Source organism: Dunckerocampus dactyliophorus, chromosome 2 (assembly GCF_027744805.1).
Source record: "Dunckerocampus dactyliophorus isolate RoL2022-P2 chromosome 2, RoL_Ddac_1.1, whole genome shotgun sequence".
Lineage (NCBI taxonomy): Eukaryota > Metazoa > Chordata > Actinopteri > Syngnathiformes > Syngnathidae > Dunckerocampus > Dunckerocampus dactyliophorus.
In genome coordinates, this window is record NC_072820.1 from 7871374 (window position 1) to 7977326 (window position 105953).

General features: G+C 41.6%; 4 protein-coding genes across 5 annotated transcripts in view; 2 read left to right on the top strand and 2 right to left on the bottom strand.

Annotated features, from left to right (window-relative positions):
* Positions 1-608: 608 nt before the first annotated feature.
* On the bottom strand, positions 609-6626 carry selenof (selenoprotein F). Its single transcript, XM_054767389.1, has 5 exons — positions 6534-6626; positions 5395-5562; positions 3393-3456; positions 1409-1458; positions 609-1304 (listed from the first exon to the last, which is right to left on the bottom strand). The coding sequence occupies exons 1-5, from the start codon at positions 6579-6581 to the stop codon at positions 1173-1175; spliced, it is 462 nt and encodes a 153-aa protein (XP_054623364.1). The 5' UTR covers positions 6582-6626; the 3' UTR covers positions 609-1172.
* A 313-nt stretch (positions 6627-6939) lies between these two features.
* hs2st1a (heparan sulfate 2-O-sulfotransferase 1a) lies at positions 6940-64260 on the top strand. Its single transcript, XM_054765967.1, has 7 exons — positions 6940-7480; positions 52112-52368; positions 52441-52526; positions 54027-54165; positions 54245-54342; positions 57100-57257; positions 61914-64260. The coding sequence occupies exons 1-7, from the start codon at positions 7357-7359 to the stop codon at positions 62135-62137; spliced, it is 1086 nt and encodes a 361-aa protein (XP_054621942.1). The 5' UTR covers positions 6940-7356; the 3' UTR covers positions 62138-64260.
* Positions 64261-71264: 7004 nt separating this feature from the next.
* On the top strand, positions 71265-100484 carry pkn2a (protein kinase N2a). 2 transcript variants are annotated; one of them, XM_054768144.1, is made up of 23 exons: positions 71265-71545; positions 82011-82175; positions 82319-82454; positions 86141-86295; positions 89621-89750; positions 91403-91548; positions 91721-91934; positions 92403-92588; positions 92696-92805; positions 92914-93057; positions 93186-93261; positions 93378-93534; positions 93635-93764; positions 95112-95248; positions 95532-95607; positions 95677-95768; positions 95851-96027; positions 96680-96742; positions 96832-96908; positions 97862-98004; positions 98088-98195; positions 99940-100020; positions 100093-100484. In XM_054768144.1, exons 1-23 carry the CDS (start codon positions 71525-71527, stop codon positions 100294-100296), a joined length of 2928 nt encoding a protein of 975 aa, XP_054624119.1. In that variant the 5' UTR covers positions 71265-71524; the 3' UTR covers positions 100297-100484. The 2 variants fall into 2 exon arrangements, with proteins under 2 accessions (XP_054624119.1, XP_054624118.1); XM_054768143.1 differs by lacking the exon at positions 71265-71545 and adding an exon at positions 79877-80158.
* Positions 100485-105518: 5034 nt separating this feature from the next.
* The window catches only part of gtf2b (general transcription factor IIB), a 7885-nt gene continuing 7450 nt past the window's right edge, over positions 105519-105953 (bottom strand). The window contains exon 7 of the mRNA XM_054769414.1: positions 105519-105953. This exon is cut by the window's right edge and continues 36 nt beyond it. Coding sequence (XP_054625389.1) covers positions 105856-105953 — 98 coding nt within the window. The 3' untranslated portion in view covers positions 105519-105855.

Consider the following 105953-nt stretch of genomic DNA (forward strand, 5'->3'; position numbering starts at 1 on the left):
GACGTTGATGAGCTGCGGCCTACAAGCCACTAGGTGCCACTAGAACACGCGCCAGACTTGATGGCCAACGACGGGCTTGTATTATTTTATTATTATTTATCTCACAACAGGCACAACAATAACTTAATGATAGTCATCATCATACCAACACGGGCTACTGTTGTGGTCGTACTCCGGCTCTGAAGCCCAGACGTCACTTCCTGTCCTCACGCCCGGAAGCCATTTATTGAAACACACAACACACGAGTCTTATTTATGTCTTTAATGGCTTATTCTCTCTGTTTATGCCTATACTGGGTAATATGGTTAACTCGGGTTGTTATTTCATGTCTAGAGTGCTCTAATAATGGCAAAAGTCGTACTTCAGAAGTCAAACAGGTGCTTTATGATCAACGAAAATATTCCGTTAATTAATATTGAATCCTACTTCGCGTAGTCACTTATCAGTGGATTACTCAATATAGTTTGAAACCTATACATTCAATAGCTGTGGCAACCACGACCCAACTGAGTATCCCGTTCACACGTTTTTATGTCAATGAGCTGTAATGCACATTTACACCAGCGGGTGTCACTCTTGACTTATAAAACCACACACGCAAACATGCCAGAATTGAAAGAAAATCTTTTAGTTTAATGTTGCATATTGAAATCCTGCTCAAAGACAACCATCCATAAGAAATCCTGTTTCTGTCCAAAGCAGATGAAGCAGAGGAACACAAACACATCAGAACTCACTTCCCAACAGTGGTTTAAGGTGAGGTCTTCACTAAAGTGTTCTACAGCTAATACGTCTGCATTTGGACAAAAACTTTTTCTACAATTCCTATCTATCTATATTGCAAGCATTATATAAAAAAAAGTGTACAAGAAAATCAGAAATAAGGAAGAAAACCTGGGCGTGATTTGCTGTATTGAATGTATGTTGAGAAATGTCATGTTTTTTCAGGTATAAAAACGGAGATTTTAGCAGCTATTTAACAACGCTGAGTTGAGTACAAATGGCAAAATACCTACAAGGCACATTTCACCACAAATGTTTTTTTCTCATCCTGTCTAGAGTTTAAAATGGGATTTTGTGAACTTTCTTGGTCACCTGAAAAAAAAAAAGGAGGTAAAATTAACATTTTAAACGGTCCCTGGAACTACAGAAAACAAATGGGTTCCTGTGTTTATATCCGGTCTAATTTTTCACTCAAAAACTCCTCCACACTGTCTGTGTTCCACTTGAGGATGCTGAGTTCCTCTGCGATGTTCCCGTTATCGTCCAAAAGCTTGAGTACAGGGTCGGAGCCGCGCACGTACTGAGAGTGAACGGGAGGAAGGCGACAGGTGTTAGTTAGCGGTGTTAGCCTTGCTTTCAAACCAAACAGGAAATACATGTCTCAGGATTCCTCAAAACACACACCTTGATCTGAAGACCCTTGAACATCTTCGGCTTTTCTCCCCTGACAAAAGCTGCGGTAATTAAAAAACAAAACAGAAGAGCAGTGAGGCATGTTGGGTCAGGAGTGGGTCCACGAGTTCTATCTTGGTACTGAGGATTCTTAATTAGGGACAGCTGCAAACCCTCCAGAGGATGCTGCATCTTGAGGAGACAGTTGAGCACACATGCCGGATGGCTACAGCTAAACAAATGGTGGCCATATGGCCGAGACGACGTGACAACATGGGAAGAGCTGCAGTTAATGATCAACGTAACGCGACACTAAATAAAGGACAATGTTACAAAGCAGAGCTGGGGTGGTCCTCTGTTAGAGCTCGGGCCAAATCTTCCGGGCGTTTGGTTTGAAGTGTTTAAGACCACCTATGCTAGAAAGGCATTTTTAGAGAATTTACAATAGCAGGGCGTGGATAGACTAGACCCCTTCAATTCATAAGAGAAATTAAATACAGACACAACACGCTCGCTCACCCGCGACGACATTCATGTGCGTACTGAAGGCGCGTCTTTTCATTAATGCGATCGCTGCTCTTGCAAAAATGAATGACAGCGGCAACCTGGCACAAAACGACTCCAAATAAGACTGGAATTTTTCCACAAAGTCGAAGACATCACGGTAATACAGCAGAATTTCAATTAATTTATGCCATTGCCGCTCTTGCAAGTAATTAATGACAGCGGCAACCGTGTTCAGAATAATCAGAACGACTCCAAATAAGACTGGAAATAGTCCACTAGTCAAGGGAAATTGCAGGAGAGGGAGAGGGAATCGATCGCAATCAAGTCCAGCAGGGGAGTCCAAAGTCTGGCCTGCAGCTTTTTTTTTTTTTTTTAAATCGACCTGCGGCAGATTATAGAAATAAAATTATTTAAAAAAAAAAAAAACAGCAATAATGGGAAAATTTGAGCAAAAAGGCAAAATGTGAAGAGACGACACTCATGAGACGAGACAAGATTTTCAAATTACTTTTAAGAAAAGCACAATGAAATTAATTAGTGACAGTGGCAACCGTGTTCAGAATAATCAGAACGACTCCAAATAAGACCGTAAATAGTCAACTAGTCAAGGGAAATTGCAGGAGAGGGAGGAGGAATCGCGATCAAGTCTAGCACGGTGCAGGGGAGTCCAAAGTCCGGCCTGCAGCTTTTTAAAAAAATTGTTTATTTATTTTTAAATCGGCCTGCGGCACATTATAGAAATAAAATAATTTTTTTTAAAAAGCAAAAATGGGAGAAATTGAGCAAAAAGGCAAAATGTAAGAAGACGACACTCATGAGACGAGACAAGATTTTAAAATTACTTTTAAGAAAAGCACAACGAAAAAATATCTAACAATATATTGCCATCGACTAATTTTTACAAAATTAAAAAATACATTAAAATATCAAAGTGGCCCCGCGCATCCTTTGTATGCGGCCATCGATGGGAAAAGTTTGGACACAACTGGCCTCGTGCGAGTACACCATGAGTCCTGACCTCAACCCTGATATAGTACAGTCGTCTTTCGCCACTTTATGGTTCCAACATTGCAACCTTTCCATCCCAATAAGACTACTACACTGGTTAGTTATTACTGTCGCTTTCAGAGGATCAGCTACCTAGCAGTTGAGTGTACTGTAGTGTGATTTCCGACCGTCTTTGAGCGTGACTGTGAGTGCAGGCTCAATTGCGCCATCTTTTCTTGCACGGTGCCTTTATTTCAGTTGAGTATCTGTTTGACTATTAATACAGTCGCCCCTCGCTACATTATTTCATGTCGAGAGGGCTCTAATAATGCTTAAAAGAACACATTTCGAAGGTCTTCCACACGTTTCCTATGATCTAACTACAAGATCATTCCATTTATAAATAAGGAATCCTAGTTTGTGGACATTCACTTATCTCGGTCGGGTCTGGAACCAATTGTAGATGTAGATTCTACTTTGCTGCTTTCTCAAGACAACTCACCTTGGACTTGAGGGAACCGCCCCAATTTTCATCCACACACCTCAAGAATGGCTCCAGCGTAGAGCTGTGTGGAAGAAAAACAAGACATGGTTGTTAAAGGAGGAGATAACCAAACACACACACACCCGGGTGCCCACACACAGAGATAAGAGGTGGTCGCGCTGGGGGGGCGGGATGGCTGGCCTGCAGGTGTCTCGTGGCGACTGCTTGAAAGTCATTAAGCTGAGCGAGTGAGCGTGTATCAGGATCAACAGATGTCAGCCTTGGAATCAAACCTCCAGTGTCAATGTTAAGGAGGTTTGAGGAAACTGGAGAATCACAGCTGCCCTTTTTGGACAGGAGAGCTCATGTTTTCTGCACAGCAAATGCTATGCAGCAAAGCTTAAGATGTTCCCTTGCACTCCCAAGTGTTTAAAAAAAAAAAAAAAAAAAGGAAAAAGAGAAAGAAATGTATTTCCTTCCACACTTCATCTGGGCATTTTAGAACGTTCAAGACTCATTACTCAGTTACTCAGTGGTTTTAATAGTCAAACACATAAAGAGTATTACTTTCTTATTAAAACCACCCAAGTATTACCTTAATGCAGCTATAAAAAGGTAACCTTGCAACTTTACAAGCGGGGACAAAAACATACCAGCGTGGTGATGTTTCAGTCACTGGTCTGCAGGTGAATGAATAACACCAGTTATCTTAATAGGAATCAAATACTTTGCCTTTCAACTGGGATGTGAAATCAATTACTTCAAATAACATAGCACTTCTTATTCAGTACAGTAATCCCTCGCTTATCGCGGGTAATTGGTTCCAGGTTTCCTTATTTATGAATGAAATATGCTTGTATTACCCAATATAGGAGACATAATACGAGTAAATAAGCCATTTAAGATGTACAATAAGACTTGTGCTCATGTGTTGCTATATATGCGTTCCCTCTGCGAGCTGAGTGAGGGCAAGGGACGTCGTGACGTCAGGGGTTCAGAGTTGAGTTTGATCTTGCCTTGGTTTACGGCTGCAACGGTAGCCCGTGCTTTATTTAGGGATTATTGTGTCTGTTGCGAGATCGTTCAAACCTGCCATAAAAGCCATGCTTGTTCCTGCGATCAGGTCTGGCGCTTACAGTACTGTATGTGTCTCCCTGAACATTACAGTAACATTACTGACCCCTAGTGACCAGTGTAAAATACTACATATCATTCAGTGTCTTCTGAATGCTTTATATTTGCATTTTTTTTTCCATTTAACCATTTTTATGCTTGAAAATGCTTAAATATGCCTATGTTTTGACTAATAATAGGCCGTATTCAACTATGAAACAGCATTATTTATTAATTACTACGTCAGAGCGAAGCGTTAAGTGGAGAGGGCCTACTGTACTTGTGTCCGTTTTCATTCCACAGACCACACACCCATGCAATATGTATATTAACAGAGACTTGATGAGAGATGGCTCTGTCCCACACAGAGTATATTGTAGCCCCCAAGGGAGCTGAGGTGTTGCTGCGTGTGCATGCAGGTGCCTGCCAAGAAGCACACATTGAAAGCCGCGTAACCCAAATGTCCTCCATGCTTGATGAATCGTGCCTATCGACTGGACCGTGAGGAAAGCCATTTGCTAGGGGCTTTAACGACGCAGCATTGATGGCCCTGCTGGAATTGTTACAGCAGGACAATTGCTGCTGTGGGGGGTGCAAAACACATTGCTAAAGATCACTGAATCTGCCACAATGACTGACGTACATCCGGGGTAAGGAGCAGTGTGTGTGTGTGTGTGTGTGTGTGTGTGTGTGTGTGTGTGTGTGTTTAGTAGGAGGGCCAACACTTGGGTGTTTTAACAGCAGTTCAAGTGCAGGGAGGTGTAATCCTTCCCATAAATGCCAAAAGCCCAGTTAAGGATAGAAACTTCAAACAACATGGAGGTTACCTCAAATCCACAACTCACTGCGTCGGCATTTACTTCCTGTTTGTTTGTTCAGGCAGCTGCAGTATTTTTTATTTTTTTACCTTGCGTGCTTCCAATTGGGCTTCCTGCTGGCAGCAGTGCCTGCAGTCAGGCTGGAGCTTAGTGAGGCTGAACTCCCCGAGCAGGTCACAGGAACTGCACAGGAGGTTGCTGGAAAAGCCCAGGTCCCTGCAAGCCTCCGATGAAAGCTCGGAGCCATACGCCGACAGCTGGAGAGAAGGAGGAGGAGATGAAATGGAATTTTTGGCCTTCATTTCTTAGAAGGTATGAATACAGACTGGAGCTGAAAAGCCCAATGTCTTCAAATATTTATCGACTGAGCAATCATTTAAGGATTATATTTGAGCATCTCTATGCCAGGATTGGTATAGAGAGTCTCGCTTCAAGAGAACATAAAGGAGCTAGGGTAAAAGATTCTCTGGGGTCGAAACTCTCTAAATAAAAATATTAAATGGATTTTGGCTCAAGTTAATATAGCAATTTTTTAAAACATGTTTTTCTTTATTTTATGTCAAGCTGCTGAACATCTATTTTCTTTTCTAAAACTTGAAGTTGGACAATCTTGACAAAGATAATAATGCTCATTTTTTAATAGAACTACACTGTATCAGACTGAGGTGTCTAATGTTTTGACTGATTTATCTACTTGACAGCGGCAAAATACATAGTCTGGAGCTCTCAATATAATGCAACTGCACTGCACTGTGTCTCAAACACAGTTAAAGACAAATTTATTTCAGTTTGTGTTTTAATTTGCCTTTTTAATGCAGCTCATCAGTGTCGGTATATAACGTTGTACTGTATATTTGTCATGCGTGGTTGATCCGTTCTTTTTTTTTTTTTTTTACAGACTCTGTGATGTGCATCCGGAAACTGATTCGCACAGAGTAACGTAAAACTAATCAAATCAAATCTATAAATCTAATCTAACCGAATCCAGTCCCATATTATGCTACCTTGTTAATATCGAAACACACCAAGTTAAAACACTATTAGAGAAAGCTTTATTTATTTACCGAGAGCGGCTCACAGATTTTGAGGCTAAGCCACGTCATATTGGATTTCCTTGCCATTACAGGATTTTGATCAAGCTAAAACGCACCAACCACCCCGACTAATGACAATAAGAATTTTAAAACAATTAATGTAGCCATCTTTAATGTTATGGCGTTAAACTCACCGTTTTTAAAAAGGATAGCAGCCACAGAAGATACACTTCCCCCGACATTTTGGATCTTGCTAGCAAAAACCAAAAACTACTGTGATGGACCCCTAAGTTAAATTTAGGGGGTGCCCTAAAAGTGCCTGATTAAAATAACCTTTCGGGAGTAAATACGTTTTGACAAAGTCTGTTTTTTCAAATATAGATTAAATGATAGCGACATTTTTACACAAATCCAAACCGGTAGAATATATTGGAATATTTCTTTTCATAAAAAGAATTCCGAATATGGGCATTCGAATGGACAGCTTTATTGCTTCTTCTTCGCCTGATGCTTTAGACTTTGACAAGAAAAACAGCGCCTCTCTGTGTCCGTGTTGGCGCTAGGTCGTTCAGTTTGCCCAATCCGGTGTGAACAGACAGCAATGGCTGACGAATAGAGAGAGACTGTTATGTGGTTGATTCTTATTACAGCCAATGGCCTGAGCGCTGGTGACAGTGTGTCCGCGCAACGCCGCTAGAGAAGACTGGGCTGGACAGGGAGCACTGCACGGGGGAAGCACCGACGACATAGGCGCATTCTGGAGAAACCTGCACAGTGCCATGCAAGTGGGAACGGGTTGATGGAATAACAAAGAATGGACAATTTGCATTTGCCGTAGCCAGTGGATTTGAAAAGTGGGAATTATTCACACACGCACACTCGCTGACAGAGAGCGAGGCCATGTACACACGCGCAGCCGCTTTGTGATCACCGGTCGTCGCTGCGTGTGTTTTCGGTTTCTCCCCTCCTGTGGGCATGGACTGACCGACCCTCTCCCTCTCTTTCTTGGGTGATTTGATGGGGCTGCTCAGAGTCATGATGCCGCCTAAATTGCAGCTGTTGGCACTGCTGGCGTTCGCAGTGGCCATGTTCTTCTTGGAGAACCAAATCCAAAAGCTGGAGGAGTCCCGGGGAAAACTCGGTAAGTCTAAACCCCAAGGTGCTGCAGCCCCCTGTAAACACCTGGTTATGTTTGTGCCCCTCTTACTAGTTGCAGGGACAACTATGTGTTTTTCATAAGGGATGATGCGCACCTTAATGCACCACACTAACACAGTATTTCTCATATAACTTAAGAAGAACAAGCAACATTGCTGAAGTGATTGCAATGCACTTGCACAGTCCACCACAATAAACACGTTAAAACCATGCCTGTCAAAGCTGAGCATGGTGGATTTACCGATGATAACTCTTGTATTGGAGCTTATTAGATGGACAGGTGTATGTTATGTGAGTGCTCGTCTTTGCTTGTTTGGTTTCTTGATTGAAAAGCTCACTATTACCACCACCACAGAGTTGTTATTGCATGCGTTTTTGTTTGCAACATTGTTTGCAATATAACAACCTTATTATGAAGGGTAGGCTTTTTACAAGCCCGCATTTAATTTTGGAGAAAGTCCACACATTGATAATGTTATACGTGTCCCCGTTTATGGGAGACACAGTTTTTTTAATTTTATCTTTGGCATTACGCAGGATTAGAAGTTTCTTCTGGATCAGATCCAGATTGTGCATTTGGAAGTGAATGAAATGATAAAGTCCTCCTTTTATCATTTAAAGACGCTTCCATCACTGGTGCGTTAATGTCTGATACTTATTTGTCATCATACTCTTCAATTTCTCTGCGGTCAGGTGTGTAAGTCTTGATTCCGCATTTTTACTGTCAACATTGATGCATTAATGCAGATTTATCCATCATCATGATTAATGTGATTGAACAGTTTGATGCAGTTAACCCAACTGCAGTGCAGAATGACTCAAAATCCCTGGCGACGCATTGTTCAAGTAGTGTTTCCGTCGCATATGCCCACATGGCCGTTGATCTGGTAGTGACAGGCTGCAGAGTCAAACAGTTCAATATGGAAGACACTAAACAGCGCATCTTTATGGGACATTTGAGTACAAAAAAACCCCATGATGAAACAGTCGACCAACATAAAGCCTTATGCACTCTCTGTGGGAAGGAGTTTCCTTTTCGCACTTCCAGCTTGAAATACCGCATTAATGCGAAGCATACGTTAGTCTGGGATTCCGATAGCAGCTAGCTTGCGGAAAACCACCCTCCCGGAAGTCTACCTTGGACAAGTTGACCATCACACGTGGATTGCAACAAACTCGATTAATATAGATTTTAAAAAAAGAACATCACGATTAATCAAAATTAATTTGATTAATCTGATGAAATTTTGTAATCATTTGACCGCACTAATTTAGACTGAAGTCTGTTTTACCTCAAACTCACTCTTTTAATTTGTCCCAACCCAAAAAGCCTTTACATCCATTCCAAATCCAGATTATTATATGTTCTGCTCAAAAATAAAATTTTTCCCCGCCACAGTGATGACTAATCAATTATAATTTTAAACGTATGACTAACAAGACTAATTCCTTCAGCTCCATCCTATATTCACAAACATAACTGGAAATCTAGATGGGATAATGTAGGCCATTGTGCATACCGTAGCTGGTTCACACTGTGACTCCTACAATGGAAATAAAACATATTTCTGAGGGCAGTTTTGAGTAATCATCACCTCACATGTGTCCGTCCCTTGAAAGGTAGCCTTCAATTCTCCTTCCCACCACCCATGAGAGCCCCGGTCCCAATAAAGATCTGGGACATTGCAGGATTATCTGCGCTGTGGGGATTTTCAGGAACAACAGCAGACACCCCAAAGGTTCAGCTACCACCTCGGGAGTTCTTCCACCAGCTTTTCCATTAATTGATAAGCCATTCTGCGTTGGCATATAGTGGATAATTAAATGGAGTGCAGGTGTGTGGTTATCATTTATATAAACAAGGCAACCAAGTCCACTGTTAGTGTGTTTGTATATGTGCTAGTGTTTATACCCACTAAGTCCTACAGTATGTTGTTTCTCTTCTACTGCTGGTAAAGTTGACAAACAGATGACCATTTTTATTCCAGTATAACTTGTGAAGAGCCAAAACTAATAAAATGAAATTTTAGAGTAGTCTGTGCACAGCTTGTATAGCAGTATTTACTTACTGTCCACTGAAAATGAGTCAACACGCCGCCATCATTGTCCAAATAGCTGGCAACACAAGTGAGTAGCGAGACGAGTGTGTCATGGTCTGGGGACAACCTGAAAAGATGACTTCTAGAGAAGATGTCTGACTGTTCCATGATAAAGTGTTAGTTAATATAGGAAACCACATTGGGGGACGGATGATCTCCTCCTCCTGTGAGGGATAGAGATGGTGAACGGCAGACGCGCATGCTTCGACACCCAAGGCTATTTGAATCAGGTGATAAGCACGTGGAGGAGGGAAAGTGGGCTGCATGGCAGTTTTGAACATGATCAGGAGCCCAAACACACTTCCAAGATGACAAAAGGGGCGTGCTGACTTTTGTGAGATACTGTTTCAGGAGAACACTGAGATGTTGACATAAAATACGGGCATAACAATCTGTTCGCCGACTGATCGTCAGAAATTCTGTTGATTGTGTGGAATTGAACAGAGGCACTCTTGACTCAATAAAACACTAGCATGGAAACAGGCATTTGGACTATACAGGGAGACATTCTCCCATCCTGTTCTTAAAAAACTGCTAGTTAATTTCCCCATCCTTCCTTCCTGGCTCCAAAATAGATGAGAGACGAGAGTTATTTTAGAATAACGAGAGGTACAATTTAATCAAACTTGCATTTAAGGGGACAAATCCAAATGACCTGAAAAGATGGCTTCGACTACTCATGCTGGAATGTTAGTTTATATAAGAAACGACAGCTGCAACGATTAATCGATGAATTGATGATTCAGCGATTATCCAATTAATCGACAGCTGTTTTGGTATTTGATTGACTGTTTTTTGATTTTAAAAATGTAAATACCCTCTGATTTCAACCTCTTAAGTGTAAATATTTTTACAAATTTCCTTAGTCATCCACGAAAGCAGACCTATTATTTTTGTATTTTAGTCAAAACAAGATATTCACACACAGCTTTGACTTTGGAAAGCAGCGATCGACATGTTTGCCTCTTTTATGATGCGTTGCGGACCAAACCGCTTTTGTGTTTGGTTCATGTTGATTTTGGTCCGTCTAGGGCCTAACCGATTACTCGATTAATCGCAACAAAAAGCTTAAGATTAATCGATTAAGAAAATAATCATTTGTTTAAACCCTACACCATGTGCAAGCGGAGGGGTGATCTCCTTTTCCTGTGAGGGACAGAGATGGTGATGGGCAGACTTGCATGCCGAGACAACCACGGCTATTTGAATCAGTGATAAGCATGTGGAGGACTTGTTTTGGAGACAAGAGTCCTCTAGTCTCAAACAGGTTACACTGCTGTTTACTAATATTAGTAAAATGAAGTGGAATGATGGACATTTCAAACGTGCAATAACAACCCATATTTCCAACAACTTTCCAAAGTGTTGTATTGGACAGATATTTAAATGATGAGCTCCATTGGGGATTTAAAAAAAAATGTGTCTAGGTTGCCAACAGAATGATGAACAGCCCTCTTAATTGAATTAAGTCTCCCGGCTGAGTAGCTGGAGAGGCCAAATATTGGCTTGTGACATGGTTTACTGCTGTTGTTGTTAACACACACACATACACACACACAATCAGAGTGTGTGAGGCCTTCCCTCGGACTGCCCACCACCACCACCATCAAGAGAATTTGTTGACTTTGCAAAAAAAGAAAAAGCACCCTGATGGATGACAGGATGGCGCACACGCCTGCACACTGAGGCTCACAATAATGTGCCGCATGGCCAAATAGTTGCCTGATGGAGGCTTTTTGAGGCACGCTGATGACAGCCACACTCGGCTAAGCGGCCATGTGACTATCAAGTATCAGGAATGGTAACACTGGGGAAAGGACCAGAAGGACAGCTCATGTCCAAACCTCAATGAACGCACAGTATAATGTAGGCTACATAGCAGGAAAACACCCGTACACACTATTATACCAGGGGTGTCCAAAGTGCGGCTCATGTTTTGTTTTTCCTTGGCAATTGTAAAAATAAAATGAATTTATTATTCAAATTTGTAATCAGATTACTCACAGTTTCCAAACTAATCAATCATCATTAGTCACCATTTGCAACTACCGTAAATTCCGGTGTATCAGCCGCACCGGTGTATAAGCCGTACCCGCTAAATTTCGAGGAAAAAACAGATTTGTGCTGTAAGCCGCACATGTCTACGTCATAAAATGGCATATTGTGGCGCGCACGAGTCTGTGAGGACCAGGCAGCTCTTTATTTGACAGGAGCCAATCATGAGTTCCGAAGAAACTCCCAACGAGCTTGTCAACCCATTGGAAATTGCAGGAGGTCATTACTCAATATAAGTCTGACTCACGTTGTCATCTTACAAACAACACTAAACTCATCAGACAGCAATTTAACACTCAAAAAAAGGCTGACGGCATTGCAGCGCCCCCGCAGGGACCAATGAATTTGCGCAGACGCAATGCATTATGGGAAAACTTTAAAAGAGTTGGGAGGTTTTCCCAATCTAAACTCGTATTGGTACATGTTTGTATATTTCTCACGCATACCTTTTTAGTGTTAAGTTGCTGTGTGATGAGTTTATTGTTCTTTTGTAAGATGTCACCGTGAGTGAGGCTGTTATATTGTTATACATTTATGTATAATGACCTCTTATATAATGGCCGATGGGTCGACAAGGTCGTTGTGAGTGCACTGGTAGCTTGTGATTGGCTCCTGTCAAAGAAAGAGCTACCGTTTCCCCACGGACTCGCGAGTGGCACAGTATTTAAACAATCAGAAATAAAGAAGATGTAATTATATTGGAATAAATTAGCCGCACCACTGTATAAGCCGCAGGGTTGAAAGTTTAAGGAAGAAGTAGCAGCTTATACACCAGAATTTATCGTATTGTCTGAAATATGCCAGTTTTCACTGTATTTTATTGACAGAAGGATAAATGACACTTTGCTTACCATTATGCCAAGTGAGAATTTAGAATAGGAAAACATTGGAATACTTGTGTGTGTCACCTTCCTTCATCATATTCATTTAACACGGGCTCAGGGGACCTGGCGTCCATTCCTCACAGCATGCCATCCTGTCGCCGGCCACGCAGGTTGCACCATTTTCCCCCCATTAGAAGCCTTCCTGCAGGGCAGACAAGCTGTGATTTGCTTCCAAGCTAATCGTGCTCCCGAGGTTTTTCGCCAAGGGGTCTCCTGCATTACAATGATGCCGCCATGCAGCTGTGCTTCCTGCTGTGGGCGTCATCCATTATTCTGACAGTAGTTCTCTGCGGCGTCTTATCAGCGCGGCCGCCGGCTGGCTCGACACAAACATATACTGACTTTGCAGCGACACAACACAGTGTTCCAAGGCCACTTTCTCTGGTCCTTTGTTTGCTTTAATACCACTTATTTGAAGCTCACCTTGAAAAACTTCACACAAGTGTGCCGGCGGTAAATCCTGCAATGCAGTAACCAAGCAGGAGACACAATATTTTGGTTTAAAAGAGACGCTCATGGTACACTTTTGAGGATACACGGCTTATGTTGCAATGCTTGAGCTCCTCCATAGTCTCCACATTGCTGCGTCAGCCCCTTTTCTTGCTGCCCCCAGTTTCCTCCTGAATAAAATTAGTCTCCTTACCGTGGATGAGAGCCACACAAATAAAAGCAAATGGAATAAACACCCTCGTTCTCCATTGTTATTGCATTCACAATATTTTGTATTTTCCATCTCGATACACCACCGACGTTACGATACTTGCACGATTTGCGATATGATGAACTCCAATCACAGTGTGATGCATTCGACATAATTTCATAAAACACCGTACAATATGTAAGTACTACTGTAGAGTGCTGCCCGATTTAGTACAGTACTTGCTTTTAATTTTGTTTGTTTTATAAAACCCAGACTATAAAAAATAAATAGATAAAAAAGCGACTTTGTTGCTATAAATAGCAAGTAATCAGACCCCTCCAGATACTCTTTTTCAAAAAGCAATACGTGACAAATCTAGTGAGGAGACTTTTGGCGACCGACATCAAAGCATATATCGCTCTTTTCAACACGGACCCCTCCACGTATAAAAGCACTCACAGGCACCTCTTCTTCAAAACATATTTTGCTTTTTGTGTGGTTTTTTTTGTTTTTTTTTTACTCACCTTTTGCAAATGCATCATGGCCAGTTATGCAAATTTGACAATTATGTCATTCCCTCAATGAACTGCACTCATGCAGCCATGATGCTACCACCACCGTGCTTTACTGTAGGCAAGACACAATTATCTTGGTACTACTTGTGTTTAGCTATTGAATAATGTTTGTAAAGTCGCCACTTTGTGCTCCGAATTCCGCAGCTCCACTCAACAATGGATTTTCAAAATGTAATAATTAATAAATCGTCTCTGTTTTGTGGTTGACTATGACCTACAGTATTATTAGTAAAAAAATTATGCATATTTAAGCAAATGTTACATATTTTTGGGCAAAATGAAGCATTTGCAAGCATAAAAATGGCTAAATGAACTAAAGAACAAATACAAGGTATTCACAAGATGCATTCAAAGACAAGTAGTGATGACATGTAGTAGTCTACACTGCTCACTAGAAAAAGCCACCTCAAAAAGTATTGTACAGAAACAGGAAGTAAAAAAGGAACAACGAGGAATTCACCCAAAGCTAACGTGTGAGTTTATATTATGTCTTATATGTCTTATTTTCTCTTATTATGTCTACCAGATTGGGTAATACGAGTGTAAAATTGACTACACGGGTGTTATTTCATGTCTAGAGGGCTCTAATAATGATTTAAAAAACATATTTGCAAGGTTTTTAAAGCTCTAAGTCTAGGTACGAAAATATTTGATTTATGAATAAGGAATCCTACTTCGCGGAAATCCACTTAACACGGAACTAGAACCGATTAAACTCGATAAATGAAGGATCAATTTATAGATAGGTCATTTTCAGTGCTTAACAAATTGTACACTGACTACTCTCAAGTGTCTCCAAGTTTATTTTATACAAAATAGACCCTTGAGAAGATATACTGTAATAAAGCTGGTGTATTCACTTGAGTAAAATGATGATCTGACTCCAGTATGTGCCTTTTCTAGGGCCAAAATCTTACAGATAACCAAGCTTACCTCCCCCATCTTTACATCCACTAAAGCAGGGGTTCTCAACTGGTGGGTCGGAACCCAAAAGTGGGTCGCGCATCCATTCTGGGTAGGTCGCAGACAAACGTAAAACTGAGCAATAGTTTTGTAATCTTCCTGTATGATATATACTCATTGCACAGTTATAAGTGAAATATGTGATTTTGTGGTCTTATTTAATATTTAATTTTAATTTCTGCATTATTTGTGTGAATGCAGTCACGTTCTTCCTCGATCAATAAATTCCTCTAAAATGCACTTTGCAAATGTAATTACGATATGTGTCTTGATGTTTCAAAAGATGACATTGGCGGCTTAAAAAAAAACAGACAACAGCTTGGTGTGGCTTAAATATTACTAAGTATTAGTAAGCATAAATAAGTTAAATTAATACATAAATGAAAGCATATATAACAAATATTTAATAACAAATAATAATATAATAACAATATAATAATCTAATAATAATAACAATATAATAACAATAAATAACATGAATAACAACACATTTTTTAATATTTAAATTACTTAAATAAAAGTGTAACAAAAATAAAAATGACTTAAAAGTTTGAAAATAATTTTCAAAAATGACTTAAATAAAAGTGTGCAAAAGTAAATAAAAATAAAAATGACTTGAATAAAAGTGCAAAATAAATAAATAAAAATGACTTAAAAAAAAAAAAGTGGGTCGTGACTAAATGACCATTGGAAAATGTGGGTCCCAGGTTGAGACCGGTTGAGAACCCCTGCCCTAAAGCGTATGTGGTGTCTTAGGAGCTGTGTAAAATGAATCATTGCTTATTAAGCTGCCACCCATGACCCTTGTAACAAGATGCTGATGATCCCTTCACCCCTCTGCTTAGCAGTTGAGACTTTGTGCTTCAGCGTCATCGCCTTTTTATCTGCTGGCCGCTCTTCAGCCTCATTACAGAAAAGCCAATTTCCATCTGTTGCGCGGAGATATGTGGCTCCAGACACAGGCGGCTCTGTGATGAGTTCTGTCAAATTCAGAGCGATGACGGGTCTGCAGAAGGTGACGTAACACTGGAAATCGTTAATTTTTTGCCACCGGGGCTCGAGCTGGAATTGGACTTGGCTGTTGGGGTGTGAGTCGCAAAGGAAAATTGGTCAGACACCGCTGCCTCAAGTGAGCCCTGTTATTACTGTCGAAGACTTTCTGCCTTTTTAAAGCCACCTGGATTTTGCTGCTGTTGCTGCTGCTGAGACGTTGAATTTATACATTAGCATCCTTTGCCTGTATTCCTCCTCACACCTACATGCGCCTCCGCACAGGGCAGCACCAACAAAAGGAAGCCTTCACTTAAAGTGAATTGAAAACATCCCACCAAAGCGCTGTTTTTGTCTAACTCTTCAACCCCACTTCGACCCGCCACCTTACATTATTGATATAATTTTTCTATCCTCTCTGTGGAGTCAGCTTCTCTTTGACCTCTCTCTGACGCCTCACGTCTTCCCTTAGGGCTGTAAAGGCTGCACGAGTCATTTGCTCCCACTCTGCGTGTTGGCATCTGCTACTTTAAGTAGCCAGGAGCCCAGATTAGCTCTGTCACTCTTTTGAAACATACCAGTGGCGCAGCTAATGGAGCCCACTGTGGAGATGGGCGTAGGAGTCGGAGATAGATTTGCAGGCGTGAGGCGGCACGGCGTGCTAGTATTGTTAGAAGCAGGCTTGATTGGGGCCAAGGATTTATGGTGGCCGGAGTGCACTTTGTCTGGCTGGGAATGTGCTGTGCAAAGTGGTCCAAGCGCTGCTGCATTCAGAGGCTTCTGCAGCAGGATGACAGACAGGCTAATCGGGGTGTTACAGATGGCTTGCACTCCCCGCTGCCTGCAGCACCCCACTCTAATAGCACCCGTCATTACACTTAGCTGGCATCTCCCCACCTCCTCACACACCCCCGTCTTCCTTCTTCCTTCACCATCTTTCTCGTGTCACTCTTGGATAGACGTGTCATCTCACTCTACTCTATGAGAATGCACTCCTCCTTCACCTTGCACCAAAATACTGCTGGCCGTCTTCTCGGGAGTGCATTTGGCGTGAAGGCGTGGAGCCTGAGTGACAGATAGTTGAAAAGATAAAATCAGCGTATAGTCAGCCGGGACCCTGGGAGTGGGAAAGAAATCTGAATGCTAATGCCGTTTACACGATACTGTATTTAATATATTTTTAAAATGTATTGTTTCGGCTGTTCTTGGCCGCACGGTGGTCTAGTGGTTAGCAAGTTGGCCACACAGTCACAGTCAGGAGATCGGGAAGACCTGGGTTCGAATCTCCGTTGGAGATTGCGTGTTCTCCCCGTGCGTGGGTTTTCTCCGGGTACTCCGGTTTCCTCCCACATTCCAAAAACATGCATGTTAGGTTAATTGGAGACTCTAAATTGTCCAAAGGTATGAATGTGAGTGTGAATGGTTGTTTGTCTATATGTGCCCTGCCATTGGCTGGCGACCAGTCCAGGCTGTACCCCGCCTGTCGCCCGAAGTCAGCTGGGATTGGCTCCAGCATTCCCCTGCGACCCTAATGAGGAGAAGCGGCATAGAAAATGGATGGATGGATGCCTGTTCTTGTCCACCAGGAGTCCCCGAACACTGGGGCATGGCCGTGGGAATAGAAAAACCAATAGGCACACGCCTTTATTTTGGAGGGTCCTTTTATTGTGGCCAGTCTAAGGCAAGCATGTGCAATAATCATGCTGTCTAATCAGCATCTTTATATGCCACACCTGTTAACACCACTAACGCAGATAGAGATAAATTGACCTTTTGTGTACGCAGAAGAAGTTTGAGATCTTTGAGTTCAGCTTGTGAAAGATGGTAGCGTTAAACACATCAAATTAAATGTAAATGTATATCAGTTTTGGAAATAAAGTGGTTTCTTTCGATTAATGATAATGTACAATGAATTAACTTGATGTCACCTCCGGGGACAACAAGCAAAATTCAACCAAAACTGGGTCGATGTTCTGTCATTTTGGATTAAAGTTCATTTGTATTTTTGGCACCGGACTGTCATTCACATCTCTCACGACTCATGCCTCTGCAAAACAAACTCCAGGCTCGCTCCGATGGTGAGTTCATTGTGTGCATGTGAATGTGATATTTTGGTTTTCTTAGTTTTATAGTACGAAACACAAAAAAGGCCACATTTTCCAATTTGGTCATGTTGACCACACTCCATCGGCTTCATGATAGGTATCAAATATGAACCATTGTGCGGACATACATTATTGACAGTCCCGCAGTGCAAATTATTTTGCATAATTAGACAGTCAAAATTTGACACTAGCTGCCAGCTAAGGTCAGCTTTGATACGATAGCTGGTCATTTAACTCATTCAGTATCAAAGAAGTATTTGTACGTTTTTATAAACCCAGAAGCACGATCCCAAAGATGTATTTACTGTATATATTTTTTACATTTTTTTTGCGCAAGAAGCAAAAAGAGGTGCTGACGCAAATACACACTAATAGATGTTGTTTTAAAAGTGGTTTTAAGCCATAGAAACGGACACAAGGTGGCAGAAGTGCATTTAATAAGAGCTCGGCATGGATCATTTGCATGTATTAACGCACTGGACAGCAAGGAGGAAGTGGAAGAGCATGGAGGAGTGTATCTGTGTAGGCTCTCAGTCGTACAGGAGTTGTCCATCGAGGAAAAGGCTTCTTACTGTATTTAAGGCCTAAGCTACCAGCACTTATTAGTTCGCTGACGAAGCTCTTCGGATGAGGAGCGAAACGTCCGACACCTTCTTCACAGAAGTACAGATGACGTCTCAAGAAGCCTTTTCCTCGATGGAGGAGTGTAGCGTGCAGGAGGTTACGCATTGTAGGGAAATTTTAACGCACTCACATGCACACATACAGTTATGTTCCAAATGTGAAAACTGTAAACTGTAAATAGTTTATGGTGTTATATTTGTAAATATATTGTTATTTTGATGTAAACAACCGTTTTTTTGTATTATGTTGTGGTATAGTTGTTTAGATATTAGAGCTGTCACAAAATCTAAACATTTGTGTCAAAGTGAAAGTTATGCTTGAAATGTATCTTTTCACATAAAGCTGTTTTTCTCCCTTTTCTTGTTGAGAACTGATATTTTCCTGAAACTTACCCGTGTTCTACTGCTGATTAAAGAATGGAAAAAGGTAGAAACAAACTTTTTTTTTTCTGATGAAAGACAAGAGTCTAATCATTCTTTTGGTAGGTTCCATGTTTATGTAGTCATACAACACAATATTCTGTGTGCTTTGAAAAATCGGTCAAAATTGTCTAAAATGGCCGGTACTGAAGGGGTTGTCTTTTGAAAAATGGCTGGGATTGAATGAGTAAATAACATGTCTTTGGAGAGAATTAACAATCACTGAATTGAATGAATCGCTCTCTGAATGTTCTAAACGCCTGTTTCCATCTTAATGTCACATATGAGTCGTTGTATCGTAGCAAATTTAGCTCCCCATAGCTGTCATCAAGTTCTTCTTCTTTACCGCAAACAAGTTGAACTGAATCAACAGCGTCTCTGGTGGTTGCTGCCAAGTATTGCACTCCAATTTTCCATTTATGGTAATCCATCACCACTTTGCGCTTCAAATTTCATGGATTTTCAAAAATCTATTCATCAGTAAATCATGTATTGTGCTTAAATACGGACTATTATTAGTCCAAAAATATGCATATTTAAGCAAATGTTACAAATTGTTTTTATTTTTAAATTATTATTATTAGTAGTAGTAGTACTTTATTAATCCCACAGCAAGGAAATTCACTTGTTACAGCAGCAAGCAAGATACACAAGTTAAGCATTTTCAAGCATAAAAATGGCTAAATGAAGTAAAATAAATTCATTCAAAGACACCGTGAATGATATGTAGTATTCTACACCAGTCACTAGGTGTCAGTAATGTTACTGTAATGTTTGGTGATGCACACAAACACTAGACTTTTACAGGCTTTTATTGCAGGTTTGAATTATCTCACAAGAGGCACAATAATCCCTAACATGGGCTACTTGTACGGTCGCAATGCATGCCAAACTACAACGTCACTTCCTGTCCACCCACCACTCAGCTCCCCTAGCGCAGGAACGCATTTATAGCAACACACAGGACCACGAGTCTTACTTATGTCTTAAATGGCTTATTGACTCTTATTATGTCTACTATATTACGAGTTTAAAAGTGACTATGGGGTGTTATTTCATGTCTAAAGGCCTCTAGTAATGTTAAAAAAAAACAGGTTTAAACAGGTTTTCTATGCTCTAACTACAAAAGTATAAAGAAGGAATCCCACTTGGCGGAAATTCACTTATCATGGTCGGGGATGGAACCAAATAAGTGCGATAAACAAGAGATGACTGTTATCCGCCAAGTCACGGTTCGCTATATTCATGGATTTCTTATCTATGCTTTAAATTGTAAATAATGAGTGTTTTTTATGGTAACTTAAAAAAGTGGTAAAGTGGTTCGGTGGTGCTAACTGTAGGAGAAAAAGGGTGCTACAAATCCAAAAGAGAGTGCTGTCTCATAAGTCAATTCTCAACATTTTCCAGCAGGAAGATGCTTTGACAAGATGTGATGTTGTGTACAGTAGCTGCACGCTTTGTAAGCACAATACTGTACACTGTATGCCTGTAAGTGAATTTAAAATGTGGAAGGCGTCTGTATGTGAAACTCTTCGAAAACTCCCATATTTACTAAAAGTAGGCAATTAAACATCCCCGTAATCCATTTTAATGAATAGATAAGCTACAGGACTCACACCTTGCCGTCTAAGCCCATGGGTTTTTGACAGATGATGGAGCTTGCGGTTATAAACACACGACAGCGGGTGTCGGTTTCCACTCTTCCTCCCTGCTGAGTTTGCTAGTTTCACTTCCCCCCCTCACACCCTCCTGTCTTCCACCCCAATCAGCTCTTCTTCAACACGTTTGATAAACCCTCATCGTGATAACAAGTTATAATGACGACGCTTTCATCCGGCTCCGTCGGGAACAGCGGTTCTAAACAACGTATCCATTTGCATACATCTGCTTTTGTAATATCTGCATCCCTCTTGTGTTTTCCTAGCCCTGCGAGATGAGTGTCTGAAAGGAAAACATCCTGGTGCTGCCATGCAGAAATTAGGTGCTATGAATGGAAGCGAAGAACAGGGCACCGGGAGGGGAAATGAAAGAGATGAATGTAATTTTTTGATTGCCAACAACATTTTCAGGCCACGGCTGTGGGGAAATATATAATATATATAAGATATATTATATCGACTATAGCTGTCCTATCTAGTGTGACCGGTGTGTGTCCCACCTAGTCTTTGAGCATGAACTAGACTAGAATTGTCCTATCTAGTGTGACTGGTGTGTGTCCCAGCTATTCTTTGAGCATGAGCTCGACTATAGCTGTCCTATCTAGTGTGACCGGTGTGTGTCCCACCTAGTCTTTGAGCATGAACTAGACTAGAACTGTCCTATCTAGTGTGACTGGTGTGTGTCCCAGCTAGTCTTATTCCATATTAATATATATTAATATATCCCACTTATGTTTGCTTTTCCAACCTTTCATTGACTTTTGCTCCATCAGTGAAGCCACTCATCTGCCTGAGTGATTGAGCTGTTTTTTCTTCCCATAAACCGGTGACCATATTCTGGCTTTGCTGCCGGATCAATATTGAGACACAGCGATCCATTTCGTCCTCTGTGCTTAGAATCAGAAAGACTGATCCTCTAAGACTTAGCTCAGAGAGCCTGATCCCTATTCTTGCTACAGTCGTCCCTTACCACTTTGCGGTTCAAATTGCTTCACTCTATCACGTTTTTTCAAAAATATATTCATTAATAGATCATGCTGTTTTATGGTTGGATACAGCTGAAAATGATGTCAATTTCACCAACAATTTAAACGGATTCATAATCACAGTGTGACTGAGATTTCTGAAATGTTAACTGTGATGGTTCATTTGGATGTGGACTACATTACCCATGGGACCCAGAATTCCCGGCTTCACCTGTGCTACTGCTGTTGAGAGGAGCCAGATGAGGTGGCTTGGACATCTAGTCAGGATGCCTCCCGGACGCCCCCCAGGGGAGGTGTTCAAGGCACGGCCGACCGGTAGGAGGCCTCGGGGAACACCCAGGACACGTTGGAGAGACTAAGTCCCTCAACTGGCCTGGAAATGCCTCGGGATCCGCTGGGAGGAGCTGGACGAAGTAGCTGGGGAGAGCGAAGTCTGGGCTTCCCTGCTTAGGCTGCTACCCCCGCGACCCGACCTCGGATAAGCGGAAGATGGATGGATGGACCTCTGCTACTGTCTATATGATATGAAAAAAGGAACCATAAAATCACCTTAATTTAGACAAAAACATATTTGACTTACTTTTTCAAGAGAACATTCGTATCACTCATGAAACTTGCAGAGGATGAGACCCCTTCTTTAAGGAGACTTTGGATGTGAGAGTACATTCGTGGAGCTCTAGCAGGACTTCCGGGTAGATGAGGAAGCACTCTGCGAACCCGGTGTCTTCCGCCGCTGAGAAAGGCTGGTCGTCCCATGAATTCAATTATTTGCTTACCTACGCACCTACGGGCGAGTGTTGTCCACATGGCTGCGTGAGCTGGCGTTTGACTGTTGATCACACGGTGGGCATCCAAAACTCACCATGCTCCGTCAAGTGTTTGTTCTTCAATTAAAGCTTTTGAATGTGCTACCCCAGCAAGGTCGTTTTTGTGGCATGTGTCGGCAGTTAAGTTCCACATGGCAGACGTGGTTGTTTTTGTTTTGGCATGCCTGTGCACTGTGAAGGAAAGTGGGAGGTGGGTGCTGCCCAAGACATTAGTTAGATATGGGGCAAGACACTACACTGCACACAGACTGGTGAACTAAGTCAGTGGTCCTCGAACCCCCGGGCCGCGGCCCGGTATCAAATGACCCACGGCACGAAAAAATAATTTACATTTTTAATTTTTTTTATGTTTTATTTTGAAAAGTGGCCGGATTCTCTCTGTTACATCCGTTTCACTTAACGCATGTCCATTGTGCGCATGCTAACTTTATCTCACGGCGCACAGATAGACTACTACTGTATTTTTACCATTTTTCTTTCACCTCATATTTGGTCTGAAATGCTGATACTATGTGGGAATGCATAAAGGTAAGTTTTGATGACTTATTGAGTGCTAATGTGTACATTTGTCTCAAGTGAATTCATGCTAGCACACTGCCTTTTACCACACACGTCAAACAGCCATGTAATCATCTCTCTGGAAAAACTTGGCTGGAACTTCAACTGGTGGATGGTGGGTCGGCATTCATTTTGTGCTTTTAATTTGATGTTATTCATGTCTTAGTTTTACACAATACGTAATAAATAAGATAGATCGCTATCTCTCCCCAGCTCAGCAACAGCCACTCACTGCACTGAAGTCAACCAAATGTAGCGCTACACTTTCGGTGACACATAGAAACGGGTCCGGTATCACAGTACAGCTCCACACACACACACACACACACACACACACTCTCTCTCTCTCTCTCTGGCTTCCTGGATAGCGGGGCCTGGAGATGCTGAGTCCGATAAGATGAAAAAGTAGCGAGTTAGACGCAGAGAGAGGCGTGAAGAGATGAGGTGGCGATAACAAGTTTACGTGGTATTGTCTGTTCTCATTGTGCAGCGTGTTCCAGTGCGGGACTGATTCTCTGCGGCGTTCACCCATCCCTCCCACTCATCATTAACTCTATGAATAGCGCTTGTCTGCTCAGTCTAATAGAGTGCCATGTTTTCCCTCGACTCCTGTATATGCATTATTAATCTTCTCTTACTGGGCTGGGAGGAAAGCGGGTGCAGCATAAGATATCTGGGTTGTAGTTTTGCTATGCAGACGCTGAATGAAAATTGCGGTCCATGTGAGTCTATAAGACAGGGGTGGCCAAACTTTTTCCACTGAGGGCCACATACTGGAAAAATTGAAGTATACAGGGGCTACTTTGATTTTTTTGGAGCTATGTTTAGGAGTTAGAAGGTGGTGCCTTGGTTAACGTCATTAATGCATTCTCGAAGGTCCGACGCAAACCAAAACGGACCTTAACCAAAGCACGTTTTCCCATACAAGATAATGTAAATCCAAGTAATCCGTTCCAGACACCCAAGAATTTTGACACAAAACACATTTTATAGACAATAATTATAATCCTACATGCAGAAAATGATGCACAAATAATTACAGATATGCAAATGAATGGACAACTGAACATTCAACATCACTTTAGCCTGGGGGGGGGTCACGTATATTGCTGCCGTAAGATAGATCGACGGACGGCGTACATTACAAATGACTAACCTGTGACTGATGAAAAATAGGCCCACCCGATGTAGACGTTCTGCACATGCGAAGAACCGATGGCGTTTCCGGGACGGATTGCGCAGTGACAGTAACGCTTGGCAATTGCACACTAACCAAGCTGGCGAATGCCAGCCAACAACATTTTTGGCTGTTAACTAAGGTACCACTGTATATATTTCAAGAAAAAACGGCATCTCAGCTTTGTGACATAAGTGAAAAAGTGTATTGGTAGTGCATTATGTAGTATGAGTGTGTTATTAGTATTAGTAATATTTTCCCATTTTTGCAAATATTTTAACTTTTAGTTTAGTTTTTGTAAATTTTCTTTTCGTAATACAGTAGTCCATTGTTTATAGCGGTTAATTGGTTCCACACCTGACTGCAATAAATGAATTTCCGTGATATAGAATTGAATGTTAATAGATTGAATATTTTTGTAGTTGGAGCAGAGAAAACCTTTTTATGACTTTCTAAATACGCTTTTTAACATTGCGAGAGCCCTGTAGACATGAAATAGCACCACTATAGTCGCCTTTACCCTCCTGTTATTCATTGCTTACATCACATCGCACAACTCTTATGCTGCAGGGCCTCGAGACAGCCGCTAGCTAGCAAGCTAGCAAGCTAGTGAGCTAACCAGTTAGCATCAAATTTATTTCTTCTAAGCTTAAGAAGTCAAAAACGTATCACGTATCACGTATCACTGTGAGGTGAACCTTTTTTCACTCGATCATGCCATGGCTGACTTCATGCAGTGTGAAGGTAATGTAATGTAAGGTAATGTCTCGTCAATGTTTTCTGTCATTACTGCCACCTAATGACCAGAATGCTACATATCACTTGTATTTCAATATGTTTTGACTAATAATAGACAATAGTCTACCACAAACCAGCGATCATTAATTAACTTAATTAAAACTGCGGTTTAGCATGGGTCGACTGTATTGTGAATTTATTTCCATTATTTTTTTCCATTATTTTTTAACCCAGCCTAATTTTGTTTTGACTTTCAAAAAATAACTTATTTTTTCTTTAATGTTTCAACTCTACTACTCTACCTCTGCTACTAAAATGACTAATTATATTTCCTCATAACATTACGAGTTTATTCTCGTCAAAGTGCAGCTGTTTTTTGCATTTCTGCTGTTTATTTCATTTTCTTTTCTTTTCCTAAATTGTCAATTTCAACTTTCTTCTTGTAAATTTTCTTCTCGTAGTTAAGACTTTGTTCCCATAATATTTTGACTCTATTGTTGCAGCATTATAACTTTTTCAGCAGCCTCATTTTCCAAAAATTGCAACTTTATTTGTTGTTTTGTTTGTTAATCGTAATATTACGACTTCTAAAAAAGAACATCTTTTTTCTTTAATACTTCAACTTTATGATGCTAATATGACATTATTTTTCCTCATGATATAACAATTTATTCTTGTAAAATTAAGATTTTTTTTCTCATTAGATTACTGCAGATTTTTCATTTTTTGCTGTTGTTTTTGTGTTAAATTATATTTTTCAAAATGCCGCACGGGCCAATTAAAAAAAAAACAGCCGCAGGCCGTACTTTGGACACCCCTGCGAAGGGTTGAACAGTGTTTCATGCTTGCACAGTTTTAACATCAAGTTCAGCTCGAGCCTGAGGCGTCACTTCCTCCGCTGTTTAACAGCTCATCACTCAACAGGAGTTAGCCTAATTATTTTCCTTTCCTTTGAAGCGCAGATGCCTCCCAAAAGTGCTCGCTAATTCCCGTTGCTTAGTCATGGACAGTCTTTGCCAAGAGGAGCTCCAACGTCCCCGCACAACCTGTCAGACCCGCCTTTGCTTAGCAAGCCAGGGGAGAGATGGAATCTGCCATCTGTGTAAATTGCTCTATAATCTCATCTGACTGCTTGTTTCTGATGAGCAAGAACCTTTAACACACACACACACACACGCACACACACACTTTTTCTGTTTTCCCAGACGCTATTGGCTCACCTGTCAGACAGCACTACTGGCTTCGATCGCACACAAGACATATGAGAGGAGAAAATGGCACGCTGAAGCGTCATGATTATCATCTCCATCTCCTGGGGATTGTTATCATTAGTCAACAAGCCAGTCTTATGGATGGCCCACATGTGGCTGGCTCTTATGTAGCGTGCCCGTAAGTGAAACAGCTTGTGTTTCATCCTTAATACTTCATGAACGCTACGGAACAAACCCCCCCCCCCCGAGTCAAAACGCCATTATTAAAACGCCTACTGTAACATCTTTGTTCTTGATGACGATGAGCTGAGTAATTGGGGTCTCACGACCCAAACCGGCAACGACTTCAACACTTTAACAATGTTGTCTGTCAGCGTCGACAAGGCCAGCTTTGTCTCTCGTCTCGCCAATGTCAGAGGCATGTTTTCCCCAAGCCTAAACACTCTTGTTTTCAACATGCTGCTTCATTTCCAGCAGGAAAGAGTCCTTCGTCAAAAGGCAGTCGAGTCTGACTTTGCGCAGAAGAAGGTGCATCTGCTTGACGATTTTCAAGACTGTTCTTTGGGCTGGGACTAACTATTATTTTCCTAGTCGATTAATCCAAAGCTTGTTATTTCGCTTAATCGAGTCATCGATTAAGCGCTAGACCCGGGGTGTCCCAAGTGCGGTCCGGGGCCGTTTATGGCCCGCCGCTGTTTTATTTTTATTGGACCTCGGAACATTCTAAAAATACAATTAAACAAGAAAACTAAAAAAACAACAGCAAAAGGATAAAGACAATATTAACAGAAAAAAATTGCATAAAGTTTAAAAATGTAAAGAAAAACAATCATAATATGAGATATAATGTGAGACATACGAGCGGCAGACTTGATCACCGGAACATCATGCTTTTATGGCAGGTTTGAGGCACAATAATCCCTAACACGAGCTACTTTTGCGGCCATAACCCATGTCAGGCTAAAACTCAACTCTGTCTGAACCCCTAGCGACACTTCCTGTCTGCCCCCCACTCAGCTCTCCTAGCACTGGGACACATTTACAGCAACGCACATAACCTGCACTCTTCCACTTCCCCCTTGCTGTCATGTCTGTTTTTTCCATTCAAATTCACACGCCGAGCTCTCATCAAATCACTTGTGCCACTTTGTGGCTTAAAACTGCTCTAAAAGAGACGTCCATTAGTGTGCAGTTGCGTCATCACCTCTTTTTGCCTCTCGCTCAAAAAAGCGTAAAAGTCGTATCAATACAGCATCTGGGGATCAACTATGGGATACATCAATCATAGTGTTGCATTCAAACATGACACCTGTATTTAACGACGAATGAGCACACTGAGTGGGGACGTGCTTTGTAAATAAAGTGTCATTGAAACGTTGCCTGTGCTCTCGGTTTTGCAATGTCCTGGGTTCATGTTCTGCTACTTGTTGAAAAGAGTTCAGTAGATAAGTTAGTAAATAAATAAGTCATAAAAAATAGATATTTTTCTTTTTTTTTTTTAATTGCAGATGCAGCGGCGGCATGCAGCCCACCACCACAGCTTTAAAAAAAAATCCTAGGGGAAACCCTGTGAGTCATTATGCTATTGTACCTCCAGCATTGAATGGAAATGGTACCGTCCAAGTCACGCTGAACGGGCTGTGGCATCAGTTAAGCACCATCCTCACTTTATTTCTTTTGACAGGTAGTGCTTGTGTTGTATGGTAGGAAACTCTGGACCAGTACATTCAGTGAAATGATAAACAGGACTCAATCAGCGCTGCTCTGCCGGTCGCTTCTACGATAAACGCCGTGTGTGACTCCAAGTAATTTTTCCCAAGGTGTGATGTTAGATTAGAAGTATTAAGTAAGGCGCCTTACTCCCTCCTCGCATAATCAGCGCTTTGCAGTCATTGCAAATTGCTTATTTACAGTCAGAAAACGACACTTGGAAATACGTCCACACCACAGACATACAGAGCTTGCTAAAATAAAATAGCAAAAATCATTGTGCATCAAGATATTGTTTTCTATTATAAATATCTTCTTTTTTTTTTTTAAGAAGACCTGTTTGACCTTTTAACAGACTCTAGATGGTTGCTCTTTCGTCAAAAAATGTCACTTGCCATAAAAATAAGGAGATATCCATCTGTAATCATCTATAAATACTTAAAATGTTCTCTGTCGCTCTGTCTCTTTTATATTCAGAGACATTTTCTTTGGATGAGCAGAGTGCTGTGATGTCTGGAGGCTTGGAGGTGACTGAGGAGATCCTCAGGCTGACAGGCTTAAGGCAGCACCGCCAGAACCTCTCTGACATCCCCTTCATAGTGTGCAACCTTGATGGCTGCAGTACATGTGTCAATGCAAATCATGATTTAAAAAAAAAAACAAACATATATATACTCCTGAGGCCGCACGGTGCATGTTGGCCACACAGTCAGGAAATGGGGAAGATCTGGGTTCGAACCTTGCTTGTTCTCTCCGGGTACTCCGGTTTCCTCCCACATGTTAGGTTAATTGGCGACCCTCATACTGTAGGTATGAATGTGAGTGTGAATGGTTGTTTATCTATACTGTATGTGCCCTGCGATGGGCTGGCGACCAGTCCAAAGTGTACCCCGCCTCTCGCCGATAGGCTCCAGCATACCCCCATGATCCTCATGAGGATAAACAGCATAGAAAGTGGATGGATGGATATATACTCCATTTTGCGTTGTTGGATTTTAAGGAGGTTTGAAGTAGAGCTTCAAAAAAATGGAAGTGAGACAAAAAAAAATCGAGGAAGCAATTTATTGCTCTTTGAACGCGGTCGGATTGTTGAGCTGCATCAGCAAGGCCTCTCGCAGTGCGCCATTGCTGCTGAGGTTGGACTACAGTTGGTTACTGGCATGACAAGGAGATCCCACCTGAGATGTTTTCCACATTGCACAGTGGAGGGGGCGCCATCATGATCCGGCGTGCTTTTTCCTTCAGTGGAGCAATGGAGCTTCAGGTTGTGCAGGGGCGTCAAACGGCAGCTGGTTATGTGGAGATGTTGCAGGGGGCATCTTTCATGAGTGAAGGCTCTTGCCTGTGTGGTAATGACTGGCTTTTTCAATAGGACTGCTAAAGTTCACAATGCCTGCATAGCAAAGGACTTCTTCCAGAGGAAAAAACCTGACACTTTTGGACCATCCTGCATGTTCCCTTGATCTAAATCCACTTGAGAACATTTGGGGATGGATGGCAAGGTAGTTCCAGACAGTGGATGCCCTCTGTGAAGCCATCTTCACCGCCTGGAGCAACATTCCCACTCGTCTCCTGGAAACACTGGCATCAAGCATGCCCAAACCAATTTTTGAGGTGACGAACAAGAATGGTGCAGCTACTCATTCCTTTGAGTCCTTTTTTGAACATTTTATTGCTATTTTAGGGGTGTTAAGTTTTTTTTTGTTTGTTTGTTTTTTTAGCTATGGTCTTTAATTTTGGATTCGCTGATGGACAGCCTGTTTTAGTTTAATGTAGTTTGCAATAACTAGTTTACTCAAAAAATGTTTTGTGTCACTCCCATTCTTCTTTTTGCATTTTTAAAATTCTACTTAGAACTGAACCCTCTAAAATCCAACAGTGCAAAATGTCAACTTTTTTTTCAGCTGGTCTTAACATTTTGATCAGGAGTGGATTTGTTTTCAGGCAGCACTGTGGAACATTTGGTTCGTACATCTGCCCCACAGCCAGGGGGTCTGGGTTTGAATGTCGTCTTGGACCTCTCTGTGTGGAGTTGCGTCGGCACTCGGGCACTCCAAAAACATGCATGTTGGCAAATTGGAGACCCTAAATAGTCCATAGGTGTGAATATGTGTCCTGTGATGGACTGGTGACCAGTCCAGGGTGTTACCCCGCCTCTCGCCCAAAGTTAACTGGGATAGGCTCCAGCTCACCTGTAACACTGAACAGTAAAAGCAGTAGGAAAGGAATGAATGAATGAATATTTGTGATGTTTTTGTATTGTCCGTGTACATTATTTAAACATATTGTTTATGGCAAACATACACGTTTACTTGGCCTTCATCATACATACATATTATATAACCTCTGTCCAAACATGGCACTTTTGGATCATTTACATCCATGCATCCAACTGTGCAAGAACTGTTTTGTGTTCCAGCTCGATGAGGCTCTTACAACTGAAAAGCTGGACCAGCTACATACTATGTTCCTGCTGCATAATCTAAACGGGCCAGATAAACACAATAGTATGTATAAAAATGCACAGTAGGCAGCGTTCTTTCTACAGTAGAATTTAAAATGTGGAAGGCGTCTGTATGTGAAACTCTTCGAAAACTCCCATATTTACTAAAAGTAGGCAATTAAACATCCCCGTAATCCATTTTAATGAATAGATAAGCTACAGGACTCACACCTTGCCGTCTAAGCCCATGGGTTTTTGACAGATGATGGAGCTTGCGGTTATAAACACACGACAGCGGGTGTCGGTTTCCACTCTTCCTCCCTGCTGAGTTTGCTAGTTTCACTTCCCCCCCTCACACCCTCCTGTCTTCCACCCCAATCAGCTCTTCTTCAACACGTTTGATAAACCCTCATCGTGATAACAAGTTATAATGACGACGCTTTCATCCGGCTCCGTCGGGAACAGCGGTTCTAAACAACGTATCCATTTGCATACATCTGCTTTTGTAATATCTGCATCCCTCTTGTGTTTTCCTAGCCCTGCGAGATGAGTGTCTGAAAGGAAAACATCCTGGTGCTGCCATGCAGAAATTAGGTGCTATGAATGGAAGCGAAGAACAGGGCACCGGGAGGGGAAATGAAAGAGATGAATGTAATTTTTTGATTGCCAACAACATTTTCAGGCCACGGCTGTGGGGAAATATATAATATATATAAGATATATTATATCGACTATAGCTGTCCTATCTAGTGTGACCGGTGTGTGTCCCACCTAGTCTTTGAGCATGAACTAGACTAGAATTGTCCTATCTAGTGTGACTGGTGTGTGTCCCAGCTATTCTTTGAGCATGAGCTCGACTATAGCTGTCCTATCTAGTGTGACCGGTGTGTGTCCCACCTAGTCTTTGAGCATGAACTAGACTAGAACTGTCCTATCTAGTGTGACTGGTGTGTGTCCCAGCTAGTCTTATTCCATATTAATATATATTAATATATCCCACTTATGTTTGCTTTTCCAACCTTTCATTGACTTTTGCTCCATCAGTGAAGCCACTCATCTGCCTGAGTGATTGAGCTGTTTTTTCTTCCCATAAACCGGTGACCATATTCTGGCTTTGCTGCCGGATCAATATTGAGACACAGCGATCCATTTCGTCCTCTGTGCTTAGAATCAGAAAGACTGATCCTCTAAGACTTAGCTCAGAGAGCCTGATCCCTATTCTTGCTACAGTCGTCCCTTACCACTTTGCGGTTCAAATTGCTTCACTCTATCACGTTTTTTCAAAAATATATTCATTAATAGATCATGCTGTTTTATGGTTGGATACAGCTGAAAATGATGTCAATTTCACCAACAATTTAAACGGATTCATAATCACAGTGTGACTGAGATTTCTGAAATGTTAACTGTGATGGTTCATTTGGATGTGGACTACATTACCCATGGGACCCAGAATTCCCGGCTTCACCTGTGCTACTGCTGTTGAGAGGAGCCAGATGAGGTGGCTTGGACATCTAGTCAGGATGCCTCCCGGACGCCCCCCAGGGGAGGTGTTCAAGGCACGGCCGACCGGTAGGAGGCCTCGGGGAACACCCAGGACACGTTGGAGAGACTAAGTCCCTCAACTGGCCTGGAAATGCCTCGGGATCCGCTGGGAGGAGCTGGACGAAGTAGCTGGGGAGAGCGAAGTCTGGGCTTCCCTGCTTAGGCTGCTACCCCCGCGACCCGACCTCGGATAAGCGGAAGATGGATGGATGGACCTCTGCTACTGTCTATATGATATGAAAAAAGGAACCATAAAATCACCTTAATTTAGACAAAAACATATTTGACTTACTTTTTCAAGAGAACATTCGTATCACTCATGAAACTTGCAGAGGATGAGACCCCTTCTTTAAGGAGACTTTGGATGTGAGAGTACATTCGTGGAGCTCTAGCAGGACTTCCGGGTAGATGAGGAAGCACTCTGCGAACCCGGTGTCTTCCGCCGCTGAGAAAGGCTGGTCGTCCCATGAATTCAATTATTTGCTTACCTACGCACCTACGGGCGAGTGTTGTCCACATGGCTGCGTGAGCTGGCGTTTGACTGTTGATCACACGGTGGGCATCCAAAACTCACCATGCTCCGTCAAGTGTTTGTTCTTCAATTAAAGCTTTTGAATGTGCTACCCCAGCAAGGTCGTTTTTGTGGCATGTGTCGGCAGTTAAGTTCCACATGGCAGACGTGGTTGTTTTTGTTTTGGCATGCCTGTGCACTGTGAAGGAAAGTGGGAGGTGGGTGCTGCCCAAGACATTAGTTAGATATGGGGCAAGACACTACACTGCACACAGACTGGTGAACTAAGTCAGTGGTCCTCGAACCCCCGGGCCGCGGCCCGGTATCAAATGACCCACGGCACGAAAAAATAATTTACATTTTTAATTTTTTTTATGTTTTATTTTGAAAAGTGGCCGGATTCTCTCTGTTACATCCGTTTCACTTAACGCATGTCCATTGTGCGCATGCTAACTTTATCTCACGGCGCACAGATAGACTACTACTGTATTTTTACCATTTTTCTTTCACCTCATATTTGGTCTGAAATGCTGATACTATGTGGGAATGCATAAAGGTAAGTTTTGATGACTTATTGAGTGCTAATGTGTACATTTGTCTCAAGTGAATTCATGCTAGCACACTGCCTTTTACCACACACGTCAAACAGCCATGTAATCATCTCTCTGGAAAAACTTGGCTGGAACTTCAACTGGTGGATGGTGGGTCGGCATTCATTTTGTGCTTTTAATTTGATGTTATTCATGTCTTAGTTTTACACAATACGTAATAAATAAGATAGATCGCTATCTCTCCCCAGCTCAGCAACAGCCACTCACTGCACTGAAGTCAACCAAATGTAGCGCTACACTTTCGGTGACACATAGAAACGGGTCCGGTATCACAGTACAGCTCCACACACACACACACACACACACACACACTCTCTCTCTCTCTCTCTGGCTTCCTGGATAGCGGGGCCTGGAGATGCTGAGTCCGATAAGATGAAAAAGTAGCGAGTTAGACGCAGAGAGAGGCGTGAAGAGATGAGGTGGCGATAACAAGTTTACGTGGTATTGTCTGTTCTCATTGTGCAGCGTGTTCCAGTGCGGGACTGATTCTCTGCGGCGTTCACCCATCCCTCCCACTCATCATTAACTCTATGAATAGCGCTTGTCTGCTCAGTCTAATAGAGTGCCATGTTTTCCCTCGACTCCTGTATATGCATTATTAATCTTCTCTTACTGGGCTGGGAGGAAAGCGGGTGCAGCATAAGATATCTGGGTTGTAGTTTTGCTATGCAGACGCTGAATGAAAATTGCGGTCCATGTGAGTCTATAAGACAGGGGTGGCCAAACTTTTTCCACTGAGGGCCACATACTGGAAAAATTGAAGTATACAGGGGCTACTTTGATTTTTTTGGAGCTATGTTTAGGAGTTAGAAGGTGGTGCCTTGGTTAACGTCATTAATGCATTCTCGAAGGTCCGACGCAAACCAAAACGGACCTTAACCAAAGCACGTTTTCCCATACAAGATAATGTAAATCCAAGTAATCCGTTCCAGACACCCAAGAATTTTGACACAAAACACATTTTATAGACAATAATTATAATCCTACATGCAGAAAATGATGCACAAATAATTACAGATATGCAAATGAATGGACAACTGAACATTCAACATCACTTTAGCCTGGGGGGGGGTCACGTATATTGCTGCCGTAAGATAGATCGACGGACGGCGTACATTACAAATGACTAACCTGTGACTGATGAAAAATAGGCCCACCCGATGTAGACGTTCTGCACATGCGAAGAACCGATGGCGTTTCCGGGACGGATTGCGCAGTGACAGTAACGCTTGGCAATTGCACACTAACCAAGCTGGCGAATGCCAGCCAACAACATTTTTGGCTGTTAACTAAGGTACCACTGTATATATTTCAAGAAAAAACGGCATCTCAGCTTTGTGACATAAGTGAAAAAGTGTATTGGTAGTGCATTATGTAGTATGAGTGTGTTATTAGTATTAGTAATATTTTCCCATTTTTGCAAATATTTTAACTTTTAGTTTAGTTTTTGTAAATTTTCTTTTCGTAATACAGTAGTCCATTGTTTATAGCGGTTAATTGGTTCCACACCTGACTGCAATAAATGAATTTCCGTGATATAGAATTGAATGTTAATAGATTGAATATTTTTGTAGTTGGAGCAGAGAAAACCTTTTTATGACTTTCTAAATACGCTTTTTAACATTGCGAGAGCCCTGTAGACATGAAATAGCACCACTATAGTCGCCTTTACCCTCCTGTTATTCATTGCTTACATCACATCGCACAACTCTTATGCTGCAGGGCCTCGAGACAGCCGCTAGCTAGCAAGCTAGCAAGCTAGTGAGCTAACCAGTTAGCATCAAATTTATTTCTTCTAAGCTTAAGAAGTCAAAAACGTATCACGTATCACGTATCACTGTGAGGTGAACCTTTTTTCACTCGATCATGCCATGGCTGACTTCATGCAGTGTGAAGGTAATGTAATGTAAGGTAATGTCTCGTCAATGTTTTCTGTCATTACTGCCACCTAATGACCAGAATGCTACATATCACTTGTATTTCAATATGTTTTGACTAATAATAGACAATAGTCTACCACAAACCAGCGATCATTAATTAACTTAATTAAAACTGCGGTTTAGCATGGGTCGACTGTATTGTGAATTTATTTCCATTATTTTTTTCCATTATTTTTTAACCCAGCCTAATTTTGTTTTGACTTTCAAAAAATAACTTATTTTTTCTTTAATGTTTCAACTCTACTACTCTACCTCTGCTACTAAAATGACTAATTATATTTCCTCATAACATTACGAGTTTATTCTCGTCAAAGTGCAGCTGTTTTTTGCATTTCTGCTGTTTATTTCATTTTCTTTTCTTTTCCTAAATTGTCAATTTCAACTTTCTTCTTGTAAATTTTCTTCTCGTAGTTAAGACTTTGTTCCCATAATATTTTGACTCTATTGTTGCAGCATTATAACTTTTTCAGCAGCCTCATTTTCCAAAAATTGCAACTTTATTTGTTGTTTTGTTTGTTAATCGTAATATTACGACTTCTAAAAAAGAACATCTTTTTTCTTTAATACTTCAACTTTATGATGCTAATATGACATTATTTTTCCTCATGATATAACAATTTATTCTTGTAAAATTAAGATTTTTTTTCTCATTAGATTACTGCAGATTTTTCATTTTTTGCTGTTGTTTTTGTGTTAAATTATATTTTTCAAAATGCCGCACGGGCCAATTAAAAAAAAAACAGCCGCAGGCCGTACTTTGGACACCCCTGCGAAGGGTTGAACAGTGTTTCATGCTTGCACAGTTTTAACATCAAGTTCAGCTCGAGCCTGAGGCGTCACTTCCTCCGCTGTTTAACAGCTCATCACTCAACAGGAGTTAGCCTAATTATTTTCCTTTCCTTTGAAGCGCAGATGCCTCCCAAAAGTGCTCGCTAATTCCCGTTGCTTAGTCATGGACAGTCTTTGCCAAGAGGAGCTCCAACGTCCCCGCACAACCTGTCAGACCCGCCTTTGCTTAGCAAGCCAGGGGAGAGATGGAATCTGCCATCTGTGTAAATTGCTCTATAATCTCATCTGACTGCTTGTTTCTGATGAGCAAGAACCTTTAACACACACACACACACACGCACACACACACTTTTTCTGTTTTCCCAGACGCTATTGGCTCACCTGTCAGACAGCACTACTGGCTTCGATCGCACACAAGACATATGAGAGGAGAAAATGGCACGCTGAAGCGTCATGATTATCATCTCCATCTCCTGGGGATTGTTATCATTAGTCAACAAGCCAGTCTTATGGATGGCCCACATGTGGCTGGCTCTTATGTAGCGTGCCCGTAAGTGAAACAGCTTGTGTTTCATCCTTAATACTTCATGAACGCTACGGAACAAACCCCCCCCCCCCGAGTCAAAACGCCATTATTAAAACGCCTACTGTAACATCTTTGTTCTTGATGACGATGAGCTGAGTAATTGGGGTCTCACGACCCAAACCGGCAACGACTTCAACACTTTAACAATGTTGTCTGTCAGCGTCGACAAGGCCAGCTTTGTCTCTCGTCTCGCCAATGTCAGAGGCATGTTTTCCCCAAGCCTAAACACTCTTGTTTTCAACATGCTGCTTCATTTCCAGCAGGAAAGAGTCCTTCGTCAAAAGGCAGTCGAGTCTGACTTTGCGCAGAAGAAGGTGCATCTGCTTGACGATTTTCAAGACTGTTCTTTGGGCTGGGACTAACTATTATTTTCCTAGTCGATTAATCCAAAGCTTGTTATTTCGCTTAATCGAGTCATCGATTAAGCGCTAGACCCGGGGTGTCCCAAGTGCGGTCCGGGGCCGTTTATGGCCCGCCGCTGTTTTATTTTTATTGGACCTCGGAACATTCTAAAAATACAATTAAACAAGAAAACTAAAAAAACAACAGCAAAAGGATAAAGACAATATTAACAGAAAAAAATTGCATAAAGTTTAAAAATGTAAAGAAAAACAATCATAATATGAGATATAATGTGAGACATACGAGCGGCAGACTTGATCACCGGAACATCATGCTTTTATGGCAGGTTTGAGGCACAATAATCCCTAACACGAGCTACTTTTGCGGCCATAACCCATGTCAGGCTAAAACTCAACTCTGTCTGAACCCCTAGCGACACTTCCTGTCTGCCCCCCACTCAGCTCTCCTAGCACTGGGACACATTTACAGCAACGCACATAACCTGCACTCTTCCACTTCCCCCTTGCTGTCATGTCTGTTTTTTCCATTCAAATTCACACGCCGAGCTCTCATCAAATCACTTGTGCCACTTTGTGGCTTAAAACTGCTCTAAAAGAGACGTCCATTAGTGTGCAGTTGCGTCATCACCTCTTTTTGCCTCTCGCTCAAAAAAGCGTAAAAGTCGTATCAATACAGCATCTGGGGATCAACTATGGGATACATCAATCATAGTGTTGCATTCAAACATGACACCTGTATTTAACGACGAATGAGCACACTGAGTGGGGACGTGCTTTGTAAATAAAGTGTCATTGAAACGTTGCCTGTGCTCTCGGTTTTGCAATGTCCTGGGTTCATGTTCTGCTACTTGTTGAAAAGAGTTCAGTAGATAAGTTAGTAAATAAATAAGTCATAAAAAATAGATATTTTTCTTTTTTTTTTTTAATTGCAGATGCAGCGGCGGCATGCAGCCCACCACCACAGCTTTAAAAAAAAATCCTAGGGGAAACCCTGTGAGTCATTATGCTATTGTACCTCCAGCATTGAATGGAAATGGTACCGTCCAAGTCACGCTGAACGGGCTGTGGCATCAGTTAAGCACCATCCTCACTTTATTTCTTTTGACAGGTAGTGCTTGTGTTGTATGGTAGGAAACTCTGGACCAGTACATTCAGTGAAATGATAAACAGGACTCAATCAGCGCTGCTCTGCCGGTCGCTTCTACGATAAACGCCGTGTGTGACTCCAAGTAATTTTTCCCAAGGTGTGATGTTAGATTAGAAGTATTAAGTAAGGCGCCTTACTCCCTCCTCGCATAATCAGCGCTTTGCAGTCATTGCAAATTGCTTATTTACAGTCAGAAAACGACACTTGGAAATACGTCCACACCACAGACATACAGAGCTTGCTAAAATAAAATAGCAAAAATCATTGTGCATCAAGATATTGTTTTCTATTATAAATATCTTCTTTTTTTTTTTTAAGAAGACCTGTTTGACCTTTTAACAGACTCTAGATGGTTGCTCTTTCGTCAAAAAATGTCACTTGCCATAAAAATAAGGAGATATCCATCTGTAATCATCTATAAATACTTAAAATGTTCTCTGTCGCTCTGTCTCTTTTATATTCAGAGACATTTTCTTTGGATGAGCAGAGTGCTGTGATGTCTGGAGGCTTGGAGGTGACTGAGGAGATCCTCAGGCTGACAGGCTTAAGGCAGCACCGCCAGAACCTCTCTGACATCCCCTTCATAGTGTGCAACCTTGATGGCTGCAGTACATGTGTCAATGCAAATCATGATTTAAAAAAAAAAACAAACATATATATACTCCTGAGGCCGCACGGTGCATGTTGGCCACACAGTCAGGAAATGGGGAAGATCTGGGTTCGAACCTTGCTTGTTCTCTCCGGGTACTCCGGTTTCCTCCCACATGTTAGGTTAATTGGCGACCCTCATACTGTAGGTATGAATGTGAGTGTGAATGGTTGTTTATCTATACTGTATGTGCCCTGCGATGGGCTGGCGACCAGTCCAAAGTGTACCCCGCCTCTCGCCGATAGGCTCCAGCATACCCCCATGATCCTCATGAGGATAAACAGCATAGAAAGTGGATGGATGGATATATACTCCATTTTGCGTTGTTGGATTTTAAGGAGGTTTGAAGTAGAGCTTCAAAAAAATGGAAGTGAGACAAAAAAAAATCGAGGAAGCAATTTATTGCTCTTTGAACGCGGTCGGATTGTTGAGCTGCATCAGCAAGGCCTCTCGCAGTGCGCCATTGCTGCTGAGGTTGGACTACAGTTGGTTACTGGCATGACAAGGAGATCCCACCTGAGATGTTTTCCACATTGCACAGTGGAGGGGGCGCCATCATGATCCGGCGTGCTTTTTCCTTCAGTGGAGCAATGGAGCTTCAGGTTGTGCAGGGGCGTCAAACGGCAGCTGGTTATGTGGAGATGTTGCAGGGGGCATCTTTCATGAGTGAAGGCTCTTGCCTGTGTGGTAATGACTGGCTTTTTCAATAGGACTGCTAAAGTTCACAATGCCTGCATAGCAAAGGACTTCTTCCAGAGGAAAAAACCTGACACTTTTGGACCATCCTGCATGTTCCCTTGATCTAAATCCACTTGAGAACATTTGGGGATGGATGGCAAGGTAGTTCCAGACAGTGGATGCCCTCTGTGAAGCCATCTTCACCGCCTGGAGCAACATTCCCACTCGTCTCCTGGAAACACTGGCATCAAGCATGCCCAAACCAATTTTTGAGGTGACGAACAAGAATGGTGCAGCTACTCATTCCTTTGAGTCCTTTTTTGAACATTTTATTGCTATTTTAGGGGTGTTAAGTTTTTTTTTGTTTGTTTGTTTTTTTAGCTATGGTCTTTAATTTTGGATTCGCTGATGGACAGCCTGTTTTAGTTTAATGTAGTTTGCAATAACTAGTTTACTCAAAAAATGTTTTGTGTCACTCCCATTCTTCTTTTTGCATTTTTAAAATTCTACTTAGAACTGAACCCTCTAAAATCCAACAGTGCAAAATGTCAACTTTTTTTTCAGCTGGTCTTAACATTTTGATCAGGAGTGGATTTGTTTTCAGGCAGCACTGTGGAACATTTGGTTCGTACATCTGCCCCACAGCCAGGGGGTCTGGGTTTGAATGTCGTCTTGGACCTCTCTGTGTGGAGTTGCGTCGGCACTCGGGCACTCCAAAAACATGCATGTTGGCAAATTGGAGACCCTAAATAGTCCATAGGTGTGAATATGTGTCCTGTGATGGACTGGTGACCAGTCCAGGGTGTTACCCCGCCTCTCGCCCAAAGTTAACTGGGATAGGCTCCAGCTCACCTGTAACACTGAACAGTAAAAGCAGTAGGAAAGGAATGAATGAATGAATATTTGTGATGTTTTTGTATTGTCCGTGTACATTATTTAAACATATTGTTTATGGCAAACATACACGTTTACTTGGCCTTCATCATACATACATATTATATAACCTCTGTCCAAACATGGCACTTTTGGATCATTTACATCCATGCATCCAACTGTGCAAGAACTGTTTTGTGTTCCAGCTCGATGAGGCTCTTACAACTGAAAAGCTGGACCAGCTACATACTATGTTCCTGCTGCATAATCTAAACGGGCCAGATAAACACAATAGTATGTATAAAAATGCACAGTAGGCAGCGTTCTTTCCCCACAAAATAAAAACCATGATCAGATCGTCCGGATACTGTCATTCATACTCTCCCCTTCCATCTTTACTGTGGAAGACACGTAAGTGAACGAGAGTGTCAGTGTCACACTTGTGTGCCAAACCCAGTTGGAAAAGCGACCTCATCTTTACAGCAGGTCGTCTTTTCACAATGGTAGTCTTGGCAATTTCACTTTAGCCTTCACTGTAGTAAAAAAAAAAAAAAAAAAGAAAAAAAGTGGGGCATCTGTATTAAAATGCCGCTGATGTTGTAGAATTTGAGTTATGGCAGAATTTGAAGAAAAGGACACCTCTGTTGGGCATGACAAGGCACACAATACCTCAGTATGCTGCAATAGACTGAGCTTCAGTTTGCTTTTTTTATGTGGCTCTTCTGCGTATGGCTACTTGTGTTGGAAAAGAGCAGAAATATGACGATGAACCAGAACTAGAACTTACCGTGTTGACCTGAATATAAGACTACCCTGAATATACGATTGCGTGGCCTCCCAGAACAACACCAGCATCATTAAATTTGCGGATGACACTACAGTCATCGGACTGATCACTGGTGGTGTTGAAACATCATACAGAAGAGAGGTGGCGGACCTCATAGCTTGGTGTCGTGATAACAATCTCCTTCTCAATACAGATAAGACTAAAGAGATGATCATCGACCCAAGAACAAGGGAAAAGGAGCCACATAGACCCCTGTTTATTGGTGAGACTGAGGTGGAGAGGGTGAAAACCTTCAAGTTCCTTGGCACACACATCAGCGAGGACCTCACCTGGTCTCACAACACCCAACAAATTATGAAGAAGTCCCAAAGGAGACTGTACTTCCTGAGAAGACTGAGGAAATTTGGCATGTCCACCACAATCCTGAGTTGCTTCTACAGATGCACCATCGAAAGTGTCCTTACCGCCTCCATCACTGTTTGGTACGGTAACTGTACAACACGTGATAGGAAGGCACTCCAGCGGGTGATCAAGACCTCACAGAACATTGTTGGGGCAGCCCTCCCCTCACTGCAAGACATTTATACATCTAGAGTCCTACGCAGAACACACAACCTCATCAAGGACAGCACACATCCACAACACTCATTATTCACACTCCTACCATCAGGCAGACGCTACAGGAGTTTGAAGTCCAGGACCACAAGGCTGGCAAACAGCTTTTACCCACAGGCCATCAGGCTTCTCAATGAAGCACTCAGACACGCCACACGCAACACACACTCATAGCACTTTTTTTATTTATTTATTTATTTGTATTATTTACTTGCATTAATGTCTCTTCTGTTGTTGCTTAATTTCTTGGTATTTATGTATATGTGTTTATGTTTCTTATGTTCTTATTCTTTCTTGTGTTTTTCTTTCTTTTCCTTGGGAGAATGAACAGAATAAGATTTTCATTGCATGGTATAACTGCTGTTTACCATGCACATGACAATAAAACTCTCTTGAATCTTGATATAAGACAGCCTTTCTTTTTCAAGACCACTGATCACTGTTATTGGCTTTATAACTGCTCCTCCGGTGTTTCCGCCAGGACTGCAGTCTCTTTGTGGTGAGGGGGTTGCGTGGGAGGCCTCTGGATGACGTCAAATGTCGCTTCTTTTTGGGTGTGTTTTTAAAATGTCACAAGCAAGACACAGTCACCGGTGACTCCTTTTAGACAGGACAGCTATCGCTAGTCACTTTTTTTGAAAAGCAGAATCTAGGAGGGGTCTGAATACTTGCTAAATGTAGTGAGAAATTCACTAAGTTGGCAACACTGATCCCTCCTGCTATGTCTTCTTCTTATACTCTTGCAGATAATGTGTTTTGAGAAGAAGAAGTAGGATGCTATCTACTGTACAGAATTGGAAAGATGAACGCTACAATGACAGGCAGTCCCCTTATAATGTGTTTATGAGCGAGGGCAAACAGGCAGCGTCAAATCTATTTGTGGTGGTCCACAAATAAATGAGTGCATGGGGAAACGCTGTCACCAATTGTTTAGACACTTTTTTTTTTTCAAGCGACTGTCTGCATCTCTGCTGCATCTCTCCAGTTCACTGGTGTGTATATGTGTGTGAGTGACAGGAGGAAAAGCTCATATTCTCTTGGGAAGAAGTCATTTGTCAGCACTTGTTTCTTTGCTTGTAATACATCTCTAAACCCTGCATTTTTTGAGAAAAGTCTTAAATTGACATGGGATTTTCCATGAAGAGTCAAAAGCCGTACATGCGCCTCTGTCCTGGCTGCTCAGTACAATATGTCTAAGTCAAGATTTAAGTGGACGATAATCATAAATGAATAGTAATGTACACCACACAGTGAGATGTGTATAGTCCTTATGTGAGGTTGTCACCGACTTTCTTAATTCTGTTGTTTTTACCCCAAATATTACAGCAGATAACTCCTTTTTACACTTGCAAGAAGAAAAAAAAGCCAAATTTCCTGTAGAGTCAAGACTGGCTTTGTGATGATGACAGTATTAGCTTTTATATATTTAGAAAGAGTCTATTGAGCAGTGAAAAGTGAAGCTACATTTGATTTTGCGCACATTTAAAGCTGTGAAGACGTTTGTGTATGAGCTGCGCATTTGCCCCAAATTGCGCCGTAAAAGGGGCCTCATTTATTTTGTTTCATTTTGTAGTTGTCTGCCGCAACCGCCTGCATGACAGTGTGTGTTTCCTTGTTACCTCTCAGTTAATAACAACAGTGGTGCAGGTTCTGCTCCGTTTGAACACCCGAGTGTCATCAGACTTCATTCCGGCTTCCTCCGCTAATCCACTCCCTGCTAAATGGATCCAGAGATGGATTTAGAATGCACAATTTATCCAAGTGTTGTAGTATAACAGTCCATGCCTGTGCAGAGGGACCTGCAGGGAGACAGAGCACCACCAGCAGCAGTCAATGAGCACAATTTTTTATAAAGCAGCAAGCCAGGTCTCCTCTCTGTCATCCGTCATTGATTTTGCAATCCAGCGGCATCCAAGCAGAACCATAGAGGCCTTGCTCCTCAGTCTCCCGCTGATAGCCAATCTCTATTACCTACCTAACCCAAGGCCTCGGTTCAAGGGGCTCACCCTCTCCTGCGAGAGAGGCGGTGCTCTGTCTGGCACATTGGAGGGATGGTGAATTTATGATCTGCTTAGGCAAAGCATCATCCTCCCTCCCTCACTTTTAGTATCCCATCAGACCTGACGTGGTAGCGGTAGTACATGACGGCCTCGTCCCATTTTGTGCCGATCCGGCGGCAAATATGAATGATGACTCCGAATGGTTGTCTCTAATCGGCCGCGAAATTGCCTCAGTAAATATGTTCCACTACAAGCGCTCTGTCTCCCTGCTGTCGCTGGGTAAGAATGAAACTCGGGGTAATAGGCTTGTAGTTGTCACAGTGTTTAAGACCCGTGTTGGATTCACGCTTCATAATTGGCTTTTAATGCACAGAGACGGCTTGAGGGGAGGAAGTGGCAGAAATGTGCAATGAAAGGAGCCCCGCTGTGTGGCCAAAGTAATTCAGGCTTTTGTCCTCTAATTAAATGACCTCAGATGGGAGCGTTAAGCTTAGTTTTGTGTGTATGCGTGGCGCCCTCTGATATCGAGGTTTGTGCCAAGTGCGTTCACTCTCGTAATGAATGGGGCGTCTGCTACAAAGACCAAAAAGCTCTCTTTGTCCTTTGCGCCGCATTGGAAATTTGGCACAAACCACAATGTCTTCAGCGAGAGCTTTCTGGGCCCCTTAGCATAGTTTTAGGACTTTGTTGTTAGGGACATGGTTGCCCCCGAGCTTTTCTTATTGTCCTTTGGGAAAGCCTGGCAGCTCGTTTTTGCACCCTGGAGCATTAGAAAAGCCAAGGTTAGCGTTAATATGCACGGTCACCTGTTTGTCACTCAAGACTACAAATCAGAAAGAAGTATAGTAGCTTGTTTGCTTATGCAAATGACCTCACTTTCACCCTAATTTATGACTGCAACATGACTGGATGTGTGGATAAACTCACTTTGCTGTAATGAAAATAGAATAATAAAATAGAATATTTATAGAATAGGCAAAATCCTTAGCTATAGCGGGAAGAGCTCTAAGACGTTTCATAATAGAAATAAAATACAAACACTCCAAATAATCAAAAAGGTCAAACCCACAGCACACTCATTCACCCGTAGTGAGACGCGTCATTTGCTTAATGCGACCACTCCATTCGCAATCGGCACCTTGCCGAAGAAAACAGTCAAAACTAGAGCTGCAACATTTAATCGATGATTAACTGATTATCCAATTAATCCACAACTATTTTGGTATTCGATTAATCATTTTTTATTATTTAAAAATGTAAATATCCTCAGATTTCAGCCTATCAAATGTGAATATTGTTGTATTTCCTTTAGTCATCAATGAAAGCAGACCTATTATCTTTGTGTTTTACGCTAAACAAGATAATAGCACGCATCAGCTTTGACTTTGTAGGAATGTTACGATCCCCGGAAGTAAGCGACGGTAAAATCTGACACTGTGCGTGGGCGCTCGATTTGGAGAGTCCGTGGGGATGTCCGTGAAAATGCAGCTTTTTCATAGGATATTGGGTGTATTTTCGTTGGTATACATGTTTGTTAGGTAGATTACGTCTTCCTCTTCAATTTCGTATTGGATTTATACTGAGTGTTGGACCACATCGAGTCATACGAGTGCTAAAATTGATGTCATCAACGAGCTATCACGTTTCCGCTATATCACTTACGACAGATGGTTGAACAAACTGTAACTTTCCATTACATTTCGCCACAGTGTTTAAACAATTGTTTAAATACAACTGTTTATTTTATTATTATTTTTCGATTGAAAAAAACTCAGAGTCTAAGTTATTTACAATATCACCCAAATGGGTCGCTTTTATTTATTTTTTTTAAAGTTTTATTTGCATTTTTTTTTTATAAAAGCATTTTAAGTCATTTTTTGTACCGAAAATTAACCAAACCGAGCACTTCAAGAAACTGAACCAAGCTGAAATTACATTTTAGTGTACCGTTACAGCCCTATTAAAATCTGATGGTGCGAAATATGTCAATTTTGGCCCGGAATTACTGTGTACATGCAATTTGTAGCGTGGCGGGGAAACAACTTGATTTTCTTCCCTGGACTTTTTGATGATCAAAAAAATGTACATGGCTACTATGTTGACTTAAAACAAATGTTACAGCCTAAGTTTATTATATATTTAGTACTCCAGTTGTACTTGCCAAGGTCCGTGGGTCGATCACAGCTTTCGTCTCGACTCAATGTTAAACCAGTGGGAACCAAAGGCATTATTTCCCGGTATGAAACCTGCTCTAACTTCTTTAATACTTGGGGTAAAGAAGTGAATGAGTTATCAAATTAAAGTTCAAGTAATGTATAAGACAGAATTAATCACGGACTTGATTTTACATATTTCAAAATTTTGTAACATTCCTAGACTTTGGTAAACAGTGATCTGCATTTTTGCCTTTTCTGATATGTTGCGGACCACCAGACCACTAACTGTTTGTGTTTGCTTTATATTGATTTATTCTGTCTAGGACAGGATCAGCAACCCGTGGCTCTTCAGCCTCTTTGTTGTGGCACCCTTAGCAATGCTCAAATATTTTTTTAACACCCGAGTGGAGAAAATGTGCATTTTTTAAAATTTGTTAAAAGTATCTGACTTTCTGTGAGACCGTGAATGCGTCCTGGATGAGTTCTGACTGGTGATTGGATGAGCACGAGGAAGGGAGGGGAAGCCGGTGCCGGCCTACGTTGGTTGAGACATGACAGACGCCCCCCGCTCCTCGCGGTAAACGAACCATCGCTATATTCCCCCAAAAAGAAACACCTCAGAAGAAAATAGTGTTTAATTCTGCACGGACATATTCTTTTGTTGAACTTTTCATCGCTGTCACTCAGACAGGAGTTTCATTGACCGACTAATGAGCAGACAGGATGCTATTCAGTACTCTCTCGCAGGTAAACACGGAGGAAAAAATAATACCTGCCATGTCAGATACCTGACATTTCTAAAAAAGAATATAGAGATATAAAGAAAAAAAACGGGGCATAGGAATTAAACATGTCAGGTAAGTTTACATCGGTTTACACGGTGTAGGATATTGTTTTATTAACTTGCTAGCTGAGTGAGTCAATATTTATTACAAGTGGATTTTAGAATAACTGTTTGCATTGATGTTTATTGATTGAATTATTAACTGAGTGCCTTAATATAAGTACAGTGTAAAAATAACTGTTTTATGATTGACCGAGTGAGTGATTACAAGTAGTTTATAGAAATAATGCTTTATTTAACAATTAACTGAGTAGATGAACAACTGTTTAAGCGAGCTCACACGTAGTGTACAATCAGCGAAGGCCAGCCAGGACCAGCAGCCAGATATGGGAACAAAAACATAGTCAAAATAGGCCTTGAAACAGACGGGGGAGAAGGATGTGCTGTTTGTGCAAGAAAAGTGTCAACAAGTCATTGGCACTGGGGCCAATGGTGTGAGGGAAAACAGGAAGAGGGGACTAGCAATCGAGGCGACTCTCTCTCCTTCTGGTCAGGAAGCCACAGGAGGACATTAGGAGAGACAGCTAGCCCGGATATCCAAAGAATGTGAAGTTATTCTGTCTGATTTATTTTTCAGTACATTTTGTAAATCTAATACCAGTCAGTCTTCTTTCCTTCTCATAACTGGAGATTAACGAACACAAAAGGGGAGGTGAAATTGGCTTAATTCATTTTCTGAAGTGGTCCTTTTGACCTTTTATTGGGTTGCGGAGAATTTCATCTCCAACAACAGACATTTCTGTAAGTTTCATCTCCAATACTAGCAAGATCTGGTACTAGCAAAAGTACTCGATTAACATCGGACGCTTTTTACAAAATTCCCTCCAAATCTGACAGCCAATCAAAGCCGTGGGCGACTCCTAATTCGCTCTGGATGTGAGCGCGCTGGCCACAGCGAGCGTCAATTCACTGTGCTGCACATTTCTTCAGGCGGTAAAATTAAAAAAGATATTAACTTTAAAAGTTTATAAGATGTTGTTATTAAACTAATGTTTTGCAGCTCCAGACTATTTTTCTTTAGTGGGCGAGCAGGCAAAATGGCTCTCTTCATAGTAAGGGTTGCCGACCCCTGGTCTGGGGCCTAACTGATTACTTGATTAATCAAACATGCTTTAGATTAATTGACTAAGAAAATAATCATTAGTTTAGACTAAGACTGGAAATAACTGGAAGTGTGTTGTGTGTGTGTTGAGAATGTCTGTTGATAGTTAAGACGAGCTGGGAGCAAGAATAAACGTGCCTCTCCGTCCGACGTCAGCGGGAATTGTTTTCATGAACAAGCGGTAAAACACAACACGGTGTAAACACACTCATATAGCCCAAGTCGCACGCACACACACAGCTGCACGAGCATGCTCTGCTAAACTAAGCTAGCCCCGCTAGCATCCATGTACGATTCGTAAGAGAGGAGTTTCTAAGCTTTTTCACCAACTTTTGCCGGTGTTTAAGGTAGCCGTTGTGTCATTTGTGTTTGGGACGGGACGGGCTGGTGTTTGTGATGAGTTTCCGTCACGACTGGGCGTTCCGTCGAGGAACCACTTCCCCACATAGTCTTCTACAGTACATATAATAGTCTTCTACAGTACAACCATCAGCATTGCCCTCTGCTGGCCAAATGCAGACAATTCTCCACCAGCTTCACGTGTGTGATGGATGGAGAGAACAAACCTTTTAATGTCGTCACACTTAAAAGCCTTCCGCTGCTGCTGTGAAGTAGACTGGCACCTAATATTTATGACCGGCATTGTCGCAGCTTAGGCTCCATTGAATATCGCAACCTTCCTCGGCATTCGTTGATAAAAGCACTCCTAAAAAATGACACAGGAGCCCAGGCAGTAAAGTTCGAACCTATGCCAACTGCTGTTGCCGCTGTTGTTGGATGGCATGTGCGAATGGACGTCTCCATTACAGTTGTTGCTGACAGCCAGACACCATTTGCAGCCACCTGGCACGTCGCCATGCCGTGCACGGAAGCGGCGCGGCTCCATCTGTAACCAGATCCAACTTTTATCAGGGCAGCATTTATGGCTGCACAGGCGGGCGTAAAAGAGAAGGGGGGGGGGCACTGGTGCGTTTTTGTGAGTGTGTGGGAGTGTGTGTGTGTTGGCGTTGGAGGAGAGGGTGAAGGAATGGCAGATCTTGAATGGATGGATGTGACAGCCAGTGCGCCATCTGTGAGCTCCCACGGATATTAGGTGCTCTAGTGGTGTGATGCCTCTCATCCACACACACGCACTTACACACACGCAAACGCACACACCAGCCTCCCACTCCATCCTTCCTGCAGGCTTCCCTGAGCATTGTCAACACCAGTCAGTCTGCCATGAGCCTGAAGGCAACAAAGGCAAGAGGCATCTTTTGTGTGCAACCTTTTCACACAACCGCAGCACACACACACACACACTCGCATACACACACCTTCATCATTTGTAGCGTATCAACGTCCTGTTTGACGTCCACCGGCTTTCAAATAACTGTCACCTTTACCGTCAACCTCTCACCCTCAGCCTGTCACCTTAGGCTCGCTCCCCTTTTCATCATTTCATTTCGACCTTTTGGCACGAGCAGGTAAATCTGAAGGGATTGAATCATGTCACGCTCTTTTGTGGGCTTGTTTAATGAGCGCCGGAGACGCCAAAGTCTTCTCTTCTCCGGCGATGTGGCAGCACATTTGTTTGATGTAAAATAAGACCAAACCACGTGGAGTTTTAATGAGGAGAGAAAATGTAACGGTAGACGTGCGTTTGATCAGTGGATGTAGTCCTGCACAGAAACGGACTCGTACAGCCGAGCTTTAAGTTGGGGATAATTCTTGGTTGCTAGTAGGTAAATGTGGGAACAGCGTCAAAGCACTTTGAGTATCTTGAAGGTAGAAAAGCGCGATTCAAGTGAAAGTCCATTTACCATGACAGTACCAGTGTGGCTAATATTAAGTCCTGAATGATAAATGAAGGATGCAACCTTTGACAATTGCTTCAAACACAACAGTGGTGGCAGAAGTGTTAAAAAACCCAGAAAAGCGGAATACTCTTTGACACAGTAACTGTCTCGCTGCCGTTGCACCTCTCGTACTACCTCCAAAGCCACCAATGCGGGTGTCTGCTTAACTAAAGACACAGGAAAACGGCGTAAAATTCCAGTGGGCCTCCGATTCATATTTTTTTTTAATATTCTTACTTGCCACACAAGTGTAAAAAGAAGTTAGCCACTGTAAAACATAAAACTTCATTAAACTTTTGTCCATAAAAAGGTTTTGAGGCTTAAATTCTTCCTATTCTTCTTGTTACACTGCAAAAAAAAAGAAGCCCAAATTATATTAAAATGAGACAACTTTTCTAAGCAAAATTTGCTTGGCTTGAATTCTTACAACTACAATATTTTTCCTGTGACTTTTAAGAATATCATGAGTCCTAAAATAAGTCAATTGTTCTTAATTACATAGCTAGATTTAAGTAAAATGTTCTTTAAGCCAAATGCTCTTATAAGATTCTTAAATTGAGATCAAATTTGCTTTTATGACGCAAGATTTAAGCAAAAAAGTTCTTACATATTCTAAATGTAGGAGTATTATTTTATTTTCTTATCATTTCTAGAGTCTCCAATTAACCTATCATGCATATGGAAGGAAGCCAGCACACGGGGGGGGGGGGGGGGGGGGGGGGGGGGGGGAGCGTGTGGGTTCCGCACAGGTGTGATTGATAAGAGTGTGATTGTAGCTCAGATTCACTTAATGTAGGAAAACCTCATTCTTTTTTGGCATAATTTGCATGTAAATTCACTAGTTTTTCGATTTATGAAGTAGATAAAAAGAGAGTAATATTTTCTTGAATCAAGTTTAATAATTGTACATGTTTACGCACATTTTTTTTTTTTTTTTTTTTTTACAAATTCCAAAAAAAGTTCAGTATTCCTGTTAATATTTTGACTTTGTTGTCATGAAATTACAGCTGTTTCTCATTTCTGCAGTTTTATCAATTTTACAACTATTTCAACTCTCTTCTTGTAATTACAACTCTATTCCCATAATATTTTGACTTTATTCTTGTAACACTAGAACTTTTTCTGCAGCCTAATTTTCTAGAAAATACAATACAGTACAAAGTACAAAATATTGTTAGTTACATTGGGAAAAACTTTATTCTACTAAAATGGCATTATTTTTCCTCATATTATTATGATGTTATTGTCATAAAATTAGATTACAACCTTTTCTCTTCATATTTGGACTTTATTCTTGTAAAATTACTGCTGGTTTGTCCATTTTTGCTGATTTTGTTTTGGTTTGTTTTAGTTTTTAATGTTCCGCGGGCTGTAAATGGCCGCCCATGGCCTCACTTTGGACACCCCTGTTTTAGCCTCTTCCTTCTTTACAGCTCTCACAATGTTTCTGTCGTGTTTTCCTTGGATACTAGTGGTTTATTTCTTTTTCAGGACATTCCAAATGGTCGTAGTGGCTATGACCAGTGTTTTGTACAATGGTTCTGATTCATTTTCCATCTTCTCTGAGTCACAATTCCCATAGATAGTTCTCTGGTTTTCATGTTGTTTTCACTTCTAAATGCAGTTTGCACAGGCAAAACCTATCCAACTCAATCTGAAAGTGAGCGTAGACGTTCAGTTCTATTTGTTGATTGAATAAGTAAAGCAACAGGAGACACCTGTCAGTCACATGTTCCAATACTTTTGCTCTCGGGTGGGTTCAAACAAAAGGCGCAATCTTGCAAGTTGTACATCTGATACAGATGTAAACAAAAATAAAAGCTGAAAGGTTGCTCTCTGGTCTCATATTCATCTTTTGTTGTTAAACCCAAATGTTTTCAGTCTCCAGCAAAAATAAAAGAATGATCCTCACTGTTCCAATGCTTTTGGAGATCACTTTACATTGCAGTTGACACTTTCTTTCAAGAAGGAAAGTGATTTTATTTAGATTTTTAATGGATCTTGTCTCTTACACATTTTTCTTCTGCTAAATACACAGACAGAAACTGTACTTAAAGTTGGCCGAGTATGATCTGAACAGGCTTAAGAGACATGTTACACCTCCATGACTAGAATAAACAAGGACGTGGGTGGAGGGCAAAGTTGCATTTTTGTACGCCAAAACAGTTGAAGTTTTTGCTTCCCGTCGGGACTATACTATATGTCAACATTAGGCGATTTAGTGCACCATTTTTTTTTGGATATATTTTTATTTTAGATATTTTTTCAATATTTTTATATTTTATTAAACTGGTAGTGTTCTACACCAGTAATCCCCAACCCCGGGGTCATTTGGTACTGGGCCGCACAGAATGAAAAAAATAATTTCCATTATTTATTTATTTTTTTTATGTTTTATTTTGAAAAGTGGCCGAATTCTCTCTGTTACATCCGTCTCACTTGACGCATGTCCATTGTGCGTGTGCTAACTTTCTCTCACGGCGCACAGATAGACTACTATTGTATTTTTACCATTTTTCTTTCACCTCATATTTGGTGTCAAATGCTGATACTATGTGGGAATGCATAAAGGTAAGTTTTGATGACTTATTGAGTGCTAATGTGCGCATTTGTCTCAAGTGAATTCATGCTAGCACACTGCCTTTTACCACACACGTCAAACAGCCATGTAATCATCTCTCTGGAAAAACTCCAGGCTTGAACTGGTGGGTCGGCATTCATTTTGTGCTTGTAATTTGATGTTATTCATGTGTTAGTTTTACACAATACATAATAAATAGGATAAATTAGATCGCTATAATGTATGACCCCCGTTTCTTCATGTGTTGGTGTGGTGCAGATGTATCCTGTATGTACTATATGTTATTATTATTGTTATTATACTATTTAACCGCATTGGACTTTTTGTCGTCCTTCCAGAGCGGGCCATTGCTAGACACGAGGTACGGGAGATCGAGCAGCGGCACACCCAGGATGGCCTGCGGGAGCGGGACACATCGTGGGCGGCGTCTGCGCCGGAGAGTGACGATGACGTGGTCATCATTTATAACCGCGTGCCCAAGACTGCCAGCACCTCCTTCACCAACATCGCCTACGACCTGTGCGGGAGGAACCACTACCACGTACTGCACATCAACACCACCAAGAACAACCCGGTCATGTCCATACAGGACCAGGTCACAAGGAATGACTCATTTTGCTTGTTTAGCCACAGTGCTGCATACTAATGAGTGTTTGGGCTGCTTCAGGTACGGTTTGTGAAGAATGTGACTGAATGGAGGGAGATGAAGCCAGCCTTCTACCATGGACATGTCTCCTTCCTGGACTTCACCAAGTAAGGATATGCCCCCCCCCCCGCAGCTACAGTGGTGTGAAAAGTGTTGGCCCCCTTCCTGATTTCTTAATTTTTTGCATGTTTGTCACACTTAAATGTTTCAGATCATCAAACAAATTTAAATATTAGTCAATGACGACACCACTGAACACAAAATGCAGTTTTCAAATGAAACTTTTTATTATTAAGGAAGAAAAAAAATCCAAACCTACATTCCCCTGTGTGAAAAAGTGACCCCAACCCCCCAGAAAGAAAGTAATTGAGATCTGTCAATCTGGAAAAAGTTATAAAGGCATTTCGAAAGCTTTGGGACTCCACGAACCACAGTGAGAGCCACTATCCATAAATGGCGAAAACAATGAACCGTGGTGAACCTTCCTAGGAGTGGCCGGCCAGCCAAAATGACCCCAAGAGCGCAGCGACTCAGCCAAGAGGTCACAAAAGACCCCACAACAACATCCAAAGAACTGCAGGCCTCACTTGCCTCAGTGAAGATCAGTCTTCATGACTCCCCCATAAGAAAGACACTGGGCAAAAACGGCCTTCATGACAGAGTTCCAAGATGAAAACCGCTGCTGAACAAAAATAGCTTTAAGGCTCATCTCGATTTTGCCAGAAAACATCTTGATGATCCCCAAGACTTTTACGAAAATACTCTGTGGCCTGACAAGACTAAAGTTGAAGTTTTTGGAAGGTGTGTGTCCCATTACATCTGGCGTAAAAGTAATGCTGCATTTCAGAAAAAGAACATCATACCAACAGTAAAGTATGGTGGTGGTAGTGTGATGGTCTGGGGATGTTTTGCAGTTTCAGGACCTGGAGGACTTGGTGTGATAAATGGAACCATGAATTCTGCTGTCTACCAAAAAATCCTGAAGGAGAATGTCCGGCCATCTGTTTGTAACCTCAAGCTGAAACCAACTTGGGTTCTGCAGCAGGACAATGATCCAAAACACACCAGCAAGTCCACCTCTGAATGGCTGAAGAAAAACAAAATGAAGACTTTGGAGTGGCCTAGTCAAAGTCCTGACCTGAATCCTATTGAGATGCTGTGTCATGACCTTAAAAAGGTGGTTCATGCTCAAAAACCCTCCAGTGTGGCGCAATTACAACAATTCTGCAAAGATGAGTGTTCCTCCACAGCGCTTTAAGAGACTCATTGCAAGTTACCGCAGACATTTGATGGCAGTGGTCCAGTTATTAGGTTTAGGGGGCAATCACTTTTTCACACAGGGCCGTGTACTGTAGGTTTGGATTTTGTTCAGTTGTGTTGTCATTGGCTCATATTTAAATTTGTTTGATGATCTGAAACATTTAATTGTGACAAACATGCAAAAAAATAAGAAATCAGGAAGGGGGTCAACGCTTTTTCACAACACTGTATAACTTCTACTCATCTGCCAAGACTAATTACGATTCAAGGGGAACTAAAGAGTCTCAGTACTTTTGTCCATGTGGTGTATCTCTGTTCCGCTTTTAACCGAAGTCACTTCTTCTCAGGTTCGGCGTGAAGAGGAAACCTATCTACATCAACGTGATCAGAGACCCCATTGAAAGACTGGTGTCATATTATTACTTTTTGCGTTTTGGAGACGACTACCGACCGGGTTTGCGACGGAGGAAACAAGGGGACAAGAAGGTTTGAAACCCCCAAACTCCTTCAATATGTTTTTTTTAATACTTTTCAACGAGTTCAAGACAGTTTTTCCATGTTTCAGACGTTTGATGAATGCGTATCAGCCGGGGGCTCCGACTGCGCCCCCGAAAAGCTCTGGCTCCAGATTCCCTTCTTCTGTGGTCACTACTCGGAATGCTGGTAGGTGCTCACGACCTCCACCACAGGGAAGAAACCAAATTGCAACTCATTTATCGCGGTTAATTTGTTCCAGACCCGACCGCGATAAGTGAATTTCCGCGATATATGTGTATATAAATAAATAATTTTTTTTATTGACTAAAAATAGACTAAAACGTTTTTTAGTTTTCGACAACTAAAACTGGACTAAAGCTTGTCTTGTAAGACTAAAAATAAAATGGCTGCCAAAAACAACACTGTAAAGTTGGATCCAGTTTTAATAAATTAAATATTTTAATAAAAAAACTGTGTACGATCTTCTAAATACTGTTTTGAACGTTAGGAGAACCATCTAGACATGAAATAGTCTAGATGGGCTGTAGCAGGGGTGGGCAAACTGCGGCCCGGGGGCCACATCAGGCCCGCCGAGCGTCTTAATCCGACCCGCCATTTCCAAATTGCCTTTTTTTAAACATTTAACATCAAAACTGTAGCTGGCAACATGACCTGCAGTGCTATTGTGGCACGCTTGAGTCACCAAAATAATCAGATGCAATTTGTAGCTTGTAAAAAAAAAAAAAAAACCAAAAAATCCAAACAACACAACACGTCAACACACGACGCACAAAGTAACCAATACCTACTGCACCATGTGGGCTACAAATATCAATGCGCGTCACCCATGCAAAAAAAACACACACATATATTATCCTGCCGCAAGGCATGCTGGGTAGCTTGTGGTACTCTCCCAACATTTTGCCATGTTTGTCGCATTTTTTGCTAGATTGCAAAATATGTTGAGGAGGAGTTAACATACTCCTGATATCCAGTGTTTTATTGCTCATGGTTCATCAGCTGAAAGACCTAGCATGCCTTGCGGGCATCTGGAAATAACAGTTTTAAGTCACGTGTTATGTTTAGCGCTTAGTTGCTGATTTGTATGATGCATTAACTTGCTGTGAATGTGTTGTGTTTTCATTTCGTTGCATCGTGGGCATGTATGTCGTTCTGCTTGATGCCATCTATATATAGAAAGCCCCTCCGCCAAATTTTTTAACCCAGTGTGGCCCGCGAGTCAAAAAGTTTGCCCACCCCTGGTCAATAGTCACCTTTACATTTGTATTACCCAATGTAGTAGATGTAATCAGAGAAACGTGACGTCAGGGGTTCAGAGTTGAAGGCAACATATAACATTACAAGCATCAAAGCAAGACGCTTTACTTAAAATCCAAAGGCAAAATTTTGAAATAATTCCAGAGCGAGGACGTACTGAGCTAGCAAGCTTGTAATTAATGATATTCTTAAAGCTGCAACCTACGCCTCCCCTGACGTCCTCTGGCACCCCCTAGAGGAAGTGTGCCTCTCATATTAAAAAGCACTGCTAAAGAGGAACAATGGGCCTCATTCACCAATAACCAATAACTCTGAGACCCTTCTTAGAGTTTCTCGTAAGCTGTTCTTAAGAGGGTTCTTAAGAAAACACTACGTCAGATTTATCAACGTGTTCTTAAACCGCAGAATTGTTCGCAGCTGTGTTCTTAAGTTGATGAATCCCACCTCGTAAAGTGAAAGCACGTACAAGGTGAGCCTAATTAACATGTGATTAGCAAAGGTCACAGCCCATCAATGCTCATGAAAGGACATGAGACTGCAGGGTCGTGAGCAGATGCAGATTTCAAAATGCCGAAAGCAAAAGGTAAATTAATTGGAGCGCAGCAGGTGAAGAGAAAAACAACTTTGGTAGTACAGAGGTGGAGGCACTGCTGCAGCAAATCTGCCACAGGAAAAAGACGCCAACAAAAAGCAAGCATGGGAGGCTGTCACACTTGCAGGAGGACGCACAACAGAGGAGGTGAAAATGGAAAAAAAGAATGGTTTGACCTCAAATCCGAGGCCAAAAAAAAAACATTGCGAAATTCCAACGGGAGAACCACTTTTATTGTAGTAATCTATTACTTTTATAATTTTGAACACTTAAGTCATTTTTATAACGTATTTTTAGCTTTTTTTTACACTTTCATTTATATCATTTGTAAAAATATTTATTCCTTATTCATTTATTTTATTTTGTTTATATTTGTTATACTTTTCTTGAAGTCAAACCATGCTAATGTATTTGTGTTTCAAAATCATCTTTTGAAACATTAATACACACAATTACATGTCCAAAGTGCATTTTAGAGGAATTTATTAAGGCATTTTATCACCAAATGAGGAAGACCGTGATAAATGCATACATACAAATAATGCATAAATTAAAAATAAATAGCAAATAGCAAAATCAGATATTGGACCGTGCAATGACCATACAGAACGACCAAGGAGGAAGCTGACTCAACTATTGCTCAAATTTACTTCAAAATAAGTCAGACATCAGTTGTATATTACATGTTTTACTCATTTTTGACGTGCTCTTAGCGAACCACCCGGAATGGATCCACTACTCCCAACCCACTAGTTGAGAACCACTGGTTTAAATGCTCCTTGTCAACCAATGAACTGTTATCCTCTTTATAGACCTCAATTTACACTATTTTCACTATTAAGTGGAGACCCTGATGCTGACTAAAGATTTGCATGTGGAGTAAAATTAGTATCCTTGGATGTTGCCAAAAACTTCCACCTACACCTTGTCTTTCTTTCCTTAGTCCTAATCCCTTCTGGTTCTCCTTCACATTATCTTCCATCCTTTATCTGTTCCTTCCTTGTCGGCTCTGTGAGCATTTTCCCACATCCCTGTGGATGCAGGATTAAAATGCAAACATATTGTCTTTGCAGGAATGTGGGTAGCCAGTGGGCTCTGGAGCAGGCTAAATACAACCTGGTGAACGAGTACATGCTGGTCGGCGTGACGGAGGAGCTGGAGGACTTTGTCATGATGCTGGAGGCGGCGCTGCCACGTTTCTTCAAAGGAGCCACCGAGCTGTACAAAACAGGTGCACTTGGTATCATTTACCCTTCCATTCCATTTTCTATCGTTTATACGGGTCCCGGTCGCGGGGGTAGCGGTCCCAGTAGGAAAGTCCAGACTTCCCGGTTCCCGGCCACTCCTTCCAGTTCCACCGGGAGGACACCACCCAGCACACCCTCACTACATGTTTGGGTCTGGCGGGCATCCTCCCCCGCCATCTAATCCAACTCATCACCAGGTGGTGAAAGCTCAGCCCATCTTCATCGGATGTAGGTCTGATGGTACGACTACAAAGTCGATCATAGACCTGCGGCCTATGGTGTCCCGGTGCCAAGTGCACCCTTTCCCCAACCCAAAGGTGTAGGGAAGTGACCCTCTCGTTCACCGGGGATGACTCCAACACAGAAGCACCAAGCCAGGGGGCTATTAATAAGTCCACACCAGTTTGCCGCCTCTGCCCTGCAACAACTGCAGAGTAGCACATGTTCCAGCCCCTCTCAAGGAGTTTGCTTCCAGAGCCCAAACTGTGGGTCGAGGTGCGTCCGAGTAGGTCTAGTCGGAAGGTCTCAACCTCTCGCACAAACTCGAGCTCCTTCTCCACCAAAGAAGTGACATTCAATGTCCAAAGAACCAGATTTGGCCGCCGAAGATCAGGTCGCCCAGGCACTGGTGTGGTTATTGATTAGCTACAGTGACTGCAGCTATAGGGAATACATAGAGAGCCTGGAGGAATGAAATCCTGGAAAGATGTGAATTAAATCCTGTGAAAACTTGATGACGTCCGTGTGGTTTTGCAGCAGTCCAATGTCATGGAATTAGCACCGATTCAGTCACTTGGAAAGCTTTACTTGCGTAATATTTTCTCACACACACGTACAGTATATTATACCAGTCAATGACTTATTACATAAAATAGCGCCATTTGACAACAGGGGTTATCTAAAAGCACTTAACATGTGGAGCAGGTCAAGAACCACACTCCTCAAAGGACAACAACTGAGCCACACATTCTCAAGCACTTGGCGACAAAGGCAAGGAAATATTCCCTGTAGGGACGAAGCCTCTAACAGAACCCAGGATCTGTAGGGCAGCTGTCTGTCTGGACCGGCTGGGCTGTGTTTTGGATCAATATCCTGCTGCAGAACCCAAGTTGGTTTCAGCTTGAGGTCACCAACAGATGGCCGGATATTCTCCTTCAGGATATTTTGGTAGACAGCAGAATTCATTGTTCCAAGTCTTCCAGGTCCTGAAGCAGCAAAATAGCCCCAGACCATCACACTACCACCACCATATTTTACTGTTGGTATGGTGTTTTTTTTCTGAAATGCCGCGTTACTTTTAAACTAGATGTGATGGCACACACACCTTCCAAAAAATTATTAGTATTTTCCCAAAGGTCTTGGATGTTTTCTGGCAAAACTGAGTCAAGCCTTAATTTTTTTTTTGTTCAGAAGTGTTTTTTGTCTTGGAACTCTGCCATGCAGGCCGTTTTTGCCCAGTGTCTTTCTTGTGGTGGAGTCATGAACACTGCCCTTAACTGAGGCAAGTGAGGCCTGCAGTTCTTTGGATGTTGTTGTGGGGTCTTTTGTGACCTCTTGGATGAGTCGTCACTGCGCTCTTGGGGTCATTTTGGTTGGTCGGCCACTCCTGGGAAGGTTCGCCACTGTTCCATGGTTTCACCATTTATGGATAATGGCTCTCACTGTAGTTTGCTGCAGTCCCAAAGCTTTAGAAATGGCTTTTTAACCTTTTCCAGACTGATAGATGTCAATTAATCTCAGTTATGTAGGGATATAACGGATGCCAGCAAGTGTGGCTGTGTGATAATACGACGTATAAAACCTCACTCCACGATGCCTTAAGACAGGGGGTGTCAAGCACTGCAGGTTTTCTTTCCAGCTGGTCACTAAAGCAGGTGATTTTAATGATCAACACCGCCCTTAATTTGAGGGAAGGAGCTCATCAATTAAATCTCCTGCCGGAGAAACTGGTTTGAGAGAAAACCTGCAGTGTCTCGGCCCTCCATGGCACGGGTTTGCCTTAAGACCTGCTCGACTTAACTCTCAATCAGTCGGAATGTGTGGTCGTGGGTTTCGGTACCAGCGTGTGCCACTGTTACATTAAGATAATGATTCCGATAGCAGCTCTGCGGTGGGAGTACCAGCTACACGGCCCCATTTTACATTGGACGCGCCATTTCATTTGCTGACCTTTTATGTCTGCACCACCCTCACTTGAGTCGTCTTGTGACGGATTTCGTAACTGGGCAAGTTAAGCGACATCCAAATCTAGTGGTTTTCGGTTCGTGTACTTCAGCTGAAGAGAGATCCCGAGCACAGCGGCAAGCCACTGTTACCCACAAAAGTTTAGAAAAGCAGAAAGGAGTGAAGTCGACCTCATTCCAAAGTCCTTGTTTAATAATGTTTAATTATTGTCTGAGAAGCTCCTGGCAATTACAAATCACTCGCTCTACCTGCTGTGCCCCCTAAGACTTCACTTGGTATGCCTCATTTAATCAAAAGCTACTGACCCAATAATACAGCCCGATCACCATTTTTCTATTTTTAGGATCCATTTGATCCGAATTGCAAGGATGGGAGAACTTGTCCACAAGTGACTTTAACTGTGTAGCCTGTGTAGGGGGAAAACATGATTAAAAATGATATGAATTATTTAAGATGTGGATTGCTCTTTCACAGATGAATCGTTTCTGCATCTTGAGGAGACTGTGGCTATCACAGGGAGGGTGTATGCAAGCTAAAAAGGAAATACAAATACATACAAAATACATAAAGACATTAGTACATCGTGTCCATGTTCGGCTAAAACCAGACCTTATGTATTTAAAGATGCCATATTGTACTAGTTTGCCCACAGACTTGATGCTGTCGGTGCTTTTCGGAAGCTCTAATGGGAACACACCGTTTTGTGTGTCTGTAGCGTTAATATTTGACTTATTTTTCAGGAGAACATGCATCACTGGTGAAACTTACAGAGGAAGGGACGCCTTCTTTAAGGAAACTTTGGATGTGGGAGTACATAGTTTGACGGCGCTCTAGCAGGACTTCCAGGTGTCATGCAGCGGTGCTCCAAGTGAGAGCGCAGTCGGCAAACCCGGTGTCTTCCACCGCTGAGAGAGACTGATCGTCCAGTCCGATGAAATCAATTATTTTTCGTGTTATTTGCTGTAGACTTCTGAGTATCATGTACTGTACATACGGGCGAGTGTTGTCCACCGATCAAATGCCGTATTAACGTCAAGCGTTTTAACGTGCTACCCCGGCGAGATATATTTCGTGGCATGTTTCGCGGGGTGCAAAAACTGTAAAAATGTGTCACTCTCACAAACGGCAGGTAAGTTCCACACGGCAGACATGATCGTTTTGGGTAGTCTGAAGGAAAGTGGGTGGGAGACGCTCGCTACAGGCTGCATGCTGCAATATACGAGCCGGAGGTCATCATTTATCAGCATATGCCGATCACATGCTCACATGGGCGGTTGATCGGAGCAGCCCTGGTGATAACAGTTGTGACGATTGGACACCACATGATTTTTTTTTTTTAACATATCAATACATAATTAACTTAGAAACGCTTTATCCACGAGGAGTATTTTGCAGCAGGTGTGTGTTTTTAGAAGCGAAACAGAAGGCGTTCAAGACGCTTCCCAGGCTAATTAACGCGCGTGATGGCGGCAGACATGGAGGGTAACAATTGTTATTGGATTTCTAAAGTTCCTGTGCTTCGTCAATATTATCTGCTTAGCAGAAATTGTGTGCGTATGTTTGCAAACAGCACATCAATATTCAAATAATCCTGCAAATATCTTCGCAGGATGCAATTACTGTTCATATCAGAGACACTCAATAAAACCATAGTATTGCTCTGAGCTTTTTGTGTCCTTTTTTTTTTTTTTAAATCAGTCAAGAAAAGCCCAAACGTTATCCAAGATTCTTCTTATCATCACAACCATGGAATTTCCATTTCGCCTATGACTACCAATTTCAAAATAAACATAAAATAGAAGAGCCAAGATCTCTGCAGGTTCGAGGAACGTGTCCGACACAATAGATGCAATATATCACACACAATAACGTAGCATTAAGGAGTGGAACAGGAGGACACAAACGTTGGCAATACTAGAACAGCTATGTGAGCTAAAGTGCTAACATTCACAGTCGCACTTTAGCAGCAACATCATGTTAGGTTAGCCTATTCGCCGGAGAAAAACAAAATGATCCACGTTAGCGCCCGCGTCTGTAGCTCACTGACGGATATAGTTGGCAGAGCTACAGGTTTTTTTTTAAGATGTGTAGCGAAGCCTGCTTTTTTTTTTTTTTTTGCTCATGTAGCATGAGGAAGGATGTTTTTGGTCAGAAAAACTGACTTTTTCTTAAAAGTGGAGCAAACAAGTATGGGAGATGATGTTTTTTGTCGCATTTAGTGCTCATGAAGCGACACTTGTTACAGTTGTAACATCATTTAAACTATTTTGCATAATAGTTTTACCTTTAACGTATACAATACACAAAATACAAATGTGTCCTTTCAAGGTTTGAGGGGAAAATGACGAGTGGACCTACAGTATGTTCTCTGTGATGATGCTGGTGTCTTTTTTCTGCATTATCCACCACGGACAGCCTTGAATCCCCATCTCTCTCTGTTTCGCTTGATCACACAGGAAAGAAATCCCATCTGAGGAAGACCAGCGAGAAGAAGCCGCCCACCAGGGAGTCGACGGCCAAACTGCAGCAGTCGGGCATCTGGAAGATGGAGAATGAGTTCTACGAGTTCGCACTGGAGCAGTTCCAGTTTGTCAGGGCGCATGCCGTGCGGGAAAAGGACGGGGAGCTCTACATGCTGGCGCAAAACTTCTTCTATGAGAAGATCTACCCCAAAAACTAACAAGGAACATGTGCTGAAAGAGGTTTGAGGTGGGATGAAGAGGACACAAGGCCTAGATGTGGTGAAGGAGCATAAGAACCATTTTCTTCCGACGCTGCGATAAGAGTACTGACAGTTCACGCCTGGAGGAAGTGTTCCGTCCGTCCCGCCCGTTGAAGGTCAGCAGCTTCCGGGCCCTTTCACTTCCATGTGAAAGGTCAACCGAGGGCAGCACAGCACCGGAGACGTCCCGGCCAACAGCTGCTCGTCCAAGTCCCGAATGGCTGTGCAGATCCACGTCCCAGACAAAACATTTGCATTTGCTATGTACTGTTTGGTTGTGTCTCACCGTTTGAACTACTGTTGTCTTTTTGTATGTGAACACGTGACGCCACATCCCCATGGCCTCACTCTTACTAACTTCAAATGTACAATTACTGAGCTGTAGTGTTCCACTTTGAACGAAGACTTTTGAGGTTTTTATGAAATAAAAAAAAAGGTTGATGTGGACTGTTTGGCGGGTGTGTATGTTTTGTACAGCGTTTGATGTTAAGTGTGCAGCTTTATAGCATATAGCAGCTTTGTTTACAAGTGCTTTTATGACGGCCTGCATTGAAGATGCTACTTGCTGTAAATATAAATTACATTTTCAGTCAATTGCTCTATGTTGTTGGGACTGGTTCTGGTATGAAATTTGCTTGGTTAACATACACTACTCACAAAAAGTTAGGGATATTCAGCTTTTATTCTGCAATGTCACCAAAAAAAAGCAGAGTATCCCTAACTTTTTGTGTGTGGTGTACACTGCAACCTCGGTTAGCGTCCGCACCATTTAGCGTTTTTTTTTTGTTGTTGTTTTGGTTAACGTAACAAAACTGCCTCGGCCTCCGGTTCGTGTACAATATGGCGCGCCTCTTGTGTAATTAATACACTGCGTGTGTCAAACTGTTTTTAATGTATTTTTATCACAAAACATTCTTGTTAGCATCTGTTAGCACAGAACTTTAAAGAGGACCATCTACGCTTGTATCCTATGATACAATAGTGATAACAGTTAGCATACAGAAATATAGTGGTAACAAATCAATATATTCACTTTATCAAGTGTATGCCTGTGCTAGCAAGGGGGTGTGTATTTAGCATGCTAATGTATGTCTAACTAATTTAACCTTTCGGGAACCGGAAGTTACGCCGCTTGTCGATGATGTCATCAGCAGGTGACTCGAAAATGTTAACACAATTCACGTTTTTATGCTTTTACAGTTATAGCTTTACGTGCATAAAACAATTCAAAGTGCGTATAAATGGCGAATGAACGGGATAAATGAACATTTAAGGTGACTTTTACTCTCACTAAAGACGTGACTGTTCAAAGACACGATGTGGCAGCGAGATCGCCCACCACCACCTTCCTGTTTTCAGTCGCGTCAAGAATCACCTCTTCAACAAAGGTAAAAGTAACCTTAAATGTTCATTTACCCCTTTCGTTCATCATTTATATGTCTTTGTATGCATTTGGAGTTGTTTACTGCATGTAAAGCTATAAAAACGTGTTTTGTGTTGGGATTTTTGGCTTTCTGGAAGAGATTATTTAGATTTACATTATTTCTCACAGGGAAATTTAGTTCAGTTCGCGTCCATCTTGGTTAGAGTCGGGCCTTCGGGAACAAATTAATGACGCTAACCAGGGTTTCACTGTATATTTATTTTTTTTAAGTCCCTGTTTGCGCCTCAGTAAATTGTCCTCATGTAACTGGAATTATTCGGTATTATCTGCATGAGGGTTTCTTGGATTTTTTAAAACCCAATTAATAATTGAGAATCTACGAAATGTGCATTTTGATGCAATTGCAAAACATTGAAGACTTAGAATACGTTTAGAATACAAAAATAGGTCATATTTTTGTGTGCCTTCCTTGTGCCGAGCTCACTGCTGCAGCTTTGTCTGTCTGATACAACACTGCTGTCTCTTTTTTTAGCTTTTAAAAGCAGAACTTGGAGGTGCATATATGTTTTCCTTATCACAGAGGGATAAAGACCATTATTTTATTATCGCTATTAATTATTTTTTACCTTTATAGTGACCTGCAGAGGGGGATAGAGAGCCGCTAGTCGTTCTACTTCTTTTGTTTTTAATTAAAGTTCTAATGACACTTGACTAATGTGCTATTTCTTTTGCTATACAGTGGTGAGCTTGTTTTTACATAATGCTTCAACACATTAAAGATGTCGGAACAATGGAAGCTACTGTAGCAAAGATGAGTGAAAGTTGTCACTTAACTCATCTTCGAATAATCCCTGGCCAGTCATCAATATTGGGACTCATCCCCCTTAATCTTATATCATAGTCCAGTAAGAGCTTTCTGGTTTTGGCCCACTGACACACATAAATACTGCAAGGAGATTTCCCCTCCCCCCTCTATGGATGGAGTCTCTGTAGTCTCTTCAGTTTCAAGTCATTATTAGGTACTATGAGCTTTTGCTTGTGGGGTTTAGTTGGGCCCACCGAGGACCACATACTGAAGAATGAGAGGATGCAAGGGCCACTTTGATGTTGTAACGCAACACATATAGAGTCATACACTCCTGATCAAAATCTTAAGACCAGTTGAAAAATTGCTAGAATTAGCATTTTGCACATTTGGATCTTAATGAGGTTTTAAGTAGAGCTACAATATGCAAAAGCAAGAAGAGGGAGTGAGACAAAAAACATTTGGAACTTGTAATTTAAACAAGAACAACAAAAAACCTGAAACAGGCTGTTTATCACCTGATCAAAAGTTTAAGACCACAGGCTATAAAAGCCCAAATCTGCTCAAAATTGTTATTTTCTGTCAGGCATTCACATTGTCATGCACTCCTGATGGCTGAAGCTAAGAAGCTTTCTCTTTTTGAACATGGTCGGATTGTCGAGCTGCATATTTCTCCATTGCTGCTGAGGTTGGGTGCAGTAAATCAGTCATTCTACATTCTAAAAGGTCCTGAGCATTATGGAATAAAAAAGTCAAAGTGGTAAGCGCAAAAAAAAAATCACACCTACGCCAAGCCGGAGGATCCGATTGGCTGTCCATCAAGACACAGGGCGGTCTTCCACCCAAATTAAGGCCCTTACTGGTGCCGACTGCAGCGCAATAACCATCAGACGGCGGGAAAAGGGTTTAAAAAACAAATTCAAAGACCTCGTCTCCTTCAACGCCACAAAACTGCCCGTTTAGACTTTGCCAGGGAGCATCAAACACGGGACATTGAAAGGTGGAAAAAAGTTTTATTCTCCGATGAGAAAAAATTTAACCTCGGTGGTCCAGATGGCTTCCAACGTGACTGGCATGACAAGGAGATCCCACCTGAGATGTTTTCTACCCGGCACAGTGGAGGGGGGTCCATCATGGTCTGGGGTGCTTTTTCATTCAGTGGAACACTGGAGCTTCAGGTGGTGCAGGGTCGTCAAACGGCGACTGCTTACACGCAGATGTTGCAGCGGGCATCCCTCATGACTGAGGGCCCTCGTCTGTGTGGTAACAGCTGGGTTTTTCAACAGGACAACGCTGCAGTTCACAATGCTTGCTTGACCAAGGACTTTTTCAGGGAGAATAACATCACTCTTTTGGACCATCCTGCATGTTCCCCTCATTTAAATCCCATAGAGAACATTTGGGGATGGATGGCAAGGGAAGTTTATAAAAATGGCCATCAGTTCCAGACAGTTGATGCCCTTCGTGAAGCCATCTTCACCACTTGGAGCAATGTTCCCACTAGCCACCTGGAAACACTCGCATCAAGCATGCCCAGACAAATTTTTGAAGTGATTAACAAGAACGGTGGAGCTACTCATTACTGAGTCCTACTGGGAACATTTTTTGTTCTGGTTTGGAGAGCTTTTTGTTATTTTTTGAGCGATGGTCTTAAACTTTTGGTCAGCTGATAAACAGCCTGTTTCAGTTTAATTGTTGTTTTCAATAAATTACTTTTTCAAAGTGCTTTTTTGCTACAAAAGGTACGGTTCTTCATACAGTATTGAACCATGGAAGAAAGTGGTCAGTCGGAAACGCTACATACTTTGCTGAGGTCACTTTCACACCTTCAATAACCATAACGGGCCTAGCAGCTCTCTCCCAATGATTCCGATCCAAAACATGACTCAGCCACCTCCTTGCTGACATCACAGCCTTTTGTAGAGATATGCTGGCCATACTCCGGACCACCCAAGGTTGCACGGCCCTCATCAGTAAACAGGATTGTTTGAAAATGAATCTACATGTATTTGTTGGCCCACTGCAAACGTTTCTGCTTGTGAGTATTGGTTAGGGGTGGCCAAATAGTAGGTTTATGTATGACTGCAAGCCACTGGAGGATCCTACACCTTGACTTCAGAGGCACTAGCCGCTTCAAATACCTGTTTGCTGCTTTGAAACGGCCTTTTTTAGCAGGTGCTCTCTTGATTTGATACATTTGTCTGGCGGAAATATTTCTCATCATGCCTTTATCAGCACCATCCTGGCTGTCATCTGAATCAGCCACAAATTTCTTCACCGTACGAAAGGTTTTGTGAATTATTGAATGCTTTTATGCCTTGTCCAAGGCATTGCAATATTTAACGCTTTTTTGTCAGCAGAGAGATCCTTTTTCTTTCCCATATTGCTTGAAATGCACTTAATAACGTGCATCATTTTTAAGTAGCTTTCTTTTAATTGGGCTCAGCTGGCAAACTAATTATGACAGTTGTCCGCGATTGATATCATTAATCCAAAGAGCCCCAAGACACAATGCCATCCATGAATTTCATTGAAAAAACAAAAAATGTATGTTTATGATACTAAAATCCGATTTGCATAATATTCGGAACACAGTGTCGATATTATTTGCATTTAATTGTGCTTTCCTGTTGGGTCCTTCTTTCAATTTCACAAAGCACAGCTGTCAAATATTTGGTAAATAATCTGCCAGACATTTTTACATACTAAAGCGCCTGAAATTTTAACCTCAAACATGTTTTGATGGCGCATAATGAGTTTGGATGCAGTATGGAAACCCTCTGTGGGAATTTACACTGATCCAAAACCATGTTTGGCAGCATTTGAAGTGGCAATTTATGGTTGAAATTCCTGAAAACCCCGGGATGCCACAATGTCAACAGGAAAATTTACTAAATAAATCGTCTGAAGCTGCCTCTAAACCACACATTTCCATTTGAGGACACTCATAACTCTCCTGGAGCAACAGCAGTTTCCTGTCAACCCAATTAAACTAACTAATCGCTGTATTATTCTTATTCATAAGCAACAATTCATTTTATTGCGGGAAACAGCCTGGGACTACGATCATTTCTTGTAGACTTGAAGTTGTAATATTTATCTGCCGCTGTAAGGAGAAGCAGTCAAGATCAGTCCATTGCAGAAGCAACATTTTTGACAATTCTAGTGTAAAAAATGCATAATAACAGAGTGCACCAAAGGGTATGTCAGCTCCTGTGCAGTCTGTGGTCTGACATGGTGTTTCACTGGAATCTGGTTAGCAGTCCATTCAACACTGTCACACCTTATGTCATCCTGAGCCACAAGAGACCAGAACCCTTGCACCAGTACCGTCCTGACGATGAATCTAAGGACCCCAGTCTGAAAACTCACATCTATGCGGCCCTCCAAGAATGTACTGTACCTACCCTCGTACGGTTCACTCCGACTTCTGTGGTGCAGTGGCCTGTGTCCAGGGATCACTTCCACACTCTTGGCTCTCTTGTGCAGAAGAACACAGCATGGTGACGGCCATGGCGCTTGTGCAGCAACTTCTGTAGGCCACAGATAGGAACTCATGGTACCACTAGGCACGTGGGGTCGTCTCATCATGCCTAGCTTTAACAAAGGGGGCGCATTCTCAGCAAATCGTGGCCGTGAGGCATATCAAACCAAAAAAAAAAAAAGAGAGACACGTAATCTGCCACCATGCTCGTTACCACAGTGATTGACAGCACACAGCAAATAAGAGAATAAAACGTCAGAATTCATGCTGAAGATAAATACATGAGTCAACCCCTGCTGGTTTATACAAAAGCAGATCTGAGTCACGCTCAGATGTACGCCTTCTTATACTTTAAAATGTCATTGGGTAGCAATGCCGCTGTCACATCATATTCGTGAATCATGTTGCATCCTGTCCGGAGCACCTGTCCTCCATCAGCCTCTGAGGATGGTCACCATGGAGATAGGAAAACAGACCATGGGCTTGTGTGGACGCACGGGACAAATCTGCAGTTTTCTAAGGAGGACGCTGTTGAATTCATACCCAGTGTTGTCCACACCATGACATATTTGAGCGATGGCGACACGAGCACATAAAGTGTCCAGTCTCATATGTGACTATGATTGGTCTTCTCGCTGAGGTGTGCTTAACTGCTTGTCATTTGGTTTTGTCATACCATCTCCTCCTCTGATGCAGCTGGCTTGGCAACTCCCATGTAAACTCTTGCTTGGTCTGGTTATGAGCACGTTTAACAACCTCTACTGTCCATGACACTTTTAACTGTCTCAACTGTCTGGTTATAAGCCTCCTGGTGTCAGTTAAAAGTGATGTCAGTCTGTCCAAAGTCAGCATTTAAAACAAAAACACCTTGTTTTATGCATTATGGGTTTTGTTTTGTTTTAACAAGGACAGAACCGAGGTCCAAACAGTGGAAGTTGAGGAACAACAGTTGCTGTGGGGACGTCAGGAAGAAGTTGAGACGGGCTCTAGTTGGGTATGAGGATCTTATAGATCAGGGGTGTCCAAAGTGCGGCCCGGGGGCCATTTGCGGCCCGCGGCTGTGATTTTATCGGCCCGCAGCACAGTCTAAAAAATAAATTTAACAAGGAAACTGAAGAAAAAAAAAACAAGAGCAGCAAAAAATGGGGAAATCAATCAAAACTCTAAATATTTACAAAAAAGTTGTAATCTAGCAAGGAAAAAAAAGTCATAATTTCACAAGAGTAAAGTAACAGTATGAGGAAAAATGTCATTTTAGTAGCATGAAGATGAAATATTAAAGAAAAACGTTTTTTTTTTTTAATTAAGTCAAAAACAATGACAACTTAGGTTCGGGGGAAATTTATAACAAGGGGATAAAGTCAAAATATTAGGAGAAGAAAATTGAAATATTTTGAAAATTATCCCCCAAAAAAATCAAGAGCAGAAATTTGACCAGAGTAAAGTCAAAATATTAAGAGAAAAAAATAGTTTTCTAAGGAAAGAAACTCGCAATTTTATGAGACTAAACTTCTAAAATGAGGAAAAATCTAATTTTAGTAACAATGTTGAAATAAAGAAATAATACATTCTTGTTAAAAGATATAAAGAGAAAATTTACAAGAGGAAAGCTGAAATGAAATAGTTGGAAAAAAACAGCAGAAATGGAAAAAACAGCTGTAATTTTACAGGAATAAAGTCAAAATATTACGAAAAAATGTCAATCGAATGAAGAACAAAAGTTGCATTTTTAAAAGAATAAACTCGTATTATTATGGAAAAAACTTCATTTTTAGTAGCATTTCACCTACATTACAAAGGTCAAATGCATTTTTTTCTTGAGCTACATATACTTGTAGCTTCTTAGCATATCTCTGTGTTGGTTTACAAAATATCAAAGTGGCCCTTGCATCCTTTCATTTTTCACTATGTGGCCCTCGCTGGAAAACGTTTGGACACCCCTGTTCTAGATGATTGGGCAAACAGACAGGAAGGTGCCAGGTGTGTCATCTAGACAGAGGAAAGATGATAAGGAGGCTTGGCGATGGAATAAAAAGGTCCAAGAATGTGTTGTATAGCTACAAAAAAAGACTAGCAAAAAAGAACTGAGATAACGAGGTATTAGGAAAGCAAGAGTACAAAGATATGAGACGTAGGCAAGGGTGGACTGGCCATCGGGAGTACATTACCTTGAATTCGATGAGCCACACAATGATGCTCTGGAAAAAGAGTAGTGGAAACAAGGCTAAGGAGAGTGAAATGAGTGAGCAGCGGTATGGTTTCATGCAGAAAAAGCTGGACGTAGCAGAGCTGAAGATGCTTAGATTTTGTTGGGAGTGACGAGGATGGACACAGTTTGAAACGTATCAGCCCGAGACGTCTGGGAGACAAGTTCAGAGAGGCCAGACTGAGATGGTTTGACCATGTGACAAGGAGGGGAGACCAAAGAGGATGTTTCTAGATGTGGTTAGAGAGGACATGCGGGTGGAAGGACTTGACAGAGGCAGACACAAAAGACAGGACAAGATGGAAACACGTGAGCCACTGCTGAGCAGGACAAGCCAAAAGTAAAAGAAGATTATGTGTTCTGTCTTTTGTTATTTTTGGTATATCTACATCTGGTAATATATTCTGCATGGTGTAATAATTACTGTTTTTTCCTTCATCATTTTCATCAAGAGTTTATCAACTATGTCGCATTATATCATGCGAAGTAGGATTCCTTCTTTATAAATGGCATATTTTCGTAGTTAGAGCATAGAAAACCTGTTTACGACCTTCTAAATATGCTTTTTAACATTATTAGAGCCCTCGAGACATGAAATAACACCCCGAGAGTCACCTTTACATTCATATTACCCATAATAAGAGAAAATAAGACATATATAAAACAGACTCACAAAATAGCACTGGGAGAAAAAATTAATATAAATACTGAAGGCGGTCCATCACAAGCTAGCACTGCCATTGTATTGCATTGTACCAGTGAGCCTTGCCGGCCAGGGTGTGTTAGCTCTGCTGCCCTGGCCAATGAAATAATAAATAATAGGTTGATATTTAGACGTTAGATCGCATGATTGTGTGAATCGAGTTTTCTTTTTGTGCAGCCCCAGTTTGCCCAGGGCCCCATTTGCTCCAAATGAGATAAAAATAGTCGCAATCATTTGTACTGCCTTTATGCTATTAAAATTGGTTATATTGTCTCAAAAAGTAAAATACCACAAACCACAATTTTAACGTCATCATCCAGCACAAACGATTGAGATTACTTCACCAGAGCTTTCCGTAAGGTTGGCTGACAAAACTTCAAGCAAGTGTCCTGTCCCGCCAGAGCAGCACACGCACACAAGCAGCGGCGGAGGTGGTTGTTGGTGGTGGTGGTGTGTGAGCTCCTCTGGGCGGGCTATTGCACTCTAACCACCGCCTCTTTCTCCGACTGCACTGGGACAGCCTCTTATTCTTCACTTTTGTACTAAGCAAGCGTCAGCCCCGTCCGGACCCCACCGAGCTGCGGTGTGGCGCGCGTCCAAGACAACATGGGAAGCATCGCGTACCCGAGATGACCGACGCTTGGGTGAAAACCAACTTTCCTGTGTGTCCTCTGCGAGGGAAACGTAAAAACAAGGCTTGCTTTCGGAGTTCCACCTCCCCTCCTCTCTCCCCGTAGGATTTGATTCAAAGGCGAAAAGCAAGATGGCCGCCGACTCCGTGCAGGTAGGAAAAGTTGACAACTGTTAGGGAAAGTGCGCTAACTCGCTGCTGGCGAGTTGACGGAAAGCTGGGGAAAGTTTTCAACTGCTCGGGCTTTATTCGGCATTAGTCGATATATCTGTGTTTGAGTGAAGGGTGAGAAGTTGCTCCCAGAAGTTTTGTCTGGGAATCATCCTAGGATCGAGGCCTGGGAAACAATTATCCAAACTAACTTACCCAGAAATGTCCAAGTTTCGAACCAGTGGATTTCCGAGCGGAAATAGCGTCTTGTGTTCATTTCGCGGCCACTGTTGTGGAAAGCTCGAAAGCTCGCTAGTTTCACTTAAGTGGAGGTTAAATGTTAACTTACAGGGGTCTGTATGCTAGCGTTAAGTTAAACAGAGGAAAAAAGGAGTCGCGTTTGGCGTTTTAAAATCACAATATTTTGTAGAATGATTGAAGAAAATATACAATAGCCGGAACATGGTTAGCTTTGCCACAGAAATGACCATACAGAACACATGGACGTCACCTGTAACGTGTGACAGCAACATTTGTAAACCACATGGGCGTATGAAAGCTCATTAAAAAATGTGTTGCCTTTAAAAACAAAAAAACAAAAAAAAAACTAAATTTCACAGTTATGCCCTCCCTTTTATTATTTAGTCCAAAAAAATCATGAGTCACGTATGAATATGGTTCCACTTGAATGACGTCACTGCCTGGGGGGTGACTATTTCTGTCAAACATGAATATGCAAACATGCACAGAAATCTATCTAATCACTCCACAAATGTTACGTATCAAGAATAATAAAAGACTTTGCAGGGATTTTCTGTTAGGGAGCAGCCACAAGTGAGACAAATATTGGTTAATGTGTTTCTTACATAATTTCCAAGGCTACTGTAGACTGAAACTGGGACGAGTGGTGGTGGTGACGGATTAGTGATACTGTGAATTACGATCTGTGTTTACCTGCTTTATCATGTATTCACCATTTATGAATATACAGTATAATGTTGTTTTTAAATTGGCCAGGTTAACACGTTAGCTGCAAATACCGTTGTGACCCGAATATAGGAGGACACGGAATATTCAAGACCTATTTATGAAAAAATATTTTTTAATATAGCGGAACCTCGGGTAGTGTCATTAATTCGTTCCAGAAGGTCTACGCCAGGGGTCACCAACGTGGTCCCCGCTGGCACCAGGTAGCCCCCCACGACCACATGAGGTGCCCGCAAGCCTGCTTTTCATTCAGGTTTTCAGTTAATAATGAAAAACAGTAGAAATAAATGCATTCTGAAATACAAAATGTGAGTTGTGGACACCAGCATTTTGTTAATGTTCTGGTAAAACAAGCATATTCGCTTTTTTGGGGGGTTTAAAATAAGCTCTGAAAATAAATGTTACAAAAATGAGTAGCTCTTGGCCATTTTCATTTTGTAAAAGTAGCTCTCACAAGGAAAAACGTTGGTGACCCCTGGTCTACGAACTCTAACCAAATACGTTTTTCCCATAAGAAATAATACAAATCAAATTGATCACAAAACACATTTTTGACGTTCTCTAAACTTTTGAACGTCCAACCTTCAATTTTCCTGTACTTTTTGCACAACTTGTTGTTCTCCAACAAGGAGCTGAATTCACAAGAGTGTGATCAGTGAAATGACCAATGTCTCTGTGTATCTCTTGCAACCTGCTGACGACACTCACTGCACGGCATGATGCCCAGTTCACAATATTTTTTTGTTAAAATCCGATAATTTACCCAAAAAACGTGACTTGTATTTGTGTGTAATGTGAACCATGCGTTCGGGAAGTGACGCTCATATGCACAATACACGACATCACACGTGTATGAGTGTGTTTACGGAAGTAAACATGTCCTAGCGCATTTGTGGCATTTTCAAGGATTTTGTGCAACCAGAGTCAAAATTTTGCTCGACGTCTGTCCAGAGGAGCATGTGCCTGAGAAGTCGTTCCTAGGAATAGTGGGACATTGACGTGAGACGCTCACTGACACAGATTTTTAAAATCATTTTGGGATGACAAGAAGAACTTTAGCCATTCTTGAAAAAAATCAGATGCAGGTCCCAAAGCAGCAAAAAAATCAAAATTGACCTGCAGTGTGACTGAAGCCTCTGACACGCTAAGCTCAATGGCCACTTTTCTCTGAGAGCATGCTGTTTGCAGCCTTGCAATGGTGAGGTACTGTTAACATGGTTGGGTATTGTTTACACATTATCCGACGACGGTGCTTAAACGGTACCCAAACCAATTTTGTGACATGCAAATTCAACAGAATAGTTACTTAAAGGAAAACTGCACTTTTTGGAGGGGAATTTTGGCCATCATCCACAATCCCGATGTGAGACATGAACCCATATAAAATATAATAAAATTATTACAAAAAATATAACAAAGTAATAAATTCACCAATAAAAATCTACAACAAATTGTCAATAATTATCACAGCAAAACCAGCAACATACAGAACACAGGGAATGTCCAAAAAGATTTTAGAGTCCTTTAAATGCATACATTGCGCTGTATAAGGGCATGCATTCCGGACAATTGGAGCAGAAATTGGTAATTGATACACACTTCTGAAGAGGGTGTTTGCTAGTGAAATGAGCAAAGTTACTTACGCGACATTACTGGCACAATATCACCTGCAAGCACTTGTTGCGGGTGGCTGAGTCTGCATCTTTTGAGGTGAAGCACAACCAAACTTTCCAGCATTTCGGCCTGAGCATCTAGATGCACTAGATCAGGGGTCCCCAACCACTGGGCCGGGGCCCAGTACCGGTCCGTGGGCGGAGTCGAACTGGGCCGAGGAAACCTTTTTGCGTTGCAAACTCCAAGCTTATAGTGGTGGATGGTGGGTCTGTATTCACTTTGTGTTTTTAATTTGATGTTGTTCCAGTCTTAGTTTTATACAATACATACTAAATGAGATAAATTACATTGCTATACGACCCCCGCCAACACCACCCGGTCCGCGGAGATTTGTGGGTCCAAAAAGGTTGTGGACCACTGCACTAGATGCTCGCGATTGTCTGTGCAGGTGAAAAATTCACATCAAACTGTAACATTATCACGAGTTCTAATAAATCAATAGTAACATAAGTTCAATTAATAGTAACTATTAATTTGGCACAGAAATCTGGCACCAATATCTAATTATTTTTTTGTTCTGTTTACTATTGTGTTTATCGGCACGGCACTGAGTTTCGGTGCCCACCGTTGATTGGTAGGTTGGTGTGGTCTCGGTCTTGGCCTCATGATGTCAAAATGTGAACAGCATGATGAAGAGTACTGTTTAAATCCCAATCCTATTGAACCAGGAATTCTATTGGTCCATTCGTGGATCACTCACCTGTTGTCAGTTTCGGTTCAATTCAGCTCCTTGTGAGAGCAAGTTGTGCAAAAAGCACTGAAACATTGAACAGTTGGACATGTGCATTGAAAACCTTAGAGAAGGTCAAATGAAGTTCACCGGTGAAGGTTGTCGTGCATTTTAACTTCATCGCTCCGGTTCCTAAGCCAAAGTCCTACCGAACGGGGCTACTGCTGCCTCAAATAGAGCACCAAGCTGCTACTGTGGATCAACTACACAGACTTGTGTGCATTTGGCACACAAATAACCATCAATAGAGTTGAAGACCTGTAGTTTGACTCCATGCCAACGAGAGCCACTGTCTGTGGCCACAGGAGAGCCAGTTGTGGGATGGAAGGCGACTGAGATAGGCATCATGCAGAAGGGAAGCAGGAGCAAGATAATGGGCTCAACATTTCCATTGTCCCATTGTTTGAATGAAGCTCTTGTTTTAGGACTTGGAGATTTCAGATTTTAACGAACAACTTTATCTCACTTCTCTAGAGTCTTAGACCTAATATTTGCCTTCGTACCCTCCCCCAGTCACCTCTCGCGTGTACGATTTTAAAAGATCCGACAAGTTGGACATGTGTAGGTAACAGTTGTTGACCTTTTGTAAGAATAGTATCATTCAGTACAGGCGCTTGATGGCAGGCCGCAGGTCACTTATCGCTATATGTTTTTAGCAGCTGCTACAGCATGTGGCTGGTATTGTTTTCACCGTGTGCGTGCATCTGCGCTCGTGTGTGGTCTGTATTCGGAACTTCTACACAAGCATTTGTTGTTTTGACTTTACTCGGACAATATAATGAAAAAAATGTTTTGTGTGAATACGTTACCGTGCAAGGTTTATTTGCTAAGTTTTTGATGCATGAAAAAGGGTTGTGATAGAATGTGCTGTTGTGTCTATTAACAAAATGACACGTCTAAATTACTTGCATGAAGCCGTGGGTTTTGACTTATGGATTATTTTGTCAGTGCACCACAGGGTGTTTTATGTCTAATTAAAGCAGACAGGTTTTACTAGTTGATTTATTTCCACCTTATCTGATTGGCCTTTCATAGGTTTCCGTGCATCAAGGTGCCGTAAAATAGGCCCTTCTGAGTGTCCCCACGCTGTCCTCATTCAAGCTGGGCAAATACAGCTACAGTGCACTGCAAATACGTTTCTCACCACCATGAGCTTAAGAGCTGCCTTTTTCGCTCCACCATTCTTTTTAGTTCCTGGAGGCGTGACCTCCATTTCACCTATAAATCATTGGGAAGCCTCTCGAACCAGGAAATAAGCCACCTATTGTTTCCTCTGAGGTGAGCATCTATAGATGTTATATGTTTCCTCAATGGCATGTCAGCAGTGTGAGTGCGTGGAAATCCTGCACCCTACCAAACTTGTTTTCCTGCCCTCAAACATCTTGGTGTATATGTCCATCAGAAGTGAAGTCAATGATTACATGGTTTACTCTTGATATCGTAGAACTGAAGCAATAATCTGCAAGTTGCATGACTGGTCAAGTTAGACGATGTGGACGTAACTAAGTAGTGTGTACAGTGTGTATAATGGCCTTTTGCATTTTTTTGTTTTTGATTTTGTAAGTCTTCATTCTTGTTTCACACAACCTGGCCCACCTCAACCATAGCTTCTTTTGCACTGCCTTCCAAAGCCAGGAATGTTGCACCTTTTTCGTGTGTCGCTCGTCAGTGTGAAAAGCATTGACAGGGGATTGAAGTGTTGAGTCGACCCCGAAATTTGCCAGCCTTGGAGGTAGTATCAGAGGCAGGAAAGAAGCTTTGTTAAAGGGTGTTCTTCCATGCCGGGATCAGCCCTGTTGTCGATCCATCCATCCATTCATTTTCTACCACTTGTCCTGTTTTAGCATCGTGGCACTTCTGACTTTGGGCAAAAGGTGGACTACATTGTGGATTGGTTGCCAGTCAATCACAGGGCACATTTATGATGTTTCCCACAGGACTGCAATCTATTTGTGGTGGTTGGTTGTCTGGGATGGGGGGCCAAGATGACATCCTTGTCTAATTTGCATAATTGGCCTTGACTCACTCTGTTATGTTTTTTCAAAAATGTATCAATTAATAAACCATGCTATTTTGTGGTTGAGTACAGCCTAGTATAAGTAAAAAATATAAGCAAATATTATGTTTTTTTTTTCCAAGTTAAGCATTTTCAAGCATAAAAATGGCACAATAATCCCGAATAAAAACACAGGCTACTTTTGCAGCCGTTACCCACGCAAAGCCGAAACTCAACTCTGAACCACCGACGCCACTTCCTTGTCCGCATCTCTTTCAGGTCCCATAGGGAACACATTTATAGTAACACACACAACCACAAGTCTTATTTATGTCTTAAATGGCTTATTTACTCTTATTTTGTCAACTATATTGGGTATTACAAGTGTAAAGGTGACTGTTGGGGTGCTATTTTATGTCTTCAGAGCTCTAATAATGTTAAAAATCACATTTAGAAAGTCATACACAAGTTTTCTGTGCGCTAACTACGAAAATGTTCCCTTTACAAACGATCCTTCTTATCACAGTCAGGTCTGGAACCAATTAACGGCGATCAATGAGGGATTACTGTACATAAACTGTATTTAAAGACAAATCTTTGCGTGATCTATTGGCATCATGACTCCTGCTCGTCAAAGGTTGAGAAGCACACTTATGGAGCTGCAAGCTTCCACACCTCGCCTTTCACGGAGGTGCTAATGCGCACACACAGGGACTTGTGGGATACTTCGCCCTTCGTGACCGCTTGTATTTGATTACCGAGTAAATGCATAACGCAAGAAACACCCCCTGTCTTTCACTTTAATGTGTACCACGTGGTGGGAATTTGGAGCGTCGTTAAGATGCATACCACCACCCAAATAAATGAATGTATTGGAAACAGAGATATAGACAAACACCCATTTGGGTATGTCGCTGAGTGGGTGGGGACTGAATCCATGTTGACTTGCACACAAGTTAGGCCGGTCAACCACTAGACCGTCAGTGACTCCGCCCTGGTGTGTTGAGAACAATTGTTGCTGACAAATAAATAGTTTATATGTCACACCAGGCACTGGTACGGACTTCGCCCTGTTGCTATGTGAATGCACACACATAAATGGGAATGTCTCACTTTGCTTGCCTGCGAATATATAGAAGAAGCATTGTAATTGTGAATGTAGTACTATTCTATATTCTACATTGGCCACGAGGTGTCGCTGTTCGGTGAGACAAGGGCTAGACGTGACGCTAGGGAACACATCTACGGTTCCAACCATCCATTTTCTATCCCGCTTCTCCTCTTTAGGGTCGCGGGGGCATGCTGGAGCCTATCCCAGCTGACTTTGGGCGACAGGCGGGGTACACCCTGGACTGGCACATATAGACAAACAACCATTCACACTCACAATTTAGAGTCGCCAATTAACCTAACATGCATGTTTTTGGAATGTGGGAGGAAACCGGAGTACCCGGAGAAAACCCACGCACGCACGGGGAGAACATGCAAACTCCACACAGAAATGCCCAAGGGAGAATCGAACCCAGGTCTTCCCGATCTCCAGACTGTGAGTGTGTGGCCAACATGCTAACCACTAGTCCACCGTGCGGCCCCACATCTACAGTTGTCCCTTGCAATATCACGGTTTGATTATCGCTCCCTCCCTATATTGTGTTTTTACAGAAATTAATCAATTGATAAATGATCGCTGTTTCGTGGTAGACTGTGGTCTATGAGTCAAAAGATATTGAAATACAAGTGATATGTAGTATTCTGGCCACAAGGTGGCGTATTGACACAAAACATTGATGAGACATTACCTTTATATTACATTACCTTAACACTGCATGCAATCAGAATGTCTGACATGATAGAGTCGGAAAAAAAGTTCTCCTCCCATTCAGTGTGGAAGTGGTAGGTTTTGGGCTTCTTATGTTTAGAAGAAATAAATTCTTAGTTAATATGCAGGTCACGTTATTTAAAGGGAGCATTTTTGGCGGTTTTTGGAGGTTTTTTGTCAGAAGGCTTTATGGGCCGGAATAGTTGCGTCCCAATAGGTACATTTTTAGCTGCCTCTTTTTAGCTCTTTTTTTTTTTATCTCACGCACAGACAAAGGCCAGACGTGTTCAAGTCTCACATAAGGATTGCGTATGATAGGCAATATTCCAAAAGAAGTGCAGTTTTCCTTTGAAGCTGCCAATACAATTGGATAATACAAATGTAAATGGGTGTTTTTTCATGTCTTGAGGGCTCTAATAATGTAAAAAATCCTATTTAGAACCTTGTTAACAGGTTTTCTATGCGGTAAGTACGAAAATATCCCGTTTATTAATACTGTATTGAATCCTGCTTTGCGGGAATTCACTTATTGCAGGTGAATCTGGATAAAACAGGAACGACTGTATGTAGAATTGATTATTGCTGTCTGGAGGCATAATGACGTGCACTACTGGACTACAACCAGCGGAGGTGCTGTGGATTCAGTCTGAACTAGTTTTTGGCCTAAAAACCATCACATAAGCTGCTATGGAAGTTGAGCTATATTCATACAGGCCTGTTATTCGGTTCATTATGACACTGGTATTAAAACTGGAGTTACGAACATGCATAGAGATCATCCTATCCCTTTTGAAATAAATTGATCACAAATTGTCCCTATAGTCACAAGCGCATGCCGAGTTTCCACACACCACAAATCCTGTTTTTAGTAAGCACCTTCATCTGCACTGATATTTAAACAGGACTCTTATCAGCAGGGTGGATTGTTGTGGTCTGGGTGCAGTTTAGATAGTTGTTTGTTCCTCTCTTATACCATGCAAGTGTAGGAGGTCGTGATAGAGGGCCAGTGTTATGTTTTTAACTTGCGTTAATTTTAGCCACTGGAGTGAGATTAGGTCCCATTCTGGGCTGCTGTGACCTCACAGAGTGAGAAGCTAATAGGGATTTGGCCGTCGCTACTCAGACGGTTTATCTTCCTCAGTTGATGTCACTGGCGCGTGTGAGGAAGACAAAGTAAAATGAGACGGCAGGAAGAAATCTCTTGGAGTGAATGAGCGAGAGTGGCTTTGAATGGAGCCTCTGCTAGCAGCAATAATAGCCTAACTTTACAGAGGACGGCTTTACTCTTTCCTAATGGCTGAACTTCAGTGGGATTGTTGTGAGGACCATTTAGCGTGTCAGCATAACATGCGTGGGCTGGTTTGGTCATCGGATCTAGAAATGGACTTGGCAGAAACTGAAGATGCTATGGTAAGATTAGGAACTTGTCATTTTAGCCATCAATGATTACATCCAGTCTCATTGTGCATCGCTGGATTTGCATCTATGTTACCAACATCATGTTTGGTTGAAGCCACAAGATATTTATGTTTAAGATTTCATGGCTGCCATTGTGTGATACTATGTTTTGTTTTTCTGATCTCATTTAACAACTTTGTTCAGCTGAAAACAGTTGAACAAACTTGGCACATTTTCAGATGGTTTCAGTGCAGTGAGATCTTCTATTTATGTGATTTTTATATCTATCATTTTTGCATACAATATTGTCACTGGGGCAGAAATAACATTAAACGTTCTATACATCAGACGTGCAGTTTATTGGCAAAAAAAACCTTTTGATTTGTTTATTATAATTAATGAATAATTCATAATTGGTTTTACATGCCCTGTACTTGTCGATGTTATTGCAGCACATACACACCACACTGATTAGCCATAGAGGATGTAATGAGATTAATCAACAGTGAAAATAACCCTTATATGCAGCCTTGGTTTCATGGAATCCGCCACTGGCACCTCACCATCTTTTCACGATGATCTCTCAAGATGAAGTCATTTAGGATGTGGCTCCTAATCCCTCCTTGGTTAAGCAGAAGGGTTTAAGAATGCAGGTTAACAGTAACTGAAAACTGCAGTGATTTCATCAAGTTTGATACAGCGGATGTAATAATTGACACAACTCTTCCTCATCGTAGTGGTTTCTCTTTTGAATAGCAATACAGTACACAAAGTGTGGGTTTTGCGCAAGCGGTCGTGTGTTAGAACGTATATTCAGCTGAACTAGTCGAGTGTGCACTCGCCACGTGGAGCTGTCTGGCCTGTATGTCACAGTCTGGCAAACAGTCCTGTCAGAAAACAGAAATTTGCTTAATCCCGGCATCTGCACAAAATTAATGAAACTGAATGTAGACTAAAGCATCTTGCCTATTATGTTTTTGGCATAATACTGTATCATAAATAACACAGGTGCTAAACATGACCAGAGAAGCCTGGTAAAAGTATAGACTAGAGTGTCCCGATCAGCGTTTGTGGCCTTTGCTGTTTTTTACATTTTATTGTGTTTATGCAGTGAGCGCAGATGGCCCCTGAGCCAGTCAGCCTTAAAGGAACGGCGTCGTCGCAGCTCAAAGATTTTTTTTGGAGGTGCACGTCCATGGAGTTATATTTGTGCCTTTACTTTGAGGTGTCAAAGGCAGACTTTGAGTCCTGTTAACGTGCAATAATTACTGTTGTGTGCGCAAGCACATTGCTGCAGCGCACTGTCTCTCCCTCCCTCTCTCGACCTCCTCCTTGCTGGGGCTCGCGGGTTGCTGCCTGGATAGCGGCAATGTATACAGGCGTGTTCAGTGGACAAAATGTGTGCCTGTTGGTCACTCTCCGGGAGGTGAGGGCACTGATATAATAATACATTTTTTTCAAAATGTTCTCACGATTGACCGACAAAGTCCCAAAGATCTGCTAGTAGTTGGCGATAGGAGTACGGATCACTTAGATGGGTGAACAGATACAGACACAGATAGTGGTGTACTCGCTCATCCCTAGTATTACATTGTGGTATTGAATGCATGACAGAGGAAATAAAGGTGTTTATTGGGCCTTGCTTTGCACACTGGGGCACAGCCATTCTCCAAGATGTGTTGTTAAGATGGCAAATTAAGATGTGCAGGAACAATGCCTGACTAATTGACTGATTAGTCAAACGGCATGTCTCGTCTTTTTTCAGTGCTGTATTGTATACAGTTTGTAGTGCTTCTCCTTACACCTTCTCCTGCATCAAACATTGATTCACCATATTCCACTAATCTCCTCTCTCCTTTTCTAGGGGGATTCCCGGGGCCAGCTTGTGTCGGAGCGGCTCGGCCTCGGCAATAATCTGGACCTGTCGGACACCATGGTCCAGCAGAAGCTGGAAGAGATCAAGGAGCAGATTCGCCGGGAGATCCGCAAGGAGCTTAAGATCAAGGAAGGTGCAGAGAACCTGCGCAAGGTACTGCCACTGTCTTTGGTTTATAGTAAACATCTTTTGCACACCCAAGTGTGTCTTTCTGTGAGACATACTGTATGTCACAACTCATGGCTGCCAGTCGTCTATCCAGTCTGCACTTTGCCAATTTCTTCTCTTGTCCTCAGGTCACCACAGACAAGAAAAGCCTGGCTTATGTTGACAACATGCTGAAAAAATCCAACAAGAAGGTTGAGGAGCTTCACCAGGAGCTGCAGGAGCTCAACGCCCATATTGTGGTTAAAGACCCTGAAGAATTACAAGGTAACTGGCAGCCAACCGTGTTACGTATGTGTGTAAACGTGTAATTGGTGAGTGTGGCGCTTTTACGCAAATATAATAAGGGGTTGGTTGAGGAATGCAAATTGTGTTTGGAGGTCTCTTAATGTCGTATGTTAGGAATAGTAGCTCTATAGGACTGGTCTTTGGCTAGCCTAAGACCCACTAAAAAACAAAATATGGAAATGCCGTATTATTGGAAGGTTGTTTGACTTCACCCTAAGGTGCCACTGTGCAAGGCTTTGAACCCAAACTGCTATGTGCGCTCTTTCGTCATTTTGAAACCCCTCTCCAATGTCTCTCCACGTGTCTAGCATTTCTAGCATTTATCTATATAAAACAACAGCCTGTACAGTAAGGCTGCGCTAGAGGAAAGTGTTATTTTAACCACAGATTGTTGCTATATTTATATGGTAAGTTTCTGTGCTATAAAATGGATCTAATTGAAGGTGCGATCTAATGTTGTGGTTTGAGGCTTGGCCCCTTGCAACTCTTGTGGCCGCTACGGTATTCATCCAGTCCCACAACAGTCTATCTCTTATTTCACTAGCAACAAAGCTGTAACCATTACTGGTTACTGTAAACCCAAGTATCACGTTGTAAGTAATTTTGGTGTTGTGCCACAACATCATCAGTATTAAGATCAACTCACACTCACTCACACACAAACACAACCAGAGCACAGTCAGTCTTTGGAGGTGACTCACTCTCGAGAGACTGACATTGTTGCATTCCACATTCCACCGACTGTTACAATGAGCTGTCGATTGTTCCCCTCCGAGGCTGTTGAAAGCTGGCTCCTGTGCCTTTTGTCAACAACAATGAAACTTGGAAAGAGTCAAGCAGTGGCGTTTGTTCAACGCTTTACACCAATGGCCTGATGAGGCAGTTGCTGGAGGCGAGTGCTCACATGAAAGGAAGTTGAGGCTCGGTGTTTGTCTGCCTGATGCCGGTTACAGTCCCCAGGTCGGCTGACGTATTTGGGGGGAGAAGCGAGGTTGTCTCGGTAAATGGTTAGTGGAAACAAATTTATCCTATTTCTGTGACCCTGTGTCTGATGAACGAGGTCCTTCTTTCTGTGTGACGCGACGGCACCGGAATGTCGCTGAGCATGGTGAAATGACGGAGAGCGGGGAATTGAGTCATGGGACACGGGACAACTTCTTGACATATGGTCGACTTGAACAGGCCTTGTTTCCCCAAATTTGTCAGAAAGAGTTGCTGTGTCTGTACGAGCTGCCAGAATGGGTTTTGTTGTTGGACAGGGTTGGGGTGGGTTGTGTCTGCTTATCTCCACAGCTCAGTTTAGGTGACAAATGGACTCACTCAGTCACTCATTCACTCACAGGATAAGCTACATTTTTTAAAATCCAGTCATTTAATAGCTATAAAATAAGTGCGGGGTGACGTACTGCAGTATTTGTAAAACAAGTGGTTTGATTGTATTTTTGAAATGTTCTTGCATATTATAGAAAGCATTGTGCCTTGTTGGAGGTATCATCTTTTGTATAATTTCATTGCTATTGATAGGAGTTCTCAAACTAGGGTTAAGATTTTGAATGACTAACCTGCTGGAATCTAGCCTCCAGTATATTATCACAATACAATAATAACCACTCTCCTGCCTTACTCTTAAGACATTTGTTGCTGTCTTGTACGTAAAAGTTATTGGCTCAAATAGCTTGTTTTATTGGCCCAGTGGTTCCCATGCATGGCTATACGATTTTTTATAATGATACGCAAATTATTGTCCTATTTTCCCCATATCCTCATGACCTGGGGTTGAATTCTAGTGGGTAGTCTGTGTACATAGATGGCATGGTGGCATAAAGAGAAAGTCTTTCAACATTTACCTACATATTATAATGTTCACCGCACTGTTTATATTAATCCTGGACAGATTATGTGAACCACCCAAGTTCACTTGGTCTTTTGCTGTGATGTCATTGTTGAGGGAATATTCCTGCCCACTTTCTCTTTGCGTTCCCATCAGAAACCGAGGGGAGGGTTGCCCTTGTCAGCTGTCCAGCAGTGACATCATCGCAGCAGCTATTCAGCAGCTCAGTGTCTTGTCCTCGAGCCCAGCGTGGGCTGAACCGCTTTTAGAAGTAGGAGGGAGTTCTCAACTTGATGCAACCTAGGCCAAAACCAACCCCCGCCCTGCCTCCCGACCTCCACTCCCCCGTTCTCAAAGAGAGAAACTCCCAAGCTGGAACTACTGTACAGTACATGACTTTTGCAGCACATCTGTGCAGGTGGCTGGCTATTATAATCCATGTCTGGAAATGAAATAATTCCTGAAATAATAAACTGTTGCCAGTGCTGTTGTTTTTAGGTTTAGATTGACTGTTGATTGACGAGTTCAACTATGACGCCACAGACACAGAAACTGAAACTGAGCTTGCTAATCACGTCTGGAGAAGTCAGACAGGTTTTCCTGCCAACTGTGTGGACATGCATGCGTGTGTGCGTGTGTGTGTGCGTGTGTGTGTGTGTGTGTGTGTGTGTGTGTGATGGAGTCATCGAATCAATCTGGGAAAGCGTTTCCCTGTTCCTTTCAAGTCCACACATGAACACATGCATTCATCCTTGGGATAAGTTTCTTGTTCAAAAACACAAAATAAAGTGTTAAATGATTTTGAGAAACAGTACAGTATATTAAGCTAACGTAGGACAATCTTTGGCATGATGACAAACTTATGTTAGAGTAGGCCTGTCACGATAACAAATTTTGCTGGTTGATAATTGTGCTACAAATTATCGTTGATATTCAATATTATCGTAACATTTTTTTTAGACTATTTTTTCCATTCATTGAAGTCATGAGATGTGTCATTCACATTTGAACCACTAGATTGTACTCAAGTATAGTGTACGCCGGTGTACCTGTGTGAGCCACATTAGCTTGGCACAGAAGTTACTCGTATGTGTGTTTTCGTTCTGTCTGTCTACTCTGTGGACGCTCACCATTTTGAACTGTTTTGTTTATATTTGCTGACCCGACGTCTCAGTAAGCGTTGACTGTCGGGACGAAGGCTCCGCTGCCCGAGCACCTCCATCAGTGGGTTTTTTTCCCAGTTGAGAAAACCGTCGGTCGTCGGTGTTCATGCACTCACCGTGTTCATTCTGTATATACCAAAATATTCCCACGTTGTGGAATTCGCTTTTGTGCTGTCATTCATGTTAGCGTATGCTGGCTTACGGAGCTAACTGCAGCTAGGGTAGCATAGGCATATGCCATAGGTAGCACATGTCAATTTATCAAGGGCGTCATAATTAGTGACCTGTTTTTTTTTAATCATTTGATTTATCGATGATTACCTATATTAGATACATATTGTGAAACATCATTACAAATATTAATGTTATTGCAACAATGTTTGATTTTTGCTGAGATCAAATGAAGTCCAGTGTGAAGAAATTTTACTCTACAGACCTCTCTAAAGGTGCTGCCTGACAAGTTTTTGTAAGCAAAGTAATGATGATTGTGTGGTGCTGCAAGACTGTTTAGGTAACCTCTACAAGGCTACTGTCTAAAAATAGCGCATACATGCAGAGCTCAGTTCCGTGTCTATTTGTGACAAACTCCAGCGATAGTCATATCTTGTACCAGTGGTTGTTTCCAAAGTTTGGTAAAGTGCTAACTCCTCATCCTCTGTGTTGCTCCCCAGAATGTCCTCTGACCCCAGATACCCCCAACAGTGAGACCCGAATATGCACAAGCAGCAGCCGCCTGGCAGCCCTGAAAAGGCAGAACGACATCGAGCTCAAGGTCAAACAGGGCGCAGAGAACATGATTCAGATGTACTCCAATGGGCCATCAAAGGTAGGATTTGGCTTCCCTCTACAACATCCCCTCATACTCAACCCGAATTTGTGTGTTAACACTTGTTTGTCTCTTGTAAACTGGGGTACAGTCGTCCCTGCATCGTGTTTGGAACATTGCGCCCTCACTGTATCGCGGTTTTACAGCCTATAATTAGTCAAAACATATGCTTAGACAGGGTGTAAAAAAAAAAAAAAAAAAAGCAGACTCTCCAAAAAGTAGCCACTAAAGCTACAATTGAATATTTTCATGAAATGACTTTATTAGCATATGTTGGTATCATCCTTCATCCTTCGGGCCATGCCAAAATTTATTGTATAATTGCATGCATGACTGAACACAGGCCCATTTTCCGGCCTCCCAAAAATGAAAGGGTTAAAATTTGAGGAAAAGTCATAAACTGTGATGCAAAATTAGATTTTTTTTGTTCTTCTTTTTTGTCCTCATGTTGAGGACTGGGTTGACAAAAACTTGCATCCATTACCTCAGTGCAAATAGCATGAAACAAAGGGTTAATATGGGTATCGCAGCATAGAAGAACAGAAATTCTCATTTTGCATCACAGTTTAAGACTTAAACTTAAATTTTTACTCTTTAATTTTTTTGGAGGAATTTTTTTTTTTTGCCCACCGGAAAAAAGGCATGTGTTCAGTCATGCATGCAATTATGCAATAAATTTTGGTATGGACCTTCGGATGATGTCCATATCAACATATGCAAATAAAGACATTTCATGAAAATATTCTATTGTAACTTTAGTGGCTACTTTTTGGAGAGTCTACTTTTTTTTATACACCCTGTTTAAGCAAATTGTATGTGGCATTTAGAAGGTGTTATATGTACTGTAATATCTGTGACATTGTGTGCGCCTTTAGGAGGCGGGGCCTGGGAAGTGACGTGTGCGACGTCGGCTAACTACCGTAGAGTTGCAGAGTGTTAGCATGGTTAACAGTGTGGAGTGTGCCAGTGACTGGCATGAGTTGTGGCTGACAGCAGCTCCTATGTGAATGTTCACTGCATATATGTGTTCTCTGCGCCATTGCAGTAGTAGTCTACTATACTGGCCACTAGGTGTCAGGAATGTTACATTGATGAGACGGTAGCCATCAAGTACTGTAAGCTGTCAATCCTAAGATGTGAGTCTATATAATGTCTTATTTGTGACTAAGACATCATAGTATCTATTATTATGTCAACTATAGCTGGTAATACAAGTGTAAAAGTCGCATGTTATTGCATGTCTAGAGGGTTCTAATAATGCTGAGAACTGTATTTAGAAGGTTATAATTAATAGGCTGAAGGTTTCTATGCTCTTAACTATGAAAATATTCCATTTATAAATAAGGAACCCCGCTTTGTGGAAATGCACTTATCGCAGTTGGTGTGGAACCAATTAATCACGATAAATGAGGGATGACTACTTGTATATGTAACCCGCCCTGCTTCGCACCGCCCGCACCGGGGCTCAAACACATGACCTTCGCAATGGGAGGCGAGAGCGCTGACCACACAGCCAAAAGCGTGGACCGTCGACAGTGTGTTCAGCGCAGCTTTTAAGGCAGAGGGAGTGAGGTTTACCAACGTACACTTGCACAGCCTCACAGGCTCACTGGCTGGCATCCGTTACATATACTCATTAACAACATTATGAGGCGAGCTCACATTGGGCTTCATCTTCCATTACAGGGGTAATTCTCAATTATTTTCTGTCACACTAGGGGACAGACATTTTTTCATGCCGCCCCTGATCTGAAATACTATTGAAAACCTGATAATATTTATCTGTACAAACCAGGGATGTCCCGATCCACATTTTTGGGCATCCGATCCGATTTTTTAATAGTCTTGCCGATCCGATCCTGATTTTTTTTTATTTATTTATTTTTATATTAAGCTTTTGATACAAACATGAATATGGTTATGAAAATAGCTCTTCAAAGCATTAAAAATAATGCAAACAAAGTATTGCTGAATTTACTTTTTTTTTTGTTATTACACAGCATGACCAACAATATTGTTTTGCTTTTGTAACAAACCTCTGAGTCAGGTCCCTAATCTGGTTAAAGGTCCAAGAAAAGATAAAATTGGAAAAAATGGGCATGCAAAGTACTTTAAGGGTAGGACTAATCATTTGACATTAGATCAGTTTGTTACTTTTTTCTCCTCAGCGCAATAGTAATTTATTGGCGGTCACTAGTATAAACAGCCTGTGCAGCGTCATACTTCCCATGCGAGCAGTGGCGGAGACAGAAATGTTTCATTGGGGTGGCAAAGGTGAGACTATTACTCACATAGTGGTGGCAAGAAATTGATACCTGAAATGTCTGAATGGCCAGTGTGGGGGCCGGAGAGTGACCAAGGGTGGCCACAACCAACATTGGCCACCAGGGAGCTGCGTGTGACATTATTGCAGAGTCCACTCTGCAATAATGTCACACCATCAGACCTAGAGTTTCCCAGATGAAAGACCCAAACCGTAACTTCCACTCTCCAGATGGCACAATGTTAACATTGTGGATTTGCTGCGGCAGGAGGAAACATGAGAATATGCTGATACATGGTGTGTCATATGCACTGCTGTTTGTTCACAAAGCTTTTACGGGCACTGTTGCTCCTCTCATGCTCAAAGTATGACTAGCTATAATTTGGCTGGTGTGTGCATGGTTAAGTCACAAGAGACAGGTCATGCCACCTGGTCCCTACTAAGCCAGTTATTAGAGCTGCACACGAATGCTGGTTCAGCAAACGATGTAAGAAAAAGGTATGACCTCTGGGTGAAGCAAAATACTGTACATGCAAAGTAGTGGTAGTATGGACGTGTTGGTAGAGCTTGTAGAGATTGTTATAGAATTTTAATGATTAAGGATGTGGATGTGAAAGTCAGTGGCACAAACCCAAGTGTCCCGACAGTCACTGTGAGGTCACAATGTTTTGTAATCAGCCTGTCAGACACAGACCCACAGAGGCACCGTCCGTTTGGAAATAGTGCTGTCATGATGTCAGAGAGGAAGTTCCTGCTGGAAAGAGGCCTTTTCCTGCATGCACTGCCACCATCAACTTGGACTGTTTTAGTTCAGAGGAATGCTGGCACGTGTTTGTGTACATGTAAAAGAAGTCAGCTAACCACACAATGATACAACACCTTTTGTCTTGGCAAATAGTAATAATAATAATAATAATAATAACCACTGGTTCATTGGGTTCAGATGAGGTACAACTGAGGTCTTTGTTGAGCTGTTGGTACAAGCTTATGAACCCCTAAAATGCTGTATCATCTCAATTAGTGTTGTTTTGACTTGCTTAACTGGATTGATCCCACTCATAGGATCGCAAGTTACTGGCGACAGCACAGCAGCTGCTCCAGGACAGCAAGATGAAGATTGAGTTCATCAGGATGCAGATCCTCAAGGCAAGCCAGGCCAATGAGCTAAGCTTCGAGAACAACGATGTGATGGGTGAGATTTTTCTTTCCATGATGCCATTAACGTTAGATAGAGAAATCAGCATGTGGCATGTGAGATAATGTTGTGCAGTCGTCCCTTGCTCCTTCACGGTTCAAACGTCGCTCCCTCACTCTATCAACGTTTTTCAAAAATGAATAAATACATGATCGCTGTTTTGTGGTTGAATGAACTGTATACACTGGCCACTAGGTGTCACTAATGACACACAGCAGACCTGATTGCCAATGACAGGCTTTTATTATTTTAGAATGATTCATCTCACAACAGGCACAATAATAACATAATATTAATAATACAGTAATCCCTCGTTTATCGCAGTTAACTGGTTCCAGACCCGACCGCAATAAGTAAATTTCCGCAAAGTAGGGCTCAATATTACCAAACGTAGTACAAGTATTTGTATTTGGAGCATAAAAAACCTGTTTAGGACTTTCTAAATACAATTTTGACCATTATTAGAGCCCTCTAGACAAGAAATAACACCCCTATAATCACCTTTTCACTCATTACTGAATATAGTAGATATAATTTTTTTTTTTTTTTAAAGCCATTTAAGACATAAATAAGAGTCATGCTCATGTGTATTTCGGTAAATGTCTTCCCGGATGTGTGGACAGGAAGTGACATAGTGGATTCAGAGTTCAGTTTTGTTATTTAAAAGTTTGTATTACTATTTATTATTCTTATTGTTTATTCTTACTACAGTATGTTACTAGGGCAGCACGGTGGCCAAGTGGTTGGCCACACAGTCAAGAGAAGAAGATCTGTGTTCAAATGTCCGCTGGACATCTCTATATGGAGTTTGCATGTTTGTGGGTTTTCTCCGGGTACTTTGGTACATTCCAGAAACATGTTACATTAATTGGCATCTCTAAATTTGCCCATAGGTATTAATGTGAGTGTGAATGGTTTATCTATATGTGCGATTGGCTGACGACCAGTTCAGGGTGTACCCTGCCTCTTGCTCGTAATCAGCTGGGATAGGCTCCAGCATACCCCCGTGGCCCCTGTCAGGACAAGCGGCATAGAAAAAGCATGGATGGATTATGTTACTATTGCGCCTGCTGTGAGATAACTAATTATAAAATAATAATAAAAGCCTGTCCTTAGGGATGTCTGGTGCGTGATACTAGTGACACCTAGTGGCCAGTGTAGACAGTCACCGTCTTGTATCACCTTTAACTGCATTTGTATTTTAGTTCTTTTAGAACTTTTTTATGTTAGAAAATGCTTGCCAAAGAGTGTGTGAACGATGTTCGAACCGCAATAGAGTGAGGGACGACTGTAATAGTCATCATCATCATCACCATCATCATAATGATGTTGTGGCCGTATTCTAGCTAAAACTCAACTCTGAATCCCCGACATCACTTCCTGTCCACACGTCAAATAAACGGAAGACATTTATTGAAACACACACGAGCACAAGTCTTATTTATGAGTGTTAAATAGCTTACTACTCTTAGATGGCTTATTTCTCTGATTATATCTATTATATTGGGTAATATGAGTGTAAAGGTACCTATAGGGGTGTTATTTCATGTCTACCTCTAGCAATGGTACTCATATTTAGATCTGCTGGTGAAATCTGCAACCAGTTAATCACGATAAAGGAGGGATTACTGTATTTCATTGTCCTCCAGACAAGGCCATCATCAGTCCATTGGACCTACGGGTAGAGGAGCTGTGTCACCATGCCAGAATAGAGTCTGCAGTAGCAGAGGGAGCCAAGAACGTCATGAAACTCCTGGGCACTGGGAAAGTCACAGAAAAGAGAGCACATTCAGAGGTACACCATCACATCTACAAGTATTCAAAAATGAAAACCATGATTCTGCGCTTTTACTCCTCATGGATCTCTAACTGAACCAGTCTTCTGTCTGTTCATTTGTTAACATAAGCCAATATCATCTCTAACTGCTTTTAACAAACTGCACCCCCTCCCTCTTCGTCCAATTCAGGCCCAGGCTCGGTTTAATGAGTCCAGTCAAAAGCTGGACCTCCTGCGCTATTCCTTGGAGCAGCGCCTCAGCGAGCTGCCTAAGAACCACGCACGCAGCAACAGTATTGTGGAGGAACTCTCACTTCTGTCCGCACCAGTCCTGAGCCCACGATCCAGCATCATCTCCACGCAGAACCAGTACAGCACCGTGACCAAACCCGCGGCACTTACAGGTGCCAGGCGGCAGTAATATGAAATGCATTGTTGAGGAGCCACGGGCATTTAAAGGAATGACCTATTTTTATAGTAATGATGTAACAATATAAAAAATGTTCATTATATAGGCAGCAAACACTGAGACTGAAAGCTTAATCTCTTCACTTCAGCCTATTAATTATTGTTAATTATGTCCCAACTTTACTTCATTCACTTTCCACCAGTCTGTGCTGCAGTTGTACACTGTACAGTGTTGTATATAACGGTTACAATGATCTTCATTATTTATTATAGTTCAAAATGTTTCCACACTAAACTTTACGTTAGTTTAGATGAATATTCATGTCCACCCTGTTGTCTAAGAGCAAAACAAACACCAGTATAGGCATTCAAACACACCTTCTCCATCTTAGTGTACCACACTGTGTTTTAAAGCATTTTACTGAACATTTTAAGACATTTGTGGGATGTTTTTCCACTACCAGGCACGCTAGACGTCAGGCTCATGGGCTGTCAAGACCTTCTGGAAAATGTTCCCGGCCGCTCCAAAGCGGCATCTGTCCCACTGCCTGGCTGGAGCCCGAGCGAAACGCGCTCATCCTTCATTAGCAGAGCGAACCGAAGCCGCAGCGTGAGCTCACGAAACATGACAAAAAGCGAGGAGCTCTCCAGTAAGTCCATCATAGATGAGACACATTAATAAATACTGATAAAAGTAGTTACTTTATTACATTAAGCAACGATTAGTGTTTGTAAGTCGGAATCTGTGTTTCCTCAGACGAGATTAGTGCAGTTTTAAAGCTGGACAACACAGTCGTAGGTCAAACCAGCTGGAAGCCTGTCAGTAACCAGGCCTGGGACCAGAAGTTTACATTGGAGCTGGACCGGGTAACGCAAACACACACAGTGGACCTACATCACCACTATTGGCTTGAACGTCCAACAGGGACATGCTGGCTCACATAAGGTTTGTCTTCACTTGCCGCCCTTTTCTAGTCCCGTGAGCTTGAAATCTCAGTGTACTGGCGTGATTGGCGGTCACTCTGTGCGGTCAAGTTCCTGCGCCTGGAGGACTTCCTAGACAACCAACGGCATGGCATGTGTTTGTACCTGGAGCCACAGGGGATGCTCTTTGCTGAGGTTGGTGCGCACACACTTGTATTCACTAGCAAATAATCCTAAACCGTGTTGCAAGACTATTTACCACCATTCATTGTACATTGTATGTTGAAGTAGAGCTTTAATTACATATTGTGTCGCCTGTTTAGGTAACATTTTTCAATCCTGTTATTGAGAGACGACCAAAGCTGCAAAGACAAAAGAAGATTTTCTCAAAGCAGCAAGGTGCGCCAACTTGGTTTCACCTTTCAAACGATCCTCACTGAAACCTTAATCACATTCTTTTTGATTGTGTCCTTCTTCCTCTCTTGGGTGTTTTTCTCCCCGTTCTGTGTCATAAGGTAAGACTTTCCTGCGAGCCCCTCAGATGAACATCAACATCGCCACCTGGGGCCGTCTGGTGAGAAGAGCCATTCCGACCGTCAGCTCCAATTCCTTTAGTCCACAGACAGCTGAGACTGGTTCCAGCAGCATCCCGGGTTCACCCACACCAAGCAGGCAAGCAAAGGCATCTCTCCTGCTGCGTGTCATTTGAAAACCCTGCAAACCTACAAGGTGTCTACTGTTGTGTCTAAACTCAATCATTTCCTGCCCACAGTGACCCACTGGTGACAAAACTGGACTTTGACAGAGAAGCCACCACAGGACCCAAGTTCTACCCAGCACCCGACAGCATCCGGGAACCACCAGAGCAACACAACAAGCTGCCTGACAAAGAGGAAGTGCAGGTATTGAATCGTGTATATTGTTGATACCTGGTGGGGATGTCAGGTAATTAGAATGATGAACAGGTTCATTAATTGTTGTAGCAACTGAAGAACTGTTCTATTCCGCTTGGAACACTGGGTCACCATAGACTATTTTTTCCCCTTTAGAAATAATGTAACTGTTCTGTTGGAATTTCCGCGGAATAGGGTTCCTTATTTTTAAATGGAATATTTTTGTAGTTAGAGCATAGAAAAAAAAACCTTTACACTCGTATTATCCAATATAGTAGACATAATAAAAGAAAAATAAGACATAATACAGACTCACACATTGGGAGAGTTCCTTTTTGGCCCCCCCCCCCTTTTTTAAACTTCCGATTTCTACGTGTTGTTTCATCAATGTTGCATTACTGACACCTAGTGGCCAGTGTTGAATACTACACATCACAATGTGTTCAATGCTCAATTTTAGAATGCCTTATATTTGTACTTTAGCTTGTATAGTCATTTTCATGCTTGAAAATGCTTAACTTTGGCCAAAATACGTCAACTTTACGGAATTATGCATATTTTTTGGCTTAACAATGGGCCATATTTAACCACGGAACTGCAATGATTTATTTTAACTCAAATGTTTTGAAAAACCGTGATAGAGTGAAGCTGTGAAATTCGAAGTTAGTGTAATTGGTTATCAATATGCACCATCAATATGTCCGCAACATGTCAGAAAAGAGTGGCTGTTTTCCAAAGTCTAAGCTGATGTGTGTGAATATCTTGCTTTGCCTAAAGAACACAAACATAAAACGTCTATTTTCATGGATCCATCCATCTTCTATGCCGCTTAACCTCATTAGGGTTGCGGTATGCTGGAGCCTATATTAGCTGACTTTGGGTAGAACCGGGGTACACGCTGGACTGGTCGCTAGAGCCAATCGCAGGGCATATAGACAAACAACCATTCACACTCAGATCCATACCTATGGAAACCGGAGTACCCGGAAAAAACAGAGAGAACATGCAAATTCCACACATAGATGCCCAAATCTGGGGTTCTGAGTCAAATCTCAGTCAAAAAACAAAAATAGTTGTTGATAGGATAATTGATTAATCATCGATTCAACTATTAATTATTGCAGGTCTATCAAACTCTGAACCTTGGTTTGACTTTCGAGGCTTTTTTTTTTTTAATGTTGGGTCGTATTTCGAATTTGTCCATTTAACATTGAAGGTTCCACTGTAGTAGTGTTTTATATTACATTAACTTTGAAAATAATGGAATTTCAGTTACTGTCCGTAGGGAAGCTTTCGACTATAGTTGACAGTTCATTTAAATAAATTTATTTTCTGGCTTTCATTCCCTTGCTCCAGGACGCACTCGCCTCGTTCGACTTCCTGAACAAGAGGAACAGCGTTGCAGTGAAACCTGATCTGGACTTGGTGGTGGAGACAGAGCTGCAACATCCGGACCTGGAGCTCACAGCCTTCCAGAAAGATGCTGAGATAAGGTACAACATCAGCCCGTTCGGCCATGCTTCTCTTGCAATGAGTTGAGAGCCACATCCAAACAGCTGTGTTGACTGTTAAAGCTTCTATTCACAGTCTAGGAATTTGTTTGACTCTGCTAATAAAATGATGTCACGAGGTTGCTGTTGAGATCACAGTGGAGTAGAAAACAGCACCCCCAAGTGGTTTGCACTGACATTGAGCAGAAACTGAATCCTCAGCTGAAAAGCAAACTCCTGCCAGTTTATGGTAATATGAATTTAAACTGTGATGTTTTATTTTCAGGGAAGAAGAGCAGTTTCATTTTAGTCTCAAAGACTTTAAATGTGTTGCGGTCCTTGGACGAGGCCATTTTGGAAAGGTCAGTTTCTTGTGATAATGCCAAAGAACCAAAGATTGTGTTTGTCTGAGGCCATTCTGTCTCTTGCAGGTGTTGTTAGCAGAGTACAAAAGTACAGGAGAGATGTTTGCCATCAAAGCCCTGAAGAAAGGTGACATTGTGGCGCGTGATGAGGTGGACAGGTAACCGCTTATCATCAAGGTCCAGTCGAACAAAACACTGCTGCGTCAAATTTGACTAACTTGGCTCGTCCTCTCTTTCCAGCCTGATGTGCGAGAAGAGGATCTTTGAAACAGTCAACAGCGTGCGCCACCCGTTCCTGGTCAACCTGTTTGCGTGCTTCCAGACGCAGGAGCACGTGTGCTTTGTCATGGAGTACGCGGCGGGAGGCGACTTGATGATGCACATCCATGCCGACGTGTTCTCCGAACCTCGGGCAGTGTGAGTGTCTGGAGGCAAACTTCAAAACTTTGAGAGCAGGTCAAACTTTTTCCCAGCGAGGGCCACATACGGTCAAATCAAAGGATACGGGCGGGGCCACTTTGATATTTTACGTTTCGTAAACCAGTCCATGTGCATACAGTATGCTAATAAGTTCAATATATATAGTTAAAGAAAAAGTGTATTAGTTTTTCTGCACTGCTCATTTTTCCATTTTTGTTTTTGCTGTCTTCTTTAACTATTTTTTTTATTTTTATGACTTTATTCCCGTATTTTGACTTTATTCTCCTTCCATCACAACTTTTTCCTAACCAAATTTTCCAAAATTAGAAACTTTTTTTTTGTTTTGTTACCAATATAGCGAAAATTGTTGTGAAAATGAAATTTTCTCCTGCACAGTATTACAACATGATGCTTGTAAAATTTGTTGTAGTAATGTTACAACTTTATCATAATATTTCTGCTTTATTCCAGTAAAATTTTTGTCTTTTTTTCCATTTTTGTTGCTTTTGTTAGTTTTCTTGTTTAATTGTATTTTTAAAGCGTGCTGAGGGCTGATTTTTAAAAAATCATCATCAAAATAGCCCTCGGTCCACACTTTGGACACTCCTGTTTTAGAGGCTCTGTGAATTGATCGTTTGTGTTCTCTCAGATTTTACGCCGCCTGCGTCGTGTTGGGATTGCAATTCTTACATGACCACAGGATCGTGTACAGGTGAGCCCTGTGGAGGACTTGTACTTCAAAAACTTGTGTTAGCAGATATTTAAAAGAAATCTAAAAAAACATACATTGTGTTTCTGCAGAGACTTGAAGCTGGATAACCTGTTGCTGGACACTGAGGGCTACGTGAAGATTGCCGACTTTGGTCTTTGTAAAGAAGGTAAAACGCAACAACATTTTACTGATGGTCACTTGGTGCGTGTATAAAAGTGGGTGAATTAAGAAGAATGGCATGCAGCCACTCTGCTCTGCACTCTTCCACGATTCAGCATGTTTGCTTGGGCCATCCCTTCACATCTCACTCTGCAACTTTCCTAGGGTTTTTGGCTCATTTGGGGGTGTTGTGTTGTTTATATTGTGAAAGGTGGCAGTTAGTATTAATAACAGACAACATGAGCGAGTAATTGAATGACATATTGATCGTCAATCATTCTGGTTATTTCAATAAAGCAAGGTGGAGGTTATCATAAATAACTGGACGAGTGATTTATTATATAACTCGCCCAAGTTGGCTTGTGTGGAACTGCACCAACTTTGGAGGGAGTTGGACAGTATAACCAAAATGTAACGCAGTAATTGATCATTTATCATTGGTAAATGGTTGCAGACCCGACCGTGATAAGTGAATTTCCGCAAGTTAGGATTTCTTATTTATAAACAGAATATTTTTGTATTTGCAGCATAGAAAACCTGTTTATGACCTTCTAAATATTGTTTTTAACATTATGATTAGAGCCCTCCAGACATGAAATGACACCCAATAGACACCTTTACACTCCTATTACCCATTATAGTAGACATAATAACAGAAAATAAGACATAATAGAAACTCACACGTTTGCATTGGGAAAGTTCCTTGTTATTCCAGGTTCTGGACAGTTCTTCCTGCAGTGGCTATTGTCTCATCAATGTAAGCAAACGTAACATTACTGACATCTAGTGACCAGTGTGGAAATGGTACATATCACAATGTGTCTTCTGAATGCCTTATATTTTTATTTTAGTTCATTTAACCATTTTTACGCTTAAAATATGCTGAGATAGCAATATGCTATGAAAAATATAAAGAGTGGAGCATTTTTTTTTATCGAGCGCGCGCTGTGTCGCCTTTAGGAATGGGCTTCAGGGACAGAACCAGCACTTTCTGCGGCACACCAGAGTTTTTGGCGCCCGAGGTTTTGACTGAAACGTCGTACACCCGTGCCGTGGACTGGTGGGGGCTGGGCGTCCTCATCTTTGAAATGCTGGTGGGGGAGGTGAGCACATGTTTTATTTTGAATGTACACTGTGTCACGTGAGTTCGTCTTGCCGTCATGACCACATATGTCCACCCTGCCAGTCCCCCTTCCCTGGTGACGATGAGGAGGAGGTGTTCGACAGCATCGTTAACGATGAAGTCCGCTACCCGAGATTCCTCTCCACTGAAGCCATCTCCATCATGAGGAGGGTATGTTGTTTGACCAGCAATGGAAATGACATGCACTCACTTTATGCACACTAGTTGGCGCCATTGCGGTGTTAGATAATGGCTAAAGTCATATTTTCTCGTTTTAAGGACCCACAAACAACAGTCCCATTGATTTGTCCTTATCTCCCTAAGTGTACAACATTTTCCTACAAGGTAGAATCCTCTTATCTCTTATCGGATGTAGGCTGTGTTAAAAAAACATAAATAGGCATGAAATAAAACACATTGGAGCCTCCAAAGTCAACCACAATCCCTTGTATTGTGCCGGTTGACTTTAAAGTTGTTGCAGATGTAAAATACCAGTGATTAAGCCACACCCACTAAACTTGGGGGGGGGGAAGAGATTTGTACATATATCTAAGCCACACCGGATTATAAGGAGCACATGTCCACGTCATAAAATGGCATATTGTGGTACGCACGAGTCCATGAGGACCAGGCAGCTGTTTATTTGACAGGAGCCAATCATGAGCTATGAAAAAAACTCACTTGTTAATCGATTGGAAATTGCAGGAGGCCATCACTCAATGTAACAGTCTGACTTACTGTATGGTGTCATGACAAAGAGCGCTAAAATCATCGCACGGCAACCTAACACTCAAAAGGTATTTGGGAAATATACAATACAAGTACCGAGTACGAGTACGAGTTTAAAATGAAAAAACAACAAGAAAAGCATGGCATAGAAAATGGATGGATGGATGTAAGAGTGGTGCTGCAATGCTGCCTCTGTCCACCAGAGGAACCCAGAGGGAGGCTGACATCATTGCTGCACCCCGGCAGGCGCTAATGAATGGTTTGCTTGGAAGCAATGCATTATGGGAAAACTTTAAGTATTTTTTTTAACTCATATTGATACCTGTATTGTATATTTCCTAGGTACCTTTTGAGTGTTAAGTTGCTGTGTGATGAGTTTACCGTTCTTTGTAAGATGACACCGTGAGTCAGACTGTTATATCAAGTAATGACCTCCTGCGATTTCCAATGAGTTGCGAGTTCCTTTTTAGCTTGTGCTTGGCTCCTGCCAAAGAAAGAGCTACCGTTTTCTCACTTTCTCAAGCGACACAAATGATAAGTAGTAGTTCTGAAGGAAAGGAGAACCTAGCCGTTAGCCGCACCGCTGTATAAGCTGCAGGGTTCAAAGTCAAAGAAAAAAGCAGTGGCTTATACGTACACCAGAAATTACGCTACATTATTTTCCCTCGTAATATTACTAGTTTATTCTTGTGAATTTTTTTCCAAAATTTTCCAAAAATTACAACTTTATTCATTGTTTTGTTTCTCATAATACTATGACTTTTAAAAAAAATAATTTTTTTTTATATATTTCAGTGTTATGCTTCTAAAATATTACGATGTTATTCTCGTAGAATTACGACATTTCTCTTTATTTTGACTTTGGTCTTGTAAAATTACTGTTTTGCTGTTGTTTTTTGTTTAATTATATTTTTAGAACTGACACTCGGGTGCTGCAAACGGCCCCCAGGCCGCACTTTGGACACCCCTGATATATGACCTACATTGGTTTGGTTGTTGGCCTCCTCAAAGGTCTTTATGACGTTAACTACACAAAGTAGTACATTTTTGCTTCTACGGTTATCGTCACACTTTTCCTCCGTGTCATCTTGCATGATGATGGTTTGCTGTTTATCCAGCATTTTTTGGGTCAAATTACACTTTTTTTGGACAGCTAACAATTCTTCCCGCTTCTCTCCGTGCCCAGCTTTTAAGAAGAAGCCCCGAGCGCCGCCTGGGAGCGGGAGAACGAGATGCAGAGGAGGTTAAGAAGCATTTATTCTTCAGGGTGAGCGACACTAACTGAACGCCTTGCAGACGCTGGCTTACCCGCACACACTGACCATTCCTCCATCTGCAGAACGTGGACTGGAACGGACTGCTGGCCAAGAAAGTCAAGCCGCCGTTTGTGCCGACCATCCAGGGCGCCAACGACGTCAGCAACTTCGACGACGAATTTACGTCGGAAGCGCCCATCTTGACGCCACCCAGGGAGCCCCGAGTGCTGAACTCCGAGGAGCAGAACATGTTCACGGACTTTGATTACATTGCTGACTGGTGTTAGCTTAGCTCACACACACACACACACACACAAGTGAAAGAGACATCATACATGATTCTGTCCAAAATGTTTAAAGAGAGGCAGGTCATCTTTTGTGACCGGGCGCCTCCTAAAAAAAAAAAAAAAAATCAACATGAAGAATTTTTTTTTTTTTTTTTTTTTTTTTGGTTTTGTTTTTTTAAACAAGAAAACCAATGAAACTCTTGTTGGAGAAACTGAAGGAGGGGAGGGATGCTCGGCCCTCCTGCATGCTGTCTGACCACTGAGAATGTTTTTCATATGAACTCTGGAAGACGGCAACACCCCATTATACAACGTCACTGTCTCTTTTTGGGTTTTTTTCTGTGTACAGTTTATTCGGTCCTATATTTTATTGCAGTGTTTTTTCTTCCTGTCAAGCCTCCGCCATAGCTCACCCACTTTTTTATCTCATTGTAAAGTTGCCATTTCCTCCCTGAAACTGGCATTCAGTCAGCTTCACAGCGCTAGAAGCATCGCTGAAGCCAATGACTACACACATCTTGACTACTACTGCTACAATTTCTTGTTGCTGTCCAGCGGTCCACTTTCACTTTTTTTGTGTGTGTGTTTGCCTCCAGTTAAAAGCAGCTTTCCATCCAGTGTTATGACACATACTGTAAAAAAAAATATGCTTCATATTATTGGACTGTCTAATTTTACTCCAGAATTAAAATATTTGATCATTAAAAAGCCCTTAGGCCAGGGGTGTCCAAAATGCAGCCCGGGGGCCATTTGTAACCCACGGCTGTTTTTTTTTAAATTATTATTATTATTGGCCCGTAGCACATTCTAAAAATTAAACATTTTTTACAAGAATTAAGTCAAAATATTAAGAGGAAAAAGTCGTAATTTTAGAATAAGGCCGTCATAATATTTTAGTAGCATAACATTGAAATATTAAAGAAAAGAGTCATGATATAATGAGAAACAAGACAATGAATAAAGTTAACATTTTTGGGGAAAAGTTGTAATGTCAAAATAAAAAAAATTGGAAAAAACAGCTGCAATATTATGAGAAAAAAATTCAAAATATCAAGACAAAAAAGTCATATTTTTACAAGACAAACTTTTTGTAGCAGAGTTGAAATATAAAGTTAATTTTTTTTAAGTTATAAGAAACAATAAAGTTGGGGGGGAAAAGGTGTAATATAGTCATGTGAAATGAAAAAAAATATATTTAAGAAGGCTGGAATATTTTGAAAATTTAAAAAAGCAGCAAAAATAAGGGGGGGGATTGAAGTTCATACTAATAATAGGCTTTTCCATCTAGCTGAGATGCAGTTTTGTTCTTGAAATATACATACGCTAACTTCTTAGCTTATCTACATGTTTTGCTTTAACGAATATCAAAGCATCCTTTCATTTTTCGGTATGTGGCCCTCGCTGGAAGACGTTTGGACACCCTTGCCTCAGGCCGTATTTAAATACAAAACCGGACGAGTTTCTGTAATGCTGGCAGAGTTCAGCTCCGTTCTTGTGAAGCTTTGTGACAGCGTTGTTCTTGTTACCTCAGTGAACGTAACTCAAAAGCTACACAACCAAATTACCGGCTCTTTGTGAATGAACGCAAATGTGATAAAGCCAAGTGTGTTGTACAAAAATCCTCTTAAAATGCTTCCCTGACTTCCATGGAAACATTTCTGTCAATTTGCATGTTTCATGTAAACTGATGAATGAATCACTACAGGGGTGGGCAGGGTCTATTATATATGAATATATATACATAATGTATGTACACAATGAAGCTGAAAGCACTAATTTTATCAATAGATTTAGATAATTATCTACATTTCTTCATGGAATTAGATTGTACAAAGTTGTTGTTTTTTTTACGCCTTGCTTCTGCATGATACCAAGAACAGACACAAACTTTCTAGATGGTACATCAAGAGACTGATGCTCTTCAACCTGGTGTCAAAAATGAAATCAAAAAACGTTATTTTGCAGTCATTTGTTTGTTGCCTATCATGAATGCACAAATTAAACACGTAATAGTGGAATGATTGTACCCCTGACCTTAAATGGTATTGGTTATTAGTTTACAGTGTTCCCTCGTTTATTGCTGGGATAGGTTCCCAAAATAGCCTACGGTAAGTCAAATCTGGTAAGTAGACAACTTTGTTTACAATTATTATATATGTTTTAAGGCTGTAAAACCCCTCACAATACACTTTATACACTTGTCACACATTAACATTTTCTCACATTTTAAAGCGCCCAAAGTTTTCAAAATTTCGTTTGAATTGTAATGCTCGATCTACTAAATTGGACACGGTAGAGCCACAACAGTCCTTATTGGCTAAGGGAGAACCCGCCCATTGTGTTCTGCGCCTGATTGAATGTATACCACCGTCAATCAATCTCCGTGCCGTTTCCTGTTCTGATCAATAGTTGCTAGCGAACTCGCTAACTGTGTGAGCAGCTTGCTAACCGTCAATGAACAATAGAAGACGAAGCTAATTGGCTAAATTAATCTTTGGTTCAAGGAGGAGGAAGACGGCAGGAGTAACATGTTTCAACATGGATACAAAAATGCTACAACCGAATTGCGCCAGGTCACAGTGAATGCCCGTGTGTCGCTCAATAAAGCTGTGGGTTCCTAATATGCTCGTACAGGCACGTAAACATAGACATAGATAGACGCCGCATCGAGTCGGTTTGTCCCCTGCTGCGATACGTGAACGTCGCCGCCATATTGGATGGGTCAAGGCTGCTGTAAATGAATACAAGGAAACGTACTTACATACTTTCATAAAGCGCCTTTCTACAAACAAATTTAAGTTAATTCCTCTTGTTTATACATTCACACACACACACACACTAGTATACTTGGGAAACATTTAGGCACCATTAACAATTACAATTAAAAAAAAGTGGGAATGTCAGGAAAAGTTGGAATTTTTTGGAATTTTGAAAATTGTCGATAGTTTAAAAAATTGTTTATAGTTTGAAGCCCTGGATGTGTGCGATAGTTTGAATCGGTTGAGAAACGTGTGAATGGTGGAAGTCACACATTTTCAATGGGAAAAAAATGTAGAATTTTTGGAAAATCTGGGAATGTTTTTCACAAATCTAAATAGATAACACACCATTCCCGAATGAGCTGAACGATCTGATGCTTGAATGGTTTGAAGCGGTTGAAAAATGAAGGAGGAGTTAGAAGACAAAAAAACAGCGAGGAGTTTTATATGTGAATTTTATATGACAGAGAACGCATTCACACAATAACAGACACATACAACAGAGCACCGATAGCTCGCTCTAATACACCGCAAGGACGCAGAACACAATGTGCGTTCATACGCTGTTCAAAAGAAATGAAACAATGAATCCGCGAAAGGTGAAGCGTGGCGTAGCGAGGGAACACCGTACCTTGAGATGCATGGAACAAATTCTAAGTAAAAAAGGCTGTAGTGTACTAATACTCCCGTCAGTACACTTCAGTATGTAAGTAACAGATGCCAGCTGGTGCGGCTGCGCAAAAGTACGCAGGTAAACCTCACTCCCTGACACCTTAATAGCCGGGTTGACTGCTCGGGCTTTTAGCTCATTGCCGTGTAACCCGTCTTGTCCGCAAAATGTCGAGAGCGCTAGCCATCGAAAAGCCCGAACTGTCAACTTGACACCTTAAAAGCCATGCTGGACGACAAGTTGACAGCTCAGGTTTTTAGCTCGCCGCCTAGCGCCGCTCAACGCTGTCAGCGGGGATAGGTGGACCCAGGTTTGAGCCCTGGCGGGTGCAGGGCCCTGTCTGTGCGGACAACCGTTGTTACATGTATACTATGTACACTGTATTGTGAGGAAAAATAACGTTATTTTGGAGCATAAAGCTGAAATATTAAAGAAAAAAACTACTTTTCTTTTAAGTCGTAATATGAGAAACAAACTAATTCAATTGTAATTTTTGGAAGATTAGGCTGCAGAAAAAGTTGGTTGATGTTACAAGAAGAAATTCAAAATATTCTGGGAATGAAGTCATAATTACAAGAAGAAAATGTACGAGAAAGTTGAAATAGTTGGAAAATTACAAACAAAAAAACAGCAGAAATTTTAAAACAAGTACTCTAATTTTATGAGAATAAAGTGAAAATATGAAAGAAAAAAAATATTTTTAAGCCCTAATATGAGAAACAGAATAAAGTTACAATTTTTGGAAAAATTGGTTGGGGAAAAAGTCATATTACAAGAATAAAGTCAAAATATTCTGGGAATAAAGTAATAATTACAAGAATAAAATTTGCAATAAAGTTGAAATAGTTGGGGGGGAAAAAAACAGCTGTAATTTTATGAGAATAAAGTTAAAATATTAAGAGAAAAAAGTTCTAACAAGAAAAAAAAGTAATCTTAAAAATGTCATTTTAATAGCATACAGTTAAAAAAGTCCTAATATGAGAAACAAAGACTGAACTTTACATTTTTGGAAAATTAGGCTGGGGAAAAAGCGTTATTACAGGAATAAAGTCAAAATATTATGGGAATAAAGTAATAATTTGTCAAAATATTATGGGAAGTAATAATAGTAATAATTATAAAAGTAAAAGTAATAATTCAGAGAATAAAAATTTGCAGAAAGTTTAAATAGTTTGAAAATTAAAAACAAAAAACGTCAGAAAGAGAAAATAGCTGTAATCTTATGAGAATACTCAAAATATGAGAAAAAAAGGTGCTATTCTAGCAACAAAGTCTTAATTTTTTTTGTATAAACTTGTGGAAAAATGTCATTTTAATAGCATAGAGTTGAACCATTTAAAATATATTTTTTTGAAGTCCTAATACTACAAGAAACTGAATAAAGTTAAAATTTTGGGAAAATTAGGTTGGGGGGGAAAAAAAAGTCATAATACAGGAATAAAGTCAAAGTGTTATGGGAATGAAGTCATAATTACGAATAAGATTTACTAGCAGAAAATGTAAATATTTGGAAAATTAAAAAAAAAAAAAAACATGACAGCAAAAATTGAGACGTTCATACTAAAGCGCTTTTCTGCCTACATCACAAAGCAGGGATGCAGGCTATTTTTCCTCAAAACACATAACTTCTTAGCATATCTACAGTACCTAAATTTCAAAGTGGCCCTTGCATCTTTCATTTGTCGGCTTCCAGCGCTGCACACTCACCACTTGGGACGCAACATCTGGCTAATTCAGTAAAGTGCGTGAATTGCGACGCGGCCAAAGAAGATGAAAAGTGACCATTTCCATCCTTCCAATGAAAAGATTTATTTTTAAATTACTTGTACAGTTCAAACAAGCTAACAAAATAGAACAGATCGTTTTTCTACAAAAGAATGTTTCATGTATACAGTATGAAAGCAGCCTAAAATTGCAAGCATCGGTTACGTTTCCCCACGTGAACATGTATATTTACACGGTAGGTGCGAGTCCTTTCATGATCACTGGAATGTGTGTCCATCTTTCTCCTGTGAGGGTGCCTTGGCAAAGGCTTGAAATCTTAGGGGCAAGAAAAACCTTCTAAAGCCGACAAAAAGACAATCTTATTAAGTACAGCAGAAACCTAGTGCCGTTGTTTAGGAGGCCTTTTCACAGTTGGGGCAGTTTGTCGACAGGTGTGTCGAATTTGAAGTCTGGAGGGAAAAGTTCTGCGGCACGAGGGTAGATGAGACGATAGGACTGTCGGA

Bases quoted from the DNA above. Each gene is read 5' to 3' on its own strand.
- hs2st1a (XM_054765967.1), top strand. From the start codon at position 7,357: ATGGGGCTGCTCAGAGTCATGATGCCGCCTAAATTGCAGCTGTTGGCA. The intron at 54,343-57,099 runs GTAGGTGCTCAC...TTGTCTTTGCAG, and splicing joins GGTCACTACTCGGAATGCTG to GAATGTGGGTAGCCAGTGGG. The intron at 57,258-61,913 runs GTGCACTTGGTA...TTGATCACACAG, and splicing joins CACCGAGCTGTACAAAACAG to GAAAGAAATCCCATCTGAGG.
- pkn2a (XM_054768143.1), top strand. From the start codon at position 80,042: ATGGCTGAACTTCAGTGGGATTGTTGTGAGGACCATTTAGCGTGTCAG. The intron at 89,751-91,402 runs GTGAGATTTTTC...ATTGTCCTCCAG, and splicing joins CGAGAACAACGATGTGATGG to ACAAGGCCATCATCAGTCCA. The intron at 92,589-92,695 runs GTAAGTCCATCA...GTGTTTCCTCAG, and splicing joins AAAAAGCGAGGAGCTCTCCA to ACGAGATTAGTGCAGTTTTA.